Source organism: Mus caroli, unplaced genomic scaffold (assembly GCF_978045245.1).
Source record: "Mus caroli unplaced genomic scaffold, Mus_caroli_1 scaffold_2, whole genome shotgun sequence".
In the NCBI taxonomy this organism is placed as follows: domain Eukaryota; kingdom Metazoa; phylum Chordata; class Mammalia; order Rodentia; family Muridae; genus Mus; species Mus caroli.
Window position 1 is genome coordinate 27,648,700 of NW_028227257.1, and position 138,385 is coordinate 27,787,084.

The following is a 138,385-nucleotide window of genomic DNA, read 5'->3' on the forward strand; positions in this document are numbered from 1 at the left end:
TCCACTGCTCTCAGATAATCCTCAGTTCTCTCCAACAACCCACAATGTCTCCACATAGACCTCCGTGCCTTTGACTAACCCACAGTGCCCCCAGATAATCCCATTGCTGCCTCTTCCCCATGCCACTGTCTATAGGACAGCCAGCTGCTATGCTATGGAGTCTCTCAGGAACTGAGGCCCCATTGTCAGCCAGTCCGGACCTAAAGTCATATGAATAAAGCCGCCTTGCAAGTGTGTATCCCAGCACATGTACGCCAGAACCACATGGCCATGCCCATTTGAAGTCCTCCGTGGGACATATGCTTATTGGTAAAGCATGTCACTACATGTGTACTGCACTGTCAGGTCACAGAGCTCTCTCCATGTCCTTTCTTGGCCTCTTCCGTTATGCCTGTTGCATCCAGTGAGAGTCGGCAGCAAACCATAAGCCATCCTAAGAAGTTCAGGTACACAAGGAAGCAAACCTTCAAATGGCTTCAAAGAAATCCCAGGCCATCTGAAACTGCACCCCCAGATCCCAGATCCCCACAGGATTCCCATGGACCCTGAACCTCACGAGGAGTGGCAGCGGCTTCCTCAGACAGTGCATAGTAGAAGCTGCTTCAGGTCTTTAGCTGGGCTGGGCTGGTTGCACATGGCCTTGTCCCCTTCTGGTCTCTTCTGCACCCTTGGCAGGCTGTCCCTCAGAGAAGGCTGCCTGGTGGCTGGGCTGTGGCTGATGTATAGGGTTGTCTTAGTTAAGGTTTCCATTGCTGTGGACAGACACCATGACCAAGGCAACTCTTATAAAGGACAACATTTATTTGGGGCTGGCTTACAGTTTCAGAGATTTAGTCCACTATCAACATGGCGGGAAGCATGGCAGTGTCCAGGCAGACGTGGTTCTGGAGGAGCCAAGAATTAGTTCTACATCTTGATCTGAAGGCAGCCAGGAGGAGACTGGATTTGATTTTACACTGGGTATAGCCTGAGCATTTAAGACCTCAAAAGCCCCATCTCCTCTAATGAGGCTACACCTCCTAAGAGTGGCACTTCTTATGGGCCAAGCATTCAAACTCCTGAGTCTTTGAGGGCCAGATCTATTCAAACCACCACAGGGGGCTTCTTGTAGGAGAAACAGTGTGGAAACTCCAGTTTCCATGGGTATGGGAGACTTACCCAGACAGTGTATCCCAGTGGCATTCAACTCCCATTGGGAGTGACGTTTGGCCATTGCCTCCATCTCTAGCAGGACAGCAATATGCAGCTTAAAGAGGCAGCTCCTGAATAGACTTCGAGCTCAAGCCCCACATCTGGGGCTCAAAGGGGACTGACTTTACTCTTTGACTGGGGTTTCAGCTTTGGAGACAATAATTCCTGTGCAAGATGGTGGCGAGGCTGTGCCTAGAAGGGCTACAACACAAGCCCCTGGCACAGCGTCCCTAGGGGCACAGTGTCCCTAGTTCTTCACTCTGGGCCCTCCTTGCTGGCTGGAATAGTGGCTAGACTACCAGAGGCTTTTGTGGACTCCCTGTGGCCTATGTGAACTTCTTCCATGTGGCACTCAACACAGTGGCCAGAGAAAAACAAAGTGGAGGACAGGGCTGAGGATAGCCCTGCCTCCTTCCTTAGCCTCCTTCTTTATTCCTCCCTCCTCCCGACTCTCTGCTTCCTCCTGACTCTGCCTTCTACATCTCCCCTCTTTCCCCACCATCTTCTGGTTTCTCTCCATTTTCCCCCTTTTCCTCATCCTTTCCATCTCCTTCCCGGCTCTCTTCTTCCTTCCTGTGCCCTCCATCCCCTCTTCTCCTCTGTCACAGTTCAGAGGATGTTCCCGCTAAGGTTTGGATCCCAGCTCTGTCACCAACAGACTTTGTGACTCTTGGCAAGTCACAGTGTCTCCTCCTGTTTTCCTTTCCTGTTGCCTCGCTCTCTTCCTCTCATAGTTTGCAGTGTCTCTGTCTTTTTCTCCACTTCTACTCTCCCTCTAAGTGTCTCTCCATGCCTGCGTCTTGCCCCTGCTGTGCTGGCTGCTCCATCCTCTCACAAACCTATAAAAGGACAAAGCCAGGTGGCTGGAGAGCCTCCCTGGCCACATGCAGGAACTGGGAGCTGCTCTGAGCAGTGGTGTCTCTTGGCTCCTCCTTTGGCAGAATCTGTTCTTTTGCTTTTTCTTTTTCTCTTATCCACCTGTGGGGCCTTGTCTGAAGGGCGTTTCCTGGCTGCTGACTGGGCCTTCAGCCACCCAGTTTCCCCCAGTACCCACATGAGCAGTAGTTCAAGCAAGGGCTGGGCAGGAACAGGCCTGAGAATCCTTGTACTGTTCTGCATGAACATTCTTCTTGTCACAGTGGTTCTGTGCACGGAGGATCCTATTGTATCTCATGGTAGAGACCATCAAACAGAGCCTTGGGACATGACGGCAATTGCTTAAGGTTGAAGGAACACAGTATATGATACTCAGCTTCTGTCTCAGTTCTCTCTGTGTTCTGGAAGAGCACTGTTCCATTTTTCAGATGAGGAGCCTGAGGCCCAGAGAAGACAAGCAGTACAGACCGTCATACAGACCATGATCGTCACTTTAAAGTCCTGATTTCATTCTTCCCCCACCTTGGGCTGTGTTCAGTAGGGAGAGTCTCACAGGTGGGTACAGACGGACACCAGGGACTGAATCAACCCCTACCCCCATCTCCTTCTGCTGTCAAGGCTAGATCAGGTGCCCTAGGGACTGGTCTCTTCTTGTCCTGAAAGCTAGACTTGGTGTCTTAGTGTTTTACTGCTGTGAAGAGGCACCATGACCACGGCAACTCTCATACAGGAAAACTTAAGTGGGGCTGGCATACAGTTCAGATGTTTAGTTCATTATTGTCACAGTGGGAGGCATAGTGGCATGGAAGAAGCCATGGCTCTGGAGAGGTGGCTGAGAGTTCTATACCTGGATCCACAGACAGCAGGAAGAGAATGTGAGCCCTTAGGCCTGGCTTGAGCTCTGATCTCAAAGACCACCGGCTAGTGACCCACTTCCTCCAACAAGGCCACACCTACTTCAATAAGACCACACCTACTTCAACAAGACCACACCTACTTCAACAAGGCCACGCCTGCTTCAACAAGGCCACGCCTACTAATAGTGTCGCTCCCTATGGGCTAATGTGTGTGTGTTTGTGTGTGTGTGTGTGGGGGGGGGTGGGCAAGGACAGTATCCCTAAAGCTGCACGCTACACACAGAAAAGTGTGAGGCCCACATACATCTCTGATTTGTTTTCCCGCTTGTCTATCCTGGTGGCTACCCTCCGTAACAAGTCATACCATCTGTATCCCCATAGCCATCCCATAGGATCCGGATCTTTAGCAGTGTCTTAGTAGGACTGTGATTGCTATGATGCAACGTCACGGCCAAAAGCAACTCGAAAGGAATGGATTTATTTGGCTTATGTGTCCCCAGTTACAAGCTACTGAGGCAACTCAAACTAGGTGGGAACTCGGAAGCAGGAGCTGATGCAGAAGCCATGGAGGAGTGCTGCTTACTGGCTTGCTCCGCCTGCTTTCTTATAGAACCTGGGACCATCAGCCCATGGAGAGGGGAGGTTCGTCTGCTGGCAGCTCAGAGCCCAGCACTGGTAGGTTTAGCTTAGAGTAGGAAAGAGAGGTGAGGCAGGGGCATGCCTTTTCCATAGCCACTTCATAGGAGCCACGGAGGTTGCTTGTTGGAGGTTTAACATCTGGTGACAGGGCTGGAGTATACATTTCATACACATCTATAATGTGGTGGCAAAGTTATTTTGCTTTGTTTCAGTATTGGGAATGGAACCCAAGGCCTCCCGGTTTCAAGGCAAAGTTCTGCCACTAAGCCACACCCCCCAGCTATGGGTTTCATTGAACTCACTAAGGAGTAGACAAACAGGAGACAGCTGTCAGGACACTATTGCAGCTGTGAGTTCAGAAGCAGCAAGGACCATCCAGGGAGGAGAATCCTAAGCTGCACTGTTCTTCCACGAAAGACTTGACACATAAGCATAACTCACAAGTTAGTGGTGGACTTCCCCAGACGTTCAGCAAATACACAGTACCTTGGCTTGGCACTGAAAAGACACCCTGGCGCTGTCTTTTAAAAACTTTCTAGCTGTTACCATCCCACTTCTCTCTGAGGAAAGACAGCCCTCTGTCTGCTACACTGAGGGGACGGGGGAGTTGGGGGGGGGGGTGGGGACCAACATGTGACCACAGACTAGGCAGGATGGGAGGTACCAGGATGGATGACCATGGACTGGAAGCTCTGGCCCACCATTTGACCGCCAGCAGAAGTGAGCTGAGGCGTGAGGTAATTAATTCCCCATGAACTTGTCAGCTGAAATGGAGCGCTCTATAGAGGACAGCGCTGGTTCCCTCGCTTGGGGTTCCGTAAGCATCGCGGGCACTTTCTCTGGGGTTTGCGGTGCGGACCGCGCGGAACGCATCCCATGAAAAATCCGGCCTGCCCGCCTGATCTCGGCTGCGCGCAGGCTGGTTTTCAGTGACACCATTGACCTAAAGTTTTGTAGACTCTCAGACTCGGAGCGGCCCGCCTGCCCTGTTTTCTGCAGCTGACGGCGCGGCAGATGGGCCGGCGCGGGTCCGGGGTCCTGTCCAGGTGGCTCGGGCGACTCCGGGCCAGCTGCGGGGACCGGGCGGGTGGGGACCGCGCTTTCCATAACAATGCTGTCGCAGTGCCTACAAAGGCGCCGCCATCAGCGTTTTATTGGCTCCAGTTAATTATCTGCGGCGGGAGGGGCGCGTGGTTCCAGGACATTAGGCAGTAGGAGGGATCGGCCCTTTCCTGCACAACCTGACTCCGCCCCGGTCTCGCCCCACCCCAGATCCCGCCCATCCAGTTTGGTTGCAGAGCTACAGTGCTCTCTAGCGGCCACTTTGTCCTTCTCCCATTCCGTCACCATCAGCAGGGCTGAAGTCAACGCGTTGGGCTGAGTTGGGGGACAAACTGAGAATCCACATTGTCAACTGTCCCACACGTATCTAGATCTCCGTTGACTCACATCTGCACCACGAAAGGCTCCATGAGACTCCAGAACTCCAAAAGACAGACTACAGCCTGGTGGATGCCAGAGAAGGGCAACAATGGAACTCGCGGGCCTAGAACAAACTCCCAGGAAGGAAGATGCAGCAAACAGCTTCCAAGAGGAGGCCCAGTCTGAGACAAGACCATGCGGGGGAGCAAAAAGAATGAGAGCTTGCATGAAGATGTTTCGGCAGGAGAGCAATGGGATTAAAGTCTGAGCAAGATGACCCAGCAATTGGTGGGGAGGGGTTGGTATTCACTGTATAGAGAGGTAGAGAGGATCCACGAGGTGAGTGAGGCTATCTGAAAACGTGTGCTAGCAGTGAGGGAAGGGGAGGCCTGTGGAGTCATCTCCAACAAGGTGGAGACATCTATCTTTCATGAAAATAGAGTCTAGAGGCAGGCACTCTAAGGTTGGCACACACCTCACAGTTTAGGAGCCTGGACTCCTGTCTTAGTACGCCACTCACTGCTCTTAGTGCATGGCTACAAATGGCTGTGTGGGTTCCTGCTGTTACATTTGCATCTTTAGATGAGAACCAGTTATCAGAAAAGAGAAAGAACCCGAATTTGGTGGCCAGTCCTGTAATCCTAGCTATGTTGATGGCACACTTTGATCCTCCCACTTGGAAGGCAGAGGCAGAAAGATCTCTGAGTTTAAGGCCAGCCTGATATACAGAGTGAGTTCCAGGACAGCCACAGCTAGGCAGAGAAATAATGTCTTGAAAAACAAGAGAGAGAGAGAGAGAGAGAGAGAGAGAGAGAGAGAGAGAGAGGCAGAGACAGAGACAACACAAGAGAACACACACCAGGGATACAGCTCAGTGGTGGGGCTGTATCTTGCTCTACCTGATGATCTTAAACAGAGAGAATGCTCTACCACATGACATACTAATTATGAGAAAAAGCAGAAGCAAGCATTTGATATCACTGTTCCAACTAAAAGGAAATTCTCACCCCCTTGAGCCGCAGAAGATAGCTTACTCATCAACAGCCATTGCTGGCCAGATTTTGGAGCCCAGGACCCATGTAACAAACCAACCATGGTCTTGCTGGTTTGATGCTGTAAATTTAGCTCTGAGCAGAATATCACTATGGCACTGGGGCTTGCTGACTGCCAGTCTAGCTAAGACCCCAGCTTCAGGGTCACCAAGAGGCCCTGCCTTAAAGGAATAAGGTAGAGAGCAAGAAACCACCAGATATCCTCTAGCCTCCACATATTCAGCGACACATGCGTGTATCCACACACGGGGTATCCTCTCTAATGGTTCTTCCTGACAATTGCAATAAAGTTAGACTTTGCAGCGACCACCCACTGCCTAGCAAATGGCTCAGCCCTTGCCTCTTGTACTGCACACCTGCCATACCCCCCACCCCCAGGCTCAGCTCCTGGGGAAGTTCCTGCCATTTCTCTAGTTGGTCTTCTGGGTGGAAAAGCCTTTTTCCTCACTAATCAGACCAATTCATTTCCTGATGCTCACTGCGTTGAGCTAGTGAAGCTATCTTAGTGGGGACCATGCTTCCAGGTCTGTCCCTCAGGTGCCAGCCTCTCCTGACGCTGGGACACCAGAACCTCCTTTTCTTGGTCTCACCCTAACCTGAGGCAGAAACCTGGATCACACACACACACACACACACACACACACACACACATCAAGCAGTGCCTTCAGTAGCCAGGTGGATACCTTGATGTGGTAGTTACAGGTGATTGTGAGCTACCGTATGTGCCTGCTGGCAACTAGACTTGAATCCTTTGCAAAAGTAGTAAGAACTCTTAATTGTCAAGCCATCTTCCCAATCTGGACACACTTTCATTTTTGGCTTGCATTATTTTTTGAGACAGGGGTTTCATTATATAGCCCTGGCTGTCCTAGAACTTACTTTATAAACGAGGCTATAAACTTACAGATAGGTCTCTGCCTTTCAAGTGCTGGGATTAAAGACATACCCCCACACTTGACCACTTTTATTATTTATTTTTAAGCATTTCTTTATTTTAATCACGCATGTGTGTGTATAGTCCATGTAATGCGTGTGCACGGGTACATGTGGATGTTCACTTGTGCATATATGTTTGGAGGTCAGAGGTCAACATTAAACAACTTCTCTATAGCTTCCTACCTCATTTCTGAGACAATCTCTCACTGAACGTAGAGTTCAGCCTATTGACTAGGCTCGCTGGCCAGTGAGCTCTGGGGGTTCATTGTCTCCAGCAAGGAGACGCTTTATCCCCATTCCCAGTGCTAAGGTTACGGATGCATACGATCACACCCAGCTTTGTGAAGATGTTAGAGATCCAAGCTCAGGTGCTTTACCCACTGAGCTATCAGGCCAAACCCAAATAAGTTGTTTATTTAAAAGAAAAATGGCCACAGACAGAACCCATCTCTTGACAAGGAAAGATGCTCACATCCCGACCCTGCCCTCCCAGCACACAGCCTTATTTGGAGATAGAGTCTAGGCAGAAGCAGTCATGTGCCCACACTTTGTGTAGCCCCGACAGTCTTGGGCAACGTAGCCCTTGTCCTGGGGTAAAGCAGCCCTCATCCAAAGGCTGATATACTGAGAAGAGACATATCAGGAGACACCATGTGACTGTGGAGGCAAAGACTCGAATACTATGCCTGCAAGCCAGGGAAGGTGGAGGCTGGGCCAAAGGCAGAGGCTAGCCTGCAGCCCACAGCTGTTAAGAATAAAGTGAGGGAGGCTTTTCCAGGGGCGTTCAGTGATGCCCTGTCTCTCAGGTTAAGTAGAGTCTCAGACTCTGGTCTCCAGGCTCAAGAAGATGCATCTTTTTGAGGTCTGAGCCCAGCTTAGGGTGATCTGACGAGAGCCTTAGGAAGCCAACACATGCCAGCAGGTTAATCCCTAGGGTGGTTCTAGGCAAATGCTTTTGGGAATGAAACCAGTCACATCAGTGCATTCCACATGACAGCCCTCTTGCTTCCAGGGTAGACAGACAGTGTCTCCAGCCTCCTGGAACTCCAAAGCAGGACTCAGGAGAGGCTAGCCATGGAATGGTAGTGTCTCATTGCTGTGGGCATGCCCACTCACCTTTACCAGACTTCCCCTTGGCCACTAGCAGAGGAAAGAGGGCTCATCAAGGACATGATGAGCAGACTGTAAGCTGGGCCAGCACTGACTCTGTCATTTCCAGATAGCCACCCAGAGACAGACCCACAGGTGACAGGGGGTTAACTAAGTTGAGTTTTTGCCTAGCAGTCACAAAAACCGGCATTTGGTCCCTGGCACTAAATAAAAACTTCAACAGGAGCTGTGGAGGTGGCTCAGTGGATAAAGCATTTATCACACAGATATGAAGGACCAAAGCTAGCAATCCCAAGAATCAATCCAAAATGCTGGGTAGGTAAGGATAGCATGCCCTCAATTATAGGGGATCCCAAGAACAAGCAGATAGCTAGACTAGTCATATGAGTGAGCTCTGGGTTCAACTGAGAATCCTTGCTTCAGTGAGTAAGGTAGAGACTGATGGAGGAAGACATCAACCTTATGCCTTTACATGCATGCACACATAGTACAAATACACACACACACACACACACACACACACACATTCTCACATGTACAGGCTCTCACACGTGCCACACATAAACACATAAAGTAACAGTACTGCATAAAACAGCAACCACCACCAGGTATAGTAGCTCACACCTGCAATCCCAAGCCAGCCGGAAGCCAAGATGAGGTAAACATGAACAGAGCAGATGACAGGGAGCGCTGTGGTTGAGGGGGACCTCTAGGAGGAGGTGGGCTGTCATGGGACCCTGCAGAAGGACTGGTGCTGCTTGGGGAATGCAAGAGCTATTGGATGGAATTCTGATGATGGAGGGAGGTCACGTGGATGGAATCTTGGGGCCATCCCCAGGGATGAACCTAGAGTGTGGCTGCTGCAGGCTGTCCCTTGGTCAAGGCCGGCTGGCAGCCGATGACAGAGACAGCCTAGCAGCTGATATACTGCTCCGTGATTGTGATTAACTACTCAGTCCCCTCCCTGCTCCGCCACCAAGTGTGACAGCTGCAAAGTGAAGCAGAGGGGCCAGGAAGGGGTTAATAGGTTATGCTTCCATCTGAGCCCTGCAGATGATGAGGGAAGGGCAGGGCTCTGGTGAGAGGTATGCATCAGCTGGGCCAAGTGAATGGAGGGGACACAGGCCTTGTCCCTGGGGACAGAAGAGCCGTCACCCTGCCATCATTTTCCTCTGTAGCACCATGCTTTCCCCTCCCCCATCAGGCCAGGGCATCCCAGATGACCGCCCTCCTGGTTCCAAGGTGGACAGTGTTTCCAGCCTCTGGGAACTCCGGCAGAGCTCAGGAGGGCTGGCCACAGAATGGTGGCATGTTGCTGCTGTAGGCATATCCGGTTGCAATTGTCAGACTTTCTCTCGGACACTAGCAGAGGAAGCCATGACCCACCAAGAACTTGATGGTTATACTATAAGCAGGGCCAGCACAGTGAGCACCCTGGGCACAGGCCCACAACATAACAATGGTGTAGACAACCACAGTCTCTACATAGAGCATGCCCATCAATCAGAAGAGTGCCCCGTGGCCACTGCAGGAGGCTGAATAATGGCCATCCAGACAAGTCCAAAGCTCTCATCCCTGTGTTCTGTTAGTACGACCCTATTTGGGAAATGGATCTTTGCAGATGTAATTAAATTAGGGATCACAACATAAGGACTATCTAAGGGGACCTTTATTACCATCACAAGTGCCCAGGTAAAAGAGAGGCAAACACCAAGAGAGAGCAGTGTTACCACAAAGGCAGATGATGAAAGAAGTGGAGATGTGGTTTCAAGCCAGGGCATGCCAAGAGCCGCCCAAAGCTGGTGAGGTTCTCTTTTAGAGTCTTTGGACATAAAGGTTCCACCATCTCTGTGCTATGTGGCTGAGATCTCCAGCAATACTCATCTCCAAGCAAAGAGCCAAAGACTCAAGGCTGGCCAGAGACTAGTATCCACCAAGATCCTCTGTGATGACAGAATGGCAGACACAGGGCAGACAGAAGTAGCTGTCCACCAGGAATAAAGCAAGCACCCCTTCCCTGACCAGGTAACATTAGAAGCACGAGTGAGCCAGTACTCTCAGATGTTGAAAAGCTTCGTGCTTGGCAGCCTTCTTCCTCTGGGCCTGGGACACAGCGCAGTGAGTGATTCCAGGGCACTGTGAGCATTCCTGAGTCCACTTCCCAGGCTTCAGAGAGGGATGAGGAGAAAGGTGGGTTCTTGACTTGCTGCGTGACTTCAGGAGATGTTCAGAATAAGATTCTGTAAGACTCAGACAGCATCTAGAGCTGTTCAAACTCCTGATAGGGAGAGATGCCACAGCAACGAAGAGTAATGCTGCACCCAGAGATCGTGTTGTTTACTGAAAACAAAAACAACCAAACCAGCTTCTAGTTATAATGTGGCTCAGCCCTTAGCGCACACCTTTAATCTCTCTGGCTGGAATACAAACATGTGCTGTAGATTTATTTATTTATTTATTGAGTACACTGTAGCTGTATTGATGGTTGTGAGCCATCATGTGGTTGCTGGGAATTTGAATTTAGCACCTTTGCTCGCTCTGGTCGACCTCACTCGCTCTGGCTCGGCCCCGCTCTCTCCCGCTTAAAGATTTCAAACAGGTGCTTTAATCTCACCTTTTATACTCCAAAACAATGAAGATAAAGTTAGTTTGTAAAAAGGGAGCTCTCACGTTTGAAAGTGATGTTGAATTGAGTGGCAGACAAAGTGATGAGTTAGAGAAAGATTTGACAGAATGGAATATGCTCAACTCTCACGGGAAGAGAGAAGACAGGGAAGCTACTTAAGGGGCAGTGCAGAGAGAGGAAGGAGGCAGTTTTTACCGGGACAGTTGTACAGAGACAGGTTTCAAAGAGAGAACAAGCTAGACACAGCAGAAGATGGAACAAGCCAGAGAATGAGGAGGAGCCAGAAGATTAAAACAAGATGTCCAAAGTTAGTTTGAGGCCAAGGAAAGCAAAAAGTCAGAGGCAGAGAGAGAAGCCAGACTGAATCAGTCAGCTGGGAGAGGCGTTTGAGCCAGAACAGCTAAGTTGAACCAGCCAGCCAGAGATCAGAAAGAACAGGAAGGGTGAGCAGTAAGTCTCAGAAGCTGAAAACATCCTAGGCCTAGATTAGATTATACAGAGGCTAGAATCTTCCAAGGCTAGGCCTAGGTTAGATGACAATTACACCAGGAAAATAAAAGATCATTTACAGAGTGACATGTACACACTATGGGATATAGTTTGGTCTAAAAAAGGGAGGGGACCCTTACATGTGGTAGTTGTGGGCAAACCCTGAAGACACACAAGAAAATGAAAGAAGCTAATCTCAGAAAGACAAATACTGCATAATACTTTTGTGGAAGGTGCCAACAGCTCAGTTCAACATAGCAAGTGGGACGGTGGTGGCCAGGGGCTGGCTGAGGTCTACTGTAGAGTTAGTGCCTAGAGTTTTGGCTTAGAAAGGCAAGGAGGTTTAGAAGATGGATGGGCACAGTTGCCTAACAAGGTGAATTAATTTACTTACCTGAATAAAATGGACACTTAGAAAGGGTTAAAGTTATATACTTTATGTGATCCTTTTTTCCCCAGTTGGAACTAGAAAGATGTCTAAGGGGTTAGGAACATGTATTGCGGGGGCTGGAGAGATGCTCAGTGGTTAAGAGCACTGACTGCTCTTCCAGAGGTCCTGAATTCAATTCCCAGCAACCACATGATGGCTCACAGCCATCTGTAATAGGGATCTGATGCCCTCTTCTGGTGTGTCTGAAGACAGCTACAGTGTACTCACATACATTAAATAAATAAATAAATAAATAAATAAATAAATAAATAAATAAATAAATAAATCTTAAACAAACAAACAAAAAGAACATGTATTGCACTTGCAGAGGACCCATTTTTGGCTTCCAGCACCCTCCTTGGGTGGCTCACAAATGCCTGTAGCAGTTTCAGGGACTCTGGTGCCCTCTTCTGGCTTCCAAGGTTACTGCACTGTATTGCATAAACTCACACATGGCAACACACAGAATTATTAAAAAATAAAATCTCAATTTAAAAAAAAGGAAAGAAAAGAAAAGGAAGGGAAGGGAAGGGGAGGGAAACAGAGGGGAGGGGAGGGGAGGGGAGGGGAGGGGAGGGGAGGGGAGGGAAGGGAAGGGAAAGAAAAGAAAACCATTTTTCTCCAAGCCACCCAAAGGTGGCCTCCAAAACCTATATAAACAGTGGTTCAGGCCTGGAACTGTTTACATGAGAGCTGGAGCCATCTTGTGTGATGAATGCATTTGCTTCTGAGGCTAGTGATAAGTATGGTGCCCACTGTTGACTGCTCCTGAGTGATCCACAAGTGATCCTCTGTCCTCTTAAAGATGTCAGACAACAGCAGCAGCAGCAGCAGCAGAGAACCCTGCAGCCACAAACACTGATTACCAGCAATGATTTCAGACATGGATGCTTGCCATTGTCTTAAGTTGTTAGGGTTTGACATGTAACAACTGATCTCTTCACATGGGATATCAACACATTGGATTACATATGATGACAATTCTCACATGCCCACGTGTCAGACTCCTTGAGTCCTGTCATTTCCTCCTTTCCTGTATAGTCAGACCCATATCCTCCCTCCCTGCAAAGCCACCCTGGCCATCTCCGTCACCACCACCATCCCTTGACCCTCGCCTTGGCCTCGTTATTTAAAAATTAGATTCACCCATTTTATTTTTCGAGTGAGTGATTTGCCTGCATGTGCAGTGCGTGCATGCTTGCTGCTCACAGAGGTCGGAAGAGGGCATCGTGCATGCTTGGTGTTCACAGAGGTCAGAAGAGAGCAACAGATCCTCTGGAAGTGGAATTTTGAATCACCACGTGGGAGCCAGGAGTGGACCCTGGATCTTCTGCAAGAACAACACGTGCTCTTAACTGCTAAACCATCTCTCCAGCCCTTATCTGGGCCTCTTGATGGCTTACTCTTTTTTCCCATTACTCTGGCCGGTCTTGTTCCTGCCACTCCCCTGAGTGGATCTGTGAGAGTACAGGGGAAGGGATTACCCATGGGCCCTTGGGCTGCAAGGACAAGGTACCTGTGGGACCTTAGCAGAGGGTCCTTACAAGACCATCACCGTAGCTATGGCTCCATAGTAGTGTCGCAGAGGAGGACATGATAAGTTTGTGCTTCTGCTCACATAGACGCATCCAAGGGGCCACATGCCCTAGTTTAGGGCATGGGCCTAGGGAGCATTAGTGTGTGTGTATGGGGGCGGGGGGAACGTGTATATGGATGGATACCACGCTTTACTTTGTGCCTGCTCCCAGCAGCTGAGCTGTGCAGGGCAAGGTTAAAACACAACACTCATGCTTTGTCTGTGTGGCCTTAGGCAAGTAACCTCTCTGTGTGCCTTATTCCCAGTAGGCAGGGAGAGATCAAAACTACTGATAATGAGGAAGGTATGCCAGGGCTGGACTGAGAGACTTGGGTTAGAGAGGCTCTCTGAAGAAATTATATCAGAGATGGCCAGGCACAGATCAAATTCCAGATGCGTCATTCACTTGCTATGTAAGCTAGGAGATGAGGTCACTTCCTCACCTTTACAATTCGATTCTAACTGTAAGTGAGAAGTCTCTTTCTGGTGTGAGGCTGGATGTGATGAAGGGTCTTCCTCTCTGGGACCTCATCTCCAAAGCCTTCCTCTGAGGATCCCAGCTTATTCCTGCCAGCGGGTATGTGCCCACCTTGCCCTGCTTTTTGAGTGACAGTGACCCCTGATGGTCACATTCCACATTGCATCCAGTGCAGCCCGGCAGGAGCTGTTTGCTATGCACAAGCTCACTTCCATGCACCCATAGTCTGTGTTCCAAACAGCCTGACACTTCATCATGGGGTCTCCCAGAGCTGGGTGTGAAGCTGGGATGAATAGGCCAAATCTTGTAAGTTTAGACTCCATTTTAGAGACCCTGACCTAAGTTTGAAGTCAGGTAAACTAACAGGCTCGTACGTAGCATTAGTTTCCAAGTTGCCCCCTAACAAAACCGGAGCCTAGCTACTGTCTCTAGGCTAATCTCCAACAAGACCAGTGTCTTCAGGTTATTCACCCAACAAACCTTGCACCCCCAGGTTACAAGCCCACCCCCGGCCTAACGACCACCAATGCAGAGGGGAGCAGAAATTAAGTTTATGATATGACTCCCAGCACCAGCCAATTAGATTAAAGACCACACTAGCTTTCCTCTGCTACATATATGGCTGCCTTGAGTCCCTCCTTGTGTACTCCTTGGTTGGTGGTTTAGTCCCTGGGAGCTCTAAGGGTACTGGTTGGTTGATATTATTGTTCCTCCTATGGGGCTGCAGACCCCTTCACCTCCTTGGGTCCTTTCTCTAGCTCCTCCATTGGGGGCCCTGTGCTCAGTCCAATGGATGGATGTGAGCATCCACCTCTGTATTTGTCAGGCACTGGCAGAGCCCCTCAGGAGACAGCTATATCAGGCTCCTGTCAGCAAGCATTTGTTGGCATCCACAATAGTGTCTGAGTTTGGTAACTGTATATGGGATGGATCTCCAGGTGGGACAGTTATTAGATGACCTTTCCTTCAATTTCTGCTCCAAACTTTGTCCCTGTATCTCCCCCTATGGGTATTTTGTTCCCCCTTCTAAGAAGGATTGAAGTATCCACACAGTGGTCTTCCTTCTTCTTGAGCTTCGTGTAGTCCACACTAGATGCTTGCACACACACTCCCTGCTTGCTGCTTACTATAAAGCCTTGTCCTGATAGATATCTGGTGTTCCCCCCTCCCAAAATCGTCCTGTGTGATTGCTGTGTGTTTGGAGGGGGAGGGGCAGGGATGAGCTAGCTGGTATAGAATAAAGACCCTGATGTAACAATCTGATGTAAGTTGCATCAGATTGGCTCCTGTTTGTTTTTTATTGGGGGAGGGGAGGGGGAAATCACTAACATATCCTTGTGTACTGGCTAGTTTTGTGTCAACTTGACACATCTGGAATTATCACAGAGAAAGGAGCTTCAGTTGGAGAGATGCCTCCATGAGATCCAACTGTAAGGCATTTTCTCAATTAGTGATCAAGGGGCAAAGGCCCCTTGTGGGTGGGACCATCTCTGGGCTGGTAGTCTTGGTTCTATAAGAGAGCGGGCTGAGCAAGCCAGGGGAAGCAAGCCAGTAAAGAACATCTCTCCATGGCTTCTGCATCAGCTCCTGCTCCCTGACCTGCTTGAGTTCCAGTCCTGACTTCTTTCTGTGATGAACAGCAGTGTGGAAATGTAAGCCGAATAAACCCTTTCCTCCCCAACTTGCTTCTTGGTCATGATGTTTGTGCAGGAATAGAAACCCTGACTAAGACACCTTGGCACTACAGGATCAGACTCCACACCTCCTGTTGACCTCCATTCCAGATGTGCTGCTGCCCAGGGGCCTCCAGCTGACCTTGCCTTATGCATACTCTTCCTTGAGTTCAGACATGCCTTCTTTGAACTGAGGCTCAAAGTCTATGACCAAAGCGGCAAGGCCTGTTGGGGTCTTGGGGCTAGAAAACCCACTCTATCACTTTGCTCACAAGCTTTAGGGTGGAGAAACTCCCGTGTCTTATTCAGACTCTGGTTGATGGAGAAACTGGCCAAGTTTGTCATGGATGGACAGACCTGCAGAGGCGCATTCATGGGCAGGGCGGGGGATGGGGGAACGTGTGCAGAAGACTCCTGCCTCTGCCCGCTGCCCCACCCTTTCCTTGTGCCATTGCTCTCAATCACTTCCCATGTGTTACATGGTCTCTAAGAGGCGAGCTGAAAGCTTCCCAGTGGAGAGCTAGCCAGCGGGGTTTGTACTTCCAAAAAGAATCCGGGGCTGCTATCCAGGCATCGCCCCAGTCATTCTTCGAAGATTAAATCCACTAACTCTTGCTAGGCACTAGTGCCCGGCAGCTGGAAGTGGTGGCTCACACTATCATTTAAGGAGCTTTTTATTAAGGAGCTTTCATTACTGAGTTACACCGTGAGATCCTGTTTTTAGAAAGACAAACCAGACCAGGAAGATGGCCCAGAAGTTAAAGGCACTAGCAGTTAGGCCTGATAACCTGAGTTTGACCTCAGGGTCCTACATGGTAGGAGACTACTGGCTTGGAAATTATCCTCCGGATCAGAACAGAGCAGAAGGAAATGTGACAGGCATGCAGCGGGAACGTGGGTTTATCCTCATTTTGATCACACTGGTTCTGGGCTCAGGTTTCTTGCTTTAACTATTTTTTTTTCAAATGATGAGATAGGAACCCCAAGAGTTACAGCGAGCTCCTTGGGCGCCACACTGCAACTGAGCAAGAAGCAGGACTGGAAACCCAGGTTGTAAGAGTCCAGTGCCTGGCCTCCAGCCAGGAGAGGGGGGACAAACTTGCTGTTCCCAGCCTCAGCCCACTATCAGGAGGCCCCCCTAGCCCACTAGGCCAGGGAGGAAAAAAAGTCACTCTTCACAGGGGACAAGGAGCCCCGTCTAAAGTCAGAACTTCTGAAACAAAGAAAGTCCATAGCTCACAGGAAACACAGCCAAGTATTGAAAGAAAGAAAAAAACCTACATCAGGTGCAGGTGACCTTGGCAGCCCAGCGGAAGCTGCTGAAGGTGAATTAAACAATGGGAGCTACTTATAGCCTTCTTCCTTTCTTTAGATCTTATTGAATTTTGAAAAAAAATGCAAAGTCAAAGAAAAGTTCAAAGTACAAAAAAGTGTCAAAGGGAAAAAAAAATCACTGGAAACCTTCGTCTCCTCTAGTCACCTAGTAACTGGTGGGCTCCTGTCCCTCTGTCTCTGGGGGTTTTATCTTGAGTCCAAGTCCTGCCCCAGAATTTTATGCTTCATCAGACCCCTTCAGACCCCGTTTGCCTTAATTTGGCCAATCCTTGGCACAAGGAAGCCAGAGGACTCTGACCTCTGTTCTGGGCCACGGTGTACCCGGTGAGACGTCAGGAAGCCATGCTCAGGCTGCTGGTCGGTAGGTTAGCTCTGAGAGGGACCAGCCAACAAGCCTCCAAACCAGGACATAAAGGACAATGCAGAGCTAGGGCTCAGTGGGTAGGGAGCTTGCTGCTAAGCCCCAATGGCCTGAGTTTGAGCCTCAGATCCCTGGGGCGGGGGGGGGGGGGGGGGTGGCGGCGGAGGTCATCTAACACATCTGGGTAAAGGGGCCGTAGAAGCAGTCTCCTTCCTGGTAGTGTCCCCTCAGCCTGCCCTGCCCATTCTCTAAGGACTGTATTCTTGCTTCCTTGTCTAACCCTCCCTTTTCTTTTTCTTTTCTTTTTTTTTTAAAGATTTGTTTATTTATTATATGCAAGTACAATGTAGCTGTTTTTAGACACTCCAGAAGAGGGTGTCAGATCTTGTTACAGATGGTTGTGAGCCACCATGTGGTTGCTGGGATTTGAACTCAGGACCTTTGGAAGAGCAGCTGGTGCTCTTAACCGCTAAGCCATCTCTCCAGCCCCAACTCTTCCTTTTTGGAAAGTTATCCTTGGGACTGGCAAGATGGCTCAGTAGGTAAGAACACTAACTGCTCTTCTTTTTTTTTTCTTCACTTCATGATAAAACATTTATTGATATTCTTATATAGTTTCTGATAGTGAATCTATGCAATATATGGTAATTGATCTATGATTAATAATTTCATAATTTTGGGGTTTTTTCCTTTGTTTTAAAATTTTTTTTATTTTATTTTAATTAGGTATTTTCTTCATTTACATTTCCAATGCTATCCCAAAAGTCTCCCATGCCCCGCCCCCACTAACTGCTCTTCTGAAGGTCCTGAGTTCAAATCCCATGGTGGCTCATAACCAACCGTAATGAGATCTGACGCCCTCTTCTGGTGCGTCAGAAGTCAGCTACAGTGTATTCATGTTTAATAATAAATGAATCTTTGGGCCGGAGCGAGCAGGGGCCAACTGGACTGACAAGAGCAAGCAGAAGTACTAAAAATTCAATTCCCAACAACCACATGAAGGCTCACAACCGTCTGCAGAGCTACAGTGTACTCACATACATAAAATAAGTAAATAAATCTTAAAAACAAAACAAAAACGTTATCCTCTGTGTGGTGGAGAGGCTTGTGCCACAGGATGTGTGTGGAAGTCAAAGGACAATTTGTGGGAATTGATTCTCTTCCTTCTCCTTCCACCAAGTGGGTTTTGGGGATCGAACTCTAGTCATCAGGTTTGGTAGCAAGCCTCTTTACCTGCTGAGCTGTCTTGCCCAGCTCTTTAAACTCTTGACTGCTTGCTGCCCTGCTGTGTCTGAAGTTTTTCCTCTGGGAGTTTAGGAAACCAGACTAGTGCTGAGGCCCAGGCAAGCTGTTGGACCCCTGAGCTTTGCCCTGTTCCTTCCTTCCTTTTTTGTTATTTGGTGGGGTTTAGTTAGTTAGTTAGTGACAGAATCTCACTCTGTAGCCCTAGCTGTCCTGGAATTCACTGGGTAGACCAGGTTGGCCTTGAACTCACAAAGATCCACTTGTCTCTGCCTCCTGCGTAGGCCGCCACACCCACTGAGCTTTGGTTTCTTTGTGCACAAACCTGGACTGAGGACAGGAATTCTTTCAGAGGGATTCTGTGAGAAAGGAACAAAGAAAGCTGAGGGTAGAACACCCACTTCCTGGAAGAACCTATCACAGAAGGAGGCAAGAGTGGCCTCTGGCCCTGGCATGGGGCTAAACATGGAAGGCCCTTTAAAGCCATGGTGCTGATGGCTGACAGGGCAGATCTCTGGGGAAATGGGCAGGTAGGGGTGCTTGGGTGGACCAGCCCCAAAGAAATGTATGTGCCTGTTTCACAGGGTGTGTACTGGACTCCAAAGCCATCCTGGCCTGATTTTCTGTTTCCTTCTTCTTAGGTCCTCTTTCCTCTGGATGAATCTTTAGTGTGAACCTCGGCATTTACACCCCAGCTCACTAGGAAGAACTCAGAGCCAGCGAGCACCGTGTCTATGTCAGGACCTGCTGTGTGACTGCAGGTGTCCGAGGAGGGTAGAAGAGGGGATTGGATCCTTTGGAACTTGAGTTTCAGGGGTCTGGGAGCTGCCCAATGTGTGTGCCAGGAGCTGAACCTGGTCCTCGTCATGAGCATTAAGTACTCTTAACCTCTGAGGCATCTCCTCACCTCTCTGTCAATCATTTTGTATCCTGAATGCGCAGCACCTTTCCCAGGGGATGCTGGTCCTCCTCTCATCTGGACCTGAGTATCTACAGCCTGGCATGCTCTGCGGCCATCAGGATGTACAAGGACTCCAAGAGTTGTGGGATCTCAAGAGGAAACACCATCCGCCATTGTTTCTACTGATGCTGCAAGAAACTACCGCACAGCAGCAGCTCTGAAAGTGTGGGGCTGGAGGCACACACTTTTTTTTTTTTTTTTTTTTTTTGAGACAGGGTTTCTCTGTGTTCCCCTGGATGTCCTGGAACTCACTTTGTAGACCAGGCTGTCCTCGAACTCAGAAATCTGCCTGGGAGGCACACACCTTGACCCTGGAGGATGGAGAGTTTGAGGCCACTCTGGGTTATTCGGTGATCAATGGATTGAAATTCAAATTGACTGTAGTTTTGTAGGTTAGAATTAGCCAAGGTTCCCCAGAACTAAAATGAGGAAATTGGCTGTCTGGGTGGAGGCTCTAGGAAAGTTGATCTCTTTCAAAATCGCTAAGACTGTGGTCAGAAACCAATCTGCACATTTGCAAGATGAGATTTGGTTCCCTCCCTGCCTCTCAGTATGGGTTCCACTTCTGACCTGGGCCAGCCACCAAGGCCTCTAGGTTTTTCTTGTTGGCCCCAGACTTCCATGCCTTTCCCTTGGCAGCTCTTGTGATTCTCTGCATGCTGAGGCTGATGTGGACTTGTGGAGCCCACTCAGGCAATTCTACTTGATCCTCGATTTTCAAGCCTGCTCCCTTCATTTACTTGCAAACTCCTCTGCTCAGCTTGTTCCTTAGTTCCAGGAACTAAGGCGTGAAAGTCCTTCTTGAACCTTCTCAGGGCGAGGCAGGGTGGAGTGCAGGGTGAACAGTTCAGCCTTGGCCAGTTTCTGTCCACAGGCTAGGACACACACACACACACACACACACACACACACACACACAGAGTCTTTAAAGGCATAAGTAAGGCCACACCCAGTGGGGGTGAGTGGGGGTGTTTTGCCCTGTAAGGCTTTGGGTTGCCCCAGGCCAGGAAGGAAGGACCAGCTGTGCAGGAACTGGGTGGGAAGCTAAGATTTCTGGGCAGGGAACCGGATTTGCCTAGACCAAAGGTAGGACTGCCTCAGTCGGGCTTTCCAGGGAACCAGTGTATGGACTGGTGTCTGGCTCGTGTTTCTTCTGGGCCATTCTGAACATCTCCCTGGGGGTACCACACCAACAAAATGGCAGGATAGACTGCCTCCAGGAGACCCCCAACTCTGAGGGATTGAAGTGGCTCTCATTGGAATTCCTGGGCAGAGGTAGGGATCTCACACTGGCTCTGGCTCTCATCTCCCCTCATGCCTTACATTTGCTGGCCTGGCTGTTCTGTCCTGTTCCTGAGTCCCTTTGTTCCAGGGGTCACTGGGTCCTGAAAGGCATTCCTACAGGAGCAGAAGGAAGGACAAAGTCCACATTTCTGCTCTGTGTTGGCCCTCGCCCAGTTCACCCAGCCAAGGCCTCTGACAGAGTGGCTCTTTCTCCACTGAGCCCCCCAGTGGTGCCTTAGCTATGTTACATCTTTTGTGCTTTCAAGGTTACCCCACAAAATACATTCAGGGCAACACACTGTTCTCTGGATGTTCAAGGAGGTACTTCTGCACCCCCCCTACCCCCCCCACCCCCGCCCAAGACACCTTCTCAGGCCTCACCCACTTTGCTCCCACCTGCCTGGGGACAGCATCTTTAGCTAAGCTCCAAGCTAATCTCAGGCTGAGTCCAGAGGCCTGATTGCTTTCTTTTTTATTAAAAGGATGGGGCATTGTTATACTTCCCAGGTTTCCCTTAAGCTCCAAGGCTCCAAGAACAAGGACTCTCCTGCCTTGACCTCCCCAGCAGTTAGGACTACAGGCCCTCTTTGCTGGCACTTACCTTGTTGGTTGGCTATAGGAACATCCCACATCTTGGGCCAGACTCAAGGCTGAACTTGGGGCTGGGGAGGTAGGTGACTTAGTCAGTAAAGTACTTGCCTTGCAAGAGTGGGAACCTGAATTCAACCCCCAGAACCCATATTTTAAAATGCTGGGCATGGTGTGGGTGCATGCTTTAGTAATCCCAGTGCTTAGGAGGCAGAGACAGCAAATCCTGGGAGTTCACTAGCCAGCCAGATTCACTCGGGGCTGGTGGGATGGGCAGAGGTACAGCTCAGGGGCATCAAGGGTCTGTGGTCAGCAGGGTACTTCCCTGCTTGTAGAGATGGTACTGAACACTGCACACACACACACACACACACACACACACACAGCTACTCGTCCCACTCCTAAGAATCCTGGGAGTGAAGCTCTTCTCAGTGTTCTGAGAAGCTGAGTCATGCTGCCTTGGGTCTGGAGCTGGAGGCTCCTAAGATGGGGTGACAGTCAAACCAGACCAAATCCCCATGTGGAGGTGACTTCCCAAATGTCAACACACTCTCCTTATCCTCCCTCTACAGAGCATGAGCCAAGATGACTGTGCCCTCTGTACTCATTTGTTACTCTTGGACCATCTTCCTCATCTATGCCGCTCTCTGGATACCCATGGCTACACTCTGACTGGCTGTTTAAGGGAAAGTGCAAACACAGAGAGTACTCTAGCTAGGGGTGAGGGCAGCTGAGGGATGGAGAGAGCCTAGCAAGGACAAGGCTCTAGCTTCTGCTGTCTCGCTCTCTCGTACTACAAACAAATTAACTTTCCCTGATACACGAAAATGAGACAGTTTTCATTTTCTTTGGGGTATCTATGAAGAAAACATCTAAATTCTGTCTGTCTGAGCCTTGGGTCGATTTGAAAGCTGAAGGAGTCTGTCCTGGTTAGTTTTGATTTGTCAACTTAATCGAGAGTCACCTAGGAAGAGGGAGTTTCAACAGGGAGGTTGCCATGTTTGAGGGAAATCAGCTCGATTAATGATTGATGTGGGAGGACTGGCCCACTGTGAGTGGTGCCACCCTGGCAGGTGGCCCTGGGTTGTACAGAAAGCTGGGTGAAGATAAGGCAGAGAGAGGGAGTCAGTAAACGTCCTTCCTCCTTGGTTTGGGCTCCAGGTCCCTACACCCGTTTCCTCCCAGGTTGGTCACAGTGTTTATCACAACATCTGCTGACCTGGGGGCTTTACCAAGAATATCAAGGAAATCTGCACCTGGTCACTTAGCCTCCTGAGGAGGGCAGATGCCTACTTCAGGGCAAGAACACCTGTCATAAAGCCTGGATAAAGACAGTCAGCTGACGATGATGGACATTCAATTGCCAGGGGAGTTCAGAATGTCCTGTGTGACCAATGGCCTTGTCCAGTCATCTTTTTTGAGCATTCGTCATTGGATATTTGAGAGTATCTGTGTGATGGATCATGCCCACCTGCTTATGTAAAGGGAGGACTTTTCTGTTTACAATGTCCAGAAACTGTGTAGTTTTTTTTTTAACAGTATTGGGACGGAACTTTGGCATGCATCATGTGATCACACTGCCATTGCAATCCATGCCCAGCCTTTGTGTTCATATCTCTGTAGTAGATTGTGATACCCACGGCTGCCAGATTTGCAACTTATTCCTTAGATAACAACACTGCTTTCTTTCCCCTCTGCCTGTGCAGAGGATCACCAGATTTTAGTTTTCATTTTGCTCCTAGTATCTTCAAATGTGGACAAATAATTGGGCACCCCCAGTAGAGTACTAACGAACCTAAGGTAAAAAAAAAAAAATGAGCAGGTTCTGTTTCCATTGAACCAAAAGGCATGAGATGCACCGTGGTTTGTGACTCTTGGTATCTTGAGGTCCAAGAAGGAAGTCTCTATTTCCTGTTACTTTGGAAGGGTGAACAGGAAGCAATGAATGTGTTCGTGTATGTGTGTGTACACGCCGTTCTGGTTTGTTAAGACAACTCTCACTGTTTGCCCCTTCCTGGCTTGCCTGAAACTCACTTACTGTGTAGACTTGAAGTCATAGAGATCCGCCTGCCTCTGTCTCCTTAAGGCTGGGATTAAAGGTGTGTGTCACTATTCCTGGCTGGATTACTTGAACTCTTCATTCTCTTGCTTCGGTCTCCAGAGTGCTGGGTGTTCCAGGCCAGGCCTGTACCACCCACCAGTGCCACCCGAACTCCCGCCTGCCACGCGTGAGCACACACGTCAAGAGTACCCGGATAAGCACCGTTTAAGTAGTTTGATTTTCGGTCATGGGACTTAGCCTTAAACAGCTGGACAATCTCTCCAGCCCTACTTTAAGAATAAAGAGTGCAGGGTAGTACAAGCCAGTAAGACAACAGTCTAAAAAAAGTGGGTGGGCATCAGGCCTCTCTCTGCTCTTGCTTCCTTGGTACTTGACCTTGACTGAAAATGGATTAGAATTAGGCCGATACAGTGTAGCCCTCACAGGGCTTCTTGTGTGTACACAGCCCATCGTGTAAAAGCATAGACAGCTTTAATTTTTATAAAAAGAAACAAAATGCAAAACAAAATAATAATTACAGACGAAACTCATCCTGACTGAGCCACCCCTTTTGAGGTCCGCACTGTCCGCTGCACATCCTGGTGGGGTTCACTCAGACGCACGCAGGACCCCCTTCAACTCATCTCAGGGTCTCACCATCCTGGGAGACAGGGAAGGCAGAGGGCTGTACTGGGACCCAGGACCAACAACAGGCTTGGGATGCAGAAAAGAAATGGCAGCAGGATCCCTCCCAAGTCCTCCGATCACTTCCAGGTTGTATTAAGAAGGGTGTCCATGCAGGAGAGAGTCTAGGAGAACCTGATAGCTGCCTAAGCCTACAAGCGAAAGCCTGTTTACTACACCCCTCCTTTAATGAGCAAACAGAGGCCTAGAGAATCACGAGAATTCCCCAAGGTCTCACAGTAAGCAAGAGGCAGCTAAACCTCCCAGGAGTCTTCCCCTAACATCCTTAGGCTGCCTCCAACTGAATGCTACAAACGGATCTCTCCAAAGACAGAGAATGAAGTCTGCAACTGGGGCTCATAAGCACTGGGCACTGTGCTGAAGGAGGGGCTGCGCAGTGCAACTCCAGGTTGGAAGGAGGCCTTTGTGTTAAAAAGCTCAGGCCTGGCCTAACAGCTCCCCAGACCCCGATCTATGAACATGCAAGGTTGGAGTGGGGGTATGGGGTTGGGGCTGGGGTGTGGAGGATGGGGATGGAAAATGGAGCAAAGGGTTGTTATCCTTAGTGTCTCTGAGCTCTTCTGGCTTTTACCTTCATCGATGGGGGTACCTGGTGTCCTGAGGTGGCCAAGTGAGCCTAGACTGAGCAGTCCAGGCTGCAGTAGTCAGCAGACGAGAAGAGTTTCAGTACATTAACCAGTGGGAACATGAGCAGGGCACCAATCAGAGAGCCCAGCTGCACCGCTGCCCCACACCACAGGAGGGCACTGCGACTCCGGTCACGCAAGATCACACCCAGCATCACCTTGACATAGCTGAGACAGGCTGCAAACAGCACCCAGGAGAGCACCTGCGGGGACAAGGCCACCAGAGGAGATGGAGGGGGAAGAGTGCTCAAGGGCATGCCCTAGTGCAAAGAAAGAGTAGCCTCACCTAGCTAAGGGAGATGAAATGACCCCCGACAATAAGGAGGTCCTATGGAGGTGACCCTGGAGGGCTAAGTGGGTCACAGGAGCCATCCTTACAGGGTAAAAGGAAACCCAGGTGTCTCTCTCTCTCCCAAATGATCACCTTAAGACACATGTAGGAGAGAGAAGTGGTATCCATAGCAACCTCACCTCCCTAAGCCCTGTTTTCATGCTTTTAGGCTAACAGAAAGGGCTGTCCTTGGGGTTCTCCAGGCTTGGGAAGTGAGAGTGGGAGGGGATACTTACGATAAGGACTTCTCCACCCCAGTGACCCTGCAGGACAGGGCAGGGGCTCATAGCAGCCATGGCCATATTGTAGGCCCCAAAGCCGGTCCCAAACACTGTGAGCACCCCCAGGAATAACAGCGACCTGTGGAGAAGTGAAGAAGGGCATAGAAGGGGTTGAGAAGCCTGCCTCCTGTCCCCTTCATGGACAGGGAGTAGCCTGGGCTTCCAAGGTTAGAGGTTAGACCTTGATAGAAAAAAAAATCCCAGGCTACTTAGTGTAAGGGGGACCCTGAGAGGTGTCAAGGACCTCACATCTTCATACCAGATCATAGCTCATCCACCCAAACCTAGAGAATGATTCTTGACCCATCTCTGACCTATCCTTGCCTGCGCAGTGGTGGTGTGGTGGGCACCTGGGGAGTGGGTGGAATACAGGTGCTGGGCAGCTTCCCAGCTGTGACTGTTGGCTATAGTTTTCTTCGTGGCACCAGCTCCTTGTCAAAGCCACCAGAAGGAGCTTTGATCTCTGCAGGGCCCTTCAGGGTGTGATATCCTTTCTCCAGGACTTTCCCTTGCTCTTGGGGAAGGCAACCATGGGCTTGGAGGTGATGCCCAAATTCTCAGAATCTGGCTGGCAGCTGAGGATATTGCTCTCCTTTGGTGAGGCTCAGAAAATTGGCCGCGCCTTCCCCTGGTCCAAGAATGAGTGTTTAGCGGAAACCATCACCGGCAGCTTCTCTTATGTTTCTGCAACCTGAGACTGCTTCCCTACAGAGTCCACCTACCCTGACGAACTAGTACCATCTCCAAGTCCTGCACAGAAGAGACATGCTGAGTTTTGGATTGTGTAGGACATGTCCTCCCTCCATCAGAGTGAGCACAGCCCACCTGACCCCAGCTTTTCTGTATACGTGTCTCTGTCGTTTCTTCTCTCTCTTTCCCCCTCCCCCTCTCTCTTATTGCCAGGTTTCCAGGACCAAGCCTGTGTCCCGCAGAACTTGTTTCTGCCCCAGAGTTTGAAGCCGTAGGGAGAACTGGTAGACTCCCCCAGATCACTGCCCCTGTTTTGGTCCCAGGTGGGTCTGTGTTTGTAGCAAATTTGAACGGCTAGAGGGTGGGGGTGGCAGCTAGGCCAGGTCCCCTAAGCTTGGAGATTCCAATGTGGATGTTTCTCCTTGGGGTGGGGCGGAGTCAAGACTCATTTCACTTTTGAGCCAGGGTCACATCCACTCTGATAGCCTCAACCACATCTTTGCCTCGCTATCCTAGAAGTGCAACTTGATGGGGTTGGCTGAGCCAGAGGCAGAAGGCTAAGGCTGAACAAACCCATCTCCATTTCTCTCATAGAGAACACTGAGAACCAGCCGTATCACATTCCCAGACATCCTTGGAGGAAGTATTGTCACTCCCATTTTTCAGATAGGTACCCTGGAGGCACAGAGGCAAAGCTTTGTGCTGCCTCATACATCTGGGAGACCATATCACCAACTACCTCATATGAGTGAGTAGGTGGGGTTTAGCATTTGGGGTTCTGAAATAAAGTGATCCCCACTAGAGTTCCCTGGGTCTGGTGGGGTACCTGTTAGGCAGGAAGATGGGGAGGAAGCAGGCGAGGGGGCTGGCCACGGAGCTGAGGGTGGCAGACAGGTGGTAGGCAACAGGCCCATAAGGCAGGCAGGAGTAGGTCTGCACGGAGGGCAGAACGCCATTGGTGAGTGCATTGACAAAGGCCACCACGGAGTAGATGAAGGCCAGCTGGGCTGGGCGGAGCGAAGCCACACTGGCTTCCACTGATCCCTTGCCTGGGCTGCTCACAGGGGCGCCCAGGGAGCTGGTGTCCTCTGTGTCTCGGGGCCTGATAGAGTGCAGGGTGACCTGGGAGTGGAGGAGGTCCTCTATGGAGCCTTGCCGTCCCCAGGGCTGCCGCTGCAGGAGGAAGAAGGCCACCAGGCAACAGCCTGTCAGGAAAGACAGCAGTAGGAAGAAGAGCAGTGGCGAGAAGCGAGGGGCCAGGTAGCGGCTCTCCTGGTGCCAGCTGGGTGGCGGCAGGGACGGGCTAAGGTTTCCCTGTGAAGAAACAAAGCTGCAGTCAGCCATGCCGTTGGGGGAGGCCGAGGCGTCAGAAACAATTGCTACATCACAGGGTCGCAGATAAAAACCTGAGCCTGAGGGGGTCAGAGACATCTCCACCTTAGGTTCTCATTCCCCCAGTCCTTTGGAAAGCCCCCAATCTAATGAAAAGACCAGAACACATCACTCTAAGACAGACTTTAGTACCAGTTACTCTAAACCAGTTGAGTTGGGAAAAAGTCCTAATTCCCCAAGGCCCGCTGGGGAGGGGTATGGACATTTTCAGGGCTGAAATAGCCCACCTTTGTCTTGTCACTTGTCAGATGCCATCGGAGTTTATGACAAGTCACCTTTGCTCATCAGCCATCTCCGCTTCTCCCCTCCCAGATGAGCTCCATGCCCCTGCCCTTCACTGTCCGCTGTCTGGGACAGTTTAATTTCTATCACCTTCGAATCATCTTTAAATCTCAAACTTGTGTGAAGCTCCAACACTCACACACATCTAATGGTCTTCTGCCTCCTGCCCACCCCACACACAATGTGTAGCCCTCAGTGGACAAGATGGCTCAGCAGGTGAAGGCACTTGCCATGCAAGGCCGACGACGTGTGCTACATCCCTAGAACCCTTGTGAAGGTGGGAAGGAGAATTGACTCTACAGAGCTGTCCTCTAACTTCCACACTTGTGCTGTGGCTTGTGGCCCTACACATGCGTGTGTCAGGATACACACAATAATAAGATAAATAAATAAAAGAATATGTAGTTATGCCAAATAAGGGAAATAATGGAAGCAAGCCTTCCCTTCCCTACACTGGGGACGAAGCACAGTACAACAATGGCTCTGGGCCACACAGGGTACCTGAGTGATGGGAGTCTCCATAGTGTTCAAGGTGGTCCCCGGTGTCTCCGTGACATTGACACAGGTGGTGATACCTGAGCCTTGGACAAGGGCCACCAGGGCAGGCAGGAGGCCACTGAGCCCCTCGCCTATGAAGAAGGTGGTAAGATAGTACGTAGGCAGCTGGCTCATGAAGGGCAAGAAGGTGACAGAAGAGGTGCAGTCCACCAGGGCCAGGAAGAAGGTGAGGACGATGAAGGCCACACTATGCTGTCCACCCTGTATCCAGGAGGTCACGTTCCACAGGAAGGCTAGGAGGATGCAGGCAGCCGTGCCTACGCACAGGATAAGGAAGATCACAGGCACCTCAGACAGGCAGCCGGGTCGGAAGCGGTGCATCAGGGTGACCAGGAGGGGGCCTATGTTGGCCAGCTGGATGACCACAGTGAGGTAAGAAGGCAGGTACCAGGCCTCGGGCAACTCAGTCACCAGCAGGGGCAGCTCCACCCAGAGCCCATTGATGGCCACCCAGGAGCCCATGCCAAAGACACAGACCAGTAGGTGTGTCAGGAAGGCCATTGTGGGCAGCCCAGGCCAGACGATATCCTGTCCTCCAGGTCAGGCTGCAGAGGGGCTGGTGGAGGACACCTGGTGAGACAGTTACAGTTTCATCATCAACAAGCTGGCTTAGTATTAGCAGAAAATACAGTTGCATTTGTTCACAGATAACCTTTAACTGGGCAAGGTTTTCCTAGGCAGGACTCAGAAATCCTCACATCATAAAAGAAAAGATTTATATATCCAACTTCCAAAATGTCAAAACTCACAAACACAATAAATGCAAGCAGGCAAACAGGCAAACAAAATACCTTCTGTAAAAAAAAAAAAAAAAAAAAAAAAAATATATATATATATATATACACACACACACACACACACACACACACACATATATATCAATGGCATGGTCAAAAGACAGATGATAACCTGGGAAAGATAGAGGTAAATCAGATAAAAGGCTTGGTTCTTCAATATATAAAGAGTTGTTGCAAACCAACAACTGAAAACCCCAGAAACAAATTTGCCAAGGATATAAACAATTTAGAGGAAAAAAAAACCCCACATAGGTAGGTCTTTGACCCATGAACAGGTTAGCATCTCCAGGATGCTATATTTCCATGGTTACATGTTAATTTTCACATGATTTGGAAAAGTCAGCAGATGTAACATTTTTTTGATAATCATAGCAAAAGAAGTTTACCCATCTCACACTAGTGTCTTCGATGAGCAGGGGAGGAAGAAGAGGCCCAGAAAGGCAAAGTCACATGCCCAAGGCCACCCAGCCAGCATATGACATGTGCCTTTGTGGGAGCTGTAGCACTCCAGAGGGCTCCTCCTTGTACAGAGTAAGGGGGAACCCCTTTCCTCTCCTCGTGTGCCCTTGAGCTGGTCCCATGCCAGCACTTGTCTAATTGGGTAACCACAAGCAGACTCCAACTCTTTTTTTTTTTTTTTTTTGGTTTTTCGAGACAGGGTTTCTCTGTGTAGCCCTGGCTGTCCTGGCACTCACTTTGTAGACCAGGCTGGCCTCGAACTCAGAAATCCGCCTGCCTCTGCCTCCCGAGTGCTGGGATTAAAGGCGTGCGCCACCACGCCCAGCTGACTCCAACTCTTTTTGTTTTCTTCCTGCTTTGGTTTTGAGACAAAATTCTGACTATTTAGCCCAGGCTAGCCTAGAGCTCCAGATTTTTTTCCACTTTTGCCTCGGGGGTATATTCTTGCCACCACACTCATGAATCCCCTTTGGTTCTAGTAGTTCTAGAGCTTTCTCATGGCCGAACCTCACTGGGAATCTTTGATGCTTTGTGGGCTCCTTTTCATGGTCCCTACTCAGGAAACCCACCTAGGAACAGAAAAGCATATAGGAGATGGGAGAACAGGAGGGACCAGACCTGGAGGCTATCCTGTTCTCACCCAGGGCTCCCCTGGCCTGACCCCAGGGTTGTTAGAGAACCTGGATGGAGACAGGCAGTTCCAAGCTCCTGCCCCACCTTCAAAGCTGTACTGAACTGCAGCTTCTTCTCCACCCAGATTCCTGCAAGACCTTGCACCGGGAAGCCTTCCTAGCGCCCTTGCTGGGCTGGTGCTCTAGCCCTACCAGTCACTGCTCTGCTAACTTCCTGACAAATGATAAATGATAAAGGGAACAGAGGGAGCCAGTAATTAGAGGAGTGACTTCCCGTTCAGGACTGTCACGAGAAAGGAGAGATAGGCAGAGTTCCATCAAGGTCTGTCCCCACTGCTCTATCCTGCTCTCTTAAGTCTGAAGTCGCTGTAAGGAACTTGAAGTGGCTGACATCGAGGGGATGTCCCAGGAAGAGGGGACAACATGTAGGAAAGTCAGACTGCTGCTCTCAGAGCAATGAAGGCTCCAAGTGTGGCAGGGACATGTTTAAAAGATGAGCGTGAGTTGGGGTGTGGCTCAGGTATTGACCTCCGGGATCCATGTATGCCAGGCAGGAGCTCTGTCACCAAGCTATCTATGCACAGCCCCACTGCTTGTCCTTTTAATCTGGAGACAGGGTCTCACTGAGTTGTCCAGGCCAGCTGTGATCTCGTTCTACAGTTCAGAAAGGCATCCCCCTGCCTCAGCCTCCCTAAAAGCTGTTACTATAGGCCTGGGTCATGAGGCATGCATGGGTCAGTATCTGTATTTTCTGCCTTATCTTCAGTGGCCTTTTGGCTCTTGTTCACTCGGGTATGTAACCTGCCATTATTGGGTGCCTATACCCAGTTGAACAATTGTCTCTGCTCTCGGGAATGTGAATAGATCTGTCACCAAGGAAACAGAAAATCAAAACGCAGAGCTGTCCAGGCAGCGTCGAGTACTGCAGAGCCAAGAAGAGTTGGGGGGTGAGAATATGGGTGTCAGAGGAGTCTGGGGACTGAGGGTCCAAGGTAGAGATGGTCAACCAGTGTAGGGTGCTCTCCATGTTCTAAGATTAGCCTTGGGGCTAGCGTGACTATGGCTCTAAGATTAAGAGCAGCAGAGAAGCCGAGAGGAAGTCACCAGCCCTTCAAGGACAGTGTGGATGTGTCCTCATTGACCCCTCCTAGGTGAAGGAAGACCAGCTTTGATGGTTGCAGTGAGGACTGTGACAGGGAGCCACAAATGAAGCAGGGTCCTGACCAACATTGAGCCGTCATGGCTGCTTGGGATCCACCTGTATTAAATCCCTTACATCTGCAGCCTCTCTGCAGTCCTGGATTGACTTCCATTCCTTCACAGAAGAAAAAACCGAGGCTCAGAAAGGAAAAAGAAATGGTCAGAGGTCACACAGCTGCTCAGGGTGTGTGGGACTATAAAGCAGGCACCAGGAAAGAATGAGGAGAGAAGTGACCTAAAATTTCAGTCTCTGGGGCCAGGTAGTCAGGAGTAAGATAGAGGGGAGGGGCCAGAGACATGGGCCCTAAGATAGAGCTGCTTCCTGGGTGCCAGGGTCCCTTTGGGGAGAGACAAAGGCTCTGACTGAGGCAAGGTCCAGAAGCAAGTGGTGACAAGTGACATCAGAGGATGAGATTAGGCTTGGCCCTTCTGTGTGTGAGTGCGTGTGTCTGTGTGTGTGCTTTGCAGGGGTGAACCAAGGTCTTGTGTATGCTAAGCAAGTTTACACCACCCTCTTTGTTACTTTTACATCAAACACTGAGTGTCAGCAGCCCCACAGCCCCATTGTGTGGCATTGGGCTGCCTCCTCCCCTGTGTGGCCTGACCTTGGTCCTGGACTGTAACAGTTTCCTGGCTCCTGTGCGAAGCCTGCCATCTCAGGATCCTCAGAAGCCAGCTAGTCAAGGAGCCTATCTATCTGTGTCTATCAGCCAGTACAGAGCTCTCCCATGGGAACTGGGGTATGTGTGGGGGTATTTACTCCTATGTGGAGGCAGCATCTGGCTTGCAAGGGACTGGGCCACCCTACACCCAGACGCCATGGTTGGGCGCTCTCTCTGCATAGATAGGCTGGCAGCTGGTGGGCACTGAGTGGAGGGGGCCCAGACTGGAGAGAGCCGGCCCTGGCCTGCAGGTGGCCCTGGGGACGGGTTAAGGACCTGCTCTGGGTAGGCAGAGCAGGGGACCAGAAAGCCAATCTCAGGAAGGGAGTGGGGTGTTGAAAAGGGGGTGAGGAAAAGTGAAAGAGTGACTGATGGGTGGGTGACAGGGCACTGGGGTCCAGAGAGCCAACAGACCCCGAAGTAGGCAGAAGGAAAGATGCTGGGACAGAGGGGACAGGAGAAGCTGAGGCAGAGACCACGAGGAGGTGTAGGTTCAGGAGCGCTACGGGGTGGCCAGGAGCCTGGGCCCTCTCACATCCAAGTAGGACAGGAGTTTTCACCTATGGTCCCCAACTCATGCCAACTCAAGTTCCCTTTGCAACGACTTGTTTGGGCAACCACACACCCAGAAAGCAGGTTGGTGGCAGTGGCACCCTGCCCATCCTGATCTCAGAGAGCTGTCTGCCATGCAGGCCTGTGCTCCCTCGATCTATGGTCTCAGGTCACTTGCTCATCTTCTCTGAGCCTCCTAGGAGGTCCCACCTGTGAAAGGGCCTGGGTATGTCATGGCTTAGAGGCCCAGGTCTCAGGGAAGGAGGGAGGGAGTAGGTCTCAAGGCTCCTTTCCTTCCTCCCCTCGCTGCAGGCTAGGAAAGGCATCCGGCCTCCCACACCAGCCGAACTTTGGAGGAGAGCCATCCCCAGACTGGTGGGACCTTGTGCACCCAGGCCAGGTGGCTGAAGCTGGGCAGGTAGATACAAGTGCTGCTTAGCATCCAACACCAAGCAGGGCCGGGCTGGGAGCGCAAGGGTGGCTCACTATCCACAGTTGTTCCGCCTATCCCAGCCGCCCTCCTGTCGGGAACTAGGGGAAAGGTCATAGGCCACCCGCTGTCCCCTGCCCAACACCCCCTGCCCATGCCCCACTGCCACTCACCAAGGGTCAAGGAGGTCTGCCTGCACGGTGGCTCCAAAAGTCTGTGGCGGCAGGGCACCTGTCTGTCCCCGCCCTGGTGGCAGGAAGGTAGGCGGGACCCGGGAGTGGCCCTGTGACAGCACTCAGGAACCACTGCCTGCAGCCCGCAGGACCTGCGCCTTCTACATCCCGCCCCTCTCCTTCCCTCGGGAACAAGTCAGGGGTAGGGCAGAGTCTCCTGCAGTCAGATGTAAGTTAGCCATTACCCCTCACTCTTGCCTTTGGAAATGGATTACATGAGCTCTTCTGTTCAGATGAGGAAAGTGAGGGCTTGAATGAAGCCACACAGCTCTGGGGGGACCCTCAAGCCTTTGGTGTCTGGGCAACAGTAACTTAAACCTGCAGGGCAGGGGATGCTTTTCTGCCCCATCTCACAGATGGGGAAACTGAGACTGGGGAAGGAATATGCTTGTTCCAAGGGAAATGTAACAGGAAGCATGGGCTAGGCCTGGAGTCAGAACCAAACGGGGCAAAAAAAAAAAAAAAAAGTATCCAACAAGTCTTGGAACTCAGACTCTTTTCAAATGGCCTTCTGTGAACAATTCAGCTTTCTGAACTGCAGCTCTTAGCTCTTAGAGATCCCTCTGTGACACAGACCTGCCCCCCACCCCCATTCAGCAGGCAGTGTGCTATGCGGCTCAGAAAACACTACTCAAAGTGTACCTAGAAGATAGCAACTGGTCTCGCATCTCTCACCCTATCCTACCCCAAGCAGTTATCTTTCCATCTTTGGTACAGTTTGAGCCAGTCCTTCTCAGGCTTGCAGAAGCAGCCTGAGGCCTTTGGCCACAGAATCTACATCTACCTGTGAAAGCGGGCCAAGAGAGTCACAGTGTATCTACACAATAGAGGGCTATACAGACAGCTCTTATCACCAGGACACTTTAGCTCTCTAATGAGAGAATCTTCACTCGTGTGCACTGCCTTCCTCTGCCTGATAACCTGGGTGCCACCACCCCTCCCAAGCCCCTCTGTCATGAAACCTCCTGGACTCGATCCCACCCCTGACCCTGCTCCTAGCCTCAGATTCTGTGGCACTTTGGCTGGGCTTCCTCTCGTGGATGTGTCTCCTATTCATACACGTGTCTGTCAGTGCACGTGAAGAGCCTGAACCAAGGCCAAACGTGTTAGCCTCAGGGACATAGGCTTGGCTCTGAAAGTGAAGCCTCCCTAGCAGAGGCTACTCCAGTGCCCTGGAATGCTGTCCTCCCAGGTCCAGTAGGGATTCCTTCCATTCCAACCACCCTCCTTGTGCCCAGCCAGTAGCCAGTCTCTCACAGGTCCTCCACGTGGTACTGCTATTTCAGTGAACCGTTATCAACCCTTGGGGACTCTCTGCTGCTCATCTAATCATTCCAAGTAAGTCCTTTCCCACTGGGGACCAATAAGCTTCAACGCCTTATGGGACTCCTACCAATTTGCCCTGGCTACTTTCAGAAATACCTCTGAGCCACTGTAGTCCACCTTATCCTTCAATGGGACACCCGTTCTGCATGATCCAAGTTTATTCACGAATGTCAAGTGCCACTCCCACTAAGGCACTCTCTTGTCTTGTCTGTAACAGCCACCTGCTTGGGCTGTGTGGGCGTGGCTCACTGTTCACTGCACACGTGAATGGACCCCACCCTGTGTGAGTCCTCCCTGACACTTGCAATCCTTTAGAATGTCCTTTATAGCTTTTGCTTATTTAAAAATCCTTTACTTCTGAATAGTTTCCTCCCAGTTTACAGCCTGCATTTTTGGTGATGGGGATGGACCCAGGGTTTAGGTAGGTACTTTACCACTGAGTCACACCCCCAAATCTTTGAGCAGTTTAAAGGTTACAGAAAGTTTAATGTTTATATGCACAAGCTGGGCTGAGGAACAGGGGCTAAACTCACAGTCTGTTTAGACAAACATGTGCCCCAGGCTGGCCTCAAATTCCTTAACTCCCCAGAGAGGGCCTTGAACGTCTTGAGCCTTCAGCCTCCTGGTTTTATGCAGGGTTGGGAATACAAACCAGAGCTTTGTGCATGCTAAGCAAGTGCTTTACCAACTGGGTTACATCCCCAACAACTCCTCGATTCTGAAGTTACTTTTTGTGCTTAAAGTCAGAGACCTCTCAAGCCAGGTATTGTGGCACACACCTTTGATCCTAGCTAGCACTTGGAAGGCAGAGGCAGGCAGATCTCTGAGTTTGAGGCCACCTTGAACTACAAAACGAGATCTAAGACAGCCAGGACTACATGAGAAACCCTGTTTAGAAAAACCTCAAAAAAAAGAAAGAAAAGAAAGAAAGAAGAGAAAAGAAAGGAAGAAAAAGAAAAGAAAAGAAAAGAAAAGAAAAGAAAGTTATGTCTTCCTTTAGGGGCTTCATTATCAAGTCCAGTTAATTCAACAACTTCAGTTAATAGCTAGCTGTAATCCTGGCACCGTGGGAAGGGCTTAGGATGTACAAGTGAACAAGGGTTCAAAGTTCTGGCCCTTGGCAAACCCACTTTCTAGCAGAGATGAATGCACCAGCAGTTTACCCCTTCATAAAATCACACACACACACACACATATACATATATATATATATATATATATATATACCCATATATATATATATATATATATATATATATATATATATATATATACACATATATATATATATATACCCAAGAAGGGTGGGTGGGGCGCCCTCTGGATAGGGCGCCCTCTGGATAGAACAGTTGCTGGGGAGCCAAGGTGAGGAAGTGCTCCGGTCTGCAACCTGCTGGTCCTGTCTGTCGCCAGGGATTCTTTCTTGTCAGGTCAGCTTAGCTCCGCCCATTGCCGGCGCTCATTTATCTAAGAAGATCGCAACTACAAAGTTTGGAGCGGTCACACAGGCCTGTAATTTCAGCTCTCCAGAAAGTGAAGCAGAAATCACGAGTTCAAAGCCAGCGTGGACTCCAGAGCAAGACACTGCTATCTCTTTCTGAAAACAAAACTAAAGGGCCGTCAAATGGCTCATCAGGTAAAGGCGCCTGCGCCCAGCCTGCCAAACTGAGTTTGATCACCGGGACCCATATGATGGAAGGAGAAACCCGATTTCCGTAAGTTGCCCTCTGACCCCCACACACAGTGTTGCATTTGCCCCCTCCTCCCCTAAATACATGTACTAGAAAAGTCTCTGGTTCATGAAGAAACACAAAAGAACAACTCATCCATAACTGGTACCTGCAAATATGTAGAACCTCGGGCAACTCGAGGTGGGGCTCACGTTCCTTGGAGAACCTCAAAAGTAGATACCAACCTGTCCCCATCTGGCCAGGTCGCACAAGAAGGAAGGTTCTCGTCACACCACAGGCGCAGTTTCCTGACCGCGCCCTCGAGTAGGAAGTCCAGGCGCGAAGGCGCCACTGCAGTTTATAAAGCAGCCGCCAGGGGCGCAAAGCCTGTGTCTACATAGGTGGGGGGGGCGTGGCGGGGAGGGGTAGTTCTTAGAATTTCACTGCTAAGTGCTCTTCCCACCACTCCAGGGTGCGGTCGGTGGGTCCTCAAAGCTAAGAGTGAAGAGAAGATGGGAGTGAAACATGAAATGTGAGTGTGGCTAAAGTGCCAAGAGAGAACAGTGTTAGGGAAGGACTCCAGACCATCCAAGGACCCATTTGCTTCCTTTGTGGGGGGGCAGCACCTCACAGTCCTCGTTAAAAGCAGCTGACCACACACTCAGGAATACAGCTCAAGAGTGTGGGGTAGGGAGGGGTTGGTAAATATACACTAGGTAACTTTATTCGTTTGAAAACCATCCCCACGAATATACCCCACAAATTCTTTAGGGATGTATGTGTGAAATTTAGCATCCACAAGAAACGATGTAGAAGCATTGACAGTGGGGTGGGGGTGGGGGTACAAGGGCGCAGGAACTGGGAGGGAAGAAGGAGCAAAGAGGACTTTGGCCTGAACAGATATGTTTTAACCATCTGTGAATATGTAAACCTGTTGATTATTTAAAACCTAAATTTATAAGCTGGGCGTGGTAGCGCACGCCTTTAATCCCAGCACGCCTTTAATCCCAGCACTCGGGAGGCAGAGGCAGGCGGATTTCTGAGTTTGAGGCCAGCCTGGTCTACAGAGTGAGTTCCAGGACAGCCAGGACTACACAGAGAAACCCTGTCTTGAAAAACAAACAAACAAACAACAACAACAACAACAAAAACCCTAAACTTATAACATACTTTAAAAGTAACAAAAATATCCAATGTTGGCTGGAGAGATGGCTCAGCAATTAAGAGCACTGACTGCTCTTCCAGAGGTCCTGAGTTCAATTCCCAGCAACCACATGGTGGCTCCCAACCATCTGTAATGGGGATCCTATGTCCTTTTCTGGTGTGTCTGAAGACAGCAACAGTGTACACACATATATGGAATAAATAAATCTAAAATAATTATATCCAATGCTAATTTATGCTGCACACAGGTCGAGGGAGGTGATAGGTCTCTTTATTCTTCTGTGAAAACTACAATTAGCAGGCATGTCTGCTAAATGTGACTAAATGTAGCTATTGATAGGGCTTGACCCAAAACTGTAAACTTACATGATGAGATTTTAATATTTTTAGTAAATCTATTGCCCGGTTCTCTGTAGATGACAGTATCATGTCTCAATGTCAAAAAGTTGGACACACCTGTTTTAGGCATGCCGGGGAGTGGAGGTGGAAGGAATCTCATACATACAGATCATAGGTAAGGGGTTATATGCCCTCTAACCAAGTCTGAGGAATGGGGTGGGGCAGAGAGCTGATCCCGGCTGTACAGGCAGGGATGGACACTTGTACACACCTCTGCTGCCCAGTAAAAGGCTGGACCTGGGGAGTAAAGGAACGTGGAACTACCCCTCTCTCTGCTGAGACAGAGACTCCCCACTCACAGGGCAGGGCTAGTGCGGGGTTATAAACGGTGGGGGAATACCTGGTAGTACCCTGCGTGGCTGCTGCGCAAGCCCGCACCACGGGAGGGTGTGAGCAGGTCAAAATGTTAGTTTGGTTGAGGCCATGAAGATCAAGAGCAAACTTCACACTGACTGCTTGCGAGGAGAATATGAGTGCTTGCAGGTTTGAGAAGTTGTCACCAGGTGGCGCTGGCTGGATGACTTGAGAAGGGTTGTGGAGTTGGTAGAGGAGATCTGGGGTGGGCGTTGTCTTCCCCGAATTTCACTGACAGCTGGGACATGGCCCCCAAATAGACCTAAGATCTTCCCTATGGACTGCATGTCAGACTGACCTTTTCAGAGATTCGTAGGACTCAGGATCCAGCCTTTCACAAACCTCCACAGGCACCGCTCACTCAGCCTCCTTCATGGCCTGCCTAAAGGTGGCAATCTCCTGGTTCACTGTCTGCCCTCTCTCCCCTTCACTTGAGACTCAGCCCTAGCGATGCTGTTTGCCTGTCCTGTCTCTGCATAGCACCTCACTGCCCCCTGTCCCGTCGCCAGTATCCTGTTCACTTGCCCCAGGAAGCTGGGTGGCTTCTCTTCCCTCCCTGCCTCAGGCTTCACTCAACTCCTTAATGGCCCCCTTGCGGTTTGCACCATGTGACAAGCTTAGTCCCTGGGTCAGGAGCTTTGAATTCTTTGTTCCCTTTCCTTGAGGCAGCTGCATGGCTCCTTCCTCAGCAAATTCAGGTCCCTGCTAACCTCCCCATCCCCAGCAACGAGGCAGGGTTTCTCTGTGTAGCCCTGGCTGTCCTGGAACTCACACTGCAGACCAGGCTGGCCTTGAACTCAGAGATATGCCCGCCTGCCTCTGTCTCCCGAATGCTGGGATTAAAGGTGTGTGCCACTCCCATCCTTGGCTTCTCTGCTCACTCTTGCCTCTAGAAGTGACTGCTTCACTAATGTAACCCTGTCCCAATGCCTAGCTGGTCGAGGTGCTCTGGAACTTTGTATGTGGCCCTTTATGGTGTACTGTGTGCTCATTTGTGCATCCTGTTTAGTGTTGGGGAGACAGTTAGGGACCATGTTTGTTCTGTTCATGGCTGAGGCCTTAGTATTTGACTCATGCTCTGTAGACAACAGTGAGGTATGGTAGTGCAGGCTTGTTACCCTAGGACCTGGGAGGTAGACACAGGAGGATCTCCAGTTCAAGGCCAGCCAGTGGTGCATATATCTCCAGAAAACGTGGGCCAGGCATATAGCTCAGAGGCAGAGGTCCTGTCTGGAATGGGCTTGACTCTGGTTTCTATCTGAGGCACGGGTAGACCCCCACATTCCAAGTCTACAGCACCAGAAAGAACTGTAACATGGTTAAAGGGACCAGAGAGATGGCTCAGCCATTGAAGGCTAGGCTCACAGGTGTTTAAAGTTTGGATTTGGGGGTAAAGGAGAGGGAAGAGGTGAGGATAATTGGGGCTCCTACCTGAGCAGGGCATGGTATCTGGAGTGGCAGTGCAGAGAGACACAACTAAGGCGGAGAAGCCTAGCCTGCTGGTACACAGCCATCCAAGACCACGGGTAGGATCCTGCCCCTCCCCTCCATGTGCCCAACCTTTCTGTGTTCTGGCCATCTTTCCTCTGTGAGAACATACAACAGCCAGAGAGTGAGAAAGGATCTGGGTGGCCAGGGGACAGTCTGGACCTCAAAGGGGGAGACAGAAGTGTCTGACACAGAGGTGTGAGTGAGGAAGGAAGGCTGTGCCCTGCAGCAGGACCTCATCTCACTGTGACATCGCTTGGTCTCCAGGGCGAATAGCTGAGCTGTGCCTTTTTCTTCTTGCTCAATCTGATGTGCAGGGACACGTGGTTTAGAGCAAGGTTCTCAGAGCACCAGAAGCCATCTCCAGGGAGGAGAATCAGGAGTCCCAGGGGTCACGGACACGGACACCCAGGACTGGTGTGTCTGTGCAGAAAGTTTTTTCTACGTCCCGCTCTTGTCTCCGCCTGGCTCTTGTCTCCGCCTACCGAGTTCAGTCATTATCCAGAACCAGCCATGATGTTTGTGTTTTGGAACATTCTCTTTAAATCAACATGCTTAGGTTGTATTAGAATCCTTTCAGTCTTGCAGGGCACTAGCGACATTAAGGACCACACGGCCATCACGCTGGCCTTCCCAGCACCTATGTATCTGTGTTGTCTCTTCCCGAAGCTCTTTCTGCAAGTTAGAGGTGTGGCGACTTTTCCTCACTAGACACCTTAGCCTGCAGCTTTGACACCATAGCCTTGAACAACAGCGGGCACACCGATCCCCTGCTGTCCTTCAACTGTGATTTCTAGTTGGCAAGGGCTTTGCAGTAACGGTGAACTTGACACAGTGCACCCCGAGGATGGAGCCTGCTCTGATCCTCACAGGGAGATGAGGTCAGCAGGGTAACCTTAAGCAGTGTGTGAAGGATGTCTTCAAACCCGTATCTTAAGATTTGAAAGATGAGGGAAGTCCAGGAAGGAGTCCCTTGCTCTGAGGTCTGAGGTGTGGGAGGTGGCCCCTGCCCTAGGGGAAGAGGTGACAGTGGCCTCTGAGATTCTTTCTGGGAATGTCCTACAGGCCCTCTGGAGTTGTGAGTTGTGAGTCTGGAGGGTGTGGGCCTTCCCATGTTCTGGTTTGTTCAGAAAAGAGGTATTGCAGCTCGGGCCAGGTCCCTACAAGGATCCTCGGAAGGCTCACTGCTCCAGGCCTGAGGCTTTCTGTTCTCACTTTGTTCTGGCCCAGGTAAACCCTCCAGCCTTGGGTGTGGACATGAACATCTGAGGCAGGACAGCTGAGGGTGACAAGCATGACTAAGCTCAGCACAGTAGGAGCGCAGGCGTTTGCTGAAGGAGCAAATGGTATTTGCATCTCACCTTTTCTGCGGACAAGTCTGCCTCTGGCGTTTGGGGTGGGTGTTTGGACTTTGCCTCCTCCACAACTCATTGCTTCCCTTATGACTATCTGTGGAGTACCCACTGTGTGCTGGGCTGTCTTATAGGCTGGGAAGGGCAGGCTAGACCCCTGCATGGGGTACAGGAAGTTGGGACAAGTAAGAGAACAGGAAGATAAGGGACCAGGGGTGTCATCATCCATTGTGTTAGGATGCACTGAGTTCCCGAGAGTGTTAGGGACTTCACAGCCAGCTGTTTAAGTGGAAGGGAAAGAGAGGCCGGGAAGAGACACAGAGGTCAAGGGAAGGTTTAGCACTGGGAGCAGATGGTAGACAGGAGCCTCCTGGTGCTCCAGGCTCATAGGAGAGGGCTAGGGATAGTGTTCAGGCAGGATGCAGGAGGGGAGTCTGGGCCAGGGGGCTGAGGTGTCAGTAGGCACCTGTGGACTGCAAATCTGAGATAGTATGCAGAGCCAAGGTCACTTGGGTTTGATTAGCATGTGTCACAAAGTGGTGGTTCAAGTTGAAAGGCCTGAGCTTTGTGTGTGGGGGAGTTGGGGGGTGTGTACAAGGTCTCAGGTGTCGGGTGTCTACAAAGGCTCTGTCCCTAGACCATGAACTTCTGATGGGGGAGGGGCTACTTTCCCCTTTCCTTGTGTTTCTCCCTCCTGGCCCTGCCATCTGGGGTTAGGGGAGGCATAGGGGACAAAGCAGTTTTCTTTCTTAAGAGGTTAGCAGGCTGGGGACATTCTTCCCTCCTCACCCCCTTTCTTTGCAAAATCCCATCTGTCAGCACAGCCCCTGACCCCCCCCCCAGCCTCTCCCCTGATGTGGGCAGAGGATGGGAGAGGGAAGACCCTTCCCCCATAGCCCTAGGGAAGATGCAAGCCTCTCCTTCTAGCCCTTGCCATCTGTCCCCTCCTGCTTTGGCCACCTGCTCTATGCAGATTGGCAGAGCCACCTCTCCTTTATGTGCTTTGGCTTCTGTGTGTTGAGTCTGGCTTTCCCAGACGGGAGTGGCTTGTGATCACCACACCCAGGATCCACCAGCTCCGGTGAGCCAAGGTTTCTTAGCTGAGCTTTGCACTGCTTTACTTAAGTAGATTTAATGTAATCAACTCTGGAAGCTCTGTAACGATTGTCTGCCACAGCTTAAAAGTACGGGGATGGGCTGGTGAGGCAGCTTCAGCGGTAGACCTGAGATCGGTTCTTAGTGCCTGCATCAGGCAGCACACAAATGTCTATATCCCCAGCTCCAAGAATGCAGAATGCTACATTCTCTTTAGCCACCCTCAGACACCCACACATGTGGCACACACACACAGAGACACAGTCACATAAATAAAAGACATCCAACTTTTTATTTTATGTGTATCTGTGTTTTGCCTGCGTAGACGTCTGGGCATGACGTGTGTGCCTGATGCCTCAGAGACCAGAAGGTGTGCATCCCTTGAAACTGGAGTTACATGTACGTGCTAGGAATTGAACCTGGGTCCTCTGCAAGAACAGCTAGTGCTCTTAGCTGCTGAGCCATCTCTCTAGCCCAACAGGAATAAATATTAAATAAATAATAAAACTCTTGGGCTTGCAAATTCAAACTCCATCTCTGCCTCTGCAACGTGATGGTCCTAGTGGTGAGCTAATGGGACCTGCTCCCTCTGGATGCTCAGACCCATTTGCTCCTCCTCCTGCACCCCTCAGCTGCCAGCCTACACCTCATCTCCCTGACGACTGTTTGCTGGGAGACATGGATGCTTCTGCCTTGGCCTTTGGCTCAGCAGGTTCCAGCCCATATGTTCAAGTTGTCTCTCAGCTAGGGTTTAAGGAGATCCAGACTGGAACCCAAGTAGTTACTTTGAATAATCCTACGCACAGACTGGCTGTTTGTATCCCCCTAAATTCCTATGGCAAGGCTCTAACTGCCCCGTATGACGGCACCTTGAGATGGGTCCTATAGGAAATGATTAGGGTTAGATAAGGTCCTGAGAATCGAGCCTTTATAGAGGGATTAGTGGCCTTATCAAAAGAACAAGAGAGGCTCCCTAGGTCCCACATCCCTATGGCCACACACTGCATCTTCTGCATACATAGGTATAATTCCAGAGCCATGCCCGTACTAGTGACCATTGTCCAGCCTTCAGATTAGACGTTGGGGAGTGGTCTCGAGACTTCTCTCACTCCATTCGCCTGTCCCATAGTCATGTGGCCAGGCAATTGGCTTGTAACCATGTTAGCAGAGATCAGGAGAATCACCCTAGAACTTGGGCAGGGCAGTGGAGGGAGATCTCAGATGTAAGATGCCTCCCTTAGAGAAACGTCCCAGACAAAGAAGCAAACAGAGGCCAGAAGAAAGGGTAAGGGGCCTTTGATGGAAGCAGACTTTGGGGAAAGGACAGTAACACTGCAGGAAGGCGAGGAGGGCAACGGAAGGAGTGGGAAAGACCTGAGGTCTGTGTCTATCGAAACCTTTATTGGGCATGCGCAATTCACTCCATCTCCTCAACCTAACGGAAGAAGAAATAACATTTCTTGACCAGTATTCCTGGTTTGATTCTGTAGTCAATCAAAGGCTATTCTGTATGTACTCTAACTCATGATGGGTATATAAGACACGGATCTGCATTTATCACCATGAATTTACCTTTTAGTTTCTGTCAGCTTTGGGCAGGGAAGGCACCCAGTTAGTTGTGTTTATTGTTTATCCTTTTGCTGTCCAGCCAGTTTAGGACCATAGACTGCTCTGCTGCTTTCTAGTTTTAACTCAGCTGTGACTAGCAGTTGGAGAAAAGCTCACTGTTTTTCTGTCAGCATTTGAGGGCTGGGGGGAGGGGGGGATGGCTCAGTTGGTAAAGTGCTTTTGAACAAGCATGAAGACCTGAGTTCGATCCCAAGCACCCTCATAAGAAGAGAGCCTGTCTCAAAAAGTCAGAGTAGGTGGCGCTTGAGGATAACCAGGGGTTGACCTCTGGGACTTTCTTTCAGTTCATTTCCTTATTTATTTTTATAAGAATATCCTCTGTTTATAAATAGATAATGGATTTTAAAAGGCACAATATTCAAAAGATGCTGTGGTGGGTAGTCTTCACGGTGGATTTGAATGTTACTCACTGTGGGTTGATTGGCGAATGCAGAGGAGAAATGAAATAAACATATATTTTGATTTCAGGAAGTGCTGACCCTTGAGGAATTTGAGTTTCTGCCAAGTGGCTCCTTTATTTTTTTTTTAAATAGAATTTTTGTCTCATTGAATCTTTTGATAGAACAGTTAGTACATTTTGTTTGTATTTCCCACAATTTCCTCCCTTATTTATACTTCTTCTTCTTCCCACTCAGTGACCATGGCCTGGCCTTCCTGCTCTGAGCTACTCACCGATGATAACATGTTATTTTGCTATGACGCAGGAGCTTTGCCAAATGTAGCTGTTTTCAGCTCATCTTTGGGTTAACCCTCGTGTGCACAGGATCACACAGTGCCCCGCTGCTACTAAGGGAGTTGAGAAGTGAAGACCCTTTTCCATTTTTCCAAACCCTCGTTCCGCTAGATTAGAAAATGGATCATTTGCTTCTGAGGTCTTAGTTAACTGATAAGAGTCCCCAGCAAGGCTTTATAATTGTGTCACCAGGAGCCCTATCATTAAAAATGAAAGCACAATACTGACCCCTGTCATCACATGGACGACACCTTTTTCTGCTAACGTCCTGTCTAGAGCTGGTATGTTTTCCCACACCATCCCAGATGATATCCAATCACTCATTTATACCCTTGAAAAAGCTCCCTAATATAACTTAGTACATGTAAGAGATCCAGTCTCTATATTTTTCCAGTCTATACTCAAATTTATGGTAGGTGCTCAGAGCAGTACTAACTCAAATTCTGCTATTTGGTTCCTAGCCTTAAACTCATCAGCCTTAAACTCCTCTTGGCCCTCTAGTGGAGTGTCAGGGCCATTCTACAGCCAGAAACACCCCACCCTCTGCTTTTCTTTTTAAGAATGGGTTTCTCTGTGTAGCCTCGACCGTTCAGAAACTTGCTCTATATACCAGGCTGACCTTGAACTCATAGACAGCAGCCTGCCTCAGTCTCCCCTGTGCTGGGATAAAAATTGTGTGCCATCACTGTTCAACTTAGATGCTCCCCTTCTCAATAAAAGGATATGCAATAGTGAAAGAGCCAGTCGATTGGACCAAAGCACAGGTCCTACTCCAACTGGCTGGTGAGCTTTCTGTTACTGGTCCTATCTATACCACCAGGCTGCTCCCCTGGGAATACACAGGCTAGCACGCTACATCCTCAAAGGCACAGAGGCCCTTCTCTCCAGACAAATTCCCCAAGAATTCCAACTTCTCTCCTCACCTTTCAAGGCAGGAGTAATTTGTTCTTAACAAGAGAGGTCAGATAATCCTGGGGTTTCTGCCTCAGTCCCTAGGTGGTCGGGAAGAGAGAGGAAATGAATTTACACAATGAAAAGGAAGATAATGCATTCTGTCCCCAGGACCTTTGTGGTCCTTTGGAGTGGAACAGAACCACCTAAGTTTCTGGCCCCCTTGCTGGGCAGTATAACAGTCACTCTTATATAAGGCACTGCTTTAAATCTTAAGTTTCTATTACCCATGATCAACCTTAGGAATCTCTGGGTTTCTGGGTTCAACAGTGTGTGACCCGACATGGACCAAATGGAACAGTTAATGCAAAGGTTGTTTTACTGACATCAGCCACTAAGTTTCCCACGATCTTTACCCAGAATAAAAAGGCTAAAGCTAATTCTTTCTTAGTTTTCATTTCAGAAGGTCTCCTGGTGGTTGGACCCACCAATTTCCCTGGGTGCTGTTGTCAGCAGCTCCCTTACACAGGGACAATGTGTCCAGCTTCCCTCAGCCCATCCAGACCTGAGTTTCCCTGGCTAACAGCAACTGAAAGGGCCCCGCTCTGGTCAATTAGTCCAGTTAGTTCTCTTTATAGACTTTTATCATTGTTCAGCCCCCAGGCTGGACACCTGAGTGACAGGTCAGAGCAGGAAGGTCTTGCCATCTAAGAGAAAGCAAAATGAAAGAGAGGCCCAGAACATAGTTTGCACGTGGTAAGGTCAGTCCCAGGTGTGGCAACCCGTACAACCTAAGGGACAGTGTGAGGTCCTTCTGAGGGATGTGGGGATTCCAAGCAAAAGCTACAGGCAAGCAAACTCTCTTGGCCCAAGGCGATGAGACTCTAAACTGAGCGTAGTAATTTGTCATCTAAGGATGTGATTTGTTCTTTCAGCTTTCCCTGAGGAGGAAAGGTACCAAGCAGTATGATAGTCCCAATTAATGACCAAACAGGTTTGGGACGGTGGCAGTAAATGGCTTCTGTTGTCTGACTTGGTGTTTTCTGTGGGTTCTAAGAGTATCTTCATTATATGGTTATTTCCTTCACAGAGGGGAGGGAAGGCTTCCATCCAGCTAGTTAAGTGGTTTACTCTGGCCAGTAACTATTTCAGTTGACTCACGTTGAATGTTTCTGTGGCGTCTCCTTGGATATTCAAGGTCTCCGACTATGAGGTATTTCATACATTTTTCTTCTTGTTGTCTATCTTTTTATAAAGTCCTCCGTGCCCCACACACATGTTCAGCAGGGGTAGAGATTATACCATGATAACTTCTGCGATGCATCACACTTAGGCCAGGGTTCCCCTGTGACTCCCTTCCGTACATGATGTGGACTGTTTGGAGTCCAGTCTCTGGAGATTTTGGGGTCTTTTAAATCAAGAGACAAGTGATTTACAGAGGGGTCCCATTGTGTCTTGAGTCCTGGCTAGCCTTGGAGGCCAAGAAGCTGTCCTCTCTTGACCCTTCTCTCCTCACTGGTATGGGCTTCTGGGACTTGGTCGCTGAAAGCGAGGGCAGCTTTCCCAGTCATGCAATTCTGCTTTTGTGTAGCATGAAGGTGAGGATTAGACAAAGCATCCTAGGCTCTTTTAAATGAATCTTGATTTCTGTTATGACTCCACTTCTCCGAGTAGTTAAATCTCAGTAGAGTTAGCAAAACCACAAATAATTATCTCCATCAGACATCCCTGCTTGTTCTTGTAAAATCTACTATGAATCTTGTCATAGCCTTGGAGATTTTAACAATGAATAGCCTTTGATCATCAAACACATGTCATCCTAAGCCCTGTCCTTCACAGGCCTTGTACAATTTGCTCAGATCTTCTGTGATTCGGCTTTTACCCCATCTGTAATTTTTCGTTCTCAGGAAGAAGCTATTTTATCTCACAAAAGCCACCCTTATCTGAAGTATTGTCTATTCTTTTCAAACACTTGTTACCAAAATTATAACCTCATAACTACAGCCTTCTCAACTGTTCTCTCTTATACCTGTCTCTTATTTCCTTAAACAAGAGTTGAAGCCAGATTAGATGTGCACATTGTAGTGACCAGGGATCATCTGAACACATACTTTTAGGTGCCAAACTTTTTCCCTACTATGAAACTCTTTTCTGTCTGGATTCTTACACCCTTTCCTCCTTCAATGGGCTGACCCAGCCCAAGAGTTATAAAAAGTTTCCATTTTTGTGGGCAGCTTGGAGATACTAGTAACCTTGAAGTAAAAGTTTCTTTGCAAATGTCTAAGCAGAAGACATTCTCCCTGGTCTAGCTAGAATAGAGAGCAGTATGCAGCCCTCAAAACAGCCAGGAAAGTCACTCCCTCCCCTTCCGTGCCATCTGTAGACCAATGGAGCAGCTCAATTGGAACCTGCTAAAAAGGAATCTGTTTTTGGTGTGATTGTTGTTGGGTTTTGTTTTGTTTTTGTTTTGTTTTTTTTAAGACAGGGCAGTCCCCCTTGAAATATCCTTTCACTCCATATACGTTTATAATACTGTTTTCTCTTTTTCTCTTTCTTCTGCCCCAGTCCTACAGGGGGTTGCAATAGTTTGGTTTTAGTGGGTTTTGTTTGTTTTGTTTTTGTCAATTTGACACAAACTAGAATCATCTGGAAAGAGGGAATCTCAATTGAGAAAACGTCTCCATCAGATTGGCCTGTAGGCAAATCTATCTGCGGGGCAGTTTTTCAGTTAATGATCAGTGTTGGAGGGCACAGCCCACTGTGAGAGGTGCCACCGCTGGACAGGTGGTCCTGGGTTGACTCAGAAAGCAAACAGGAAGCCACAAAAAGCAAGCCAGTAAGCAGCATTCTTCCATGGTCTCTGCTTCAGTTTCAGCCCTGACTTCCACCAGTGAGGGACTGGGACCTACAAGTTAAACAAACACCACCCCGCCTCCCACACACTGATTTGGTCAGTGTGTTATCACAGAAGCAGAGAAGAAAACCTAGACAGGGCTCCTCTACCTGGTGACTTGGACCTTACGTTCCTGGGTCCTGCTTTACTGCTCTGCTTTTTTTTATAGTAGATTTATTTTTTTGAAAGCCTTTGCTCTCTTTTTTTCTTTATCCGTTGTTACATATGCCTTTTGGGTTTTCCTCCATAACTCAAGTTTCTGACCTTCCACTCCCTCCCCCAGTTTTCTGTAACTTTTCTGCTATGTCTGGCCAGATGTTAGTTACCAAATGTAATTTTAGCATCCCATGCCCCAAGGGCTCTTCCGTGTCTAACAGGAAGTCCTTTCTCTTTCTGGGAACTCTTATGACCCTCTTCTTTCCCATGTTGCAAAGTAAAGCCTTCTTTTTCCATATTCTAGGGCAGGGAAGTGAATTTCCCTCATGATGGTGTGGCCTTGAAGGGTCTCATTGCTTTTATTTCACATTGGTTTTGGTTGGGGAATTTTTCATCTGCTGCTATGACACCTGTATTACAGGTCGATGTTTTTCTTTCTCAAGAGGTTCTTCTTCTCACCTCCCCCTCTCCTCACTAGAGAAGAAAATACTCAATACTAATATCAGATCAGGACAGGTACAGAGTAAGGCCCAAGGAATTGGTCCAGTTGATATGCCACCCGTATGATCTATCAGAGTCCTCAGCTTCATTTTGTTTCAGGAAAAATCTTCCCATTACTGGAGCTTGTGCCTCAGAGGACTACTTGGGAGAATATCATTCTTTTTAAATATGTATATGGATTGCCTAGAGGTGGTGGCTCACACCTTTAATCCCAGCACTCAGGAAGCAGAGGCAGACACGTTGCTGAGTTTGAGGCCGGGAAAGAATATCAGATTCCCTGGAACTGGAGTTATAGCTAGTGTAAGGCCCTGTGTAGCTGCTGGGATTTGAACATATGTCCTCTAGAAGACCAACTAGTGCTTGTTACTGCTTAGCCATCTCTTAAGCCCCAAGAATCTTATTCCTGTGGGCCTCAGATCTTTTATCCTTTACGTTGGCTTGGGAGCTGCATTCACAGAATCTCAACATCCACCCTAATGGGCTATGGGGGATGTCAGAGGGAGATTCCTCATTGCTCCTTATCTTGGTCCTGCCTGGACGTACTCAACACCCCTGCACCTCTAGTGCCCTCTAGGCCCCTGGACCCATGTTCTCCATTCTCTGAGTGACCATATGGCAGTCACCCTAGTCACATTCTCATTCTACCCCCCCCCAAACCTTCAACCACCAAGACAGTAAGTACTTGATAGCCCAATTTTCTTACTTCGGTTCCTACATGGAGTTGCCTGGTTGCTGAGGCTCTCGCTGTGAACCCTTGTCTCCAAGTCACTGATCTGCATTTGGTTTTTAGGTTTCTGTTAGTTCTGGAGCCAGAGAGTGTCTCCACAGCCAGAGCCACTGCAAGGATGCAGCTCCCAAGATGGGGATCGGTCCCCAAGAGCTTTGGCCATGGAGAGAAAGCTCCCACGTAGGGCACCAAGTTGTAAGAAATGGCTCTGGGCTCTTACACAAAAGGCCACACAACCGAAAGAATTAGAAAGGTTTGCCTGTGAGCATGGTGTGTTGCTTTTGCCCAGCGGTGCACAGATGCTCGCAAGCACACCAGCGGGCATCCACTGGTTTTTATTACCAATGGAAAAAATGTGCTGTGCCTCGCTCTCAGCCACCAGAGCTCTGCCTCGTGTTCTTTTGTGACTGACTCATAGAGAACAACACAGTTTCTGGGGAAAAGTGAAACTTGAGAATCCGTTTGATTTTTGGAAAGTGCTGGGTTTGGAGGGATTCAGATTTCTGCCAAGTGGCTTCTTTACAATTTTTTTAAAAAGGAGCTTTTGTCTCATTTAACCTTTTGAGAGAAAACATAGCACAGTTTGTTTACATTTCCCATAAGAATGGTGCTGCGGAGTTGGGGGGGGGCTGGGGGCCTGGGGGGAGCTTGCTTGAAGCCCCTGGATCTATCCTTGTACCATCCAGCATCCTCCAACCTTTTTCCCATCTGAGTTTTTTTGTTTGTTTGTTTTGTTTTCTTTTGTTTTGTTTTCTTTTGTTTTGTTTGTTTTCGAGACAGGGTTTCTTTGTGTAGCCCCGACTGTCCTGGAACTCACTTTGTAGACCAGGCGGGCCTCGAACTGAGAAATCCACCTGCCTCTGCCTCCCAAGTGCTGGGATTAAAGGCGTGTGCCACCACACCTGGCCCCATGTATTAACCAGGCCTAACCCTGATTACCTTCCCAGACCAGATGAAATTGGCATAGCCTTAGACTCTCCTGTCCTTGCTGACAGAGATCTCTTCTGAATTATTATTATTCTGATGTTATTAGCCGCTCCCCTGCCTGTCTAAAGCTGACACACAGTAAGTGCTCTGTCAATGAATCTGTGGAATGGAACAGAGGATAGCTGCAGATCGACCAATGCAGATACACACACTAACTGAGAACCACAGTTAACTCATGGTAAGTTCTTTTAAGTTTTCCTGAGCTGGGGAGATTCCTTACTGTGTAAGATCCCTTGCTGTGCAAGCTTGAGGACCTGAGTTCAAATCCCCAGAACGCACATAAGCTACAAGTGACCACAGACTGTGCCAGGGCAGAGACAGGAGGCTCATAGCACTTGCTGGCCACCAGCTGAGTCCCAGGCTCAATGAGATGTCTTATCTCAAGAGAACAGGATGGAGAGGACCAGGTGGATGACCAGGCTTAGATCCCTAGAACCTACAAGATAGAAGGTGAGAACCGATTTCTATATGTTGTCCATTACCTGTGCATGCACTGCCCCGCCCCCAGGAGCAAATGCAAAAACATAAACTAAAATCAAAAGAGAATAAGGCAGAGGTAAGAGGCCATCTGTGTGTCTGCTCTATATAACAAGCTCCGGGAAAGCCAGGGCTACATAGAGAGAGCCTGGAGAGAGAGAGAGAGAGAGAGAGAGAGAGAGAGAGAGAGAGAGAGACAGACACAGACACAGACACAGACACAGAGACAGAGACACAGAGACAGAGACACAGAGACACAGAGAGCAGGATACTCAAATTCCTCTTCTGGTCTCTGTGTACACATGTCCTAAACACACATGTGTAAATATAACTTTTATTCTCATGTAGTAATTATCTCAGAGGATTACTGTCTCTATCTGCTAACCTAGGCATAGTCCCAAAAGCTTCTAGCCTTTGAACAATCTTATCTAGGCCTAGAATGTTTTCAGCCTGAGACTTGCTGTTGAATAAACTCACCCTTTCTTGTTCCTTCTTAACTCTGGCTGACTGGTTAACTCAGTCGTTCTTGCTCAAATTTCTCTCTAAGTTGACTGATTCTCATTCTCTCTCTCTCTCTCTCTCTCTCTCTCTCTCTCTCTCTGTCTGTCTGTCTCCTGAATTGCTTAGCTTGGCCTCATGTTAATTCTATAAATCTGTTCTAATCTTTGGCTCCTTTTTATTCTCTGGCTCATTGTATCTATCTCCACCTGTGTCTAGCTTGTTCTCTCTTTAACCTGTCTCCGTACAACTGTCCTGGTCAAACTGCCTCCTTCCTCTCTCTGCAATGCCCCCAAGTATCTTCCCTGTCCTCTCTCTTCTCCTGAGAGTTGGGCATATCCTATTCTGTCAAATCTTTCTCTGATTCATCACTTTATATGCCGCTCAACTAGACATCACTTTCAAACATCGATGCTTCCTTCTACAAACTAACTTCACCTTCATTGTTTGGCATTAAAGGTGTGTGCTAAGGGCTGAGCCACACCACAACTAGAGACAGATTTTTTTTTTTCAGTAACTAACAGAATCTGGGGGTTCACAGTGTGATCAAATATCCTGCAACACACATGTATGAATGCATCACACACACACATACAAACAAAAGTTAAAAAAAATTCTGTGACAGTTCAAGACTTAGAAATTTGCAAATTTCACAGAAGTATGAATAAGAAGTTAAGTTCTGAGAGGCAGCATCTTTCCTGCAGGTTAGCTTTCACAGAGCCAGAGGTGCAGTGTAGGCTGCTGGGAGAGAAGAGATATCAGCAGTCTTACCCAGATGTGAATCCTCTGAACTGCAATAGTGACCAGCAAGGCATAAATGCTTTTGTGGTAGCCAACAGCGTTTTGGTTGGACTTACAGCTTGTTCCACAGGAGAATGTGCATGTCTGGTATTGCAAATTTGGCCAAGAACCCATGGTTAGGGAGCCTACTGGTCCCAGGGTGAACCTACTGCTATTATTTGCTAAATGGTCACACTATCAAACTGCCTTCTAAATTCACTCTATACCCATAAAACTAATGCAGCTTACAGACGGCATCAGAGAAGGTTCTCTGTGCCATGGACAGCACAACTGGTCGAGGGGCTGGGAATAAGAGACTGTGGAGGGCTCTGCCACATGTGTGAAATCTGTATCAAATCAAGACGGAAAGACTGTAAGAGCCAGAGGTCAGAGAGGACCAGAGTAAAACAGACTCTTGTGGGCACTACAGGGCCACTGCGCTGGCGAACCACAGCAGCTGTGGTTGTCTGTACATGACCAAGCCAGTTAACATTTCAGTACAGAGAGGGGAGAGGCTATAGCTAGTTAGTTACAGCTGAATGTTTCTGGTGGAAGGAAAGTCAGTTTTTTAAAGGGTTGCAGCAGATTAGACTTGGTGCCTTATAACAAAACAAAAACAGGAGGAAGAGAGGGTGAGTGTAGGAGGAGTGAAGGGGAGAGAGTGCGGTAAATACGACTAAAATACAGTGTTTATGTATTAAATTCTCAAAGAATGGATAAAAGTATTATATTTAAGTGTAAAGGAATTAGTTGCTGTCTGTTATTGTAAATAGGCTATGTTTATTTAAATAGTATGGTTATGTGTTTAATATCTATCTATGCTGTACAGAGAGCTTTGAAGCGTGCTTAAAACATGACACTCCCTTAGCATTCTCCCATTGTTCTTAAATGTCGTTTAATCTAATCGTTTAAGTTAATGCATGGTATTCCCAGCTGGAAAGTGGAGTTGAAGGTAGGTACCTCAGAGCTGGGTCATGAGTACTGACAAGAATTATGTAGAAAGCTCAATTCAGCTTCTTTCCCAGGATCGACGTCTATAATTGATCTGGTTTTGATAAGCAGAGTGGGAACTACGGGTGTGCACGTTTGAAGACTGACTTGCCATTTCAGGCTAGGGGAACAGAGAGGGAAAGAGGATTGTGGGTAAACACATAGAGAGGTAGCTGCTGAGTTGGAAGTAGGGCCTAGTTTGGGGGCTGGTCGTTTAGTACCAACTCATGGGGAGACTTAAGTCAGGCAGCAAGTTTGAGGGCTACTTGGGCAAAACGCATGAATTCTGAGTCAGGCTGGGCAACTTGGTGAGACCCTGCCTCCAAAGAAAAAAGTGAAAAGAGAGAGCTAGGTATGGTATGGACCTATAATCCTAGTACTAAGGAGGTTGTGGCCAGCCTGGGCTAGGCTAGTTATGTGTCAAGGCCCTGCCTCAAACCCCCAAAAAATGTTGGTACTAGTGCCTGTGCAAAACCAAGCAAACAAATTTGGGACTAGTAACTCTTGCAGCTGGAGACTGAGGAAGTCCAGCTGGAAGAGAAGAAAAGTCTGCCAAGGCCTGGGCAGCCGGAAGGCCGAGGGGCCAGCTGGGCTCTGGGCAGCAGTCACCCTGCTGCATCTGCGGCTCCTAATGTTGCCTGGCAACCCGGGTGGCGCGCCGTTCGAACGGAAGCGACGGGCCAATCAGGAAGTCCGGGGCGAACCATTGCAGCGACGGGGACGGCGGGCTCACTTCCCTTTCCTCTGGGGCCCCGGGGACGTTCTCCCAGAGGGATCGTGGGACAGCCAGGGCCTCCCACTCGGAAGAGCTGGCCAGTCTTCACACGCAGTAGCCTTCTCAGGTCTGCAGGGACCACCAGCTGTCAGCCTCGGCAGCCGGCGAGGAGCCGGATTCCTCTGGACCTGGGCTGCAGGTGAGCATGGGGGTAGGGGGCGGAGGGACCCGGGGCAGTGCCCACGCATTAACCCGGGCAAGAGTCTCAGTACAGGGGGTCGACAGAGGAGAGTTCGTGTCTAGTGTCTAGCCGAGGGGGCCAGCAAAGGATCCAGGCTGTTTCCCTTTCCCACTCTGCAGTTCCCGCTCCTGGCAGAACAGAGGACCCCAGCGGGTTACTCTTTAAGGGGCTTATTGGGAAGATGTGGCTCAGGGGATCCCAGGGCTAGGCTACCCGTGCCTACCGGCCCTTGGAGTTCCCCTTCAGGACATATACCATTCCCTCCCCATTCGCAACTTTTCTGCCTACAGGGTTTTACAGAGTCCCAGTTCTCAGTGCTGCCCTCTCAGAGGGCCTCCCTGGGTTGAGTCCCTAGGACTGCAGATCCAAAGGCCCTGGAAGTCATGTGTGTCCGTCTGTCCGTCCGTGTGTGTGTGTTACCTCTAAGTCAGAGTTGCTGGAACTGGACTTTAGAGTTGGGTGCAGGGTCAGACCCTCCCAACTAGAGCATCTAATTTAGGCTGGACTCTTACCTACCCACCCCTGTTGTTGATCTCCTTTTGTAGGTGGGGAATCTGAGGTTCTGAGAAGTTGAGGCTGTTGCTCAAAGGCACAGACTTAACTATGCAGAAGTCTTCAGTCCTTGACACAGGGAATCACCGACTCGATGGAGGATCTCTTATGAAGGGAACCACTCTTCCTCGGAGCCTCATTCTGGCTCTTTGTGTCATGCTCCCTACCCCAACTCTTGTATGGCCCAAGCTGGCCTCCAATCTTTATATGACTAGGCTGGTCTTGAACTCTCCGTCTTCCTAAATCTGCCTCCTCGGATGACAAGCACGTGCCACTGGCACACCAGTTCTATGCCATTTTCAGGATAGAACCCAGGGTTTGGTTTGTGCTAAGAGAGCAATCTACTTAGATGAGATACACCGCTGCCTCATTTCTTTCCACGTCGTCTAGCTTCCTGTAGCCTGATCTCTCCCCGAGTGCCCTGTTTTTCTCAATAGCGTCTGTTCCATAGTATGCGTGAGGTGTCTTATTAAGCAGTTTATTATCTTCCCCAGTGGAATGTGTCGGGCACATGAGATGCTTAGCACAGGCACAAAAATGTCAGGGTGGCTGAAACTTGCAGAATCAAGATGATCAAAGCCAACATCTGTTGGCCATTTGCTGCGTATTGTGCTGGGGGGTGGAGCAGGATAGGGTGGTGTCACTCAGGTGGACTCTGGCCAGCAGAGCCAGCATAGGCATTGTTATGAGCACACACACACACTCTCCTCCAGCTACCTCACTCTAGGCAAAATGACAGGTGCCTCCGTGCTTCAATGCTTTGCAACAAGCAAAAACTGGACAGACGCAGAATGGCCCTCAGTAAGGACTGATGGGAAATAATCCGAAACTCCTTAGATACTTTTGTGGCACCAAGAGGAACATAGATGACTGAGCAAAGGGTCTGGGTGAGAATTACACACATAGCATGATGCGCTTTGCAATCCTGAACCTTGACTGTGGGCCAACTAATTGAGAAGCCACAGACATAGTGATTACATCTACAGAAAGTTATGAGGTCACTGCCCTGCCTGGGGTTTGTCATTGGCTGTGTGAGTTTGGGCAAGTTTCTTCACATTCTGAGCTGGGGTAAAACACTGCATGTGGAGTTCAGGCCTAGGCAGGACAGGAAGTGGGTGTGGCCACAGGCCTAATTCAAGCCTCACCTTCCCATCCTGTGTCAGGCAGGCCCATCCCTAAGGCCTTGCTTGTTAGTAGTCTTTCTTTCTCTCCTCTCTCCTTCTCTTCCTCCTTCACTGCAAGTCTGCCTTTGTTCTCATTTTTGTCAGGGTGCAAACTGAGTCCCCAGAATTTGAGTTAAGTGGAGAGTGTGTGCGGGAGGGGTTCACGCAGGAGCTCACTGTCCTAGGCATCCTGGCCCCTCCCATGGTGGCCCACTCCTAACTCCCTGAGGTTTGTGCAGAGCTACTCTGAGCAAGCCTGACTCCAGGGCAAGCCAGGGCATGAGCCTAGTGAAAACTCCAGAAATAGCTTGGAACCTGGCCTGCCCTGGAGAATGCCCAGCAGGGCATCCAACCTGGACAGCTGGGCTGCCTCTTCCCCACTGCCTGGAGCCTTCTTGATCCTCTCCTGCAGCAGCCAAAGGCCTCCCTGTCTATGGAGCCTGAGCCGGCTTTCCTTTGAAAGGACAGAGAAGCAGGTGAGAGGTACAGAATCACATAAAATGATCAAACCTAGAAATCCCACCTTATACTGGGAAGAGAGGACACACGGCTGCCTGGGCTTAGAATGCTTGCCCCGTGCTGAGAACTTTAGCAGTGTGAGCTGTGATTTCTGTCCACTCTATGAAGCGAGGGGATTGCTGCTTTTATTGCATGGATGCAATCCTGCAGCAGGCTTGTGAGAGGACGCTTAAAGGAGTCAGTTCTCTCCTTCTACTGTGGGACTGAACTTGGATCCCCAGGGCACTGAACTCAGATCACTAGGCTTGTATGGCAAACACTTTCACCCCAAGCCATGTCTCTGGCCCCAGCGTCACCACTTTGAAGTACACAACTCTATACCCAATAACCAGTCATTTCCCACCCTCAGACTCCCCGGCACTGCCACCCTACCCTGCTCCTGGTGTTTTGACTCTGTGCAGTCGCTGTCTCACTGGATTCCGCTTACCGCACTCAGCCTGCTGCCTTCTAGTTCCGTTCATGCTGCAGCCGGCAGCTTTCCCTCTTAAAGTCCGAGTTACCGACCAGACATGTGTGTTTCACGTTTCTTTACCCCTTCACTCATCGGTGGGCACTTTTGGCTGTGGTGACTAATGCTGCCGGAGATTCAGTGCGAGGGTTTCTGCTGGCACACTGTAGGTCCTTTGAGATGAGTGTTTAGAAGTCTTGATTCCTAGGTGTTTCTCTGATCACCGCTCAACCTGTAAGGGACTGCTATGCTGTGTCTATCACGCTCAGCGCCACTGAATGGGGTTCTAAGGTCGCTCTTCCTCACCAACACTTAACAGCATAGCGTATGTTTTGGATAGGATCTGTGCTAATGGGGGTGACACTGTTGCTGTGATTTTGATTTGTATTTCTTTAATGGTTCAATGAAGTGATGTTGAGTATAGTTCCATACATTCACCCGCTCTACCAATAGCATGTTAATGAGTGTGTGTGTGTGTGTGTGTGTGTCCCAGGCTGGCTTCGAACTCATGATCCTCCTGTCTCAGCCTCCTTAGTGCTGGGATTAAGGTATGCGCCGCCATGCCTGGCTTCGTTTTCTTTTATGTGGAAGGGCTGCGTCCACTGACCCGCACCACACTGCTGCTCCTGTCCGTGCAGTGTACTGGTGGCTGCCTTCGCCAGAGCTGGACTCTGGGGGAGCTGCCTGTCCAACAGCCATCATGGCTCTCACTTTGATGGAGTTGGGGAAACTGAGGTATGGAGGCATTCCCTGCAGTGGTTCTGGTAGGATGGGCCAGAGCCCTGAAGACTTTGACTCTGCATCTTTGGAGGAAGAATAGGCCATGGCTGGAAGTGTGCCGGCTGGAACAGGGTTGATGGAAGGCCGGCATAGGACTGTGTGTGGAAAGGCAGTGTAATGTGGAAGCCTAGGGGAGACTTGGCACTCAGGGATCCTGGTCCCTCCCGCACCCCTGGCTAATTATTAATTACAAGGGGGAACTGACCAGTGAACTGGCTGATTACCAAGCTCTTGTCAAGTCCTCCTACCAAGAAGCTGTGCTGGGGATGAGGGCACGAATGAGGGCATTTCTGTGCTCCTCCCTTGACTGTGGTCCTCCCTTCCTCCCCCCTCTTGGTCTCCCTCCCCTCCCCCTCCTTCCTTTGGAAATCGGAGTGTGATTGATATACAGAAGTCTATGTGTTTGATGTGAATCTGGATACTGGCCTGGGCCTCCTTCAGCCTCTCCGTCAGCGATGCTCCCTCCTGTTTGTTCCTGGGAGGAAGACACACAGCAGATTATTGGGGCTCAGTCCAGTGGGCAGCTGGGAAATCACAAGCAGACACTGGGAATACCAAGATCAGCCAAGGTGCTTTGAGGGGAAAAAGGGGGCAAGAAGATCTACGGGACCCTTCTGGGGTAAACAGGGAGGGCCCTCAGAGGGGTGACATCTAAAATAAGGGTTGAAGACAGTGAGGAGTGAGATTCTAGACAGCAGCACGTGCAAAGATCCTGAGGCAGGAAAGACCTTCGTAAAGAATTAGTCAGGGGGGTTTTGTGGCCGGGCCAGGAATGACAATGTGGATGAAGTGGTAGATGTGGGCAGAGATGGTGGTCTGCATGGGGGGCAGGAGTTTATCACCAGACCTTATAGCAGGATAACTGTCAAGCACAGTGCGATCTGGTAGGAAGACACTGCCATTATTGCCCCATGAGACAGCTGAGGGAATTACAGCCCAAAGCATAGCTGAATGTGTTTCTATAGGTGGCAGCTCCATATGGAGCCCAAGCAAGCTGTCTGTGGGGTCTTGTGGATTTCCCAGGAGGCGCATTCTGTCTCTTGTTTCTCTCATTCCCATATCCAAGCCTGGGTTCAAATCCTGATTCTGCCATTTGCTGGCTGTGTGATCTCAGGGAGGTGGCATCACTTCTTTAAGCCTCAGTTTTTTCATCTGTAGAATGGGCACAATAGCAGTAGCTACCGCATAAATGGGTATAAGGATGAGATGAGTTCACATATAATTTGAGATAGGCATGACCTGTGCTATCCTGTAAAACCCTGTTTAAAACAAACACCCATCCTCCACGAATGGCAACAATACAAAGCTTAAAAAAAAAAAAAAGTCTGCTGCCAAGGAAATGTGCAGAAATGAACGGGCTTCACCTTGACACGTGTGGTCTTTGTAGTTTGTGCTGTCAGTGCCCAAAGGCCAGCTCTAAGCTTGTCCGTTTGTTATCCCAGCTAGGGCCAGACATTGAGTGGACTGGCAGCCCATGGTGGATAACCTGTACCCCATCCTCATTACTACCCAGGACTAGAGGGAGCATCAGTGCTCAGAGGGAGGAGAGTGGACAGGGACCACTTCCTGTCTCCTCCTCCCCAGCTCTGGCCCAGCCTCTACCTGGGTACAGAGGTGCTTTTCCCGGGCCCCTGGGATCTGAGGCTTTGGTGGGCATCTCCTTCCTCTGGACCTCACAATACCCTGGAAAGTGACAGAAGGCTTGGACTGGCCAAGGGAACAGGTGGACCCCCTCCCAAGGTCCCCACCCCCTCCAGTAGGATTGTAGTTTCCTCTGTGAAATATGGGTTTCAGATTGCCCACTTCCTGGTGGTCCTGCTGTTCAGGGGTTAAATGGGCCATCTCATGTCGCTCTGCTGTGACTTTCCCTCTTTATCACTCCAGCTGGCACAAAGCTGTAGTCAGCAACCTCAAGCCTTGAGAGCTCACGGTGGACTGTCCACCAAGGTCCCACTCTTCTTATTCATGAGACTGTGGCCCAGCCACTTGCTGGCACACAGGAGAAGAGGGTGACATTCAAGGAGTGGTGGGAGGGAAAGCACCCAGGTTGGACCCCACCCCCAACCCCCCTCGTCAACTTTGGGCAAATGACTCAACCTGGCCTGTCTGGGGTTTCCATTAGTCAGCTTGATGACAATGGAGTTGCCTCACAGGAAGGCTACCCAAACCACACTAATGCTCCCTGCGCCCCGTTTAATCACGGAAAGAGTAAATGCCCAGATAGAACACTTTCCCGTGCCTGGCCGTAGACATCAGCGAGAATCCCGCACAACTTCGTCAGATGTGCTGCTGGCTGTGCAGGCTCCAGGTCGGATAAGAGCCCGGCTGGGTGAGCCTGGGGGCGCTGTTCCGGCTAGGTTCCCAAACCGGGCCGTCAGTCACCCATTGCGGTCACTGCCTGGCCCTCCTTCCCTCTCCTGGAACACTCCCAGCCGGCAGGTTCACCTGCCAGGCCCCGGAAGTTGCGCAAAGGCCGGCTACCTGAGCCAGGTGGGCGGGAGGCGTGCAGGCTGCTGGAAGGAGGCGGCTTGCACAGCCGGGTATGTTGCGGTGTTTGGGGGTGAGGGGCGCATCAGGGATTGTCCCTTCAGTTTCTGCATTCGAGCCGCGGGACAACTCCTACTCAGAGAGGCACAGCAGATGGCGGGGGTCACACAGCCTTCGCTCAGCCCAAGCGGCGCCGTCTGAGTCTCCAGGATTGCCTCCAAGTGAGGACGACCCGAAACAAAACTAGGGGCTTTCCCGGAGTCCTCCTGATCTACTTACTCCTTGGGAGCCTGAAGGGAGGGACGAAATCGGGCTACGGCACTGGAATAGACCAGAAAGGCTCAAGGTTGGTGCATTTGCGGTAGCATTTGGAAGCCCGTAGTGAAAAGAGACCTCAAAGGAGACGTTAAATCACACTAGGCGACCGGGATCCTAGCTTCCTCTTGAAGGGGCCCCTGTGACGTGCGTTGGTGCGGATCGGCTGGCTCATTGTGATCAGCTCTTACCAGCTGTCGCCTTTGTCCTTGCTGAGGTTTAGGTCTGCTCTTCTGGGTCGGGCTTAGAGACCCTTGGCGGGGGCGGGGTCTACTCACTCCACAGTCAGAGCCTCAGTCTATGACAGTGCGTCTGGTTTCGGGACCGCTGCCCATTTCCCAGGTGCTGCGAACCCGTTTGATCTTTCCAGCAGTGACCCGAAGGGACAGGGAGGCCTATTTTTAACTGTGTTTAGATAGGGGAATGGCCTGTTAAGAGCTGCCTCTTGTGCAAGGTGCAAGGCTGGTGGGAGAACAGGGACCCTGATGTCTACTTGGTGTCTACCAGGCTTGGGAACACTCACCTGTCCCCACCCCCATTTCTATGTAGGGTTAGGTGGTGGGTATAAAAGCATGGTGGTAGTAGGGGGGAGTTTCTGCCCTAGCCCTGCCCCTCTGACCTCCTTCCTCTTTCCTAGGTGATGTCGGGGAGGGAACTGCCTCAGCCACTACTAACGGGTTAGACTGGTTTGGGTGGCAGAGCAGATTGTGGGGGTTAGGGAGGTAGGGCAGAGTCTGGCTACCTAGACAGAGCTCTGTAGCAGTTCTGCTGGCTAGACCTTAACCACCCAAGGTCAGTTGGGGGTCTATTTGTATGGGGCTAGCCTTCCTTTTCTGCCCAACAAACCCCCTAAGCCTTGGGAGAAGCTCCCCTCCTCCCCAAAACCGTGCTGTGGTTTCTGTGGGTGCTGGGGAGAGCAGATGAAGGAGCAGGTATATCCATAGACATAGGATGCTTGCCCAGTCAGTACTAGTTGTCTTTTAAAAATGCTGATGGAGTTTGCTCACAGTTAAAAACCTGGAGAAAGCTTGTCCTGGGTTTGCCAGTCCTGGTGACACTCCACTCCTCACCCTGGACCCACCTGCCTGTGGTGGGCAGGGCCTCTCTCGTGTGCTGGGTTGCTGGTTCTCAGCTGACCCCCATGGGCATTTTAGTTTAGGACACACTTGTGGAATATCTAGCATGTATTGAGAGCCACATCATGAAGCTGAGACTCAGTGAACAAAGCGGCCGAAACCTGTGCCCTCGTGGAGCTGACATTATAGGGGATTGGGGACAGCAAAGAAAGAAAGAGCCTTATCCACAGTAAGTTATATGGTACCAATGGATATAATGAGAAAAGAGAGATTTTGTGTGTGTGTTTGTGTGTGTGTGTTACGTGGAGAAGTGGTGTGACAGGAATTAGTGTGCTCAGGCTAGGCTTCATGGGAATCTGCCTTTTTAATCTCCACTGGGACCTAAGGAAGGAAGTCACTCCCAGAGTCTCAGTTTTCCCAGCCATAAAATGGTAACAGTGGCTTCTAGGCTCTTGGAGGAGGTACAGAAGAGTAGCTCTGAGTGTCTGGCACACTTGTCTCTTGTCTTGAGATGTCTGGTTGTTCCAGCCAGGCTATTACTGTGTTTGGGCACGCTCTGGCTCAGTGCTGTCTGGTATAGCAGCCACCTGCCATGCAGCCATGGAGAACTGGAAGCATGGCTGGTGTGATTCAGGAGCTAGTGGATGCTGAGTGACCTCGCTCAACTGCAGGTACCCTGGGGGACCTTCTCCCTTCCCCTCTCCCCCCTCCCCCCATTTACAGACCAGGAGGTTTGGCATGTGGGTTTTACATTGTGCATATTTGAGGGGTCTGGGTAGTAGGGAAACTGGCCTTTCTGATCTTGTTTCCTTGGAAACAGAGATGGCTGGCTTGACTTGCTGGAATGGTCTAACATCAGACTCTTGGATAACCATAGGGACCTTTGAGCACCTACATGGGTCCTGCAGCCCATGAAGCAACTGTCATGGCACTGGGTGGGACATGATCTGGATAGTTTCTTGCAACAGTATAGCTCTGGGCTGATGTTTATGCCAGGATCTCTATAGGGCTTGGCCTTGGAGCCATGTCCTGGAAGTGCGCTAATCTGGACTCTACTAGGGTGGGGGTGGGGACTTTCTGCTCCCTCCTCCCTTGCAGCCTCTTGCTTTTGTGCCCCTTGTGGGTCCATCATGCCCAGGCAGGTGATTGGCACTGCGCAGCTTCCTGCCTGGGCTAGTTGCGGGATGTTGGTGGTATCTGGCTGTCTGTACAGTTCAGGTGGGATGTGGATGATGGTAGCTCAACCCCAACTGCCCGGTCGCTAGTACCCCTTCTCTTGGAAGAAAGGGATGGTTTAAGCAAGTCCATTGCTTCTTTGAGCTTCAGTTTCCCAATCCCTAAATGGGGCTGTTGAAAGTCCCGGGTCTTGAGCCTGTTTTGTTCTCTTTAAAGTGGACCTGACTTCTCTACCTCTTTCCCCTCCCTCAGCTGTGCGGGTCCCCGCCCACTATTGGAGGGAAATGGAGTGGGTGTGGCCACAAGCCTTCCAGTAGTACATTTTGCCTGGTGATTGGCTCTTTGCGAGGCAGGGGCGTGCCCTTTACCTTATAATAGCGCAGGCTTCGCAGCCAGAGAGCCTTTGTCTGAACGTGCTCAGCCAGTCTTCTTTCCTTGCTTGCAGCGGAGCCCGGTATCCTGCTGCCAACTTTGTGCCTGTATCTGTCTTCTCGCCACTGCCCTCGGGGTATGTAACGGCCATGCCTGTGGATACGCTGAGCCCCGGAGCCCCCGCCACTCCCGCCCTACCTTTTCGCCTGCGAACCAAGGTCCCCGGCTACCTGCTACCAAGGCCAGCAGATGGGGGAGCCAGGAAACCGAGTGCTGTGGAACGCCTGGAGGCTGATAAGGCTAAGTACGTCAAGAGCCTGCGTGTGGCCAACACCCGCCAAGAGCCCGTGCAGCACCCGCTGGTCAGACAGCCCCTCTTCAGCCCTGGTCCTCGCGGCCCAGTGCTCACACCCAGCCGCCGAGTCCTGCCCTGTTCTGGCCGCCGGCCCCAACTGGACCTCGACATCCTTAGCAGCCTCATCAACTTGTGTGATAGTCCTGTGTCGCCATCTGAGGCCAGCCGAACACCTGGACGGCCAGAAGGATCTGCCCACAAGGTCCCACCAGCCACCCCTCCTCGTCCACCGCCCAGTACTGTCGCGGTGCGCCGAGTGGACGTTCGTCCCTTGCCTGCTTCACCTGCTCGGCCCTATCCATCACCTGGCACCACTACCACTTCCAGCCCCGGCCGGCCCCCTGGCCTGCAGCGGTCCAAGTCGGACCTGAGTGAGCGCTTTTCCAGGGCAGCAGCCGATCTCGAGCGCTTTTTTAACTTCTGTGGCCTGGACCCAGAGGAAGCTCGAGGATTGGGGGTGGCCCACTTAGCAAGGGCCAGCTCGGACATCGTGTCTCTAGCCGGGCCAAGTGCTGGACCTTGCAGCTCTGAAGGGGGCTGCTCACGCCGCAGCTCCGCTACAGTGGAAGAGCGGACCCTGGATCGTGTCCCCTATGGGGTGTCTGTGATCGAGCGAAACGCTCGTGTGATCAAGTGGCTATATGGGTTGCGGCAGGCTCGTGACCCTCCCACCACTGAGGGTTAGGCCTCCTGGACTGGGGTTTCCCGGGAAGACATCGTGAAGAGACAGTTGGCACTTTGTCCTTTCCTGTATCCATTGGCTGCCTTCCTGCAGACCCAGAGACGCTTGGGTGAATTTAATGTAGAGGCCAAGACTTAGACCAGCATCCTCTGGCAAGCAAGGACTGACCCACAGAAGTTTGCTGTTGCTCTTGGCCTACCCCATCCCCTAACAAAGTTTGTGACACAAGTGTGCTTCTGCCTGTTTCCTCCAGTGACACTGGATTTGGGTCGCTTACCTTCCACTGAGTTGGGGATCAAGTGCTTTGCCAAGTCTGTCTGCCCCAGGCCCTATTTCCTTCTTCCCTGTCTGTCCTCTTTTGCTGACTTCCTCTTCCTTACCCAGAGGGCCCTTGCTTCCTGGGAACTCACCCCCGAGAGGAGGTTGAGAGGATGGGGCCTGTCTGCTGGTCTTCCTGGTCTTTGGCAGTTGGCCTAGGTGGGTAGACTTGTAGGAGGGACTGGTTAGGAGCCTGGCGCTCTGAAGTCTCTGTGGCTAATAAACACAAATGTTTGTTTTCTCAAGGTTTTGGACTCTTCTCTGCTCACAGGGAAAGGAGTGTGAAAAGGTCTTGGGGTAGGGCCTTTAGAACGGAATGAATCAGGATCTGGTGTGCAGGACGTCAGTGGTTCTCCTATGTCAGCGCAGGCAGGCCACACCTGAGACGCATCCAGCAGGGCATCCTCACTTTTTCCAGAAGCCTGCAGGGTCCTCTCTAGGTCAGGAGTCAGCCAGCCAGTGAGTGGAACCAGAGCCCAGTGGCTTCTTTCTGGAAGGAAGGGGCTTTCAGCCAGAAGGCTGGCAGGAGCATCCTTGAGCTTCTGAGCCCTGCTGAGCTGCCAAGGGATGCTCAACAGGAGAACACTCTGACTCTTGATCTCCAGGCAACAGAGCAGGGGCTGGAGGATGGAGTTCTTAGAGCAAGAGGGACTTGGGAGAGAACAGCCCAGAGTGGTGGCCTTGCCTGTGATCCCAGCCGACCCCGGACAGGCCAGTCTTGCTTCTGTGCCTCAGTGGAGAGCTAGGTGGTATAGTCTTTTGGGGTTGGGACCTTGTATTCTGAAAGTTTTGAAGTAATCTGTATCCTAGCGCCCGGGCCCCGCAGAGCAGCTAACCGTGGATGCCGTGGCCACACATCTGTCCACTCCCGGTTTAGTTTTCCCCAGTGTAGTGGAGCAGAAGGGATCCCTGGGTTCACAAAGGGTGACCTGGGGGATGGCTTGATTGTCCCCCACGGGGGTGGGGGTAGGGGTGGGGCGTGTCTTGGTGATGTTTCCTCCCTGCAGGCTGCTTTGGCTCCAGTCCTCAGAAACAGGAAACATAGGAAGGGGTGGTGGTGACAGGTTGATGCTGGTTTTATTTTAAGCATTAGAGATTTCCCCTGGGTTGTTGACAAACATGTGGGTCAGCATAGCTGTGTGTTTACCATCAACCCCCAACGTCCAGGGTGGTTTAGAGAAAGAAGGGGAAACTGAGGACACTGCTTCCCACCCCATCTGGAGATGGGTACAGGAGGGCAGTGACCTGGCATACCCTGAAAAGGAGCTGGGTTGGGGAGAGATCCATGCCAGCCACCCTGCCCCTCTAGATACCCTGCTGGCCTTGGGTCACAGTCTCTTTCTGACTTGTGACCCTCAGTACCCCAGCCACCCAGAAGGGTAGGTGAGCTGGCTGCACTTGGCATGTGAAGAAATGAGGGTTCTGGCAGGGTAGTGGTGGCACACACCTTCATCCCAGCAGTGGGGAGGCAGAGGCAGACGGATCTCTGTGAACTGGAGGCCAGCCTGGTCTACAGAGCTAGTTCCAGGGCTATTCAAAGAAACCCTGTCTTGAAAAACAAAACAGAAAGATTAAGGTTCTGGTTTCAGGAACAATGGTGAACCCCAGTTCCTGGAGGAGGGGTTATTTCTGGCCACACCTCTCATCAGATATGTGAGGTGATGTTTGGAGAGGTAGGTGTGGGGTCTGAGAGCAGGAAGTGGAACATGGAGTGGTGGTAAGTTATGGGCCATCACAGGGCAGGACTGCAGGGCAGCCTGGGGCTACAGCCTGGTCTATCAGACACTCCACAGTAGTCTGCCCCACCCTGGAGCTTCTCCCTCTGCGTGTACTTAAGCTCTCTTATTAGTTAAGTACCCACTGGGTACCCCTATTAGACATGGTCCTCATCCCAGTGTTCAGGGAGAACAGTTAACCTGATGGAGGAGTCTAAAGCAGAGGGGACATCAGTCCTAAATGTAGAGCTGTGCCTTTCCATAGCGGAGGACTCTGGCCCTACCCCACTGGAAGTGGTGGTGGGCTGGACCAGGCTTGATTTCTCCTCCAGGTGCTGCCTGGTCTTGGGAAGGTTCTCAGGCTTCTGAGAATTTGCAGAAGCAGAAGGCTGTGAGGTTCCCCTCTTCCTGGCAGCCCTACAGACCTGGGGAGCCAGCTCTTCCATTGTTCTGCCTCCCCCCCGTGGTGTAGGCGCTTCTACTGCTGTTGTTCAGCTCTACGGAGACCCGACCCGGCAGCTGCTGCCCTGGCTGCCGGGGGCTCCCAGCCAGCCTGGCCCCAGCTGCCGGCTTGCCTAATTAAGGCAGAGACCTGTTTTCTGTTCCTCCCTACGAGCTGACCATACACAAAGGAGCTTGGGAGACTGCGGTTTGGTGATCCATTTCAGTGCTAGAGGTGTAAAGGGCCCCTGGGAAAAGCGCCTCCCCCCAGCCTCAGTTTACCTTCTGGCAGACAGTGGAATGCAGCTAGCTGAAGGGGCTGTCTCTGGTGAAATGTTTTTTTTTTTTCTGCTAACAAGGACATCCGGGGCAGACTTCCCCATCTGTCCTGGCGTCCTGGGTGCTGGGGAGCACAGAGTAGTGAGGAGTTAGGCTGTTGTCCCCTGAAGTCTGAGTCCCCAGAGCACAGTGGGGACATAGGCTAGAGCATAGTGACAGCTACCCCTGCATGCACAGAGGTGTGTGGTATATCCAGGTGTGGGCAGAGCAACCCTACTAGTTTGTTTTTTGTTTTTTTTTAGTTTTGTTGTTTTTAGATTATCGTATTTTTTATATATAAATGTTCTGCTTGCATGTGTGCCTGGAGTGTGACTGTGGAGGTCAGAAGAGGGCACTGGGTCCCCTGGAACTGGAATTAGGGATGGATTATGCGGATGCAGGAAATCAAACCCTGGCCCTCTGCAAGAGCAGCAAGCAAACTGCTGAGTCCACATTCCAGGCCCCCAGCTAGGTTTTTAGCAATAGTGTGTGTTTCAAATATCACCCAAAGTGGCCTGTCTTCCCTGGCTCGCTATTAGAAAAAACTTGAAAGGTGAAGAAATTATCCAGTGAATACTTAGCCACCCCTGAATGCATTTTAATGTCTCACTGCATTTGTTCAGTCCGGAGTCCATCTGCCCACCGTCCATCTGCCCACCCGTCTATCTCTTTCCATTGTATCAACACTTCTTATAAAGCTTTTCAAAGTAAAGTGTGCACACCAACACACCTCCTTCCAGGGTATGATATAACATTATTGTATGTGATGCGTGTATGTGTACACATGTCTATACAGGTGCCCTTGTCTGCACATGTACATGTGCCAGCCAGAGGGCCGCATCTGTGGCCTGCCTTTGTTACCCTTCACCGTAGTTTTTGAGGAACGGTCTCTGGCTGAAGCTGGAATTCTCCATGTTCGGGTCTGCTAGCTAGCCAGCAAGCCCCTGGGAGCCACCTGTGTGTGTTCCTGTAGTACTGGGGCTACAGATGTTCACTGGCACGCTCAGTGTCTGTCCCTGACCATCTGCGTGTCACTGCAGTGGACATACAGAGCTGAACTTAGGTCCTCATGCTTGTGCAGCAAACACTTCACTCACTGAGCCATGACTCCAGCCCCATGTATTTATTATTATTATTATTATTATTATTATCGATAAAAACAGCTCTTAAAAGGCCATCACTCGCTCATCACTTGCTGAGTGATCACTGTACCCCAGCCCTATTTCCATCACTGTGGGAAGTCCCCTTGTTATCCCCTCCCAACATGCTCCCACCTGCAGCTCCTCTTTACATCTGTATGGGTCAAACAGCCCAATGAAAACATTCCCTCCCTCCCAGATGCTTTCCTCCAAAGCAACCGCATTCAGCTCTTTGTTTTTGTTTTCTCCAGGTACCTGCCTCGGTATTTCTAAGGAGCCCCTCCCCCACGGGTTAATTTTGGACAAATAGTGATTGGTTTTGCCATCTATTGTCTTCATAGAGAGTGCAACAGCGTGCTGGCCTGCCCCAGTTCTTCCCTTCCCCTCACTGGTCATGTGGTCAGCTTTCATTTGTAAGCAGTCATGAGCTTTCAGGTGATTGAGTTGTTGGGAGAACTTGCACACAGGTGCTTAGCATGATGCACACATGTGCTTAGCATGATGCATGAGCCCGTGTTCAAACTTCCTTTTGATTGATATCAAGGAAGTTAGCCTTTATTCAACTACTCTTCTAATTTGATGTGAACCACAATGTTTCATTGCACAATATTTCTGTCACAACTCTACAAATACTGTCTCACATCCCTTTGCATCTCATGTCTCCTTTGCATGTCCTCTCTTGTACTGATCATTGTTTTTCCACGGGTCGCCGTTTGCTTTGCTTTTTTTGTTTGCTTGGTGCCCTCTAACCCGGCCATAGTTCCCTCAGTTTCCCCAGAGTGGTACGACAGACAGTGGTTCATTTATTGGTTTTAGTTTCCCTTGAGGGGGAAACTGAAAGTTTCTCTTCCCAGGTGCTTTCGAATAAACCCCCGGTCCTTTACATTGAAGCCACTTAAAAAAAAAAGTCCTAGATCTGTAGAAAAATTGTAAGAGAAGCGAGCCCTGAGTACCCATAGTGCGCCGGAAGCAAGGGTCCTGTGGTAGAAGCCTAGAGAAAAGGTGAGTTTGGACCTGGAGCTGGACCTTGGCGCACGGAACTGTGGGGGAGCCTTGAGTACTGTGAGCCCATTCTGTCAGGCAGCCTGGACTACATTCTCACGGTCAAAGTCGGCTTGACCAGGGTCACGACCTTGACCCTGTTTCTCCTCCACACTCCATGCTACCTCCCTACTATTCCAGGAGTGCAGGACACATTTTCCTCCAGCGCCTTTGTACCTGCTGCCTTCTTACCAAGGCTGGAGACCCACACGATTCATTTTCTCCTTTATCCCATGTCTGGGTTACCTCCTCAGGGAGCTCTGTCCTGTTACCTGAAGCCCACACATAACCAGCGGCAGTGGTGGTCTCTATGCCCCCTGCTGTAGTTTACCACCTCCAGGGATGTGTTACGCGGAGGTTGCGCGCTGTCAGTCTCACTAGAACTCCGCCCTCCCAATCCGGCAGGAGGCAGGGAGTTCTCTTTGCTCTGTTGTCCCTAGCTCTCAGGGAGGCTTGGATGGAGGATGAATGACAGACAGAGTGAGTGGGTTCAGGTTCTTGCCCGGTGACAGCCTTTCTTCTTCCTGTTCTATCTTTTCCCATTTGTAACATAAAGCCAGAGAGCAACCCGGGTCTGGCAAACTTAGCCCCCCGGCTGTGAGGAGCCGAGTCTGTGGGAGGGCAGAGTTGGCCTTCTGCCTGGCCCCTGAGGTTTGAAAATAGCGCAGCATGACCCCTAGTGAGGCCCCTTATCCTCTTACTGTGTCCTGCTGGAGCCGGGGTTCTGTCTGGAGCCTCCTGCCTGGCGCTGGGCTGAAGTCTGCGGAGCTGTAACACCTGACAGCTGGTCCCACGTTCTGAATCTCTGACCGGCAGGCTGGTCTCCTTCCCACCTAACCTTCCCTCCATGTCCATGGGGGTGGGATAATCCCTTAATCCTACAGTTTGAAAAGCTTGCTCTCAGCCTGGGATCTGATTCCACTCCTATGCAGTGGCTGCTTAGCTGGTGAAGACACACAAGCTGAGATAGGATGGCGGCCATATGACTGAGGGGGCATTCTGGGGCAGAGCATTGCTTCCACTGGTGTGCAAGTAGGCCTGTTCACCTCTATCAGTGGATGGCGTTCGTGTCATGCTTTCAAAGAATGCTCTCTTTGCTGTGGTTCAGTTGGGATCAGTGAGGCTGGTGGCCAAGAGCATATGATGGAGTCACATAGGGGGTTCTGGGTTCAAATCCTACTTTGTTAGCTCTACATGGGGCGTACTGCCCACCCTGCTGTCAAGTCCAGCAAAGAAGAAGTGCTGCCCTCCCTGCTGACACTGTCAGGATGAGTATCATATGTGCTGCTCATGGGGGGTGGGTGGGGTGGTTTCCAACTTTGATTTGTTGTTAATATTTAAATACTTGAATTGTTGGAAGGAAAACCATATGCCCACTCAGTAATGAATTCCTCCGTAACCACAGACACCCACAGAGGAGGGTAGGGTGCGGGCTTGGCATGGAGTAGATCTGGATCTGATATGGTCTAAGAAGGGGAAGTCACATGCTTGAGGTTGCAGGGAGGGAGGGCAGAGGCTCACAAACACCTACTTCAGTTGATCACTATCTGGGTATCTGTGGATCCCTCCACAGATGTGGGTATGTGATGGTGGTAAATGAAGAGGCCTGCCCCCGCCACCTTCCTCCACAGGCTCAGCAGGATCAGAGCACAGGGTGTCCTGACGAGTGGGGCTTTAGAGCATGTTCAGTACCTGGTGGCCCTCACAGTTTCAGTGTGGACAAGCAGCTGAGCTGAGCACAGACTCTGCCAGCAAGTGTGGGACTTTCTTCCTCTCCCCACTGCTTGTATTAGCCATAGAAAATGGCCGTTTCTATAAAAAATTGCTAAATTCAGACCAAGCTCCACCACAAAACCCTATGTAGCAGTCAAAAATGCTGTATGTACTAGGTGTGCAAGGATACAGGAACGGCCAGTTGCAGTGCTGGCTGTTTGTGGGAACAGGAGCATGGCTGCAAAGGCATGGGGGTGGGGCTCCAATACATGCCATCCCCATCGCTGAAGATGGAATCCACTGGGTGGCTGGGGTCCGTGGTGGGAGGGAGGCTTTTCCTTTTGTGCCGTTGAGAGCTGGGATCATATATGAAAGTGTTATCTATGCAGAAAAAGTAAACAGATTTCAAAGGTAGTCGCCTGCCGCCGAGAAGCCCAACACAGACAGGCCCAGCTGGACGCCTGGACTGCCTTTCGGGTTTGGCACAGCTTGGCTACGCGGCTCCACCTCTAGGGTAATATTTTGGTTTACACACCCACAGGAAAACCCAGCCAATAGACATCAGGTTTTGTGCTGGGTGTCTGCCAAGCCTGGTTGTGGGTATGACGAAGCCCCAGGAATGGCGTGGTCTGCATACCTGCAGGATGATGCAGCCTGTAGAAGAGGGATGGAGAGGTGCCAGTTTTCCCTGGCTCCTGACTTGCTACTGTGGCTCTGTGTGTACCAGCCATCCCCACAGCTCTCCTGGTGGCAGAGACTGGGTTCCTGCCTCCCTCCCTCCCTCCCTCCCTCCCTTCCTCCTTCCCTTCCTTTTTCCTGTATTTAGTAAGCATCCTCTCTGCCTCAAATCCTCTTCTAGGCCCTGAGGGTATACTTGCCTGTGGGGCTAAGGTAGTGAAACTTTTGGGGACCTCTTTAAATGTGTACCCCCAAACTTCATGTCCACAAGCCTTAGGTTTTCTTTCTTTTTTTTTTTTTTAAGATTTATTTATTATATATAAGTACACTGTAGGTGTCCTCAGACACTCCAGAAGAGGGCGCCAGATCTCGTTACGGATGATTGTGAGCCACCATGTGGTTGCTGGGATTTGAACTCTGGACCTCTGGAAGAGCAGTCGGGTGCTCTTACCCACTGAGCCATCTCACTAGCCCAGCCTTAGGTTTTCTAGTGCTAAAGAGTCTGAGGGTTTGGGGCAGGACCTTAACAGTTGGCCATCTAAAGATGGAAATTCTGTTTTTTGCCTCTATCTTGCTTTGTGGTTTGGAGAAATCACTGATGCTCTCTGAGCCCAAGGTTTCTCAGCTGGAACATGGTAGATAACATCCACCGTGACAGGAGAGATGCAGGTCAGATGGTACAAGGCCTGAAAATGTCAGCTAGCTGCGTCATTGTTAGCATGCCACCAGAAGGAACAGCAAGCATTGCCTTCCAGGTTCGGAGAAGTTTGGTTTCCATGGAGATGAATGATATGGGCTGGGCTGGACCAGACCTGCTTGTCTTTCTGGGAAAACTAAACAAGCTAGTTCCCTCCAGCCCTCTAGCTGTTGATGCAGCTAGCCCCGGCTCTTAGTACTTGGAGTTGAGAGCACGTAGGAAGTATGAGGGAAGAAATACACTGTTCCCAACTTCTAGAATCTTCTCCAGCTTCCATTGTGAACACTGACTACCACCTGTGCACATGCTGGGCACATGAGGGGCTGTCACCACAAAGGCCCTGCTCACCCCAACTGCTTCCCTCTGTTCACAGATGCCTTCTGGAGCCACTTGCCAGTTCTCTCTTGGGCACTTGAGTCATGAGTGAGGTCAGAAAGGTAGAGGTGGGCAGAGCCATGACATTCTGGTACCCTGCAGAGGAAAGCCACGGGCTCTGGTTGGTTTCTGCAGGGGCCTGCTGGGGGACAAGCAGCATGCTGGACTGCCTGGATTCACCCAGCTCTGTCCCGGGAACACCAGCCTATAACTACAGCTGTGTCTCCGGGTTAGTCACTCTCTGGTGTCACTCAACTCCCCCTGGCCAAGGTAACCACTTAGGCAACATTGTTGGGGGCTATGTGAGATACCTTGGTGGCCTGTGGCCTGTGGGAGCGATCACACAAGTGTCTGGGAAAAGCACTGTCCTTGGAATCTGAGTCTCCAGAATCAGATGGCTGGCTTTGGGGGTGGGGGGTGGGGCGGGAATCACTGTTTGTGTGGATTAGCACAGTAGGAGTGAAGTGGGGAACCTCAGTGAACAGATGCAGTGGAAGATACAGGAGAGGGGGTACAAAGCCACACCACAGGTTTAGGGTAGACCCAGGAGAGCCACCCCTGCCTTTGAAGACACCCTCCTGGCTTGGGAAGCTTACTCCTCTTTCTTTTAGGGGTCTGTTCTCCCCTGTACCTCAAAACCCTGGGTTTCTATACAATTCCTAGCCCTGGCAGTAGTAGCAGTGTTTCATGAGCTGATTGGGCAAACGGGGCAAAGCCATGTTCAATGTTACACCATTATCTCATGGTGGAATTAGAGTCTGAGCCAGAATTGAGAAGTGAATATTTTTTTTTGCTCAGAAGTTAAACTGGAGTTGGGATGAGCTATGAGAGAAGGTTTGTGAACCTGATAAAGGAATTTTTAATTATTTTCTTCTCTGTAGTATTGGACCCTAAGACAGTAACAACACGCACCATGCCACATACCATCAGTACAAGCGTGCTGGATTCCGTCTGACCTTACATTTGGACTTTGGGTCTTGCTCGCTGTGTGTGTGTGTGTGTGTACTATGAACTGTGCTTTGTGCCTCTCCTCCATTTTCTCTGAAGCTTTACAACCCTCTTAAACAAATACTTGCTAATACAGCCCAGATCCAGCAGGCAAGGAAGGCCCAGGGAGGTTAAGGTCCTAGCCTCAAAGTCAGCAGACAAGATCTAAAACCAGGGACTATAATCATGCCTAGAAGGTTTCCCAACAGGCCACTGGCTCCAGGGAGGAGAGCTCGGAGGTGGCTCTGGTATGCACAGATGAATTCCTGCTGAGCTGAGGCTGTGTGGTGCAGAGGCAGAAGGTGGGAAGAAATTTCTCTGTGAGTGACGTAGAGCCACGGGGTGGGAGGAAGGGGTTATTGGCACAGTTGGGTGGAAGTGTGTAATGACCCAGGGTGGAATGGCATCTTGTTGATGGTCCTATATCCACACTACTGGTAGCAGCTCAGACTCAGCAAAACAACACTAGTATGTCTTTGGCTAACCCTATTATATTGAAGACAGGCAGCATGGCCTAATGGTCAGAGCATGCACTCAGGAATCAGGACCTGGGTGGGGTGTATGTATGTGAGTGTGTGTGTGTGTGTGTGTGTGTGTATTGATGCTGAGTCTTCCTCAGTAGCTTTCCATCCTATTTTGTAATTAATTAATGCATTATTGATTGTATGTGTGCGCATGATGTTTAGACATGTGTGCACTCGGGTATGTGCCATGTGTAGAGAGGGTTTCTCTGGGTAGCTCTGGCTGTCCTGGAACTTGTTCTGGAGAACTGGCTGGCTTCGAACTTGGACGTTGCCTCTGCCTCCTGAGTGCTGTGATTAAAGGCGTGTGCCATTGCACCTGGCCCCCACCTTATTTTTTGAGGCAGGTCTCTCTCTGAACTTGGAGTTCATTATTTAGAGCCCCTAAGAACTACTCCTCACCCGTCCCCCTCTCCACTTCCCACCCCAGTTCCGACTACCAAGGCTACAGGTGTATGCAGTGCCCTGCTGTTTATGTGGGTTCTGGGAAATCCAACTGAGGTCCTCATGTGTGTGCAGCAAGTGCTTCACATCACCCGTGGAGCCCTTCCCCCAGCCCCCAAAAGTCAGGGCTGTGGCTTCAGATCTGACAGCCTCCTCATCCGCAGCTCCGGCTCTGGGAAAGTCCCTGACCCTCCTGACCTTCAGTGTGTTTGTCCTAGTTTGATTTCAGTTGCTATGGCGAAACACCACGGCCCAGAGCAAACTGGGGAGGAAACATTTTATTTGCCTTACACATTCCAATCACAGATGCTCAATCATAGTCTCTCCTGAGAGGAGTCAGGGCAGGAACTGGAGCAGGGCAGGAACCTGGAGGCAGGAACTTAAATAGAAGTCACAGAGGAATGCCAAGGATCAGCTTGCTCCTCCTGGCTTGCTCAATGCTTTCTTATAGAACTCCGGACCACCTGCCAGGGCACTGGGCATCAACAGTGTCCACTAACAGAGGGCCGGGCTCTTTCACATCCATCATTAACCAAGCAAATGCTCCCCAGGTTTGCCTTTGGGCTAGTCGGACAGGGCATTTTCGCAGTTGAGGCTCCCCTTCCCCAGATAATCCTCGATTGTCTCAAGCTGACAAAACCCTCAAGCAGTACAATGTTCATCTCTAACTTAGAGTTGGATTAGCCCAGAGGGCTATTGCTTGCCTCTCTCTGCTGCTTCTTTGTTTTCCCAAATCTGTTCTCCCCCTCCTCAGTACACGGTAGTGTTTACGGTGGTGGCTGCACACCCTTCATCCCAGCACCTGGGAGGCAGAGGCAGGCAGGTCTATGAGTTCAGGGCCAGCCTGGTCCACACAGCAAGTTCCAGGACAGCCAGGGCTGTTATACAGAGAAACCCTGTCTCAACCCCTCCTCCTCCAAACATAGACTCGAGTGCTGGCAGCTCTTGAAGCTACTGACTACCAGAAATGCAAGCCATTAAGTGAGACTTCGGTGACATATCTCCAGGAGAGGCACTTGTGCAGCTGGTAGGAAAGTCCCTTTGCTTCTCTCTCCCTCTCCCTCTCCCTCTCCCTCTCCCTCTCCCTCTCCTCCCTCTCCCTCTCCCTCTCCCTCTCCCTCTCCCTCTCCCTCTCCCTCTCCCTCTCCCTCTCCCTCTCCCTCTCCCTCTCCCTCTCCCTCTCCCTCCTCTCCCTCTCCCTCTCCCTCTCCCTCTCCCTCTCCCTCTCCCTCTCCCTCTCCCTCTCCCTCTCCCTCTCCCTCTCCCTCTCCCTCTCCCTCTCCCTCTCCCTCTCCCTCTCCCTCTCCCTCTCCCTCTCCCTCTCCCTCTCCCTCTCCCTCTCCCTCTCCCTCTCCCTCTCCCTCTCTTTCTCTTTCTCTCTCACTTCTGGCATAGAGCTCGGGGATTAAGACTGGAGCCCGGTTGACATCTTGAATCAAAAGGTTAAAAATGAACTGTTAAAGTCCAGCTGGAACAACCTGAAGTTAAGGAGGAACTGACATTGATGACACATCAACATAGGTCTGCTCTGGTCAGACTCTTTCTATACTTAAAGCAAACCAGAACAAAACAAAACCAGCCGGGGACTGGCAGGATGGCTCAGTGGTTAAGAGCACATGCTGCTGCAGCAGAGGACCTGGGTTCAGTTCCCAGAGCTCGTCTAGAACTCCAGTTCAGACCTCTGAGGCAACAGGCATATATAAACCCAGGCAAGCGCTCATACACATAAAAGAAACAAATCTGAAAACAACATCAACAGCAACACCCAGTCATGGCCTGGAAAGATGCTCAGTGCTTAAGAGCACTGGATTCTCTTCCACAGGGTTGGGATTGATTCCCCCTGCTCACGACTGTTTGTCACTCCAGTTCCAGGGGGATCTGATGCCTTCTTTTGACCTCTGTGGGTACCGAGCACACATGTGGTAGACACACACATGCTGGCAAAACACCCTTATGCATAAAATTAAGGAACTATTGTTTTAGAACAATTTTATATTTAAGGGTTATTGCAAAAGCCAGGTACACTGGCACACACCTTTAGTCCCAGCACTTTGGAGACAGAGGCAGGTGGATTTCTGTGAGTTTGAGGTCAGCCTGGTCTGTATAGTGAGTTCCAGGACAGTCAGGACTAAGTAGAAAGATCCTGCCTTAAAAAAGAAAACAGACAGACAGACAGACAACAGCAACAACATAGCTATTGAAAGACAGGGCAGAGTCCCTGTATGTCATGTCATTTCCCCACCACCAACATATTAGGATGTAAGGGCCCCAGCATGGGTGAAGCTATTCCAAGGAGAGACACTTGTGCCCTCCTTAGTGGTCCTTAAGAAACTGGGGTCTCCACAAGTCTTATGCTGGGAAAAGGACAAGGTTGAAGGCTGGTATTTGGCAGAGGAAGAACTGTCTCCAGGAGAGAGATTTCACTGCTCAAACTATGCATACCTCTGACCTTCCATTTCAACATAAGTCTCATGTCAGGACCCCTGGAAGGGCTTGTCAGGAGGGGACAAGTGGTCCCTGAGTGGTCACTGGATCTCTTTGTTCCTCTTCCCAACGTGAATTGGATTTATCTCCGTTCTCTGCTTTACACCGTGACCTGTCTCTGTAACTGACCTATGGAGAATGGGGGTTAGGGCTGCCAGGTCCCAGGCTTGTATGCTTCATGCATCAGTAACACTGTACTGCATGCATCACAATTAACCAATATTGTCACAGCATCATTGGCTGATAGGTTCACACCTTATCATATTTCCTCAGTCGATCCCCAAGGCCCCGGGCTGAAGGTCCATCCAGGACAGCTTTCTAAAATCTAGCTGTCATGTCTCTCCTTTGGCTCTTCTGGGCTCTGACAGGTATTTTGTGAATTTTCAGATATCTTCTTTTTGTTTGGACTCCGTGTTTGAAGAAAGGCAGCAGAGCCTGCCTCACCCTCCCCTCTTGCTGTCTTCACATGTGCTTTTAGAAAGACGTCAGTCCTCTGGCAGGTTGTCCATCACTATGCCACTCTGTTTCTGTCCTCTTCTGTCCTAGGCGTAGCCCATATTTTGGGGGTGGACAGTTTCCATCTGGTCTAGGTGGCCTCACATGCATATGTAGAATGCTTCTTCATGGAAGTTTATCTCTTAATATCTCATAATTGGCTTATGTAGATATGACTCATGCATATTTATCTGGGAAGCTGGAGTCCACTGCTGTTCTCCAGCCTTGTGAAAACAATGCTGTCTACCGGCTTCATCTGGTTTGGCAGACTCTTTGACATGGGAGAGAAACACACCGAGGTGGGCATCTCTCAGCAGTGTGAGAGTCATTCCATCCTCTCAGCTGCCTGGTGAGACATGACTCTGCAGAGCCCCCTCAAAGCCTGGCCTCTCTCTATGCCTTCCCTCTGACTAACAGGGAAGGCCAAAGCTAGACACAGGCGAGTACCATGCAACCCAGCCAGGCTGCTGGAGGATGCAGAGGCACACAGCAAGCAGCTCTCTGAGCTGGTCCACCGCCCACAGTCGCATGGTCAGTCAGAATCTGCTGTCCCCTCAGAGCCTGTCCAGAATCAGGCAAATCTAGAGGTCAGGCCCTGGGCCACATGCACTCTAGTACCCTGTCCTTTTTTTTTTTAAAGGTTTATTTCTTTATTAAATATAGTACACTGTAGCTGTCTTCAGACACCCCAGAAGAGGGCATCAGATCTCATTACGGATGGTTGTAAGCCACCACGTGGTTTCTGGGATTTGAACTCGGGACCTTCGGAAGGTACAGTCAGTGCTCAACCACTGAGCCATCTCTCCAGCCCTACCATGTCCCTTTTATACCATAAGTTATTTTTTTTAAATGCAAGTTTTTTGTTTTGTTTTATTTTTAATGTAGCAAAGGCTTAAACTTCTTAAAAGGGCTATTTCAAATCTTCCTTTGTTTTCAAGACAGGGTTTCACTATGTAGCTCAGATTAGACCCAACCTTGGGTCTTCCTGCCTCAGTCTCCTGAGTGCTGGTGTCACAGGCTTGTGCCACCAATCTCCTTGAACATCCCATTATGAGCAATGCAGCCTAATGGTAAGTAGATGGGATTACGTTTCTTCAGGGACAGAGAGTTGTGAGAATCGAATTCCTGAAGCAAGTCATATTTATGACCGTACAGTTGAGGTGAATACGTACTGATACTTAACATCACTATCTTAATAATTATGCATACATTGATAGAAACAGAGAGAGATGTGTTGAGGACGGAGTTGGAGGGAGGGTGTAGGAAGTGGGTCTTAGCACAACACACTGAGTACATATATAAATTTTCAAAGAATAAAAGACATACTCTGAAATGTGTAATATTGATGACATTGTTGCAGTGTTATGGTCTGCCGAGAGTTCTAGGCTGAGGGGCTGACCTCTCATATGTTTTATTAAATATATGATATATATTACATATCAAATTATTTTAATTCATTTTCAGTCTGAAGATCTCTAACTTGAAAGCACAAGGGAGCTGTCCCAAAGTTTTTAATGAGAGCATCATTGCAGCTGCAGAGGGATACTGGCTGGGTGACCCTCAGTGTCAGGAAGACTATCTTAGTGAGGGCTTGTGATGGCATGTGGGTGACTGCCAAGAGAGTTTGGGGGTGAGCGTTGCCCTGGGTTGGGTACCATGGAGATGCTGGGGTAGTGAAATGGTACTTTAGTAAATCTAGTACTGTAGTGGAGGCAGAGAGAGCAGGATGGAGACCAGTGCTGTAACCCACATGGAAACAGTGGGTTTTGTATAGACAGTGGCAGAGAGGCCTTGTTCCTGTCCAGCTCATCAGTTACAAGGCATCTCTGCTGATGGTGTCTTGTGAGGTCTTTATGTCCCACCCAGGTCCAACCTGTGGTTGTGAGCCTCAGACTGTCTTGCAGGGACACCTAAGGCTGGCAGTCTTCTGGGTTCAGCTCCCAGAAGTCAGTCGGTTTTGCTGTTTCTCAGCTGACAACAACAGCACTTCAAGTGGCCCTTTTCCCCTTTGAAGAGTGGATGGGGGCGTGGCTCATCATGACACCAGAGAGAAAGTGGGAGACTCTGAGGAGCAGGACATTGAAATCAATACATGGGCTCCTGAGCCCAGGCCCTGAGCCTCAAACAAGCAGGCATTTACTTACTCCTGACCAGTCTTGCATAATAAGCTTTGTGGTCTTTTATGGCCTGATGTTCAAGGTCACCATATGACACCTGCTCTACTGGTCTGAGCAGTCATAAGGCTCCAATGTGGGGAAGGACAAGAGGGTGAAACACCTTGATTGGAAGATTGTCAAAGAACACAGACACAGACACACAGACACACAGACACACACACACACACACACACTACTGCAGGCAATATGCACATGTAGAAATCACGTTTCTGATTTAGGCAGTCATGTAACTAGGTTCTGCAGATAATTTTATTTATTTATTTACTTGTGTAATATTTTATGTCTATGGGTATTTTGTCAGATTGTATGTCTGTGTACTACGTGTGTCTGGTGGAGGCCTAAAGAGGGTAGGACAGTGGATTCCTGCAACCACGGCTACAGATGGTTGGGAACTGCCTGATGTGATCTGGGAATCGAACTCTAGTCCTCCAGAAGGGCATCCAGCGATCCATTGATGCAACCACCGAGTCATCTCTGCAGATGCTTTACAAGGAGAAACGCCTGGGAAGAAGATAGGAAACCTGCTTGCTGGAGCTGACTAGGCCAGACGCTGGGTCCTGTGCACAGCACTTTCCCTTTGATCTAAGGTATGGTGTGATGGCCAGAGCCCAGCAGCTTGGTCCATGAGGAGAGCCATGGATTTAAACCACATGGATTTAAAAAGACAGTAAAGGTTTGGGGCTCTTCTGATGGAAGAACAGACTTGCCAACCATTGCCCTCTTCACCTAAGAGTTGGACGGATTTTTACCTTGTCTAAACCACTCTCAGATGCCTTGGATGCCCCTGCAGTGGACACATCACTCCTGGAATTCTGTTTCGTCCTTGACTCATCTCAGTTCTGCCAGTTGCTGCCCTTCATGACTCCTGGCCCTGTCCTGGGCAGAAAGGGCTGTCTTCTTGTTTTAAGGCTCTGTTGCTGTCATGTCCAAGTTCTTATATCTGCGCCTGGTGCTGGGAGTGAGGTCTGATCAGACAATGAGATGTGCACGTGAGGAGGGGAGTGGGTGTCTGCAGCTCATGGGTGGTGCGCACAGTTCCACGTGAGCAGAGAACTGTGGGAGCCCGCATGCACGGACCCTTGATGAGGTCCAGATCAAGCAGAGGGTGGTGTGTGGTGGCTGCCTAGGCGGAGGCTCCCTGTGTTGGAGGCTTTCCTTACCACAGAGCCCATCACTGGGACAAGATGCAGAATGCTTGCTTTTGCTACTAAGACTGAAGTTCTTGGATGTCCCCAGATAAACAGTATCATTTATTTATTTGAGTGGAAGCCAGTCTTTTCTTAGAAGCACAGAATATTCATGATGTGTCAGGGAGGGCCCTAGAAAGTGCAATGCCTATGTCACAGGGAAAGCCACATGCAGTTTAACTGCCCCTGAATTCCTCTACAAAATCATATTTTCTTCCCAGAATGGCTTTCTTTCCCTTTTTAGTGTGTGTGAACATGTCTGCTCCTTCCTCACATGCCTGACTTCATGGAGAGACACACTTTAAGTGCAAGAACAAACTGAACACACCTGCAACCCTCACAAAGGTTGGGAAGCCAGTGTTCCCAGGACCCTGGACACTGTGCCGAGCCTCCTCCAAGTGAAGACGCGCCTTCCACTGTCTGAGTTTACTAGTACTTACTCATTATCTTCTGTTGCTTCTCAGAGGCTACTTACAATGTGCTTTCTGGTCACAGCCCTTAGGCCTGCTTGAGGACACAGATGTAAGGGTGTTAGATAATCTTTTACCTTTCTTTGGGACTTATTCTCAAACTGTGTTTCCATGGAACCCTGAGATCATTTCCTAAACAGCAAAAAAAAAAAGAACAGATTCCTGGACTGGCTTCTGTGTTGAGAGCCTTTGGGGTCCATTTCTGAGTTTCAGTAGTGACAATGAGCAAGAAGCAGGGGATGATGGGAAAACACAGTAGTACCCTAGGCCACCCTTGACACAGTGGTCACCAATTGCACAGTCATCATGTGGGTTCTAATCCACTGCTCTCTCAACCCACTCTATTCCTAAAGTCTAGGCACAATGGCTTCCAGACTCTGGATGGGAAGTGGCAGGTGTTGGCCACCCAGGAAGGGTCTGGGACAGCCAGGAGACACTCTGATCCCTCACCCCTTTCCAGACCAGAATCAACACCGGAACTCTCTTCCAGGGCTGGGAGGGTAGTACAGCAGCAGAAGACTTGTCTGGCATGTGCCTGTGTGTCCTGAAACCATGGCAGGACAGTCAGGGAGCCAGAGCACACAGGTCCTGTCTCTTGTGAGGCAAGCGTGCCGGGAGTGAACTTCACTTTCTATGTGAGTTTCCAGAGCTGGCTGGCAGTGCCCAGGAGGTTCTGAGTATTCAGTTGTTTTCCTTTGACAGGGCTCATTCCGGAGTGGGTGGTCTGTGTTTACAGTACTCCTATAGTCCCTTGCATGAGGCTTTAGCCGTGTGATATCATATCACTTTCCCATGCCTCAGTTTTCCCAGCTATGAAAGGGGGTCTACTGAGCTATCACTGAGTGATTATGGGGCTTTGGAGATATCTGAAGGTAGGCTCCTGTGCCGTGGAAGTGGCATGGAGAGTAATTCCATAAGTTGTCACAGAGAATGGGCAGTATATCGCTCTGTTCCCAGGCCTGATGACTTACTAGGTCATAGGGATCTCACAGGCCCTACCTTCCCTCTGCAAGGGGGCAAAGCTGGAGAATAGTCTTCTGTGTTTCTTGCACCAGCGCTAAATCCAGGGCCCTGGATTATGCCACATGGACATGAAAGTCAACTGGAAATGGACAGTTCTTCCATGGCAGCCTATGGACACCTGGACTCTTACTCCATAGTAGGAACCCTGGGAAGAGGCAGATTCAGAAGTCATGGAGAGCCCTGGCTGGAGGCTGAATTCTAGAATTTCTTCTTAGAGTTCTAGGGTCCCTGAGGGCTTTAGCCAAGAGGAACACACTCCAGGAGGGAAGTATGATCTCTTAGGAGCAAAAGATGGAGGTAGGATGGGGCTAGAGGGTAGGTAGGCCACATGTCCTATTCCCTTCCTGCCACTTAGATGTCACCATTGTGCCAGTTCCCCTGTGCAGGGAAGAGAGCTCTGGCCCGGAACAGCAGAGCTACCTACTAGGCATGGTTATTCCATTCCAGGTCTATTGAATCCACAGAATTCTGGCTCCATTAGCTTAGCCTGTACTCTAATGTCTCTGAGACTTGTAACACAGGACAATAGAGCCTACTGGGAGCCAAAGGCTGTTACCCCATGTATCTCCTGGTGACCTCAGAAAGGAGTCCCTTTCTTTCCCTGTAGCCAAAGTCATGCATTTATCTCCTAAGGACCCTAGTTCAGTTCCCAGAACCCACATGATGACTCACAACCACCTGTAACTTCAGCTTCAGGGATCAAGGATATTCTCTTCTGACCTTCTTGGGTGCTAGGAATGTACATGGTGCTTATAAATATATCCAAGCAACACACACACACACACACACACACACACACACACACACACACACCAGATCTCCTCCTTAGAGGTCTATTAGTTGTTTTCTCTGTAATTCTCTCTGGTCTGTCCTGCATATTGTCTGCATTTATGGTATATATATTTTTTCACCTCATCCTGACTAACTTTAATCTACTTTTTGGTTGTCTTCCTCTAAGCCTGTTCAGTTCAGTGACGCAGGCTGTAGACATCTGTCTATACATTGCTTCATCCCCATCACCCCACCAGGCCTGGTCCAGGTAGGTCTTCAACCATTCACAGCTGTACAAGTGAATGCACCCATACAGAATGAGTGAGCTCAGATGAACCCAGCAGGTCCAATGCTGCACATCTCTGAAAAGCTGCTCTATCAAAGAGGCTGCTGATGCAGTTGCTAAGGCAACAATTTATCTGCTTCCCAAAGCATCTTTAAAAGAGAGTAGCAAAGGCTCACACAGACAGTGATGGAAAGGAAAACCAGAGAATCCATTTCTGAAGTCACTGAGGGACCCTTCCAATGAAGGCTGCCTGTTTCCTCCCTCCCTCCCCTAAGAGCCACCTTCCCTCTTGTCTTTGGTTAGGTCCGTGGTATGAACACAGTGAACTCCAGTATAGCAACAGCCTTTACTGGCCTCATGCAGTGCTCTCAGGAACAGTGTGTGCTGTCTGGCTACCTCCACTGGGACCCACCAGGCACCAATGAGAACAGCCTGGTTTGGAGATCCTTCCAGAAAGTTCCGTTAGCCTTGTGATGGGCAGCAAGGACAGCACTTTAGTTTTTTTATGGTAGGTGGACACATGTCTCCAGAGAGCTGAAGGAAGAAGGTGAGCTGGAGTGAATGGCTGTGCACCTGGATGAACCTTTTTCTTTCTTCACCACAGAAATGATAGGACACCTATCATTTGGATGGTGGAGGCAAGAAGAAGGATCAAAGATTTGGGGTAGGAATTTCAGCTGCAAACATTCCCGATCCTGTTTGCAGGGACTGCAGCCTCCAGGAGATGCAGCCTGCTCTCCAAGCCATCCCTGTTCCTGCCAGACTCCTCCAGCAGCTGTGGTGGGTTGGCATTGCTGTCCTCAGGGCTGTCAGAGGTTAGCAGGTGCTTCATGCGACATTGACTCCCAGAGAGAACCAAGGCTCTTCAGAATCGTTCCTGGGGCCTCTGGGCAGGACACCTCAGGTCCTTGATTATCTGAGGCAATCTGGGGCTAAACTGCTACCCGAGGCAAAAACTGGGGAGCAGGGAGGTTGCGACAGGGACAGCGGTAAGAGACAGAGAAGAGGAAGTGGAATTCCTCCTGCTTCCTTGCTTCTGGCAAACAAGACTTGTTTGGTCCGAGCGGCCCTACCTTGGCTGGATATGATCGTGTAACTTGGCTTTGGATGCTGGGATTAAAGATGTGCGCCACCACTGCCAGGCCTAGTCCTCATTTTCAAGGAAATAACTTTGAGAAAGCTGCTTCCCCTAACTTCTTCATGGGTGACTGTTAGGCTTGGAAACATATGAAAGATGCTGACAAGTCCTGCAGTTAGGAAAGTCTATTCTCTTTATTTAACCTGCTGTTTCTCTCTCACTTTATCCAAAGTACTTTAGAGAGGATCCTTAGTTATTACCTATGGAAAACACTAGGGCACTCTGGCGCCTATTTCTAGAAGCCTCTGAGAGACCAGGTCTGACTCAGTCATTGAAGTCCAAGAGCCACGGGGCTTGGGGAATGGTGGCTAGCACTGGGGACTGGGAGTGGGAACAGTGTTCACCAGCCTTGGAAAGAAAGTCTGCGGACATCTCAAGCCTAGAGAAACTTGGAATTAGAGAAGAGGGAGAGACTCTCGTTCTCACCTGGAGGAGGGCACCCCAGGCTGCAAGATTTTCCCACCTGCTGCAACCCCACCCTCTGAGGGGGTCAAGTTCAATCTGCCTCAGGTCATGGCAGGGAGTCCCTGCATGCATGCAGCAGGAGGGGAAAGAGTATGGGTCCCACAGAGGCAGGTGCCTCAAGCACCCAGCATTTCACACTAGAGGGGCACAGGGAGGCAGGCGACTCTTGTAATTCAGGGGCAGGGTAAGCTGGCTCCGATGTTCCAGAATGTCAAGATGAGCCCTGGGCACTGATTTCTGGGCAGGGCCCAGCGCACACAGAGTCACCTGGGTTGAGAATCTTCCTACGGCATCAGTCTCTGCAGGGCTGTGTGTCAGGCACCCATTGGCCTCAGCATCATGCGTGTGCCGTGCAGTGAGTAGCTGGGGCCTCGGAAGTAGTGCCAGCGGATGCCATTGATCTTGTGCAAGTGCTGATGAACTGAATAGTAGATGCCATTGAGGTTGGAGAGGCCACAGGCATCAAACCACCACCCTAGTGGAAGAGGGAGGACAGAGAGTTTGGAGGAGGTGAGATTGGTGGCCGAGATTCAGGGAGGATAAGGCTCGTGGACTGTCATTTTGGGATGCCAGTTTGCTGAAGGTGGTGGGCTGGGTATGGGCAGAGGTGAAGCCAGGGCCTTGGAGGGTAGCAGAGGTTACAGTCACACCTCAGGCCCCTTTGTGACTTCCTGCTGTGCCTCTGACACCCCTCTCTTCTTCCTTTTCCTTTGATGATCTCCTACCAGGCTCTGCCATGTCCTCCTGTTCACTCTAGTGGTCTCTGTGTTTGTGGATGTCCCTCTGCATGTCCTCTGTCTGTGTCATGTCTCTCTGTTGTCCTATCTTCCCCTGGGGCTCTGTCTCCAGTGTGCTCTGCACATTTCCAGTCCACCTATTGGACTTTAGTCCTCTCCTTGCTGTCTGCTGTCACCTGCACCTCTCTGCCTCTGCCACCTTGTGTCACTGCCTCTTCTGGTCCCTGTATCTGGGACTTGGGTCTCATTTACCAGTGCTGCTCCCATTCCATCTTCAGCCTCTGGTCTTTTCCCTGCCAGGAGTATCACCTGACAGGGAGGTGGGCAAGGGAGTTGCCTTCCCTGCTTCTGGTCTCTCTCATGATGTTTCTTCCTGGCCTGGGGAGTAGGAGAATCCTCAGACAAGAGGGTGGGATGGATGGGAACATCGTGCCTTCCTGGAGCTATCCTTGCCATCTCCCAGTACAACCCAATGGGAACTCCAGTGACTAGAAAGAGGGAGGTTTGGCTAGAGTCTCACCAGGAGCACCCATCTCCAGACAATATTTGGACACACCCACCTCCAAACATCATCTGGACACACCCACCAGCAGGTATCGTCAGATACACTCACCTCCAGACATCATCAGAGCACATCCACCTCCAGATATCATCTGGACACACCCACCAACAGGTTTCATCATGATAAACTCACCTCCAGACAGCATCTGAGCACATTTGCACATGCAATTATCATTGTCCATGTCTTTGGTGCTGAACTTGGTGCCCTGAGGAGCCAGGCTGTTCTTGCGCCCTGCTGAACTGCTGCTGTCATTCACAGAGAGGCTGGAGGCAGTGGTGAGGTGGGGTAAGAAAGGGGCACAGAGTCAGGCTGGGGCTCCTCCACGGGTTCTGCTCTGGAAAAGTTTCCAACCTGTTGTTTTTGCATGAGAAATGTACCCTGATCTGACCAGGTCATTGTCCTTGATGGTGGCTCTCCTTACTTGCCACCCTGGGATCACAGCGCTCACCGCTGCTCACCGCTCCTGGGACTTTTATACTGGTTGGATTTGGGTCCTAGAGAGCTGTGTGTGGAAGTCACAGAGTGAGGAAAGCAGGTAGAAGTCTTTCAAGCATCTGCCCTGGGCCAGGCATTGTTACAGTGTCTTGAGAAGGGTAACTCATTTTCATTTAAACCTCATGATACCTTTTCCTATGCAAGAAAAGGGGGATGCCAAGAGCCACAGGAACCTGCTCAGGCTCTCAGACTCAGTCACCAGCAGGGCCAGCTTTCAGTCTGGAGCAGCTGGTACAGGCTGGGTTACATGCTCTTTGCCTGCCAGCCCTGCCACTTCAACATTACAGCTGGTCTATTCCACACTTCTTCCATAAAGCCCTCCTAGCCAGTCCAGCCCTCATGGATCAATCCTCAGGGACCCCCCCTCCTGCAAGGGGACAGAGGGTCTCTATTTCCTTACCAAACTCTGTGACTAGGTCCAAGCCTCCAGGGTGATCATGACTGTGGGGTTAGGGTAGGTCAGAGTGCCTGGATTCAAACCCCAACATGGCCAGTGTGTCATTGCCTGGCACTGGGAAGGCATCTTCACTCCACTGAGACTCATCTTCACTTATTCATAGGTGACAAGAGACTGTGACTTTGTTCACCATATGATTTAGTGACACCATTCAGTGAGTGTGCTGAGGGGTAGGCGGGTTTGGTGAGAGCCCTGCACATTCAGGACCCGGCATTCAGTTCTTGGCACAGGTTGAAAAACATAGGGAAAGCTTGCCTGAGCCGCTGAGGCAGGAGCTGGCTCAGGTCACTAAGAGGCTTCTATATTATATATACTTATATGCAATATATATTATATAGTATAAGTATATATATGTGCAGTATATATATATATAGTATATATACAATATATATAGTATACTATATAATAAAATATACTATATATATTATATATACTAATATATTTAAGAATATGTATTTTTATATATTACTATAAGGGGTATGTATATATGCTATATATACAATATACTATATAATACAATGATAGTACATATACTATATATAATTATATATTTTATATATAAATATGTAAATATATAGCATATATAGTACATAAGCATATATATGCAGTATATATGTTTGTATATATGCTTATATACTACTACATAGAGGGAAGCAGATGTCAGGGACAGCCAGGCAGGACCTGGGAGCTAGTCCTGCAGGCACAAGGTCTCTATATGACTGGCTCAGTCCATGCCTGTCACCCTCAGGCTCTATCTGTCTATAGTAAGGAATGGTGTTCATGACCAGCCATGAAGACATAAATGTACCCTTAAGCATGCTCTCCTAACCCTGGGGACCAGTGTCAAGTACAGTTGTGACCAGCTAGGGGTTCTGGCTTTGGGACTCACAGGTTGCCCACCCACTTATAGGCTCTGGCTTCTTCCTCTGGCCATTAAAGACCCAGTAATGTTCGTCTCCTCTCTGGGAACCGGAACAGGAGTCTGATTCTCTGGGGACCTCTACCTCAGGGGCCAGGAAACCTCCTATTGATCTCATGTGCCTTAGGAAACCCAGGGACTTGAATCTCTTGTGAATCCCCATGAGAGAGTATGAAGAGAGTGTCCCATCTCTGCTCAGTTCCTGATACTGCATCTAACAAACAAGGGCGCCTCCTGTCTGCCACTGCTAGTCCCCTCATCCCTGCCTCTGGCTTCTCTGTGGATCTTCCCACTTAGCCACTGACCTGGAGATAGGGCCCAGGGCAAGCTGTCATCCTTCTCCCCTGCTCCTCCTTTGCAGTTTCCAGGGCTTCCAGTGGTTTCTAGCCCCCATCCCACCCCACCCCAAGCTAGCCCTCCAAGCCTTTCCTATATAATTGGACACGGTATGGTCCCAGGAGCCATAGTGAATGAACATTTGGGTTTGGGGAATATATGATCCAGGTGGATGCAAACTCTGACATTTTTATAATGTGTGTGTTTGTGTGTGTGTGTGTGTATGTGTGTGTGTGTGTGTGTAGAATGTTTGTGTGTGTGTACCAGTGTACATATATGTTTGTGTACATATGGAGGCCAGAGAACAATCTCTAGTGTCCTTCCTCAGGTATTTTTTGAGACCGAGTATTTTATTATCCCACTGAGCTCCAGTGAGCCTCATCTTCACTTCTCCATCACGGTGGACACAAGCACATGCCACCATGCCTGACTTCAAAAGCTCCGGTTCTGGGATTAAACTTGTGTCCTTACGCTCCAAAGGCATGGGCTTTATTGACTGAATTATTTCTCCTGCCCTGCTCTGTTATTTTTGAGAACACCTCATTTTCTGGGATTATCCTCCAAAAAAGACTCGTTTGCCCCAAGCCTTGCCCCTCCCAGGAGTACTCTTTGATTGTCCAGGATTTCTGGACCCCTGAATATTGCCCCTGGAAGCTACTGCCTATGGGGTAAGTGGGTTGCCTATGAACATGTCTGACCCACGCTCAACTACTACCAAGCTAGTGTATGAGCAGCTTTGAGAACACAGTTTTAGGCAGAGTCTTTCTCTAGTGACCATAACATGCCTGGCACAGGGCAAGTTTCAATATGCCGTCATCAAGGCTCTGCAGCCAATTAAGTACTTGCTGCTCTTTGAGGGTCCGCAGAGCTGGTAGCAGGGAGCTCTCCATAGTTCAGAGACAAAGCCAGAGGTGTACACTCAGTTTGCATGCAAGAGTATAGGAAGGGCTGGAAACTGAGCATAACTTTGCATGGTGAACACAATACTTGTAGACACTGTTAGAAAAATGTTAGGGTGGTATAGTTCTGCCTTCGAATCTAGCATTTAAAGATCTCCAACATTCACCCAGCAATCACTGTATGCTAGGTGCCTTAGCATAGGTTATTGGATTTATGATGCCAGACTCTGGCTCTCACAGAAAGGGCCAGTGCCACATGGGGGTTGCAACAGTGATAGCAATTGCAACACTGTTTACCTGCCTGGCACCCTGAAGATGCTTTGGATGGAATCCTGCACTCTCTGAACTGGATTGAGGGTGTGCTTGGGGCTCCCACTCAGCCTTGCACAGCTCAGCCCTAGGGATGTTCCCTCCAGCTCTGTCCCCTGCATCTCCATCATCAGGGTGGGTCTCACGAGGGAGGATGGCAGGCCCACTCTGCTGGAGGAAGTGGGGACAGTTAATAAGAAATGGGAGGCATTGGGGGAAAAGCCAGGGAAGTCCATAGAAGTAAATTTACGAGGCAGCAGACATTTAGAGGTTCCCTTAGAGGAAGTCAGAGTCTCCTCAGCTTTCTGGAAGGTGTCTGCAGCTGTAGAGGGGCCAGGTGTCAGGATGTCAGGGAGCGTATGTTCTGCACTGTGGGCGAGCTCATGAGCTCATCCTGACCTGGTTCAAAGCTAATCTGAAGATGAGCGAGTGTCTCAAAGAGGTGACATCTCAGAGTGGAGATAGAGAGAGAACCGAGTTCCAATCCAGGACCCATCTAACTTGTCACCTTAGACAAAGGACTCAGTGCCTCAGGTTCCTTATCGCTAAAGCATATATAGTAATGTTGGCCGCCCATGATTAAGGAGAGGATTAAGCAGTGTTTAGGACACGGTAGGTACCTGGGAAACGCGTGCTTCTTTTCCTAAACACACACCACAAATCAGACAGAGGAAGGGTGGAAACCCTCGATGACTTGACTGTAGCCTTATGCCCAATACTGCTGAAGAGCACAGTGAAAGTCAATCTTGATGTGCCCAAATTTCATTCAGGGCTGCAAATAGCAGTGTGGAGAACAGTTCTCCTTTCTCCCAGTGTGGGGACTTTTGCATCTCACCACAGGGCACCGGGCAAACCGAGAAGCCAACCTCCCTCCTGCTGTCTGTAAATGGGGTGGTTAACCTTGGAGGAGCCCTTCTTGCTCTGGTCACTGTGGCATCAGTGACAGTCTTTCTACCCCACCCAGTGTCCAAAATGTGCTGAGTGCTAGGTGGCCACTTCCAGATCCTGTGACGTGCACCCAAATGGGGGCCAGATGGTGGAAGCAGGAGACGCCCAGAGAATGACCCTTGGTGCAGACTCTGCAGCCACTTGCCTTGGGATCCCAAACCGCCCACAAGCCTGGGCCCCAAGCCCACCTGTACCGCTGCCTCTCGCTGCCCAGCTGGAAGTTCTCATACTGGATGGAGGTCTGGCGGCCTTCCCAGTCATGCAGTTCCACGCGTAGCAAGTAGGCCGTTCTGCTGGTGAGGCGGTGCACAGCCTCATTGCCCAGCCAGTGCTCTCTGGCCACATTACCAAAACCCTGTGGGGAGGAGAGGAAAGGGTGGCTGTGTGCTGAAGAGGGAGGCGGTGTCTGTGGCTGAGGAGCTGGGCCAGCCAAGGCTCCATGGCCACTTAGCCAAGGTCAGTGCTAATGAACAAGTTTATAAGAACAGTGTGCACAGGCCTGGGACAGGAGCTCCCCTCTAGAGAACAAAGAGAAGGTGTTTGTGAATTTTAAGCCCACTAAAAATAACTGAAATTACATTCCTCTAAAGTCAGAAACACTCAAAAACTCATTTGTGGTGATAGAAATTGGAATAGCTCAGTGGGGAACAGCAATTGCTGTGCAGGAATGAGGGCGGAGTCAGAATCCCCAAAACCCATGAGAGGAGACTCACTGGGGCTTGCTAGCCACCTACCTGGCTCGACTCAAGGGAGTAAGGCGAAGAAAGATAGAGCAGGACACAACGCCCTCCACTGGCCTCCCATCATGAATGCAAGCATGAACATATGTGTGCATACACACACTGCATGGATAAACTCACACAGATAATAAAATAAAAAGAAATAGCCACTGCCTTTGGGGACACACCTAGGAAGATGGGGCACAAGGGGACCTCCCAGCTCCTGGAAAGCTGGGTATTGAGCTGTGAATGGCAGTCACATAGAGGAGCCTGTGGGGAGATTCATGGAGCTCTTTGCTTTATAGTTGTGTGCTCAGCTACATGCATGTTAAGCCCCAGCAGGAAGGAAACGGCTGAGCCAGCTGCCAGGCAGGAGAGGCAGAGAACAGTTTCCCAGAGGCGGGACGGAGGCCAAACAGTTTCAGCAATGGAGAGATGTAAGGCTACCAGTCCTCACAGTGTCTTCGTAACCCAAGCTCCAAGGTGGCAAGAAAACAATGCCCTTTGGCAGAGCAAGCTCTCAGGACCAAGGACAGGGGCACACAGTGTCCACTTGATCTGGCTGCTTAATGCTAGCCACTGTGAAGTTCTTATCTAGTGGACAGCTGATGGACACTGATTTCTTGTGAATCTCTTTCTATTTCTCTTACTTTGAAAGCTTTAAGGGCTTTTAAGTCAGCTTGCCACAATCCCTGAGTTCAAATTTTAACAGAAAACAACACTGGAAGGCAGCTGGGCACTCCTTGCCATCCGTGTGTTCTTTGGAGCAGACCCACTTTCAAGAATCGGTCTTAAGCCGGGCGCCTTTAATCCCAGCACTCGGAAGGCAGAGGCAGGCAGATTTCTGAGTTCGAGGCCAGCCTGGTCTACAGAGTGAGCTCCAGGACAGCCAAGGCTACATAGAGAAACCCTGTCTCAAAAAAAAAAAAAAAAAAAAAAAAAAAAAAAAAAAAGAATCTGTCTTAAACCAAGTGTGATGGTATAGCCCCATAATCTCGGCATTGTGAAGGTGGAGGCAGGAGGATCAGAAGTTGAAGGTCATCTTCTGCTACAAAGAGTGTTTGAGGTCAACTTGCAGCACATGAAATCCAGAAGATGAGGCACAGAAATTTGTCTTGCAGACATGTTTCAGATGTATAGAAAGATGAGGAAATTTGAAGAGCCTGGTGGCTCATGCCAGCACTCGAGAGGCAGAGGAAGGTGGATCTCTGTGAGTTCTAGACCACACTTGTCTACATGGGACAGCCAGTGCTATATAGATGGACACTGTCTTGAACAAACAAAAACCACCAACAAACAATGAAGAAATTATTTTGAACCATATAGTCAGGGATGATGAGGTTTTTTTGTTTTTTTGGTTTTTTTTTTTTTTTTGCTTTATTCTTTGCATTGTGTGTGTGTGTGTGTTCAGTTCAGAGGTCAGTGCCAGGTGTCACTACTCAGTTGTGACACCTTTGCGTCTGAGATAGGCTCTCTCACTAGCCTGGAGCTTAGAATTCACCAAGGCTGGTTAGTCTTTGAGCTCCAGGGATCTGTGTGTCCCTCTTTGGTGCCCCAGATCTGGAACCACAGATACATGCCACCCTTCTCAGCCTTCTTATGTGGGTTCTGGGGATCATACTTAGGTTCCCGTGTTCACAGAGCAAGCATTTCATCTACTGAAATTCCTGCCCAGTCACTCCTTTGGATTCTTTTAAAAAATTATCAACATGCATGTGTTAATTTTTCAAATATTAAAACAAATATCAAATTTCATTCTTAGGACACATGAAGAATGTCAAAGGGGGCTCAGTTTGAGGCCAGGTCTGGAAAAGCAAGCGAGCCTGGGCAGTTGGCTTTAGGTGAGCTCTGCTTTCCTTGGGGGAGAGCTAGGGCTTTCCAGTCTCCACCCCAGCACAAGCCTGCAGAGGCTCTGGGCTAGGAGCCCTCTGGACAGAACATTACCTCTTTGTATTCCTCCCAGGTCCTCTGGAAATTTACACTTCCATCCTCCCGGTGCTGGATGAGGGTCCAGCCACCTCCATCAGTCTCCATGTCACAGAACACCTGGGGGGAGGTGGAACAACACAGCCTGAAGCTCTTGGAGGGGCTACAAGCCAAGTCTCGGGCAGCCTAAATGTACCTTGGCTGAACTCTGTCCTCTAGCAACAGAGAACCGGAGGTGAAGGGCATCAGGAAAGTACAGATGCAGACTCCCCGCCCACTGTCATCACTGTTCAAGGAGGCCAGTGAGTTATGCCCTCTCAGAGCCTTCTCCCCATTTACAGAGTAGGGATGTTTATACTGCAAAACCCAACGTTATTGTGAGAATTTCAGAATAGAGGCTGACACACGCAAGCTCTTCTCATTTGCTATTAATTAGTGCAGGGGTGCAGCCAGGGTCGAAGCTCACATCAGACACCTGACAGAAACAACTTGAGGGAGGGAGGACTTATTTTGCTCATGGCTTAAGAGCATTTCAGTTGCTTGGCATTCTGCACTGGGACAAAATATTATGGTGGCATGAGTATGAGTGTGTATGTATGTATGTATGTATGTGTGTGTGTATGAGTGTATATGTATGTATATGATGTGTATGTCTGTGAGTGTGTGAATGTGTGTATGTATGTATTTATGTATGTGTGTATATGTATGTATGTGATGTGTATGTATTTATGTGGGTATGAGTGTATATGTATTTGTGTGATGTGTGCAGTGTATATGTGTGTGATGTTTATGTATGTGAATGTGTGTATGTGAGTGGGACCGTGAAAGGTAGCTTGGTCCACGGTAGAGCTAAGGCTTGAAGTCTCTGAAACCCTGAAGGGACAGTAGGCGCTTCGCCTGTTCTTGGGCATCAGGCCCCTGACACTAGCTGCAGCATCCCCCCCAATAGGTTTGTGGCTATCAGTCACATAAGGGCAATGCCCCAAACCCCTCCACATGTAGAAGATGTGACCTGTGGTCATATAGGTTCAAGACAGATCTCCATTTTAATGAGGTACCTAAAGGCCTGGAGGGCTTAGCCAATAAGCTTTTCTTCCCAGACACTCCTCCCTGCAAAAGGTATTTAACCTCAGGCCCACCCGAGAAGTGGGTATGGTTTTATACATCTACTTTCTGTCATGACAATAAATGACTTAAAACCATGGGGTCTGCCTCTTTTCATTAGGATCTGCAGTGGGGAGCCATGGAGAAGGCCTTTGGCTATAGAGCTGCCATCTAGTCTCCTGTAGAAGGCCTCTCTGTGCTCCCAGCCATGGCTGCCCCCAAGCCTGCAGCTGCCTTCAAGCCAAGGACTCCCCTGCAGAACCAGCTCGAGCTCCCCCTCCCCCCACGTGTGTTCCCCCTGGCCCTGGGCTAGAACCAGCCCTCGGGCCCCCACTCTGTTCTCAGGTCTTCCATGTCTTCCAGCTCCGCCTGGATGTCTAAGAGCCCGAGAACCAGATGGCCTCAGCCTCTTTGCAGGCCTGGGGACCCCCAAACCAGTTCTAGCCACAGACTGTGCTTCCCCACCTCTGGAGCAGTATCCTGGGGCTTCTCTACAGCCCAACACCCACCCAGCCTGGGGTAAGTGTGGTCAAGGTCAACTCCCATGTCCAAGTGGCCAAGCCCTGTGGCAGAGCAGATGCGGGACCCATAACCCTACGTGTGTGTGTGTATTGGCATAGGAATGTTTGCTCCCATTCTGTCTGAAACCTGCCTCAAACCTTGCTCATGACACTTGCACTTCCCCTGACCCCCTATCACTTGGGAAGTGTCAAACTCAGAGCAACCTTGGAGCCTCTCATGGGATGGTGGCACCCCATTAGGCCATCACCAGCTTCACAGACCCAACTCCTGCTTCTCCTGGACTGTGTGTGAATGAAATAACCTGCTTTGGCAAAGACAAATAGGTGTGCCCAGGACCATCGCTCACAAGAATGGCTGCCATCTTTACCAGCATCGAACAGTTTCCTTCTGCCTAGAAGCTTGTTTCTGGAGAAGAAGGTACCCAAGGGTAGACTGCTGGCTCTGTGAGCTTCGGCCTCATCCCTTCCTTAGAAACCTGCCTGGTGAGAGTTTCCAAAAACAGGGCTCCCTCCTCCTCTGGGCTCTCTGATGGTGGATAAAGCCTAGTGTTGATGGGGTAGGGTGCGAGGGAGGGTGTGTCAGGAAGCCCCCAGTTCAGCAATATCTCAAAACCTCTGACCTTGAGAGGCGTTGTCATGTTGGTCTCATAGATGGTATAGACACCGCTGGTATTAACCCCGGAGCGCTTGATCTCTGCACAATCCTGGAACACTGGCTTAGGTGTCTTTAAGGAAACTGCAACAGGACAAAGCGAATGTCAGCTGGGAGGCCAGGCAGGCATGGCATTACACATCCATGATGCCAACAACTCTATAGCAGAGGTAGGAAGATCTTGAATTCACGACCTACCTGGACCATAAGAAAATAAAGGAAGAATGGGAAGAGAGAGAGAGAGAGAGAGAGAGAGAGAGAGAGAGAGAGAGAAGAAAGCATCTGCAGGAAGTTAGCAGTGTAGTGTATGAGACAGGAGGTTGGACCCAACTAAAATGTGAATGTGTTAATGTGTAGATGAAAATGTGAATGAGAATGTAAATTTGTATGAATGTATATGTGCCTGTGCATATCTGCCTGTATAACTCATCTTAATTCTCTTCCTGTCCTTCCTCTCTGGTTCATAAAGAGTTAACCATCCTAGCCAGAGAGGCTTCTGGCTGCCTGGACAGAGAAGAGAGCAATAGCGATTAAGTTTTTACTTAATTCCCTACTGCTAGGCAACTGGTGTTAGTTGCCAAGCCAGTGGTTTTTAACATAGAATAAGTAATTAGGTTTTTAGGATTTTTTTTTAAATTAGTTTTATTACATTCTTTTTCTTTTTTTTAAAATATTTTTTATTAGGTATTTTCTTCATTTACATTTCAAATGCTATCCCAAAAGTACCCCATACCTCTCCCCCCACACTCCCATACCCACCCACTCCCACTTCTTGGACCTGGTGTTCCCCTGTTTTTTTTTTTTTTTTTAGAAGTTATCAGTGAGCATTCAGTATAGTTAGAGAGCTAGAAGGCCAGAGATCATCAGTCTTTAAAGCTACCTCTAAGTCAGATGCTGTGTTCTGCTTCAAACCATTCCAGGCCAGGCTGGCTCCCGGGAAAATGTCAAAACAGGCAATCCAGAGCTGGGCTGCTAGGCTCCAGCACATGGAGACACTTCCCAGGTCCCAGGGCAGAAACTGAAGCTCGGGATGAGGACTGACCCAAGGACTTCCAGCCTTCCCTTCCTGGAGTATCTTTCAGAGGGGACCTGGGCTTTCTTGTGACCCTCTGATATACTGGATCTCCTGCAGCCCCAGTTAGAGACCCCTCATCCTGTCCTCCTAGAAGCTGACCACTGGCCTTCAAGGGCCCATATACATTTCCTAAGCAAGGTGTTCTTGAGACTAGGAGACTGGAATCTTCCATGACTCCAATAGATACAGGGAGTTAAAAATCCTGTCTAGCCTGCTTAGTATGCTTGGCATGGGATTTTACTAAAACCCAACCTTTCTGAGAGGCAGGTACCTAAAGATGGAGCTCAAATAGTGGAGGAATGGTTATTAATACAACAAATAAACAAACAAACAACCCAACAGGATGCTACTAGGGATGAGACTTCCTGCTTGGGCCTTACACCTGGATGGTGGCTCCCAGATCCTGGCACTGGAAGACATGTTTGAAGGGGGTTGCTCCATATCACAAATGAAGTGTCTAGAATGTTTCCTGGGCAGGAGTCTCTAGTGGCAGCATAGCAGCAGTCCTCAGATCCCTACAGCCACAGGGAAAGAGAGGCCAGCAAATTCGAGTAACATTATGGCTTAGAGGTAAACAGAGGCAGGTTACACTGTACTTAACGAACCAGGGCAGGGCTGGGAGCTGGCCTGGGGTTTCTTTCTAGCTACTCTCTCTGTCTACAGCCCATTTCCTCAGTGAACAATAGCAACAGCCATAACAGTCCAATAAAGATGCTTTTACCTGGGACTATTGTGATGGAGGGTTTCCTGGGAGCCAGGTTCTGTTGGGAGCATCTTGGGCTCAGGAAAAAGGATTCAGGGGACAGCATTAAAAATACAACTGGACCGATATAGGCAATGAAGTGGTGCAGTGGAATGTGTGTCCTGGATCCTCATCTATCCAGTTCCCCCCACCTCTGCTTACTCCACAGGCTAACCCTTCTCCTCTCCACCCTTCCCTGGGATTGAATGTCTCATTTGAGCACAGGGAGGCTGGGCAAATGGACCACTGTATGTACGCTGCTTTTACACAGTGCACAACTGAGCCTGTGTCCCTATTCTCACTGCATGACTGCAGAGTAGCCATGCTGGCTGTTCACTGGGCTTCAGCATGCCCTGTCCCACCCTCTGCTCAATCGAATTCATCAGTCTTCATGGGTTTTCCATCTGTTAACAGGGGGCAAGAACAACTACCAAAAGTCTTTTCCTGGTGCCAGTCAGGCAAGTGTTTGGACAGAGAGTGATCCATCAGGTTTTTGACACAACCTCCCACTGTACTTAGGGAACAGTCATTCAGCCTCAGAGGGAGGAGACAGGGGAGCTATGGACCTGCAAGGAGAGGCCTCAGCCCAGGTCCTGTCCTTGCCTGTGAGAGACTCACACACACATGGGACTCATTCAGATTGTCTCGCTGCCAGGGCTGTGCACAAGCCTGTAATGGCTTCTGGTCACTGCGTATCCTGCGGCTTAGAAGGCATCTACCTCCCCCACTCATGGCTTCCCTAGCCTGCTGGACTTAGGGTGAACTCATGGAGGGCTCCTCTGCACCAGTTCCCTATAGGCCTGGAACCCCTTCACCTGATTGAAGCTGGGTAGCTTACAGAAGGCCCAGCCTCCCCCAAGGTGGTTGCAGATTGTTCTACAGCAGGAGCCCCTTTGGTTTCTCACTCACAAAGCTACCCTCCACCCGATACCAGTCTGTGCTTCCTAAAAGAGATCCTATCCCATCCAGCCTCTCTTGCGCCCCCTGCTGGCCTTTTGTTGAAGTGCCCTCTTCGCGGCTCATCCCCTTAGCATGCTGAGCCATGGAAGCTGAAGGCAGAAAGCTAAGTAAGCCTGTCTGGCAGACAGTGAGCCCTTTCCTTCTCCTTCCCACTGAGACCCGACAAACAGTAAGGAATTTGGAAGGGGACAGGAACCATGGCAGCTGTGTGCTGCTGAGTGTCTGCCTCTCAAGCCCCTTCTTGGCACACAGTGGGTGCTCAATAAACGCTTGGTGGTTAAGTAGCTGCAGATAGAACCAGGAGTGCCAAAGAGGCTGTGCATGGGTCTCTTTTCTATGGTAGGCTGGGGATGCCACATTTCTTCCCACTTCCATGTGGCTCTGTAAGCCTTGCAGGAACATCAAGGAGGGAGGTCCAGGCACTTGTGTCCAACTCTCCCATTCTTTGGGGGAAACAGGCCCAGGGAGATGTGTAGCAAGCTAAGCTGAATAAATAACTGGGTATGGCAGCACATGCCTTTAATCTGAGCACTTGGAAGACAAAGGCAGGTATGACTCTGAGTTTGAGGCCAGTCCACTCTACATAACAAGTTCCAGGTTAGAACTATATGGTAAGACCTGTTTTTGTTTGTTTATTTGTTTGTTTATTTGTTTGTTTTTGTTTTTTGAAAAAAAAAAAAGAGATGCGACACAGACTTGTTAGTGTAGGCTGTGGTCGCCTGTGTTGTTATCGCAACCTCCAATCAACAGATAGGGAAACTGAGGCCAGGTGTAGAACAGAGGCATGGCTAAGATCTCCCAGGAGACGAGGGCAGAGTCTGAGTTGGATACTGCTAGGGGCTGCTGTGGCCAGTATAATCACTGCTCATTGAGTTTCTCTGTTGCAAATGGTAGGAGAGCGCCTCTCCCACAATGGGTCCCTGGACCGCAATGGCTAAGGAGGCTACACAAGGTCTCTCTTCCATCTTTGGCTCTCCACCCCAGCCCATGCTTACTCCCTCCTGCTCACCCGGATGCTGGTCCTGGGCTACAATCCGTACCAGGCGCTGTACTAACTCCGTCAGTTGCTGCTGCTGCTGCTGCAGGGAGCTGGAATTGCTGCTGAGAGCGTGCAGATTGTGCTTCAGGTTAGCCAGGGTCCCAGTCTGATGGCCCAGGAGACTCTGCAGTTGTTCCCTCTTCTCTTGGAGGCTGTTAAGCTGGGCCTGATGTTGTGCTTCCAATGCCTGCAGCCTGGTCTCCAGGGCCCTGCCAGGTGGACACATAGGGGTGAGCCTACGGTCTCCACTCCGAGCATTCACCTCCCCCCAGCTTCGGTGGGTGGGGCTGAGTATGACAGTTGCACATACTGTGCAGAGGCTCAAAGACTCTCAGTGTCTGGCTCAGGGTCACACAGTCTGTTAGTCTGTGTCCACTGTAGCTCAGATCAAGGGGTGGGGGGAGTGGGGGCAGACTATGGAGTCACATGAATAGAAGTGTGCAAAGGGATGAGGTCAGGATGGAAGGACCCAGCAACAAGCCAGGAGCCAGGGGCACAAGCCCAGAAGGGATGTTGTTTGACCTTGTGTGTCCCACCCCAAAGGAGATAGTCTCTATGGAGTGTGGGCATGATACTGCTTATACGTGAGAAAGGAGAAGCATTATAGATGCCCAACAGCCAGGACTGGTGGGTCTGTTCTGTTGTGGTGTTCCCAGGACTGTGCTATAGCCATGGGGGAAGGGGATGAAGGCACTGACAAAGAGTTAGGAAGGGGAGGTGGGGACCCACCCACAGAGCCTCTGGTGGAACCTCAAATGTGGGAGACAAAAGAAGAGAGGAAAAAGAGAGGAATGCAAGGCAGTATGGGGGTGCTGGGGACAGACAGATGTGAAAAGATGCTATGTGTCTCAGTGTGGGCAAGTGGAAGGAAGGAGAACCCTGGCTGGGATGGACTTTTATGGAAATAGAACACGTACAGGAGACAGGCTTGCACTTGCGGTGTTTTCTTTATCTGCTTGCAATACTAGGGGTGTGACACAGGCAAGTGTTCTGAGTGCCTTTATACCACACAGCTGTATTGGGGAAATGAGCACATGGTGTATTCTGGTATAAAAAGCAGAGAGTGATTAAGAAAAGAAAGCTTTCCACTCAGCCCCTCCTCTTCAGGCTTTTTTTTTTTTTTTTTTTTTGGTCTGTGGGAGAAGAAACGTGGAAGCACTGGGCAGTGGTGGCGCACACCTTTAATCCCAGCACTTGGGTGGCAGAGGCAGGTGGATTTCTGAGTTCGAGGCCAGCCTGGTCTACAGAGTGAGTTCCAGGACAGCCAGGGCTAATCAGAGAAACCCTGTCTGGAAAAACCAAAACCCAATGCAACCCCCAAAACCCAAACAGATAAACAAACAAAACAAAACAAACAATCAAACAAACATGGAAGCACTGGTAGATTAGTACAAAGCCAGAAATGACCTTAATGTTCATTGACTAGGGCCTGAGAAATAGACACTGGGGAACTCTGGGAAGCTGGAGAAAGGATCAAATTGAGTGGTCACACACTGCAATTGGAGTGGACAATTGCAGAAACAAGCTGTGGGCCTTGGCGTCAGATTTCCCTGCCTTGTCTCTACCCCAGGGCTGTTTTTGTTTGTTTGTTTGTTTTGTTTTGTTTTTTGTTTCCCCCCAGGTGTCCCCAGAGCTTACTTGTAGAGAACACCAGACTGACCATGAGGCCAGATGCTGGGAACCGCTTTCTTCGGGAAGGGTTACTTCAGGCTTGTGTGCTTACAGTTACAGAAACCAGTTAAAGTTCACAATGTGGAGAGCAGAGTGTGAAAATCGTATCTTAATAAAGTAACAAGAATTAAAAGCGGAAAGAGAGACGGGTGTGGTGGCACAAACCTATCATCCCAGTACCAGAGGCTGAGGCAGGAGGATAGAAAGTTTAAAGCCAGCTGAGTTACATAGAAAGAACCTGTCTCAAGCAGAACAGAACTGACAAACTGAGTCCCCCCCCCCAAGGCCAACAAAAAACCTCCAAATAAGGGGCAATATGTATGTACATGCGTGTGTGTGCATATATGTGTGTGTGCGTATGCATGTATACTTGTATGCATGTGTGTGCATGCATGTGAGTGTTCATGCGTACTTCTGTGCATGTGTGTATGTGTGTGTGCATGGGTATGTATGTGTGCATGCATGCATGTGTGTGTGTTCATGTGCATGCATGCATACACTACAAAAAGAAGAAAAGTGGGAAGGAGAAAGACGAAAAGTAAAATACGTGGCCTCTGTCGATACCGAATGCTGGGAGCCAGGCCTGGAGCTGCCTTGTTTGGACTTGGAGCCTGATTCTAATCCTTATCTAGCTCTAACTTCACCTCAACTGTGTCCCCAGTCCTCGCTCCATCTTACGGTGTCCTTCACCCAGGCCCATCCCGACACTTGGCAGGTCCAGTCTCTCTCTGCAGCTCTAGTCCTGTTCTGGCTTACCTGTTGCGACCCTGCAGCCGCTGCAGCTCACGGCTCTGCATCAGCATCTGCCTCTCCAGCTTGTTGGTGGACAGTGAGTTCTCCAGCATTTGGGTCTTCATGTGCAATGTCTGGTTTAGGACCTGTCCCAATAAGCAGGAGGTTTGTGGGGATGTGTGCTATGTATACCCAAGGGTCTGCCACTCTTGAAACTTGCCAATCAATTGCCATGGTCTAAAGCTATTAGTTTCCATGGTTATTAGCTTACTATCTTTCATAGGTCCTACATGACTTAGCTGGCTTCTAATTTGTCCTTCCTCACTACCACATTTGCACATCAGTATTAATCTCTTGGCTGTTGGGGTCCAGACCTCACATACAATCCATCAGCCCTATCTTCCAAATGACCCCTAACAGTCCCTTCCCTCCAAGGCCATATGGAATCTGGGCCCCTCCTAGCTAGCTTCAGCTGTCAACTTGACAGCCCAGAGTTATCTGAGAGAGTCCCAGTTAGGAGAATGTTTCTATAAGATTGACCTGTGGGTATGACTGTGGGGCATTTTCTTGGTTGTTGATACGGGAGGGCTTAGCCCTCTGTAAGTGATGCTACTCCTGGTCCTGAGTTATATAAGAAAGCAAAGTGAGCAAGCCATGGAGAGCAAGCCAGTGTGCAGCATTCCTCCATGGCTCCTGCCTCTGTTCATGCTTGAGTGCCTGCCTTGACTTCCTTTAGCAATGGACTGTTACTTGAACGGATAAGTTAAAAAAAAAAAACAGCCCTTGCCTCCCTAGATTTCCTTTAGTCATGGCATTTATCACAGTAACAGAATGCCAACTAGCTTCACTGTCTGCTGACTCTAGTCCAGTGTCCTGCGCTGGCCTCACAGGGCTCCCTGTTTCTGCCTTATGCACTTCACCCCTTTCCTATAGCAACAGTCTGAGGGAGGCAGCCTTTCATGCTGTGGCCCCTTTATTCTTCCTTTGCACAAAATCCGTCTGTGGAAATCTGATCCTCACTAGGCCCATGACTCAGTTACTCTCTACTGTCTCCTTACACTTCCATGTCCTTGGAGAAGCCAGGAGGCTCGACCTTCCCCTGTCCCCACCCCTGAGCATTTATGCTTGCTGCTCTCCCTGTCTGGTGTGCTCTTCCTAGCAGCTTGGCTCATGTCCTAGCAACACTGTGTCCCAGTGTCCTTTTGACCTTGCTGTCTGGACTCATTGCCTCCCATTCTGCCCGTGGACCCAGCAACATACCCTTCTTTCTCTCTGAGAGCCAGGTCCCTGCCATGGTCACTGAGTGACATACAGGGGTTGTGTGTCCCACTTGCCTTCTTGGTGAGTTCCAGGGCAATAGGGTACCTTGATTGATTTGCTTACTGCACTGAACTGGAGCCAGGGTTTGGCAGAGTGTCTGGCGCACAGGAGGCATCGTTCCTTCCTTGTCCCCCACTCCTGCTCTCCCTCTTGGCCTCCCTGCTTGGCCTGCTGCTTGGATGGTCTCTTTATCACCCAGTTCTCCCAGTGCACTCTAACCCCTGGTGCAGGGGCTTTGTCAGTGATGCCTCTGCCCAGTGCCCCGACCTCACCAGGACAGTGACAGGAAAAGATGGGAAGCCTGGGGGATCGGCCTGGCCTTCTGATGGCTCTCCTGTTACCTGTGCCTCCACAGCAGTCAGCTTGTGGGTCTGAGCCTTGGTCTGGTTCATGAGGCTGGCACCCAGGGCCAGCATGGTAGTGGTCTGGTTCTGGATTGTGTCCTGCTGGGCCTGCACCAGGTGTGACCTCAAGTTCACCTTGATGGACTGCTCCAGCTGTAGGGGAACAGAAGGCTACAGTGAAATGGCAGGGGCTGGGGGATGAAGCCTCCTGTGGCTCCTTCCCATGAAGCTCCATGACAGACCACAGATCAGCAGCTAGAGTTGGATACCTGGCTGAGAATGTACCACGTCAGGCCACTGATCCCCTCTCCTAGGGTTCTCTCACTGGCCTCTCTCTTTTCATTCTTGCTCCAAACAGCCTGTCCCCGGCTGGATAGCCAGAGGATCCCATTGAAACTAGGTAAGCCCTCTTTTGCTCTGTGCTAACCCTGAGTTCCCAATCGCACAAGAAAAGCTGAAAATATTGACTTGTAGTGTCCTCTATGGCTAGCCCACTCCTCCCTTCATCATTCCACTCCAGAGGCCACACCCCCACACCTCCCTCCTATACAAGCACACACCCATCTTAGGGCCTTTGACCATGCTATACCCCAGTACTCTCTCCAGAACATTCTCCCCACCTACATGGCTCACTCCCTTGTGTCTGTTCACTGGTCTCACACACTTTTCATTCCCTGGGTTTATGCCACACATCTCTTTTTATCTCTCTTACTCTCCAGAGTGTCGACTACATGAAGCCAGGGATGCAATCTTGCTTAGTATTTCATCTCTACATCTAGCACAGCACCAGGTATTCAGGGGGAGCTCAATAACTGTGTTCAAGGAATTGATGGGGAGAGGGGAGCAACAACGATCAGAGTGTAGCCCTCATGCCCTGCCTTCTCCCCTAGGGGAGTGCTAGCCTGTGGCGGGGTTGGGGGGTGGGCTCATATCTTTCCCTTATACAGGTTTCCAGGTCTGTCTGCCAAGTTGAACTTTCTCTTAGCCTTGCTGTCTGCCAAACAGGGCTGTGCTCACAGCATCCAAGTGCCCTGGACCCCATGAGCTGGCTTCCTTCCTTTGGCAGGGCTATGTTCTTCCTGAGAACCCATGGCACTCCTCTCCTTGGAAGCCAAGAGAAAGCTGGAGAGGTGGACAGTGAGTTCTCAGGCTCAGCCACCCCTTTGCTGCTCTTGGCTGCACACACTGCTTGGATCCCCCTCCTCTGTCTCTCAGGCCATAAGGTTCACTGGAGCCATTCAAAGGGGTCCTTGGAAGGTCAAGGCTCTCAGGGAGGGGTGCATGGCTGGAGGTCATGCTCACTCAGGCTAATTCTTCCTTCGTTTTCCCCCCTCCTCTGTCCACCCATCTTTTCCTGCCATGAGGACTTTGGAAGGTGTGTGCCCCATTGCCAAGTCCCAGTGATGCACTAGAAGAGTGCAGGGATTGCCCACAGGGCCCATGAATCAGCCTCAGTTGGGAGCTGGTTAGAAAGGTGGCTTTCCAGAGCTGGCCCAGCACTACTGAATGTGGAACCAGGGGAGAGGCAGCTGCGTGTTCTTTAATACACCTCCAGCTAAAATCAGCTCCAAGTGGGGCGCACAAGGAAGATGGATGTACCAGTGTGGAGCTTCTTCAGGCCTCTGTGCATCACCCTCCTTCTTCCTCTGCATCATCCCTGGGCCTAACCCTTCCTTGCAGCTCCTGGAGAATCTGTACTCACAAATACATCTAGAAACTAGGACCCCATCCCTGCAGCTGCCTCCCAGTTTCTCTATTCCCAGAGTGTTGGTCCTCATTTCTATCTGTTGCAGATGGGTCTGTGTCCCCCTTACTGACTAACTGGCCTCATGGCTTCTGGGGGATTCTCCTCTCTCCGTCTCCCATCCTGCAGGAATGCTGGGATTACAGATGTGTGCGACCTGCATCTTGCTTTCTGTGGGTTCTAGGGATCCAAACGCAGGCCCTTATGCTTGTGTGGCTGGTGCTCTATCCACAGACTAGTCATTTTGTTATGATCTCCTTGACCTTATAGTTCATATGGACCTATCGCCAGCATAGCTGCTGGACATACGCCCAAACGTGCCCTCTTCCTACAACCCGGGCACCACTGAAACCTCCCTCTTGTGGTCCAGTCTTGGTCTCTTTGGCTTCTTGTTCCTTCTTTCCCTAGGTCAGAGGTCCTCAATAGGAGATCAGAGGGTCTGTGAAGAGCTCCCAGGAGTCCATGACATTGAGTGAGTGCAAGATGACATTGAACATGGATTTGTGATGGCAATTTGTCATTTCCACTCTAGCTTGGGCCACAAAGAAGCAGAGGTGGCCCCAGCAGGCCCCAGGACTGTGTGGTAGAGAGGAATTCTGAATACGTTACATCCCCAGCATGCTGTCTACAGAACCTTTTGTTTTGTTTTGTTTTTCTCACTCAGTGTGACTATGGAATTATGGGAGTTACCAACCCACCACTGGATGAGGGATGAGGGATGAGGGATGAGGCAACAATTTCACTCAGTTTAGTCTTTAATATTTGGATTATGACTGCAGAATTATTAGATGTTGTTCTAAAGGCCTTGACTTTAGTTTTTCTTTTGTGTGTGTTTGTGTGGCCTTTTGAGACAGGGCCTTGCTCTATAGCCCAGTGTTTAAGAAACTGGTCTTGAACTTGCAACAATCCTTCTGCTTTAGCCTCCTGTTAGGGTCATGGGCATGTGCCACCATACCTAGTTGATGTTATGTGTTTCTAAGAAAATCCATTGGCTTTCTCTGGGGCTAGATGCTGAAAGACCCAGTGCTCCAAACACCCCAGAGTGCTGCCTGTGTGCTTTGGCTACTCTGGGGACCTCCGTAGCTCATGAATTACCATTCCCTATGAGAAATTCTTCCTGGACATCCATGCATATCTGCACAGGTTTCAAACAGGCACCTCTAAAATCGAATATGAGGAGGTACACCTGTAATTTTAGCACTTGGGGGTAGACAAGAGGATAAGTAATTTAAGGGTATCCTCAGCTACATAGTGAATTCAAGGCCAGCCTGGGCTACATGATTCCCTGTCTCAGAACAATCCACTAGCCTCTCCAGTGCCCAGCACAGGACTGGGAGCTCTGCTTCCCTCCATGTCTCTGCTTTCATTTTGTTCACCTCAGTGAGTGTCCCTCCCTTCCTGAAGTCCCAAATCCAGGCCCTAACCTTGACTCTGTTCACCCAACATGTCCTGCTATTAAGTCTGTCTCCTGAGATCCCAGCAAGAGCTTCCAGTCTGTTTGCCTCTTCCCTCAGCTCCCCAGGGATGCTACTGAGTGGCTGTTAGGGCCCACCAGTGGCTAGGGTGCAGCAGACACTGCTGGGTCTGCATTAGATTCTTCTGCTCAGCAGGAGCCTTCTGGAACACGGATTAGATGTAGACTCCAGGGCCCCAAGATTCTACTTAGACAGTCAGAAGCAAGTTCATCCCTGAGTAGAGAATTTTCTAGACACCTCTCCACACTTCAGAGTGAAGGTCATTTCTAACCAGGGTAGGTTCCAAGTTATAATCCACATATATGAACCCCAAGGTTCTAATGAGCCTCCCCCATCCTACAGGATTCAGGGTGACTTAGGGCCCTCTTGAGTGAGTAGGATTCTCTAAAAGCAGCCTCACTGCTTTTCCCTAGTGGCCTGTGGCTGTAAGTAGAAGGGTGGGGCATAGGCCATCCACAGCTGGATCCTATTACCAGATCTGTTAGCCCACCCACTGGCCTGAGCCCTCAGCAGATAATCCCAGCCAGATGGCCTGGTTCAGCCAGGCTGAGGTTCTGGATACCAACACCAAGGCTAGACAGGCGCCTGGGGACGTTCCCAGGCTGAGGCATCAGCCAATGGCCATGGAAAGGAATCCACTTGAGAAAATGACGCAGGCAGATCTGCTATTATTTGGACATCAGACCGTCAGTGCCTTTTCTAGCACCTTGGAGCAGCATAGACTCATAATCTGAGCCAGCAGCATACATACCGAGCCCCAGCCTGTGCTTCGCCTTGGCCCTGGGCTCGAGGTCCAACTCTGTTGCATTCCAGTGTGAGTTCTGGAAGGATTCTGCAGGCTCCTGGGCATCATTGAACAAATATGTTCTATGGGGGCAATAAGCACAACTGTGTCGGGAAGAGGGCATGGAGAGAGGAGAACAAAGAAAATCTCTCACCAGGCAGAGAATAAGGATGAAAGGAAAGATGCAGACCCGGGTGGGGGTGTGGCTTCGGTGGCTGAGCGGTCCAAGCGAGCCTGTTTTGTTCCTGTGTTATCTATATAAATGGATCTTAATTGGAAAATAGCTGAATAGCTGAGCTCCAGTCACCCTGTAGGCTCCAGTCTGCCGTGAGAAGGAACAGATGAGCTCTTAGTGTGCCCAGTCACAGTGACAGGTTTCCAAAGTGAAAAACACAGACTTGGTGTCTGCAAATGTGGGATTCTACCAAGGGGACCTTTTAGTAAGTCATAACTGACCTTCATCAGGCCTGTGGTGGGTGTGTGTGACTTCAAAGGGACATGGGAATGTTTAGGGATGTTGACATTGCCCTATGTCATAAAATGGGAGTACGTGGATTTTCCTATATGTGAATTATGTCTCAATAAGAAGAAACTTGCCAGCACAAGATTCTAGAAAATGTCCCAGATAAATATGTATTATAATTTGAACCGTTTTCTTACACCAGTGTGGGACCTTGGGTTTCTGGCACACCCACTGAGGCACACTTGCTATGTGCCAGTTCTGTTCTCGGTATAGGGAGTCGGGGATGAGCAGAGTTGACAAGTATTCTGATTCCAGGGCTCTGACTAGATCCATGAGTGAACCCGCAGTAGTGATGCGGACAAACCATGGACAAACCAGGCAGGAAGAACAATTGGGGCAAGCTGGCCAGGGTCATCTGAGCTGAAAGGCTGAGACCCCAACCATTGAAAGAAAGCCAGGAGGGAGGTATTTCAGGTTGAGGGAAAGCAAGAAGAAAGGCCCCCGAGGGAGACGGGAGGGTGCAAGGATTGGAGGCTTGCAACAGCCGTATGTTCCTTGTGTCTTTTCTGGGGGAAAGGTTCATGAGGCTCAGGATTCAGATAAGCAACTGTTTACTGTCAGTGCCTTGGATCAGTGGTAGCCACCATCTCAGCTTCTATCCCCAGGAATTCTGAGAGCACAGTGGAGGTGACTGGGTAAAACAGCTCTGTATGGTTATGTAACCAGTGAGCAACAAACCCTAGGATGTACATGTTTCAGGTCTCCTCCTAGCAATGCTGTCTTACAGCTTGGCTGAACCTCTTCACTGCATTTTTACAGAGATGTTCCAGAGGCCTGTGAGTGAACACAGACCATGACCAAAGCACCACCAATAGTGCAAACTCAGTCGGGTCATGGTAGGGATCCACTCCTGTCATGGCATGGTCCTACTTCTGTGGAAAGATGCTGGTGATGTATTCTGTGTGTGCACAGATGGCGGGCATGGATGGCAAGCTGCTGGACACAGTGACTGGTCTTAGGGAGGAGTGACAATGGGGAGATGACATCTCAAATAAGTTTGGATTTAAAAGCACAACAAAAGGCCAGAAAGATGGCAGAGGAGGGTAAGGAGCTTGCAGACAAGCCTGATGACCTAAGTCTAATCCCAGGAACCAAGCCTTGCACATTAACCTCTGACCTTGGTGTGTGTGTGGTGGTGGTGGTGGTGGTGGTGGTGGTGGTGGTGTGTGTGTGTGTATATGTGTGTGTATAATATATATGATATGTCAGGGTCTCATGTTTTAGACACCCATCTCCTTTTGTCTCTACCTCCCAAGTGCTAGGATTACAGGCATGCACCATATTTAGGCTATAACTTTAACTTTTTTTGAAGGCAAGGAGCCAAGAAGAATGATGTGAACAGCAAGCTTCCCACCCCTGCCCAGCTGCAGTTCCCTCTGCTGTGGTCACTGGGAGAGAGCCCCCCCTCTCCACTGTGGCCTTCTCCACAGCTAAGCCTGCTTACACCCCCTGCTACAAGCTCACTCAGCACGACCTTCCCCAGGGGAATGGCTGGGTTACAGGAATGCTGTACCAGGTCACACTTCGGCAAGGTCCCCTGGACTAACGCCACTGGGCGGCACTGAGCAAAAGGAACACTTCATTCTGGAATCTGCTTGAAGTTTTCACCGCCCCCCCCCCCCAACGCCCTCTCCTCCCTCCCCCCCGGAGCCAACAGTTCCAGCACACTGAACATGGACGGTGAGGATTGCCAACATACAGACAGGATTCTTCTGATATCAAGATGTTTTCAAATAAAGAAGTCAAAATATCGACGAGTCATGCTTGAGGTTTACACACACATGGCCTTTCTCTCTTTTCCCTACTGCAAACCTGCAATTTGTTAGGAATCTTACTGTCAAAGGAATGTCTTACTCCTTTGTCAACCCTGTGACCCAAGCCTTTATCTTACAAGTTTTTTTCCCATCTAAGGCATCCCTAGGACTACCCTGCAACCCTACGTACTTAAAAAGGAAAAGAAGCGGAAAAAAATTTCTTGAGACCCTAGAGCCATCAAAAATTGAAAAGGTGGTTTCTGCTGAGACACTCGGTGAGACCTTGCGTATCCACAGTTGGGAGCGCCTTGTCCTTTCCCACAGTATCTCTTGCTACTAACCCCACCGTCAACATTGCTTTTAAGAGGAAAATCCAACTCTGCTTCAAACCAGCTCATTTATCAGTGAAGCCAAGAATCTACACAGAACTCAGACAGTCTCTGGCCTTGTTTGTGCTCCCCAACCTCAGAGTCTGATCTAGAAAGAGCACTCACCATCCTCCCTGCGAGCTCCAGTGCGAGGCCCTTCTCTAACCGAGTCCCCAGCAGCCCAGGGGGAAAGGATGACTGCTCCACTTAGCAACTGAGTAAGCCAGTAAATGCGGCTGTTAATCAGAGGGCAGCCAAGGCAGACCCGGAAGATGGCATTCAGGACATGAGAGTGGGGTCAGGTACAGGGTCCTGGAGGAGGTTGATGTGATCGTGTGTGGTAGAGGCTGTACAGCCCACAGGCAGGGTTTGGGCCTGACAGACTTGCATTTCCTGCTCGGAGGAGACAGGAAGAGTATGCATCCCAGAACAAGGTTCAGAATAGCTTTTTTGGTGCTGGGAGGAAGGAGCAGAGGCAGGAGCATGACGGTCTTGGTGAAACGTTGCCTTTTTAGCTGGAGGCCTCGTCTCTCTGTGTTTTCATGTATTTGAGCCATTTCAGCAAACATTTAAAGTGCCCAAAGGAAACCAAGGAAACACCAAGCTGGCACTGATGGGGAGGACTACGAAGGCTTTATGTGTCAGATAGCAAGCTGAGCATCCTAGCAAAGATGCTGGCCAGGAGCAGACTATGCCAGGTGGATGGATGCTGCTGGCTTCCCTCCTGTCCTCCTCTCCCTCTGAGATAAAGACATCCCTCTGAAGAGCTTCCTGAGGAAGGCGCTCAGAAATGGTCTTCCGTCTGTCACCCCTGCACAGTGGTCCTGCGGTGTGCTATTGACCTGTAGAGGCTGGGTTAGGGTCAGGAGGAGGGGTCCACAAAGCTCTGCTGTTCTCACCTCCTGAGGGAGGTGGCTGCGATTTCAACTTCAAGGGTTGTGAAGTATCTCTATCTGGAGACCCCACCAGATATTTGCAGGTTTCATTTTACCTTGTCTTTACTTGAGGAAATTCTTTTTTGTTTTGTTTTGTTTGTTTGTTTGTTTGCTTTTTTCGAGACAGGGTTTCTCTGTATAGTTCTGGCTGTCCTGGAACTCACTTTGTAGACCAGGCTGGCCTCAAACTCAGAAATCTGCCTGCCTCTGCCTCCTGAGTGCTGGGATTAAAGGTGTGCGCCACCACTGCCCTCGAGGAAATTCTTAATGAGGAAACTGAAGCTTGGGGCTGTGTGTGTGTTAAAAAAAAAAAAAAACAGACAAAGAGGTTCCTGTGCAAGTGGAGAGACTGGAGCTGACCTGTGTGCCTGACTCCAGTGTCGATTCCCTGCCTCTCCTTGCCCTGTCCACGGATCAATCTTTTTGCATTTCCTCCAGTGATAGAAAACTGAGGTCCAGAGAGGCCAAGTGATTGTGAAGACAGAGATGGTAAGCATTCAGAAGCTACCTCTGTGGCCTGGCTAAGTTTGGGGTGTCTCGCTGGGACCCCCCATGCAGAGGTTCTGCACCCCCTGGCTTTTAAGCTTCCACAACTCAGAGAAATTGGTCTTGGTACTTAAAGCATGGCTCTCATCGTGACCTTACACTCCCTGGTCATGTGATCGTGGACGAGTCACCCATCTCCTCATCACTGACCACCTCGTCATCTAAGGCCACCATGAGAATTAATTGCTAAAATTGATACAAAGTACAGAGCACAATCTGTGTGCCCAGTGAACGCCAACCATAATGTCCCTGTCCTGATCCTTCGGTTACGCCGGGAGGCAGGGAGCATGGAGACGTTCAATTCCAAGAGAAACCATCCATGAAGAGGACCTCCCCCACTGTCCCACTGCTGGCCGGTGCACCCTGGGGATGTGCTCCTCACCACAGCTGCATGTGCCGCAGGCACTGGGTGGCCCTTAAGGCCAACACAGATATACTCCAGGGCCACTCTGAAGTTGAAATAACTGAATGTGGCTGAGGTTGAGGGGTCAAATGTTACAGAGAGAGTACAGCTCATCGATGTGTCTGGGGCTTGCATTTCCTGCTCTGAGGGAGACAGAGAGGATGTGCATCCTAGCCTGGGCACTCTAGACACTGGAGGAGAGAGCTCGACACACATGGCCCTGGCCCACAGACTGACTAGCCAAGCCACATGAACAAATAAACCTGTCCCTCTGGGGCAAGTGGTCTTCGGTGGCCACTATTGCTGCTGCTGCTGCTTCCAGTTGAATATCAGCCAGTTGCTCATCCCCAAGCCAGGACTTCTGGAACAGCAGTTTTTAAGCCCTTCTTGGAAATATCATCTCATTCCTTTGAGAAGCAGAGGCCACTTGCTCCACCCCATCCCCCGCACTGACTGCCCAGAAAGCCAGTGGAGAGGTTAGGAAATCAACCCCAAGCTATTCCATTCGGCAACTGAGATTTATTTCTTGTGGCAACTGAGATTTATTTCTTGTTTGCATAACCGAAGGCTGAAAATGCCAAGAATTTACAGGCAGCCTGGGGAGGCCAGGGCTGCTGAGAGCCCCTGTCAGCCTGGGAGGGTCTCAGGGGGGCCAGGACCCTACACTAGGCTCCTGCTGAATGCCTTCCTAACCCTTGGCCTGCAGGCCAGGCCACCGGGCTGAGGGACCTACTGTTCTGTTTGCTGCCAGGAGCCTGACCGTCAGTGGAGGCTGACTCCTTCCCAGAGCGGCTGTGGACAGAAGGGCAGAGTGACCCCAGCTTAGCAGCCTGGCTGGGGGAGAGGGGATACACTGGTCTTGGGGTCCTGGGTCCAAGGTCTACAGATTGGACAACTGGGGAGGTAGAGGCAGGAGAGGTGGCTTAAGGACTTTGAGGAGAGCCCCTGAATGAGACAAGAAGAGTTAGAGAAGAGAAGAGGCACTGGGAGACAAACAGACAGACAGCAGACAGCAGACAGAGACAGAGAGAGGCCAGAGAGACAGAGAGACAAAGAGAAACAAAGAGAAAAAGAGGGTAGCTAGCTATCTTTGTTGTTCTTCTGTCTTATAGCTGCTGTCCCAACTAAAGGATCCTGATCACTCCAGGAGGTCTCTGGCTAACCACTGGACCACACTGCTCAACAGGAACCCCTTTCACTAGTTGCCTGTGCCTGCCCCCTCATCTCTCTTGGCCACAGTAGTTTACCCAGCTGGGGGCCTGATCACTGATGTCCACAGTAGGCATGAGTCACTGAACTTTCTAGGAGAGAGGAGTGAGTGGGGAGGAGAGTGGGATAAAGAAGGGCAAAGGGGGGGTGCAAGGAGGAAGAGGGGGAGAAGAAAGATGAGATTGTAGCTAACACGTGAGTGTGGATGACCCAAGCAGCCACATCTCGGGAAAGTGTGACTTAGAGGAGTCCCAGCTTCCACAGTTAGGAGATGGCATATACAGCTGGAGGGAGAATGGCTGCCTTCTGCCTCAGTTTCCTCACAGGTACACGGTAGGAACAAGCAGGGAGCTAAAAGCATGGAGTAACTGCAGGCTGCTGGAGCTCACAGCAGGGGGCAGGGATTGTCCTCCCTAACCCCGTGCAGCTTCAAAGAAATGGACCTTGTGGTTAGAGAGCTTGGATAGGCTTATGGTGGTGGTTGAAGTGATGAAGATGTGCTCAGGGAATGTTTTCAAACTCTTTCAAAATGAAAAAAAAATCAAAGAGGAGACTGAGTTTCAGTAGTTCTGAGGCATGCCAGATAGGAACAGGAGCTTAAAGAGAGTCCCACTGCATCCATAGGCAGCACAGCATCCCTTGCCTGGGATGAGGTGTGTTCAGGGGGTGAGAATTTGTGTGGGATGATCTTTGTGTGTGTGTGAGTGTACTTGTATGTGCATGTATGTGTGTGTGTGTGTGAGTGTTTTCATGTTTGTGTATGTGTGTGTGTGCATGAGTGTGTGTGTGTGTATGTGTGTATTCAAAGCCAGGAGTTACACATCTCAACTGGGAGGCAGTGAAAGACTCACACCTTCAGGACTTCCATCTGTTTGCAAGAGGACCCTGGAGCAAACAATCTGCACACACCGACACCACAGTGAAAAGGGAGGGTTCGATGGAAGCTTCAGGGTCAGAGTGTTCCCGCTCCAGGCTCTGCTGCTTCTCAAGGAGGTTACGTATTCAAGCCAAGTGGTTTCTAGATCTGTGCAGGTCCGTACGTCTTATCTGTGGCAGTCTCTACAGGTGCGGGATCACCAGGCATGAATGCTGAGGGGCATAAAAGATTGTGCTCAACCAAGAGGCCCCTTACCCTGAGGATGGCAAGACTGCCTTCCAGAGACTGGAATCTACTGAGAATCTGGCATGGATGGGTGACATCCCTTGCCCCAAGGGATATCTCACTGCCCTTTGGCCCATGTGATTAAGAGGGACCATGAATGAGTTCAGAGTTGGAATGACTCCGGTGTGAACTGCACTGAGAAGCTACAAACCCATCACCCCCCCAGCCTCTGCGCCCGTGGAGAGTTGCTCCATGCCGGTGTGATTCATACTCCCGGGACATGCAGTGAAAGGAGCCTGAGGGTCTCAGTAGTCCCAGCAACACCTGATCTTCTGTCAGATGAGGGAACAGGCTTGCTCATCCACAGCCACATGAAAAATCTGGCTCACCAATGTGAGGTCAGGCTGGAGGACTGTCCCATCATTGCTCAGCCAGCCCCACAGGACTCCCTGGATTATCAGCCTAGGTGGGTGACACCCAGGTACGATCCTGTGCCATAGAAAGTGTTGGGGCAGGTGACTTTCTGTCTCAAAGATCGTCAAGTCAAATTCTGTTGTTGACTCAACTGTTTCCCAAACACCAGGACTGGGCGATTCAAAGGACACGAGGGTGGGACTTGGGGTAGGGAACTAGGAGGAAGTAAAGGCAGTGTCCAGAGGAGAGGTGGCAAGTCCAGAGCCAGTGAGCACAGAGAAGTGCACAGCTGGTCCAGGTGGGGCTATGAGAGATGGACTGGGTGCAGGAAGAGTGCTTCTGGGAAAACCCAAGAAGAAGATGCTGAATGCTAACATTGTCCCGAGTCTAGGAAGATGAGCTGAGTTGTGGTCATAGGATTTGGAACCTGGGAGGAAGAGGAGGCAGAGTATGGGCTATAGACACTGCCATCTTTGTGAGCACAGGGGATGCCTGGGAATGATTAGACGTGGAGGAGATGAGCAGCAGAGAGAGAAAAGTTGACGTGGGAAGGGGGAGCTGAGGAGGCTGAGGGCCCTTATTCTGTCTGAGCCTGAGCAAGATCTAGGCACTGGGAAACATAGGCTAGTCCCCATACCTTCTACTGTCTATTATAGCTGGGACACATCTGGTGAGAGATGGGTAGAGAGGAGAAGGAGAAGATTAGAGAGGAAGGCTTGGCTCAGATATCTCATAGAACTTGGGGCCAGCTGCCCACAGAACAGGGCTTCAGGCAGCCTGAAGCAGTCAGCAAGGGAGGCTGGGGATATGGGCACAGAATGGGGTGGGCTGAGAGACCAGAGGGGCAGGAGCCAAGGAGCAGCATCTGGGATGCAGCAGGGACAGCAGGCTCATGTGTGGCGGGAGTGGGGGTGTGAAAGCGTGCTGAGACAGGACTTCAGTACATGTAGTCCAGCCTACTCACTACAGGGAGATCATCCAGGGGTGCATGTTATGTTAGTATGGGCTCATGTGTGTAAATAATGAATGTGCATGTTCTATGGGAGAGCAAGCCTTTCCTACCAACTGAGTGTATAATTTAAGAAGTTCAGGGTCTGGCAAGATGGCTCAGCCGGTAAAGGTCCTTGTTGACATCCTTGGTGCCCTGAGTTTGAACTCTGGGGCCCAAATCGTAGAGGGAGTGAAGTGATTCCCAAGAGCTGTCCTTTGACCTCCACACATGTGGCATGTGCATACCAACATACATGTGCACACAGGTAAATAAGTTAATAAATGTAATAACAACAACAACAATAATAATAATAATACCCAGCAGTTTAGAACCACAGGGGCAATAAAAGTGTTCTGGATGGCCATTATCCTACTTGGTTTATTAACTGTCAGGCATACCTGCTGTCTACCTTGTTTTAAGCCTCCATGGATTAGTTCTGTCCTCTCCCATATGTCTTTAGTTCTCCTCTTTACTTGGGTGACTCTTACTCAGGGACTCTGGCTGGCCACATCCTGGTCCCACAGGACAGGACGCACTGCCCACACAGTCATAGCCCAGCCTGCCTCCTTCAGCTCTGTAGCCAGTGCTTACCGAGGTATAAGCTGTTCAGCATTTGCAGAAGGAGCAAAATGACCAGAGACCCCTGGCACTGGGCTCACAGTGCAGTGACATACCTTAACTCCTGGCTCTTAGCCACTTGACTTCCAGTTTATCAGCAACTCGCCAGAATAAATCAGAATCAGACACCCGTCCTATAGGTCTTCAGACCCACATGTATAGAGCTTGCAGAATCCATGGAGACCTCACACCTGGCCTCCCAGAGACCATTCCACCCCATAATGTCTTAAACCAAATTCACCAGTCTCAGCCTGTTCACAAGGCAGTGGTAGCCAAGTCACTTAGAAGCCAAAGTCCCAAATGCCTTTGTGGTTCATTCATCTGTCCAGGAATGTCCATGTCCCTTTCTACTCCCAACTTATGTGCTCTGTCTTGTACCCTCACCTCTGCTAGGATGCCCTCTAGGTACCCATTGCTCTCTTTACTTCCTCAGAGACGCCCCAAGGATCTGACCTGGCTAAGCCCCCCTGTGCCTTCTTTCAGTCTCTACCTCCATATGTGTCATGGTCCCACACAGAGCAGATAACTTTTTCACACCCTTTCCCCAGCCCATTAGATAGGAATGTATTGTTCTGTTCTTGTGGGGATACCCGGACGGTTAGAATGGTCCTGACTCATGGTCAGCACTCAGAAAATTCTTCTTAGATGAATGAATGGACAGCTGAGAGAAGCCTGGCCAAATGGTGCTCAGCCTTACAGGAGGCCTCACAGCCATCCTCACCCAGGGCCCTCTCTGGACCCCACATCCCAAAGGCTCTATACCACATAGATCCTGGGCCTCTCTGTCTTGAGATGAACACCTCTGGGCTGATATGCCACCTGGTGATCGGGCAGTCCCCTAGCCACCCTCTAGCCCATCACACGACCCCAGCTGTACCTTCAGCAGCCACTGAGTGTTATTCTCTAGTATCTTCTCCAGCTGGCTCACGCGCTGGGCCCGCTGGGCCCGCTGGGCTCGCCAGTCTGTTAGGTGCAGCCTCGAGGCAGGCAAGTCCCTCTGGAGGCTATTGGAGCCCCCCAAAGCCTCAGGTGACGCCGTCGGCGCCAGCTGGCAGATATCAGGCTCCGGCACCACAAAGGTGTAGCTGCACTGGCCACGCCGGACCTGGTGAATCTGGCGGTGCCCACCGGCTTCTGGCCTTCTGTGCTGGGCTGCAGCCATGGCGACCAGCAGGAGGAGGCCATCTAGTAGCATAGCTGGCTGGCAGAGCATCCGAGACCAAGTGGTGGTGAGGTGGTCTTGTCAGGTACCAGGACAGGTAACTCCTCACAGCCAGCCCTCACCCAGATGTGCTGTGCAGCTGGGGCCTGTGATGCAGAGTCCTACTGCTGTAAGTCCTGAGGGCCAGTTCCTCTGGGCTATTTATACTCAGGGCAGCCACAGCTGCTGGCTTCCCCTCTGAGGCCTCGCCTCCTGCTCCCACCCCCCCAGCCACCTCTGTCCTTTCTCTGTCCCTTCCTGCCTCTTCCTTCTGCTTCTGAGGCTTTGATTGTGCAGTGGGGCCTGTCCTCCCTGGCGGGCTCCCATGGACTCGCACACGCACACGCTGGACCACGGCTCAGGCAAGGATCTCTCCCAAGTTGGAAGCATCCGAGTATCTTCCTCCCCTCTCCCTAGCTTTCTCTTCTCTCCACTCTTACCCCTGTCCCCCAAAGCCTGGTTCTCAAGTTTCAGTCCCTCCACCTTCCCCCTCTGATTCCAAGTTAGGCTTGGAACACAAGCAGTGACCCCCAGAGCAGCCTGGGGAGGGAGGGAGCAAAGCGAAGCTGGGGAAACAGCCCGGAGACAGAGAGCTTTCCAAGGCTGGAGTAGAGTCCTGTGGGTGCCCAGCACAACTGGCTCCTGGCCTCCCTTCTCCCTTGGGGCCTGGGGTGGGGGCATTCCACCCTGTGGTGGCTCTGGCTTCGTGGTGGCGCCAGGAACCAGAAGTCTCCTGGGTAGATTGTCCCAGGACTTCCTGTTCTGGGTGGTAAGTCTTGGGCTAGGGGAGTATCCTGGCCAGTACCCCTAGACAGATGTAGCTGGCCCTAAATCTTACACTCCTGCTGCAAAACAGAGCAAGACTAAGCTCTTATTTGAGGAATGCGTGGATGTCCTGGCTCCGGGACTTGAGGAATTATCAGTTTGCTGTTCAAAGCCTAGCTGTGCCGCTTACCAGCTGTGTGGCTTTCACCAAGTCTGTTAACCTCTGTGCTTTAGCTTCTTGAGCAAGGAAAGTCCCAGTACCCACTCCACCGAGCATGACAGTAACACCAAGCGAGTCAGGTCGTGTTGTGCAGGGACACGCTGGGGAGGCACGATGTCACCACTTGCTTCTGTCTCTTCTTCCTTCAGATGCAGCGTTGAGAGCCTGACAATGCAGGGATTGGTCTCTGGGGTCATGTAGCCATGGTCATGGGGGTGCGGGGTGGGGGACTGGTAGTTGCTTCTAGTGGGGTGCCTTTGAGTCTGTGCTTCAGGGTATAGGCAGCCCAGCTTCATGGTGTGTTTCTTCTCTTATGTTTTTTGAACTCCTGATGAATGGAAGGATGGATGGATGGATGGATGAATGAACGAACGAACAAGAGTTCATTGTGACCTGAGCCCTGGACCAGGTAGGACCTTGGCAGGAGGCTCTGGTAAGAAAAACAGCTGCACATGAAAACAACAGGCAGCATTTGAGGTGTCTGCCTGCTTGCCTGCCAGAGCTCAGCAGGCCAGCTCTGTCTTGGTTGCCTTGATCACAGATGAGGCCAGGGAGGCAGAAACACATGAATTCACAACAGCAGTGCAGCTCCGTGTATGCCCTGTGCCTGACACACAGGAGTGTAGGCTAAAGGGCGCCATCATCATGGCTATTGACTAACATGCTTCTTGATACCAACGAGGCCTGCAGGATTCCTCTCCATTTTACTACAGAGAAAACCAAACCTGGCCCAGAGCAGCTGAGTTTATCTACTAAAAGACACACAGTCTGAAAGGCCTTACACTGGATGGGAGAGGAGATGGAGAGAGCACGGAAGACTCAGCAGCCATTCAGCCCAATTCCCACCAGAGCTCTCTGCTTCTTACCCATGGTAGTGTGGGCAAGACCCTCAGCCCTCCCAGGTCCTGTCTGCAGCTGATGTAGGAAATAGTCCTCACACCTCCTGTGGGATATGATGTGGCCTCCAGATGACAGTGGAAAGCCTCCTGCACAGGAGAGATGGAAAGAACAAATGAATGAGTGAATGAATGAAACACGGCTTTGCTCCCCACACAAGGTTTGTCAAATAGACACGGAACTATGCGAACATCTCTCAGCACAAAGAGGAGACTGTCATACTTTAAAGAAGAACACCAGCAAGACCAATAGAAGAGCTGGGTCTCCAGTGGACATGTTGGGATGGCTACCCATGGGCCCCACTGCCTTCAGCACTGCCCTCCTCCCAGGGCCTTTGCACATGGGCACACACAACATTCTTTGTTCAGAGAACTGTTGCTCACCTACTCTGCCTCTCCATTTATCACAGCACCCACAAGTCATCCCAGTGCTTTTGGTGGCTTTAGGCGCAGTGGCCAACTATCATCTCTTAGGTCAGGAGCATGGACGTTCCCTGCGGCTCTGCTCATCTTCCCCACTGAAGCATGATGGTTGGTCTGACTTTATTTGAAGGTTTCCTCTCTCTGTCAGCAGCTGACCTTCCCTGGGTCTCTTCAGAGATGTCACCAACACAGTGGCTTCATTTAGCCTGATTTCTCACGAGGGCACTGAAGAATACAGAGGCACACAGATCTTGAGAGTTAGAGGAACGCCAAGCTATCTGCTGTGTCTTATAAAACAGAGCGGGATATGTTTTGTAGAGCTAGGAATGATGAGGTGGTGGTGGTGGGGGGTGTGCCTCAGCGGGCTCATGCTGAGGCATCCCTTCCCCCTGAGGTACCAGCCATATGATGGGTATTGTATAGAATATAGTTTATCTAGGGGTGTGGGAAGGGGAGTTGAAAAGGCAGTAGAGACAGAGAAAGAAAATAGGAGAGAGAGAAGAAAGGAGAGGAAAGGACAGCCAGGAACATGTGGAGAAGGGGGGAGGGGGAAGAGGACAGAGGGAAAAAGGGGTCAGGGAGAGAAGAGAAGAGAAGAGAAGAGAAGAGAAGAGAAGAGAAGAGAAGAGAAGAGAAGAGAAGAGAAGAGAAGAGAAGAGAAGAGAGCCAAATAGCCCCCTTTATAGCAAGCCAGGTCTACTTTCCTGTTGCCAGGCAACTGTTGGATGGAACCTAGAAGGAATGCTAACACTATCTCTTGCTTGCCATTTGGTTTTAGAAATTATTTCAAGTATTTCCACCAAGCTGGGCTTAACACTCTATCATGTCTGAGAATTCTCAATGAAAGCACAACAGGCTTGGCTTGTGTTCTGTGCTGAGGCCTGGGCTGTGTAGCTGGGCTTGCCCCGGCACCGTGATCTCACTCTGTCTCTGCCCTGGCTCCACATCCAGCCAGCCTTGCTTGGCCACTGGCCTTTGCACGTACCTTCTTGTTCCAGTTGCATGTCCTGAGCCCACTGGCTGGGCTAGCCTGCAATTCTAGCTTCTCATCTCTGTGGCCATGGCCAAGTTACATCACCTCTCTGACTCTGTCTAATGGGCTAATAGCCACCATTGCTTGACTGATGCTTAAAGTTAGGAAAGGGACTCCTATAGTCAATACATAGTATGTACTAAATAAAGACCCTGTGGTTTAAGGGTTATTGCCCTCCTCCCTGGTTCATACCTTGGCACTTAATCAAGTCTGTATATCATATGGGAAGGCCTTGAGGCTGTGTGTCTAGGGCAGGGCAGGGCCTAATGAACAGGATTAATAGCCATGGAAAAGAGGTCCAAGAAGGGCATGGCAAGCCTGGAGTTTTGTCCTTGGTGGGGTACTGAGGAGAGAGGTATATTGATATTGAATGACATCTGGGATTACTGAAGCGCAGAGCATTGTTCCCAGATGTCTTTCCAGCTAGCACCTTGCTTTGGGCTTCCTGAAAGAACTCCAGAACTGAGAGTCAATGGTTTCTGCTACATCTCAGCCTGTGTGGACCAGAACATTCTGCTGTCACTGTAATGAGGACTGTCTGTCACTTCCTGGGAAGACGTGTTTGTCTGTTTCCAAAGTGGCAATCAGCAATGTGTTTCCAAAGTGTGTTCTCTTATGCAGACATACATAGATACACACAGACACACACACACACAGACGCAGATGCACACGCACACACACACACCCGGCCCAACCTCTGTGCTGTGAGCCTCTGGCTTGAAGTACAAACTGGTGACTCACAGACCGCTGAGGGGCCTGTCTGCTATCTGGCTGGATTCTCTGTGTGTGCTCTGCCATCTGAGCTTCAAGGCTGACATTTTTGCAGAAAGCTGTACCTGAAAGTCACTCTATGACCACCCTCCTTCCCCTGGGAGGAAAAGAACCTTGTCCATCCCTCTGCCTTTAATAATTGCCACGGTGTCCCCATCAAAGCACTCCCCTGACTCATAAGGGCTGCACTTAGAGCCAGGCTCAGCATCCCCTGCTTGTGGTCATTTTTCTGTCCTAGCCCCTGGTGCCAGTCCAAGGGTCTGGTTCATAAAAACACTTTCGAGAGTTTATTGAGTGAATAACTCCTCACCACTGGGCAGGAGCTGGCTCAGTAATGCCCCAAAGCAGAGACATGGATGCCATCTTTCTCCTTCAGGGCAGGGGCAGCAGGAAGTCCCATTTGAGTCATTGTAAGTGTCATTGTAAGTGTCTTGCCTCCAAGTATAGAAAACCGACCAAGGTATACTTATACCAGCACGGGGGCAGAGAGTGGAGAATATATTTCTGCTATTTAGCACGCTGACATTTGCTCAGTTTGTCAAAAATGAGTAAGCAATAAAGTTGAGAAGTTAAGCTCTAGTTTTAGACATGGCTGGATCTAGATATTTAGAAGGTAGTAGAGATATTCTTTCTTGTCCCGGGTGATTTTTTTTCTGTTGGCTTTACCCTCTGACAATTCCCGCTATGACTGTTACCATCTTCTATCAAGTCAGCATCCCTCAGAAATGAATACCTCTTTCTAGATAGCTTTGGGATCATCCCAGCTCAGGGCATATAGTTGTTCCTGGACCAATCACTACAGCTAGAGGGCTGAATGGCTGAAAGCCTGGAGCAGAGGGACAGGTCCTGCTCTCTTGAGACCCTGGTAGTCTTTTCGGACACCCAAGGGGCACAAAAATCATTGTCCACCTGTCCACCTCCACACCAACTTCCTCAGTGAGCCTGTGGGGTCCTGGGCCTTGCCTTGTGTTATCTCACAGGGAACTGACATCCAGTGCAGGAGAGGGAGGCCATCATCCAAAGCCAAACTCAGGACCTGGTAGTCCAGAACAACTGATTTTTCTGCTCTCAGGAGCTCGGTGGTGAAATGAGCCATTCCTGATGTGCCAGCCATTTGTTGATTTGGTCTCCTGAAGTATCTGGAGCAAAAAGAAGACAAATGCCACCAATCTAGAGCCCCACAGATGGTCACTACCCAGCACCCAGCATCCTGCATCTTCTAATAACTTCCCCCAGATTTTTGCTTTTCATCCTCTGGGTAGTGACCGAGGGATACCACCAGCCTGGCTCCACAGTGCTACCCAACTCCCAGAGGTCATTATCCGGGCATCTCCCACAGCACTGATGGTAAGGTCCTGGCAGGAAGCTCTGGAGACAATAACAACCCTAGATGATGGTCTGTTAGTGTCCCCAGGATGCCAGGAATCAAAGTTTCATGCATCAGGTACCCTCGATAATCTTTCACCAAGGTATCAGTATGTCACAAGTTTCTTACGTCCAGTAACCATCACTCAAACCCAAACCCAGAGATGCAGAACACCCTACACTATAACACACACACACACACACACATACACACACACACACACACCCCAGAAAGGGAGAAAATAAAAGCAACCTTTTCCCTGACTATGTGCAGCCTCAGCTGTGACTGTTGGCCAAGACAGTTGGGTCTTTGAGTGGCCTGGGCTCTGATATACATGGCATGGCAGCCCTTTGGTTTCCAAGACAGATATCCTAGAGAGGGTGGAACACAGAGTGTTCAAGTCCCTCAAACCTAAGCCTTCAGCATGGTAGTCAAGGTCAAGTGGAAGAGACCTAATCCTTACTGGGGAACAGGGTAGAAGGCACCTCACCATCTCTGGGTGGTATGTTGGTCACCACAGAGCGGGGTGAGGCAACCCCACTTAAATGCTAGCATCTGAGAACTCCAGGTGGCTTACTGTTACCTGTGTTGGTGTCAGAAGGAGCCAGCCTCTCTTTGTACCCCATCATCCTTCAGCCCCGGTGACACTGAAAGTGCAATCAAAGGTAGAATTCTTTCCATGTACGATGCTAGAGAAAGTGGTTCAGAAACTGCGTCGGCTCTGTCCTGAGTCACCCAGTGTGGCAGCAGCAGCCCAAGCAGATTGGCCTCAGCTACAGCTGCCTCTGTGGTCAATACATGGGCTCTGTGGAAGATCCTCCTGGCCTGTCTTCCTCCTGGCCTCCTGAGCATTACCTTGGTCCTGCCAAGCCAGAGGTCCCGAGGACCACAGCTGAAGCTGTGTATCCTTTCTGCCCTGGGTAGCCTTGGCCACTGCCATGCCTGTCCTTTCTCAGGCCAGGAGCTCAGCCCCAGCCATTCTCTGGCTCTCCTCCAGGAGGAGAGGACCAAGACTGCCAGGTCAGGATGGTGGTGGGGGTGCAGGTCTATTTTGGAACCTGGGACCCTGCAGAGGCCCGGAGGAGGCTGTGACCCAGAGACCCAACAGCCCCTTCTGGATTCTGTTTATTTTCATTTAACAAGCACAGCATGTCCCTGATGGGAAGAGCTCCCCAGCTGGGGTAGAGTCCACAGTCAGCTTCACAGTCGTCCCCCTCAGCCATTTCTACATGCACATAAGTTTTTAGTGATATTTTCTGAAACACACACACACACACACACACACACACACACACACACGCTTGTACACATACATACACATGAGGCTAGTCTGTAAACAATTTTTAAATTTTATTTTACTTATTTCAGATTTATCTTTTGGAAAAAAAAACATTGTAATAAACCACCCTGCAGTGCACACACCCCTCACTTACATCAAGGGTTTTTGTATATTTGTCTTCAACTTTGAAAGGACTGAAACAGTCCAGGCAAGGCAGGCATGCCTACAGCTCCTTCACAGAGCTCCTTGGTCCCTGTAGATGTACACAATCGATACAGACACTTTTGTGTTTTCTAAAGGCAGACTGGTAGTCTTCTGTGGGACGCTCTTTTCTGCCATTGTTTCCAGCCCAGTTTCCAGGTTTGTCTAGATTGCATATCCTGGCTTGGCCCTGGGCCTGGGGTCATTTTCTCTCCTGCTGGGAGGTGCTGCATCCTGTAATTATACTCCATGTTCCTTCAGCCTTGCAGATGGATGCTGGCTCCATTCAGAAACTTGTTTTCCTAGTGAATTTGTGTGTATCTTCCCCTCCCCATCCCACCACCCGCAAGAGCCTTTTGACCCAGAGCAAGGATTCATGTGTCTCAGGGTTGAGTGAAGGGCATCTCTGCTGGGATGTGGCTGGCTCTATAGACTACTTCCCACCAGTCTGGGTCATCACTCCACCTGCCACTGGTACTGTCCAGTTTTTTCTTTGTGACAATGTGCTGGTTGGAAAAGGACCTGCGTACCTTTCTAGCTTGCCCTTCCTACTTCATGACACACAAAGAGCCACTTTACTCTGCACAATCTTCTGTAATTGTGTTTAGTAGTGGCTTCTGCCTCCAAGCCTCCAGTGGGAATTCTCTAAGTGCCCCCTGTTGTTGGATAGAGGGTTTTCTCTGTGGTAGACCTCCCCACAAGTCCAGAAGCACATTCCTCTTCCATTCCCCAGGCCCTCAGCTCATCGGAGAAAGAGGTAGGCTCTCTTCCCCAGTTCTCGAGAATGGCTGTGGCCAAGTGACTTACTTTGGCCAGGGAGACACTGTCAGACAGAGGCATGCAGAGGCTTGGCTTGGCCATGTGCCCCGTGGTTTGCTAGTTCCTGGGAACCCTTGGGGCCACCTTGAAAGTGATGCTGGGCTAGCCTGCTAGAGGGTAAGACATGGCCAAGTGGGTCTTTGTGTCACCCCGCCTCAGTCTGACAGACTCGGTTACCCTGAACGATGGAGCCCAAGTGACTCATAGAGGGGGACGCTGGTCCTTCAAGATACCCACTGTGGGGGTTTGTGAGGAAGCAGGGGCCAAGGCGGTTCTGGCCAGCCATCCCACAGGCTGTGAGCCTCAGTCTCTGTAATTTGGTGAATACAAGTATGTTCCCAACTGTGGCTGGGATGGAATGAATGCTCCATGTGAAGGTCACACAGGGAGGACTCGATCCCCACAGCTCTTGTCACTGCCACGTCTCAGACACAACAAGTGACCTTTTTTGACTTCTTAGCATTCTTCTTGGTTGTTCTATTCTGAACTTGCTTGTCTGACTAAGTATTCTGGAAGGTGCAGACATGTAACCTTGAGTGTGAAGATCTTTCTCGGGCTGAACAGCCTTCCCTCTGACTGCAGGTCAACTCCCTAACCTGTCACATGGTATCCTTCAACAGGCAGTGTTCTCTGTGGAGATGTCACTAAAGATGGAGCAACAGGGCTACAAGTGATAGGCAACCCTGGTTGCCATGGCCACCGCTCGAGGCTTGGAAGAGCCAGGAAGGGATGAGAATGGTACCAGAGGGAGACCAAAAGCACAGCAATGACAGCCTTCTGGTACAAAGCTCTGGGCGAGGCCACTTTTGTCATTTTAAGCATTGGCTTTGTGGCACTTCAGGTGGCCTGGGAAAGGGACATACCAAAACCCATTGACTAATATGGCTACCAAGGGAGGGGACCTCTTTGGGACATTATGGGGTGGAGTCTGTGAGGCTTTCTGGGCACTTGGAGCATGCTAGTAAGTCAGGTTCATTTGCTCCTGTGTCTGCTTGGTTTGTGGACTGTACAACCACACCATGCCCAGTCTTCTCCCCAGGCAATGCCCACTGTGCACAGACTAGAGGGGCAGGCACTGAGAGAGTCCTGTGTGGTGGATGACCAGCTGTCCTCTGAGCCCAGAGAGGTTCCCCCATGCCTGTGGGGATTGGTTGCTATCTGCTGGAAGCCTCCTCCTCCAAGCAGGATAGGAAACTGTAACAAATTCACAGGCTTCAATATCCCAGAGCAAGGCTCAAAGTTAGGGTTAAAAAAAACCTCATAGATTAATCCCAGCACTTGGGAGGCAGAGGCAGGTGGATCTCTTTGAGTACAAGACCGGTGTGGTTTACATAGCAAGTCCTAGGACAGTCAGGGCTACATAGAAAGAGACTGTCTTAAACAAACCACCACCACCAACAAAATCGAATCAGATATCACGGTTTGAATATATACAGTGCCCTCGGGTTCATGCTTTGAACCCAGCTGGGGGCTCTAGGATGGCTGTGGAGCCTTTAGGAGATATTATGGCCTGGCTGGCAGAGACCGGTCCTAGGGGGCCTTTGTCAGGGAGGGGGCTTTCTGTCAGGTGTTTCTGTCAGGTGTGGTCTCAGACACAAAAGTCATGTCACGTGCTGGGCGGTGGTGGCGCACGCCTTTAATCCCAGCACTTGGGAGGCAGAGGCAGGCGGATTTCTGAGTTCGAGGCCAGCCTGGTCTACAAAGTGAGTTCCAGGACAGCCAGGGCTATACAGAGAAACCCTGTCTCGAAAAACCAAAAAAAAAAAAAAAAAAAAAAAAAGTCATGTCACAGGACATGTGACTTAAGATGAGAGACTTGGGCTGGAGAGATGGCTCAGCGGTTAAGAGCCCTGACCACTCTTTCAGAAGTTCTGAGTTCAATTCCCAGCAAACACATGGAGGCTCACAGCCATCTGTAATCTGAAGCTCTCCTCTGGTGTGTTTGAAGACAGCGACAGTGTATTCACATACATAAAAATAAATAAATTTTAAAAAACAAAAGATGAGAGGCTCATGAGTTGAACTTCACCAAAATTAGTCATTTTACTTTTTTAAATTTATTTTTCAAAATGTACATACTTACTTAATGTTTTCTCAGATATCACACCCTGACTATGGCTTCTCCTCCCTCCTCTCCTTCCAGACTCCTCCTCTGTTTCCCTTCAGAAAAAAAGCTGGCCTCCCAGGAACATCAAGCAAATATAAGTTACAAAAAGACCAGGCACATCCCCTCGTATCAAGATTGGAGGAGGCAGCCCAGCAGGAGGAAAAGGGTCCCCAAAGCTGGGAAAAGAGTCTGAGACACCCCACCCACTCCCCCAGTTCCAGTTGTTTTCCCCAGCACTTTCCTTCCGTCCTTCCTTCCCACCTGACTCCCTCCTGTCCCCATCACCACTCTCCTCCAGCACACCCACGGAATCTACTCTATTTCCCCTTCCCAGGGAGATCCATTCGCCTCCCCCGAAACCTCCTTGTTTACTTAGCTTCTCTGGGTCTGTGGATTGAAGCGTAATTATCCTTTACTTTACAGCTAATATTCCCTTATAGCTGAGTACATGCCATATTTGCCTTTCTGGGTCTGGGTTACCTCACTCAGGGTGATTTTTTCTAGTTGCACCCATTTGCCTGCCAATTTCATGATGTCATGATTTTTAACAGCTGAGTAATTCTCCAGTGTGTAGATGTACCACATTTTATTTGTCCATTCTCCAGTTGTGGGACATCTAGGTTGCTTTTAGTTTCTGATAATTATGAATAGAGCTGCTTTGACTATAGTTGAGCAGGTGTCCTTGTGGTAGGATGGAGCATCCTTTGATATTTGGGTATATGTTCAGGAGTGGTGTAGCTGGGACTTGAGATAGATGGATTCCAAATTTTCTGTGAAATCACCATATTGATTTCCAAAATAGCTCTGCAAGTTTGCAGTCCCACCAGCAACAGAGGAGTGTCCCCCTTGCTCCACATCCTTGTCAGCATAAGCTGTCACTTGATCTTAGCCACTCTGACAGGTGTTAGATGGACTCTGAGTCGTTTTGATTTGCATTTTCTTGATGGCTAAAGATGTTGTCCATTTTTAAGTGTTTCTCTGTCTTCAAGATTCCCCTTTTGAGAATTCTCTGTTTAGATCTCTATCCCATTTTAAGATTGGATTATTAGTTTGTTGATGTCTAGTTTCTTGAGTTCTTCATACATTTTGGAAATTAGCCCTCTGTAGATGTGGGGTCCATGAAGAGCTTTTCCTCTTCCATAGGCTTCTTGACCCCTTCTTGTTTATTTAGCTTCCCTGAGTTGCTCTATCGATGGTGTCCTTTGCCTTACAGAAGCATTTCTGTATCGTGAGGTCCCATTTATCAATTGTCAATCTGCTGCACACAATAAACACAACTCAATATCATTTTACTCCTTAAAATTTATTAGTGCAAAGTAATGAAAAGGAAAACTGCAGACTGAGAGAAAATATTCACAGAACATATCTGATGGAAGGAGTTACATACATATGAAGATGTGACCAGGTCCAATAAAGAACAACCCATTAAAAGCAGAGGCGAGAGGCTCACTGCAACTTGCTATGCCATGGTTGGTTGATATCCATTGAGGCTGCCCTTTTATGAAGAGAAATGGAGGAGGAGTGGCCAGGTGGGGAGGGAGAGGGGAGGGTGGGGGAGGGACTGGAAGAAGAGGAGGGAGGAGAAACTGTAGTCAGAATGTAAAATAAAATGAAGGGGGAGGGTAAACCCTGAATTTGAAACGAACAAACAAATAAACAAAGGAAGAAGAAAAAGAGAGACAAGAAAGTTTTGAACTATCTATTGAGACCTTCCCTCCCCGGTAGTCCATCCTGGGCTCTGGCTGTCCCAGTGAAGGCTTTGGTTTTATGCCCCTGAAAGCCCAACAGTGTGCCATGCTTCCGGGTGCTAGAGCCTTCTGTACCTGCCCATGGAACGGTGGTATGTACTCTGTTCTCACTGGCTAGCCCATTTCACAAGGCTGCTGCTTAACTCTTTGGGGGCAGTACAGCAGTGCCAGGGGGTTGAGAGGCATGCCATTTTCCATCTTCAGGCCTTCAGATGGCATCCCAGGTGTTGACACTTGAGGTTGGTATCTACCATCCTCCCATAGTCAGTGATGGACACAGACAGCAATGGTGACAGGGAGAGATTGAAAGATTAGGAGAACAGGTTCTCGGCTGATTGGGTCTGGTGTCCACGAGCCTCACTTTCCTTGCCTGTAAAATGGGTCTAGTCCTGTATTCACCAACCTTAAATCATTTCAGGTGTATGTTACTAGATCAGCATTCAACACCATCAGTGCTTGCAGCAAGGGTTGGCCAGATTCACATTATGGGCATTGATATCACTTTCCTGTGGCCACTAGAACATTTACCAAGGACTTCCCATAGACTAGAGACTCAGAGACAGGTCATTAACTCCATGACTGAGGACAGTGCAAGGCAGTTAATCTGGGTAACAGCAGGGATGGCCTGATGGAGCCACACTGAGCCTGAGGTGCAGCACCCATTCAGTCCACAATGCTGGCTCAAATGGTCTCCATTGCAGACTAAGTCTCATTGCCAAACTGGTCCATATAACAGACTCTGTCTGCACCATCATACCTCTACACACTGTGCTGGCTGCCGACAGTAACACGCTTCAGGCTCTGGGCTCGCATGGCCTAGGTACATCCCTGTCTCCCAGACGAGTGAAACCAGGAGGGTCACCCACCTCCTGCACTAGACTCCGCCGGCTACATAGTGTGGCAGATTCAAGCCACAGGAGCAGAATTCAGACAAACAAAAGCTTATCCAAAGCTCATCTCGTGACATCAGTGGCTTCCTGAAACCCAACAGAAGACAATGTCTGGTGGACTCCTGTGCTGCTCCGCATGCCCGTTTTCTCTCGTTTCTCCATTCTCTAACATCGGCCACTGCAGAGAATTGCTTCCTCCCCCACCATCTCCCTCTCCTAGATTGCTGGCTCCAGGCTGGGGCTCACCGCTTACTGTGCCCATCACCGACCCTGGAATTCTCCTGTTCCCCTCCCCAGGCTCCCTCTGTGCTCTCTGTGAGACCTTCCTGGATGCTTGAAGACCTGCACCCTGGAATGGGACTCAGGCTTGTCTAACCCAGAACTCTGCCTTGGCTAACCCACTCCTCCTCCAGGGACTGTGCAGTCAAATGTCCCCTTTCCTGTCATTCTGTATGATAAGATTAGCTTGAGAGATGTGGGTGGACACTGGCTGTAGGGGAGACGTTTGCTGTACAGATCCAAGGGACAGATATGTCTGGAGCTATGCTGCCCTATTTTGGCCTGCTTTAAATGTCCTGGATTGCACATCACCCTGCAACCTTGACAGAAAGCAGGACTGGTGGCAGCATTTGGAGAGGGGGTGACACATTAAAAAACAAGCTGGACCAACCTTAAGGCCACCCTGTAACCTAAGAGAAAACTAAACTGATCTTTTTCAATACCACACAGGATTCCTCTTGAGGACAACAGAGAGCATTCTGAGGTATTCACCTCTTGCCTCAAATCCCCTGAACCCCTTAGGAAGGCATTGGTTGGCTCCAACAGCCACTCTTTCTCATGCTGACCCCCTAGGCTATTCAACCGAGTCCTTCTGGGGCTTAGATGTGGCTCAACTGGTACAGTGCTTCCTATCACGTGTGAAGTTCCAGATTCAATCCCCAGTACCACATGGTAGTGCATGCCTGGAACCCCAGAATTCCAAAGGTATAGGCAGGAAGACTAGAAATTTAGAGTCATTCTTAGCTACATAGAAAGTTCAAGGCTAGCCTAGAACTTGTAAGATTCTGCCTCAAAAAACCAAACCACAACGAAAAGTTTTCCTTCTGTCTTTTCCTTCTGTCTTTGTCTGTCATTGTGCAACAGACTCCTATTGCACAATGGATCATATGACCAGCAGATGCAGGTACACCTGACTCCTTGGGTGGCCATACTTGCTGAGGAGATGCGTGTATGTGGACAGTTCCTAGCGTCAAGTCAGGGAGGGTCTTCCCACAGAGGAGAGATGTGGGGGCCACACTTCCTGTCCTGGGTCAGCGGTGACATGCTCCTGGCCCTCTAGTTCCTATGACAGAAACTGGAACACAAAGGCTCTGGCTTATGGCTCCTCCAGACTTTTCATTTGGGTGGGATCTCCCTGGGAATGAAGTTTAAGCCATGATACACGAATCAGACAACAGGATGCACTGGCGTCCTTCTGGCCTCCAGGACAGCATTGCCTTGCTTGGTCATGGAGTCATACTGTTTTTCTCCCTAGCCCTTGGAATGCTGACTCCTCTCTGTCTTCCCTCCCCTCCTCATCTCCTTCCCTCCCCTCCTCACCTCTTTCATCAGCAATCCTACTGTCCTAGGACCAGGGCTGGAAACATCTAAAAGAGCAACAGCCTCACCTAAGTCCCCCAGGGACCTGCCTTGATGGAGAAAGGCCTTTGACTGGGCTCCTGTCCACAGGCCTCCCTCTCAGTGGTGAGGAGGAAGGAAGCCCCAATTGAGAAAATGTATTTGTAAGATTGGACTGTAGGCAAGACTGTACAGCATTTTCTTATTTAGTGATTAATAGGGAAGGGTGTAGCCCCATTGTAGGTGGTGCCATCCCTGGGCTGTTGGTTCTGGGTTGTATAAGACAGTAGGCTGAGCAAGGCACATGGAGCAAGCCAGTAAGCAGCATCCCTCCACGGCTTCTGCATCAGCTCCTGCCTCCAGGTTCTGGCCATGTTTAAGTTCCTGCCCTGACTTCCTTCAGTGACAGACTATGCATGATGTGAAAGCTTAAGTCAAATAAACTCAAGTAAACAATTCCTCCCCAGCCTGCTTTAGCTCATGGTGTTTTATCACAGCAATAGAAACTGTGATGGCACTCTCCTTTGGAGGTGCCAGGGTTTGGGGGTTGGGCTTGGGCTGGTCTGTCAGGGCTGCTAGTTCCTTCTGCAGGGGTTGTTATGCTAGACACTGGCAGGGGAAGTCAGCCTGCATGGGCTTTGGCACAGAGCACTTTTTGGTTTCCTCACATTACTCTGTCTGTACCTTCTGCCTGGAGCCCTCAAAGGTCTGCAGATCGATGACAGCCCATCCCAGGGCCTCCAGTGGGGCAGGCAGGCGAGAGAGGTGCCTGGGAGAGTCCTGGTGACCACTCTGTGAAGCCCAGGCCAGACGTTTCTAGATCCCTCCCCCAGACTACCAGACGGCGCCCAAGTAGGCAGAGGGTCTGGCGACGGGACAGGACACTAACTGTAACAAGGGTAATAATCACAGAGCCTCTGTAGCATCCAAGGGCATTGAGGGGCCAGGGCTGGCAAGCTGAGGTCATCCAATCCCAGCTCAGGCAGAAAGAAGACTGTGCTGAGGTCAGCCTGCTTCACAGATGAAAACACAGATCTTGGGTGGGCAGAGCCGTCTCTGAGCTTCGTACTGGTGCGCTCTCCCCAGGCCAGGTCTTCAGCCCGATCTCTGGGCTAACACCTGGCACCTTTACAGCCATGCTCACAAGAGCTTGATGTGAGGAAACCCTGGGCCTCCTGAGGCACATGGCTCATCAGGGGAAAGGGGTACACAACACACAGGTGAGAAAATAAACCTGAGGAGTTTTGGTGGGGATGAGTGCCACGAAGACCCTAAGACATAGACAAGGAGGGCTTGGGGTCCTCCATATCGGGGACTACTTTTGGTCCTGGAGCTTAGACATTGTGGCAGAGGGAATCCCTGAAGTGTTGGTGAGGAGACTGCTCTGGGCCGAGGGAACAGCTTGTGCAAAGGTCCTGCGGTTGAACAGCTCGTCAGTCATCATGGAGTGGAAGGAAGAGCAGAATGATCAAGTGGAGAAGGAAGGAGATGGTGTGACTGTCATGCCTGACCTGTGACGAGAAGGTTAGCTCTATTGGGCAGTAGTAGAAGGCCTTACCTAAAGGCCAGCATCAAGGGGTGTAGGGGAGAGAATCCTGGAGATGGGAATGTCTCAGTCCCCTCCACATGACAAGCTGGTGCCTCCTGGCCTTTTCTCCAGTTTTCACTTTCTGTCTCCGGGTCCTTTGCAAGTAGAGGTTGAGTCTCCCAAGACAGAGACTCAGGCCTGAATCCAGGCCTTCAGAACCTAGATCACAGTCTCACTGTCCCAAAGAGCCTGGTACAAAAGGGGATAGTCCGAGAGTCCCTGTGTTGCCCTGACTCACTGTGTGACCTGGCTCTGCCCTGGGCCCTCTCTGGGCCCGCCTCTTCCCTGTTCAGCAGTGGGTTAGTCTGAAGCCACACTTGGCGGCTGTCTGTCTCTGAGCATGTCCTTAGCGCCTGTCTCATCTGTTCCCAAGGTCACCATGAGGTAGCGCAGCAGTCACTGTGGGAAATCTCCATTCTTTGCCTCTCTGTGGCTGTTGCTAGGGCTGTCATCAGGATAATTATGTAGACCCTGACCCAGGTCCCTTCTCGCTTTAGAGAGGGTGGATGGCTCAGTAGTCAGTGTGTGGGAGGGTGGCTATTGACACTTGGAAGCTCAACCTAGGCTGGGGGGTGGGAGTGGGAACGGATCATTCCTTCAGGACTGAGTCTTCCTCTTTGTCCCAGAGTTCTACCTGGGCCTTGCCCCTCCCCTCCTCTTTCACGGGGAGGCATTTTGTCTTCACAGTCCTGAAGGCTGGCCTGCTCTACTGCAGAACAGTGACCTGCCTATGGGCTCTGTGGCCCAGCTCCAATAAAATGCAATTAAAATTCAGAAGGCGCCTCTGTCCAGAGCTCTGGGCTTGGTCCTAATCACTCCCAGGCATCTTGGCTAAGTAGCCACCGGCTGGCTGCTGGCTGCCCTCATCCTCCACTGGAAGGGACTAGTGTAGACCTGGAGCCAGGCTTCAGGCTCTTGGCCTGTGAGTTGGGGGGCAGTTGGTCACAGCTCATGGGCAGAGCTAAGCAGAGGCTGGGAGCTCAAGCTGTGGTGGCAGCCAGCACGTGTGGCTTATGCTGCTGCTGTTTGCTGGCTGCAAGGGATGCGAATGTTCTAGGATCAGGTTCCCCATCTGGAAAATGGGATGGTAAAGCTCTCTCAGGGGAATGGTTCTGGCCCACAACCAGTACTCAATACACCCACTGGAAGGCTCCTCCTTCCAACTTCCCTTCCTTTCTTCCTGCTGCTACCACCCACCAGACACTTGGAGTTCTGGGGAAGAGGCTTCAGGCACACTGTGCTCACGCATCCACTTCTCGTCCATTTCCTTCCTATTCCCAGCTCCCAGTTCCCCGGAATGCTCAGTGCATACACTGGCCAGCAGCTATGCTCCTACACAGTTACAAGGGTTCAAGACACCCTCATCAAACTTGAACTGTGTTCCTATTATGTGCTTAACACAGCTCTTAAAAAAAAATTCTGATATGTCATTACTGATTCAGTGGGGAAAGGCCTGGAAGGTATAAGGTGGTGAGTTAAAACTCTTTGCACACATGCATCCCCTCCTGGCCCCGCTTCCTGCTCATTCCCGGCTCCTTACGCAGACAGTTCCCCAGGATTCACACTGCACACGATGGCCAGCAGCTTCCTTTGTCCCTGCAACAATGGGCTCTACACAGAACCTGTCAGCACAGGGCCTGTGCGTCAGAATTTTTCATCACTGCATCATTTTCTGCACTGTGGCTGGGCCACACGGCTGCTGTTGTGAGCTGGAGCTAGTGTCCTGTTACTAGCAGGGCTGAGGGGAAGTCCTTGTTCATGCCACTGTGTCCACACAAGCCCGCTTCTTCAAGGGAGTGTACTAGACTGGAGGCCCATGGGCACTGCATTCCTTAATGCTGGACTCAGTCACAGTCCACCTTACCAGCAGGCTGGTCTAGACTGTGTCCTCGTGTGGAGTTCCCAATGCCCTTCCCTCCCCTCTCCCTGCTTCTATGAGTTACTTTTCTCACTGGTGTGATCAAACACAAGGCTAGAGGCAGCTCACAGGAGGAAGGGTTTAATTTGGGTTCACAGTTCAAAGTTACAGCCCATGAATACAAGGGCACCCACGACTGCGGGAGTGTGGGGTGGCATTGTCACTGCAGGAAGGGGACAGAGTCGGACGGATGCTGCTGTATATGAATATATGTGTGGATATGTGTGAACACTTGTGTGTGCTGGTGTGCATGGACATGTGTGTGTGCTGGAAGAAGGAGAAGGGGGGAGATGAGGGGGAGAGAGAAAAGGAGAGAGAGTGTCAAGAGCAAAGTTTAACATTAGGTGTCTCCAACCTCTCTCTACCTTGGTCTAATGAGATCGGGTTTTTCACTGATCCTGCAGCTCCAACTGGACTGGATTATAGGTGTGGACTGCCCTGCTCAGTTCTCTTCTTTTTTAAAAAAACATAGATAGGTTCAGGGGATTTGAACTCAGGTTCTCATGCTTGTTCTCACCCTTCCCACCCCATGGGATGGTACTGCCTATATTCAAGTGAGTCTTTCCTTCTCAGCTGATCCTCCTTGGAGACCTGCCTCCTAGGTGATTCCCACACACAAGGCTGACATCCCACTGGCCTTCCCCAACCCCTGGGCCCCTCACCTTATTCATTTCCAGTTGCTAGAGATAGCTGTTCCTCTGTGGCCTTGGCAACCAGTACTGGTAGAAACAAGTTCTCGCCTCCATCCTAGGGCACTCTGTCACAAATACCGACAGCACCTGGGTCCTCACGTGCAAAGGATGGTTCAGTAGTGTTTGGATGTAGGATATTTCTGGAGTCAGGTACCCAGGTTCACACCCAGCTTTTGCCATCTGCAGGCTGTGTGACTCTGGGCAAGTTACTCAATGTCTCTGAACCTTGGTGGGGTCATGAGAAGTGCCAAGCTAGTCGGGGTGCTTGGTTCAGAGAGCTGCTGTGCAATGTAAATAATGAGTGGACAGACATTGGTTGGATCGTCACTGGATGCTTCAGCTTCTGGTGTAGTCACCTGCCCTGTGATGGAGACAAGGAGGGGTGTGTGTGTGTGTGTGTGTGTGTGTGTGTGTGTGTCGGGGAAGGTGATTATTGGAAGGTCTGCCTGGCTTATGGAATCCCTACCAGAAGGGGAACCAGGGGATCTGTGAGGTATGGGGCTGCAGCCAGGCTGTCTGCCCCCCAACCCTTACCTCCACCCTCTCCTCATGGGTCTTATGTGGGACCGCTCTGTCCCCGTGGGGAGGGTGGCTGGATCTGGCTGGTATACAAGGTTTCCAGGACTGGGGCCCAGTCCATAGTTCAGCCTTGATGAGAAGCAGATGAGTATGTACCCAGGTCCATTTGCCCTCCTCCCTCCCTCCTCCCCTCCTCCCCCCCTCATCCACCACCCTCTTCTACTGTCCTCCTCTCTGCCCGGGGCACAGATAGCTTCCAGATGGACTGGCCTCTGAGCTGGCCACAGAGCAACTTTGTCAGGGTCTCCTCAGGGGCAGGATGAACTGAAGGCTCCTCACTGGCTCTTGATCCCAGTGGCTACCTGACACAGCACCTTGGTTCAGCCCCAGTGGTCACTCCATCGAGCTGATCTGCCCCGTGGATGGATCTTAGGAAGCAGGAGGGAATGGCCTCCCCTCAGCAACCTCTGGGGAAACAGCTTCTATTTTCTATTTGTTTTCTGAGGATGCAGTCTCCAAGTACAGCCTGAAATCTCAGTGTTACCAAGGGACACTTGTCCCTGACTCCAGCCACCGAAGATGCCAGTTCTGCTCCCAGAGGCCACATTGTGGCCAGTTCCCTGTAAAACATCCTAGGTATGTCTTATTCACAGTTAAGGAAATGCACAGATGGTGAGCTTTGGTTCAACACACAGGCCTGTGCTGGCTTTTGCTGTCCTGACAGAATTCTCCAGGGATGTCCCTATATCCCACTGGGACAACTGCATTCTTTCTGATGCTCAATGAAGATGCTTTCAAAACACATGGAGTTCAGCGTGGGCACTGATCAACCAGAGTGGATTCCATCCAGCCCCTGCAGATGCACGTGGCTGACAGCCAATACCAGTGCTGTTGCTGTAGTTTTCCACAGTGCTGGCAGGCCAGCATGTGCCCCCCCCCCTTCCCGGGCAGTCTGCAGGCTAGGGCACAGGTGGCTTCTGGTGTTTTCTCTTTGAGTCAAAGTTGCAATAAATATCATCTTGTACATTTGTGCAGGGTAGACAATCTCTTCCCTCCCTCCCTCCCTCCCTCCCTCCCTCCCTCCCTCCCTCCCTCCCTCCCTCCTTCCCTCCCTCCCTCTTTCCCTCCCTCCTTCTCTCTCTTGGATACTTAGTCCAAAATACCCTAATCATCCTGCCTCAGCCTCCAGAGTGTTAGGATCACAGGCATGTGCGCCACTAAACATGGTGCAGGGTAGATTTCTTTCTTTCTTTCTTTCTTTCTTTCTTTCTTTCTTTCTTTCTTTCTTTCTTTCTTTCTTTCCTTCTTTCTTTTTCTTTCTTTCTTTCTTTCTTTCTTTCTTTCTTTCTTTCTTTCTTTCTTTCTTTCTTTTTCTTTCTTTCTTTCTTTCTTTCTTTCTTTTTCTTTCTCTCTTCCCTTCCTTCCTTCCTTCCTTCCTTCCTTCCTTCCTTCCTTCCTTCCTTCCTTCCTTCCTTCCTTCCTTCCTTCCTTCCTTCCTCCCTCCCTCCCTCCCTCCCTCCCTCCCTCCCTCCCTTCCTTCCTTTCTTTTTTCTTTTATGCATACACTGCAGTATGTGTGTGGAGGCCAGAGGCCAGCCTTGGGTTTTGTTTCTCATCTTCCATCTCTTTTTTTAAAAAGGGTCTCCTGTTGCTACTGTGTAGCCCAGCCTGAGAGCTTTCTGGCATTCCCACCTCTGCCTCCCATCTTGGCATAAGAGTTCTAGGATTACAGACATGCTACTGTGTCTACATGGGTTCTGGGTATCTAAACTTTATCATCTTTCTACCAGCTGAGAAACCTCCCAGCACCCATGGAGGATAATTTTTCCAGGAGTAAAACTGCATTTTATATTCATATTAAAACAGAAAAGAATCTGAACGATGGCCCAGTAAGCAAAGGCACTGGCTACCAAGGCCGAGCACCTGAGTTCAATCCCTGGAACTGAAACAGACGGAGGAGTTGTTCGATGACCTCCACACATTCATGTAGTAGCAACACACACACACACACACACACAAACACAGAGGCACTCAAGCACACACACTCACTCATGCACAAACACACTCATGAGTATATACACGCAGGCACAAACTTATGCACACACATTCATGCATACACACACTCACT

At 50.2% G+C, this 138,385-nt stretch overlaps 3 protein-coding genes across 10 annotated transcripts; 1 reads left to right on the top strand and 2 right to left on the bottom strand.

Annotated features, from left to right (window-relative positions):
* Positions 1-23,669: 23,669 nt before the first annotated feature.
* On the bottom strand, positions 23,670-36,296 carry Slc52a3 (solute carrier family 52 member 3). Of its 4 annotated transcripts, XM_021153851.3 has the most exons (6): positions 32,938-33,024; positions 27,976-28,602; positions 26,627-27,114; positions 25,066-25,189; positions 24,462-24,701; positions 23,670-23,828 (listed from the first exon to the last, which is right to left on the bottom strand). In XM_021153851.3, the coding sequence occupies exons 2-5, from the start codon at positions 28,531-28,533 to the stop codon at positions 24,489-24,491; spliced, it is 1,383 nt and encodes a 460-aa protein (XP_021009510.1). In that variant the 5' UTR covers positions 28,534-28,602; positions 32,938-33,024; the 3' UTR covers positions 23,670-23,828; positions 24,462-24,488. The 4 variants fall into 4 exon arrangements, with proteins under 4 accessions (XP_021009510.1, XP_021009503.1, XP_021009494.1 ...); XM_021153844.3 differs by lacking the exon at positions 32,938-33,024 and adding an exon at positions 36,239-36,296 and having other exon boundaries at positions 23,670-24,701; XM_021153835.2 differs by lacking the exon at positions 32,938-33,024 and adding an exon at positions 36,163-36,274 and having other exon boundaries at positions 23,670-24,701.
* A 17,596-nt stretch (positions 36,297-53,892) lies between these two features.
* Fam110a (family with sequence similarity 110 member A) lies at positions 53,893-64,551 on the top strand. Of its 5 annotated transcripts, XM_021152018.3 has the most exons (3): positions 60,418-60,669; positions 61,482-61,632; positions 63,025-64,551. In XM_021152018.3, the coding sequence occupies exons 2-3, from the start codon at positions 61,529-61,531 to the stop codon at positions 63,989-63,991; spliced, it is 1,071 nt and encodes a 356-aa protein (XP_021007677.1). In that variant the 5' UTR covers positions 60,418-60,669; positions 61,482-61,528; the 3' UTR covers positions 63,992-64,551. The 5 variants fall into 5 exon arrangements, with proteins under 5 accessions (XP_021007684.1, XP_021007690.2, XP_021007710.1 ...); XM_021152025.2 differs by lacking the exons at positions 60,418-60,669; positions 61,482-61,632 and adding an exon at positions 53,893-54,021; XM_021152031.3 differs by lacking the exons at positions 60,418-60,669; positions 61,482-61,632 and adding an exon at positions 59,553-60,065.
* A 20,086-nt stretch (positions 64,552-84,637) lies between these two features.
* On the bottom strand, positions 84,638-117,621 carry Angpt4 (angiopoietin 4). The gene is made up of 9 exons (XM_021156720.2): positions 117,082-117,621; positions 103,336-103,491; positions 101,699-101,820; positions 99,242-99,480; positions 95,424-95,539; positions 93,197-93,298; positions 90,722-90,888; positions 86,303-86,433; positions 84,638-85,346 (listed from the first exon to the last, which is right to left on the bottom strand). Exons 1-9 carry the CDS (start codon positions 117,415-117,417, stop codon positions 85,186-85,188), a joined length of 1,530 nt encoding a protein of 509 aa, XP_021012379.1. The 5' UTR covers positions 117,418-117,621; the 3' UTR covers positions 84,638-85,185.
* Between the last annotated feature and the right edge of the window lie 20,764 nt (positions 117,622-138,385).

Excerpts from the sequence above, each read along its gene's own strand:
- Slc52a3 (XM_021153844.3), bottom strand. The coding sequence starts at position 28,533 with ATGGCCTTCCTGACACACCTACTGGTCTGTGTCTTTGGCATGGGCTCC. Across the intron at positions 27,115-27,975 it reads TGGAGACTCCCATCACTCAG|GGAAACCTTAGCCCGTCCCT; the intron begins GTACCCTGTGTG and ends GTTTCTTCACAG. Across the intron at positions 24,702-25,065 it reads GGGGTGGAGAAGTCCTTATC|GTGCTCTCCTGGGTGCTGTT; the intron begins GTAAGTATCCCC and ends TTGTCCCCGCAG.
- Fam110a (XM_021152031.3), top strand. The coding sequence starts at position 59,656 with ATGACAATGGAGTTGCCTCACAGGAAGGCTACCCAAACCACACTAATG. Across the intron at positions 60,066-63,024 it reads GAGGCGGCTTGCACAGCCGG|CGGAGCCCGGTATCCTGCTG; the intron begins GTATGTTGCGGT and ends CCTTGCTTGCAG.
- Angpt4 (XM_021156720.2), bottom strand. The coding sequence starts at position 117,417 with ATGCTCTGCCAGCCAGCTATGCTACTAGATGGCCTCCTCCTGCTGGTC. Across the intron at positions 101,821-103,335 it reads TGACTGCTGTGGAGGCACAG|GTCCTAAACCAGACATTGCA; the intron begins GTAACAGGAGAG and ends TTATTGGGACAG. Across the intron at positions 85,347-86,302 it reads TGCTCAGATGCTGTCTGGAG|GGTGGTGGTTTGATGCCTGT; the intron begins GTGAGTTTATCA and ends CTCTTCCACTAG.